We start from the raw sequence: 140,825 nt of genomic DNA on the forward strand, positions 1-140,825 counted from the left end.
TCCTTGGTATCAAGAAGTCTCTCCACAGTACAGGCCTGTTACTTTTGTTATAAATGTTTACTTTTATATCAAAGGTCGACTTTTTAACTTAATCTGTCCGTATAACCAACACCACAACAAGTAGATTTGGTGTCTGTAAATGACAACTGCTGTCTGTGACATCCACAGTCATTGATAGACTCTTGGTGACAGCAACCCAAAGAGCTATCCATTATGAATGAAGCAGCGAGAAAGACCACTGAATTGAGTGAAACTGAAGACGGCCAGGCAGAGTGCCTCACATCATGGCACACTTGACTGAGACCAGAGACAGGATTGCTTTAGTGTCTTACAAAGAACAATGAGCGTCTACACTTTCCCCTTATGTCGTGAATGGAGATGGGGTCAGATGGTACTGGTTCCTGTTGCACTGCTGATGGTGAGGGTTCTCTTTTGACCATTACAGTTGTGTTTTTACAAGAATTGATACCAAAAAGGCTGATCTGGTTTTTCTTTTTTGAGAGAATTTACAGATAAAAAACAGAAGGTAACAGAAATGGGAAGCACAGAGGGTGACCTGCAGCAAATACCAGTAGTGGTATGACCTTTATTTATGTTTGTTTAATGTACAAAAACAATTATACACCCTCGGTAAGACAACAATTACATTTTATTTTGGAATGATTTCCATTTTTGCGATTTGTACCAAATGAAAAACATGCTGATTTTAAATCTGAGTTGATTTATGCTTGTATATTTTTTCATGCCCATGCATGTTTATTTGCTGCTGTATGCATATGTACACTGCAGCAGCCAGTGCATCAGCACATACAGCATCAAGCCACATAATAAATAGCTGCAGTCTGGAGGGGAGACCAAGAAGTGCATTGTTGCTGCTAAATACTTTCACTGACCGTATTATCAGTGTGTGTGCAGGACCCCAGCGGTTCCTGGTTTTCTCCCCTTCAAATGTGATAACCTGTTCCAACCCCCCCTCCCGTGATAACTCTGAGGTCCAAAGGGGTCTGCTAGTACTGCATCCCTGCAAAAGGAGGTGGGGGAGCTGGGCCCACAGGCATCCTGAACACCGTCTTTATGGAGGGGAAACGCAAGCGAACAAACAAAGGGGTCTGCAGCCAGGAAGCCTTAATCACTGCCACTACCATTAGAGTAATGAGGCCTGATGGACGCACAGTCTACTGAGAGACGAGGGAAGGAGGGGGAGCTTTCCTCACAGATGAGAGCTGATAACCCCCCTCTCATTCTTCTACGACTGCCACCGGACTCTCAGGGGCATATTAATGAAACAACAGTGCCCCTCTCTCTTTTTCTTTTCCTTTGGCTTTCAAGTGTTCCTTTTTCTTCTTGAGATTAGCAGTCTATTGTTTGAAGGAGCGCTGTTTTCTTTTAAAGGAGACCCTGGTGGGACATGTAAGTAAAGTGTTTAAGGAAGAAATACACAAGAGACAATGTAGTACTCTAACTTCCAGCAGAAAAACCCCAAGATGATCTTAGCTGATCAAAGATGTTAGTGTGTCTATCAAAGCTGAAGTCGTGGAAAAGGGTAAAAATCATTTTAGATTTAATACAACACCATTAAATAACTGTCAGAATTGCACAGATGTGTAAAATACATTATTGATTTTAACTGTTTAGCTTTAGCATTCATGCCTGAATGTGGTTATATGTGACCATAGTGCTTTGTGAGCTGTGATGTGACCATCACTATCAGGGGATGGTCTGTTGTGTATTCTCCTGTTTATGGATCTCATAGCTCTTTACAACACACTTCAAAAATTGATCACCCCAGAGTCCCATAGAAGTCTCTTGCATGCATCTGTTGAAGCACTCTGGCCGAGCACTCTCTGGAAACATCAAGGACTCGACAAAGCTTTTCATTAAACAATAGAGGAAAAAAGAAGATGAAGATGTCGTAAAAGGCTGCAATTTAATCACTTTTCAGAAGAGTGAATAACTCGCTCGTTTGTGTCACAAAGCAGACTTCACACTAGTAGCTCGTCACAACACCGTTTTCTAACGCTGTGTGCTGCTGGACCTCCTGTCTGCCTGTGTTGGCTAATATTTCCAGCAGGTTTCACTTTTAAAGCTCTCAGGTGGGCCTTTAAACGGTTGCTCAGACGACGGTCAAGCCCACCCCCCCTCATGATTTTCCATCTCTCTCTCTCTCTCTCTCCTCATGTCCACTGTCCTTTTCAATGGCTGATTTATGGCCCACATAAGTGTGCAAGAGACGCTGAGATTTCAGAGGAAGTCATAAATAGAACAAAACCAAGGAAGAGCAGCGGGAAGAGGAAACAGACTGAAGAGGTGACAGGGACACGCAGAGTGAAAGCGAGAGCGTGAGATCGAGGCAGAGGGAACCTTTAACAGATTAGCTCTGTCAGGTTTTACTGTAAAGAAAAGTCTTTCTTTGCTGCTGCTGTATTTACTGTACTGGCTGGCTGTCTAGCTGCGTTTTTCCCCTCTACCTTCCTGTCAGCTGACCTTTGAACTCCTGATGGTGGGTATGCCTCCCTGTGGTTTGTTCTCCTAATTGGAGTCAGGATGCAGATGCTCTGGCAGCTCTAGAGCAGTGCAGTAAATAAACACACCTTCTTTTTGAGATTGAACAACCATGGAAGTCAGTAGTGAAGGTAAAATAAGATTAGAATCTGATGTGTTCTACATTTGCAGAGATTTTTCTTTGAATTTAGTGCGGGTGAACATGATTTTAGTGTATGAATTCTTAAGTTCTTATGATCCCTTATGTTATAAAATACATCATTTCATGGCCAGTACCATAGGAAATATCTTTCAAATCAGGTAGAGCTCCCGTGAGGAACCTTTTTGTCAAGTTTGTTAGCCTCTGTGGACAAAGAAGTGTTTTCTCTTGCTGTGTTAAAAAAGCTCCCTATTTTCTTCAAAATGTCTATTGTTCACTTCCTGTCAATATTTTCCACAGAAAGGGAATTCTGGCATCATTACTACTGAGAAATAATCAATCACAATTCTTTAATTCTGTAAGCATACACCGTCTATTTTAGTCTGTTTTATAACTAGTTAAGTTCTGATAAAACATGGTTTCATGAAGAAACCAGTTCACCTTGGACAAGCCATGACACTGGTAATGGTCCTCTTGTCTTTGGGCTCACACCCCACTGAGACAGTTGGCTCCCTTACACCACATTGAAAAAGGCTTCTCACCATCAGATAACCTCTTTATCATAATGATGGGGAGGCTACTGCTCCTGTGTGTCCAATAAAGCCATAACTAGGCCACCTATCATCTGTCCCACTCAGGCCCTGATCCAGGCTGGCGTTATGTAGAGTAGCTGGCAATCTCACACAGACACTCACAACATCTTTGTATTTGTCCCTGTAAAACAAAAAAAAAGGGGTTTTGTGATTTTTGGATATAATGTAGGTGTTTATGTAAAAGTGTTTATATGTAAACAAAGGCTCTCATGTCCTCTATAAAATCATAATGGGCATCATGTGCAACTTCTTAGAATTCCTTTTATAACTGGTGGAATAAACATGAAATACATTGAGCTTTAAAAAAAACAACAACAACTGCAACATCTGACTAGAAACAGACAAGTTGTAATCTCGTTATCTTAACAAAATACTCACAACTCTTTTTCCGCGAGAGATGGATGGCACGACTCCCCAAATGTTAAACCAAAATAAAGCCCAACCTGCTGACAGACTTCCACCTCCTCCATATTGACAGAAGTGACATTCTGTCACATTATCATAGGAATGACAAAAAAAGATGTATTCTATTGATTTCTATTCAAACTTTAAAAGAAAAATAAGGGCTGTCAGAGGACTACTTTTTTCATAAAGATTAATCACTAAATATCGATAATCGCAATGAATCACATTTTTAAACTCATTTTTGACGTTCAGTTATTTTGCGTTTCAAAACAGGTTTTGGTATGCTTTTATTTAGTATTTTGTGTTCAGCTTAGGGTGACTTCCTGTTTAGAAAGACACCTGCTTTCATTTTGAAATAAATTAAGTCACTTCCGGTAGATCAGGGTTACAACATAAACTTAACCACTGAAAAATGAACTTATTACAGATCGTAAAGTAAATGAAAACAGCTAAAGCGTATGGTAAAAAAGTGAAACGTTTTATGTCATAAGGTGGATATATAACCTTTGACTCGTCAACAAATCTGTCACTCTGGATGTGATTAAAGAAATACAGACTTTAATATCTGCCCTTCATCGCATCCTGTGAATGCTTAGAGCCCTTAAATAAATGTCAAATAAACACATCACAAATATGGTTTCGGTGAAGTTAGCTCTTATCATGCTGATTTATTTTCAAATGTTCATTTTTTGGGGGAACTTTAGTTTTTCATTAGTTATTTGATGCTAGCTAGAGCTTATGAAACATCATGGTTGTCCTGCAGTATTCTCTTCCAGATTAGCAGAGTAGAGGAGAAAGGGTGAGAGGGAAAGTAATGAAGACTCTGACATGAGAATCATTGAACTATCCGTAACTTTGAGTGTTAGCTTCATACCTACACAATAATCTATTCTGCTGTGGACTTCAGCAACCTGAGGGATCCTTGCCATGTTATTGGTTAGTCCAATGTGTGCTTCGGTTTGCTGAAAAGGTTCGATTGGAATTCTGTTTCTCCACCAGCCAGATTATGTTTGAGTTAAATATGACAGCGCCTGTCACATGGGTACTTTAGTGTCAGGAGAGGGAGATGCATTGTCCGTATTTATATACATTTAATAATTCAAACTGAGGCAGAGAAATGTACCAACACCTGTCCTCTGAATGTTGACACAACTTCACAGATTGAAACTGAAACTGTATTCTACACGAGAGAAACTGCTCTTCCTTTTCTTTGCTTCTTTTACAACTGAACCAACTGTAACTTGGTCCAAACTGGTACAGAGTTTTCTTCTGAAGAAATTCTCATTTAACTTTACCTTCATTTACTTTCATGTGTCATTTATAATTGAGTTTATTAAACAACTTTGTGATTAGTTGGCGTACATATTAAGCATTGTCTGAAAGTATCTTCTGCACTCCAATCAACTGCAATTTGTAATAGGAAATATGAGTTGAAATTATATTGTTTTGTTTTCTGTCGTAAATTAAATACATTTTATGGACAGTACTAAGTAAGTGTTTCTTACAGATTTAAACAAAAGGTTATGTTTTTCATTTTTTTGGTATTTAGGGGCAAGAACAAAATTTGTAACTATGTCTATATTGTTCTGTCAAGTACTTTTTCTTTGTTTCTGTTTTAAAGTTTTGGGTGTGTGTGTGTGTGTGTGTGTGTGTGTGTGTGTGTGTGTGTGTGTGTGTGGGTGTGTGTGTGTGTGGATGGGTGGGTGTGGGTGTTTCTCTTTTTTTTGTGGTGCACAGACGGCCCATACATCACATCCACTTTACAGTGTTTCCCTGTGAGTCATTTGCATGTCATTACAGCTTTGTTTTATAAGTGAGTGGCTATTAAGGAAGCCGCTCCATAAAACGCCTGTTAAAACGGAGGAAGGCGGCAATACGGATCTTAAAAAGCCAAGAGCGTTCTCCACTTTCTCACCTTACATAGTTGATGAAAAGTGTGTGCGAGAGGAAGAGAGAGAGAGAGAGAGCCCAGATGTCTCTCCTTTGGGACTCACACATCTGTCGGGGTTTTTAATGACAGCAAAATTCATTGAATCCCATTTCTCTTTGCCCGGTCCCTCTGTTCTTCCTCTTTTCACACATCTGGACTGTGCTGTGTGAGCCCTGTTGTGGTCTCCATCTGTGAAGGACGACACAACTGTTGGCGGGATCTTAACTAGCTGGGCCTCGGATTGGACAGACATCCAGGGAGTCTGTGCACATAAACTTCTCCTCCCAGCTCATTTAGTGTCAATGTCTACATTAATTTGATTTGTCTAGCCATCCTGAAATAAGTATGACGAAACCTGTTGGGATTGAAACTGTGAAACAGTGAAATCAATTAAAACAACACCTAGCACATCCTGCTTTCTTCATACAAAAATATTACATTTGATTAAATGCCTTTGTTTTAATGAAAAAAATATACTTTCTGCACCCTATGTGTAAAGGTAAAGGTTTTACATTGCAAGTACAGCCCCATCGATAAATCGGTCGTACGATATTAGCGACTTGTGTGAAGTGACTATCGCTATCGGCTAACTTTATCACAGATATGTGCCGATCTTACTAGATTTATACACAAGTCAAATAGCATTTCATTTGAGTATCGTTGAATTACGAAGATCTCTTTCACCAGCAGAGTGTTCTATATTGATTACAATAAAGTATTATTTATTTCCAGAGTGTCAAACGGTAATGCACGTACAAACATGCGCAGTTACTCGAGTTGAGTGTCTTGTCTTGATTATGTATCTCTTCCACCAGTGTTTGATAACTGCTGGATCAACGCAATAAATGTATCTCATCCATCTTTATAGATCCAATGTAGACCTAAGAAAGATACATCGGCCAATTTATCGCTATCAGAGATTTTCTCTCCCTAATATCGGTGTCGGCCACAAAAATCCCATATTGGTCGGGCCCTAATTACAAGTTAGTATTTACTCATACAATCACTTATGATGCTGTTTAAGGATTATCAGTCGAATGTAGAAAATAAATGATTAATAAAATCAAGCCAAGCACATTTAGTCCACACATCTTTGAAACCCTGTTCTTAATGAAACACCACTGACTGGAGTGTGAGCCCTGACTCCCATTAAGGAGGTTGTTTGGGTGGTTCGGGGTGTAGTAGGCAAACCTCAGCTAAGGATTTGAAGCATGTGGCTCACATCTGGTTCTGCTCACCGTGTCAGGGAGGGCGCCTTCGTGACAGCCTGGCACGTGGCAACAAAGTCAAACTTTCGCACACAATATGTCCCAGTAACTCACTCGTGAAAGAAATGTTAGTGTTGCAAGCAATCTCGACAAGCTCAGTATTGTTTTGAGAACAGACGGAGGAGGAGAGGTTGTGCAAAGTTTGACGACTTTTGGCAAGAGAAGGAGAACTTTGTGCTGCCAGTACAGAGATATGAGGTGCCATATTTGATATCAGTGACAGTTTCTATTTACTTCAAACCTCCACCCAGCACAGTTATTAAAATAGTGTGACTTCATTCAAAGCCCCACATTTATTTTCAACTTAAAAGAAACTTTGATACAGTGTACCAAAAAGACATTGGGTAACTATAACCAGCTTTATGTACTACTAGTTTCCTGCCACCTAAATCTTTTTTATATTATAAAATACGCACTACTAATGATTTGCACTTTAAGCTCATATCTACATGTCAATACATCAGGTACCTGGGTGTAAATTGGGGTTTCTTGGATGATACTAAGTGCTGTTTTTGCCTAGACCAGTAGACCTTATTCCTATTTAGTATAAGAGCTGTGGTCAGAACAACTGGTTCTCATTTGTAGCACAATGACTGGTTTCTCGCCAAGGTTGTTTTTGTGTTATTACATTTATTTCTACCATTACTAACGTATTTCCAAAAGGTTTTTCCCTCCTCAATACCTCTCCTTCCTCGTTTATGTGTAAAATCTTGTGTTTTACGTCTGTCCTCTGATATTTGCTTCATACTACTCATGTGTCTTGACTCTGTCCTTTCATGACTGTTCTTCACCAGCACTTTCTCTTTCTCCTTCCTCTCCTTCTAACTCGTCTGTCCTTCTCTTGGTCCACTCTCTGCGAACACTGTTTCTCACAGCTATTTCTCTTCCTCCCCCTCTGCCCCACTCGCTCTCATGGACATGACAGTGCGGGGGGATAAGGGAAGAGTAATTATGGTTCAGTGAGGCTGCCAGGTGTGATAAATGACTAATAAGGGGAGAGGAGCCCTGGGTCCTCTAAGGAGGACTATTACAGTCTTATCAGCACAGGGCTGCAGCTCACAGCCTGGCCTGGGACAGAGGCCCTTGTAGCTGTGCTCGCTCCTCTCCTAACCCCTTCACCTCAGTCATCCTCTTCAGCCAGCATCAGGCCAGCCCACCCCAGAGACAAGCTCCCGCTTTAAAACCTTCTCTGCTGGGTCTGAAAGTGCACATTCAGTCCTTGTTAAATTTCCATTCCCTCTACATTCAAGCACTACAAAATTAAAAATAAGAGGATGCAATCCATTTAGTGTTTATGCTGTTTCTATGAAGCGTGACAATACAGTGAGACACTGACGAGGTCAACAAGAAAGTCCTAGGTTATATCGCCAGAGGTGAATATATGGAAGGTACTTATTTCTAATTAGCATACAGAATGTGTTACTTTATGTCTGTGAGAGTGTAGGCCACAGACTGTACCTTTGATAAATAGAGATCAGCCTCTGTCACATGACTACCTCCAACGAAGCATTGCTAATGTTTTTATTGGCCTTTCAAAAGCTTTGTTTCCTTGCAAAATATATGAAGTGTAAGGTAAAGCATGAGCGGATGTTACTTTTAGTAGCAGTTTTTTTCCACCTGGTGGTTATCATACATCTCTTACAATCACTGCATGAAGCAGCACTCATTTGGTAGTAAATGATGTTTATATTTGAGCTGAGAGCTTTGTTATTTCTCATAGCTCTTTAAGGAGATTCACAGGAGTGTGTTGAACACCAATTTAGTAAACATTACATTAAACTGATGCTTAGGAAAATGTCCTCACAAACAGTCTATTCATACAGTAAAAGCCTCACACTTGGCAAAATTGCATAAGCTGATACATTTAAATCAAATTGCTATGCGTGCCAGCCAAATTGTTATCTCATCTTATGCTAAATAGCAGGAAAATCATTTTGATACGACTGTGTGTTCAAGTTCCCATGCAAACTGTTCATGAAGGGACCCCTGCGCAGGGCACACAATGTGTACATTCTTATGCAGCTGAATGATATCACGTCTGGTTTAAATTGCCTTGCAGCCAGTTGTATCTGATGGACATGGGGCTCTCTTTATGCATTAGGACAGAAATATGGTGTCAAAACATGATAAGAGCTCACTAGAAGAAAAAGAAAAACTTGAATGGGATGAACTCTGCTGTATGCTCATGTATGTGTCCTCTTGCCAAGGCTTGCAATAGAGAATTGTTTAGTCTAGACTCTATGTGCATTCACCAACTGTTAACGTCTGGGTATAATTTAATGGGAGAATTCCCTCTGCCATTAGCCAAGATATTCATTCAAAAGCCTCAATATGATGTACTGGTCATGTTAAAGCCTTCTTTTGTTCACTTTTTTCCATTTTGTTTAAAACATACAAAAAGTTGTAAAACTGGAGTAAATTAAAATGTGAAGTCTGTTTTGGGTACAGAGACAAATGTTGCAAATGGTTCCGAACATTCATTGATGTCCCTTACGCTAATGCTGGACTGTGTTGAGCTGGCTAGAAGAGTAGCCCAGACATCCTTTCATTTACCCCATCTTTCAGCTCCTGGGAGATTCCAGGAGGGGCTTAAATAATCCTCTTCTTTGCTTGGTGTCCTTGAGTTGACTCCCACTGTGATGTTCCAAGAAAACCTCCTCAGGAAGCTATGTTGAAGTCATCTTGATATGCGTTCTCTTTGAGTTAAGGAGCAGTATTTGACCCATTGTCCTTTTGAGTTATTCCAATCGGTCTTGAGTAAGAGCAAACCAAAATGTTGGAAAGCCTTTTGCACTTTTGTTAACATTTATTTAAAAAGCTATTCTGAAAAAAAAAAAAAAAAAAAGATAACAGGCCTTTGCACGGTCCTGCAATGACTTGAATTGATTGGAGACCAGACCTAAATTAGCTGTTGCTGTTAGAACATTAAACGAAGGAGCTGACAGGATGACATTTCCTGGTAATTGTATAATTAAATGGGGCTATAAAATTAATAGATATATAATCATTTTATAAATACATTAAGTTTTACAAAGTATTTTTAGAAGCTTCACCCAACCATGGCTTGAAAAGAAGAAGATCCTTCTTGAGGAACTTCAAGCAACCTTTCTGTTAGCAGCTGTTTTCTAAAGCAGCACCATACTCTTTCTGTTAACCCCCTCCCTGGAAAAAAAATACATGTAGATTAGAAGTGTTGTCTCACTGGTCTTCCTCCAAATTGTCCCCCATGCCACTGAGATGCATAAACAGTATACCTTGAAAGAAATAGAGCCTGACCGACATGGGATACCGATATCCATATTAAGAAGAAAAAAATCTGATACCGATAAATCAACCGATATCTTTCTTTGATCTATGTTAGATCTTTAGAGATAGATATAGATATTCGGCTATATGTAAAAGGTGTACAGTACAAGGTAGACAATATGGTCACTTAACTGGAAAGTAGCTGCGCATGTACATGCATCACCACTTGACACTCAACATACACTTGAGTAATAATGCTGTAATCCGTATAGCACACTGATGGTGACAGCCAGAAAGAGAACTGCTAGTGTGATACAATGATACTCAAATGAAACACTATTTGGCCGGTGAATAAATCTAGTAATATCGCCGTTTATCTGTGATAAAATTAGCCGTTACCATAGTCACTTAAAACGCTACTATTGGCCGATATTATCTGCTGGCCGATTAATCGGTCGGGCTCTATAAAGAAGATCCGAACAGTTTTGGAAAAATAAACGAGAACCAAGGGGTTGAGTACTTACTTTTTGGTTAAGTTTCAAACATTTACCAAAACAAAGAGAAAGTAGAAAATCAGTGTAAACAGCACATAAACGCCCATGGGAAGGGAATAACAAGCAAGACAAGAGAAAATGATAATTCTTTGCATTCAGCCTCGACTATTTCCCTAGTTTTAGGTGCCACAAAGTGTCAGTACCTCCTCCTTTAAACAGTTTGGAGAGCATAAAGTTGTTCATATCGTCCTCCCTGAACTGATGTTTTCAGAAGGATGGAACGACAAATGAGTTAAACATGCATCCGATCCTTTAACCCCCCGTCTAAAACTCACGGCTAATTCATAGCCCCGTTGATTACCCAGGGGAATTCTTTTATCTCCCCCATTTCATTCCTGAAGCGCTCGGCAGACATTTTAATGGCTGCACTTTCATCGTCTGTCAGATATTTAAATGGAGAAGTGCGTGTGTGTGGTGTGGAGTGAGGCGGTGTGGGGGCCTTCTCCGATTCTGCATGTCAATCTTTAATGCCTAGAGATATGGACGAGCTCTGACCTCTCACTCTGTCATTCTGCTTCTCCCTTGCATAAATTGACCTCCTGATAATCATTTCCTGCTCCTATCTACTGTAACGAGTGTTCCAGAGTACTTGGCAGTCACATGACCCGAAGAGTGCCATTAGGGTTGAGAGATTGACCCCTCTGCAATGGCTAGGCCATAGAGCCCCCTTCTGACATATGGACCACAGTAAGACTGTTATGGCAAGTGCATTTCATTCGGCCTGTTATGACCATGAACATCACAGAACGAAATGTAATAGAAGGGAGTCCCATTGGTATAATGGCAATGCAAGAGCGAGTCATTGCCATTCCCTCTATCTGTTGGTAGTTAAAGGAATGTGTGGCTAAAGAGCCATACTGAAAGAGAAGGGTTAGTGTGTGGTTTGACAACTGTCATGTTCTTGGACAGATTTGTGGACATGTTCATATCTTGAATATTCCTTGTAAACATATTTTTTTTTGTGTATTTTGGCCTGAGGGCAACATGGCAAAAGAAGCAGTTGAGAAATTGTCTCTTAAATGATTTTGCCTGGGAGCGCTTCTGCTTCCCTGCTTTAGCACCAGTCTAATGAGGATCTACTTACACAGCCATGTGCATATGGCTACAATCCTGCTCTATAGCAGTGCCTGTTTACAGATGACCAGACACTTCATGATCCCTTCATTTAACCAGATTTGTCACCTGATGTAAGAAGGTGACACGTCTTTTAGTCTATATATCACTGCCATTTAAAAGCAGACATTTGTACTCTCTCTGATTGCCACGAAGGAAGAATAGAACCAATCCCTGACCCTCTGGATCCCTCCACTTCTCTAAATATATACACCCAATTAGCTCCGGATGCAAATTCTGCTTAATTAGTTTACTTAATCCTTTCAAGACTAATGGCCACACTCCGGATGTCCTCAAATGAACATTTAATCCTTTTGTGGGCACCTCTAATCTTTTCATATTAAAAGCTAAATAGCCAAATGTGAGTATCGATCTAATTACACTCGGATTGCTCTGGAGAGCAATGAAAATTAAATGTGCTGCACATGTAGCACACGGCCTGTGTAGATATGTTAGGTTGTCAGGATATAGAGTACTGAGCCATGCCCTGTGATTGTTTTTTAATTATCATTAGTTACCCTTTCTTTGTTAGTTAAACAATCCATTGTAGTATAAATAGTCATAGAAAAGCATTATTACCACGTACTTCTTTAATTTCACATTGTTTTACCTTTAACCTACAGAACAGGTTTGTACTATCATGTACTATGATGGTAAGCCATTTGTAGGAGAGGGTATATCAGGTCATATTATGCTCCTTGTGGCATTTAATCTTAAGGATACTTAATTCTGCCTCGCTGATTTACTTTGCAACGTGCAATCTGGTATCACCACATAACACCAAATAAATTCTGATTACATTTTTTTGCTCCCAGATATTGCCCAAAAATCTAAACGCGCCCCAACACCAAGATTAATTTACTGTTCATGGAGTTTCTAAAGTCCTATTTGCGTTTAGTGTCATTGGAAAATGCTTCAAAATATATATTTTTCAAGTTTGTTCGTATACAGCTCTGCAAACATGGATAAAAATGTTGAAGGACATTATATACATTGGGGATTTAGTTCCTCTAAAACATTTGGTGCATCTCTAAAGGACACATATTTGGTGCCCTTGGTAGTAGGAGGTGCACTGAAATGGAAATGTCATTTGTTTTGTTTATTTTGTAAGGAAATGTTGTTTTATGCTTATGCAGGTGAATCATTTTTAGACAAATAAGTACCCCAACGCGGCCGGCTCACAGGAATACCACAGCTGTGGTGTTGAAAAATAGAGAGTTGATATAATCGCTGAGTTAGAATAATGCGTATAGGCAAACAACTGTGTTTGTTCTGAGTAAAAGGGCCAAGGACATCTAAAGATCAAATTAATCTTAACAGTTAAAAATATGCTTCTGTAGTTCAGTTTCAGATGATATTGTATTTCTGTTATGTGATCATGTAATGATTAGTCTCAGCCATGATTACCTCGGGGTGGGGGGGGGACTGTTTGCTACAAAAACGTACATTATTTATATGTGAAGACAGAAACAGACAAGAAAGCTCTCCATAAGGTATAAGCACTCTTAAAAAGAGTGAAGCCTTACTAAAGATTAGAATTTAGTGCAATGAATTCACATCATTCTTTCACCTTAAGTCAGGTACTAAACTGATTCATCACCCTAATGAAAGTAAGAAAAGACATCATCATCAAAAAAGAAAAGTAAAAATTGACTTAAGATTTGTTACAATATTCTCCTAAAAATGTGATTACAACCAATTATTAAAAATGTAATGTGCAGTATATGTGTTAAATAAAAGACAGGTCATTTCTGTCAGCATAGCAGTGGAGTATTTAACGACACAAATGAAAATGTGTCATGTGTCTTTTGTAAAATGTAAAACCTGATTATAATGTGCATGTATTAATGTTTCAAATGTCTCATATGACCAGGGGTTGGTACGGTTTGGTTTGATCAAGTCTGGTTCTGCTTATTGATTCGGGTTCTAATTGATTCGTGATTCAGATTTCAATCATTTTAAATCAGACTCGCTAATATATCGATATCGTATGAAAAAAATAAGCCTACGTTTATTGTTGGCACATTTAGCCTCTCGACAGTTAACTGTCAACTGGGACAGGGATTTTTATTTCCCCTTCATTTATAAAACTAAACACAACTCTTTCTTATAAGGATAGATCATAAAAATGGATAACATAACTAAAGCATATATCAAAAATGAAAATATATTTAAAAAGTAATACATATATTTTTACATGATCTATAAGGTAAGTTATTCTGTCAGATGTTTCTGATTAACTAGGATAATACATGAAAATATCAAACAAGGCTCAGATCTTTGGATATTTCTATGAATAACTAGATATTAATTATGTATTTTGCTTAAAATAAGCTGCTGACTCAGCCGTTCTTAAGGGGTGTAAACACTTCACCACAAATCTTCTCACAGCACGTTCACATTCCTTCACTTTCTCCTCGTTCATTCATCGCTCAGTGAGCTGAGTTTCTGCACTACATGGTCTCTTCATAGGAACTAACTAACTAAAAACATCACTATTAGTATCGGCTAAATTGTTGCTTTACAACTCGTATCATTATCAGCCCTGATTTTCCAAGTTGGTGCATCCCTAGGTCAACCCTATAATCCGAAAAGTGAAACCGAAATTCACGTGCCTCAATGATTCCACTGATTCAGAAATGTAGAATCAGTTCCAGTTTGCAACAGTCCCTTGGTACACAGGTATACAAATGACCCCTTTAAATATTTACATCATGCATTTTAGTTGGGTAGTTGTGCAGCTTAAATACAGGTTGATTTGAAAAATCTGTGTTATCTGTGTTATAACTAGGGATGTAACGATTCACTCAACTCACGATACGATAAGATTCATGATGTGATTCTACAAAACGAGACTGTAGAAAAATTATGAGATGACTGAAAAAGATCCCTTTAATTTTTTCATGAAAACACCAATGCACCTCGTAATCTCTTTGGCTCTTGCACTCATTTGGGCGAGCAGGGCTGCAAACCCCCTTGTTAGTGTGGTTTGGACTCAGCAGCTGCCATGATAACGCCTGCTTGTTACAACCAACCGCCTCTGCTCTTCAACTGCTGACGCTCACGATATTACTGCGATTCATTTTTCAGAGTACCGATGTGAACCATGACACCTTTGAATCGATTTTTAACTGTCTCACGATTAATCTTTACATCCCTAGACATAACACAGCTATGTAATCTCATAATAATATAAATACCTTAACAAAAAGAAAATCAGACCTGTGTCTCGTGACCAAATACAGAACTTGATTAAGTCTGTTTATTGACAACTGGATTGAATAACAGCAGATTTTGATATGTGGGACTTTACAAAAGTAAATTTAAATCTTCAAAAAAAAAACAGTAGAAATGCTTGCAAATTGATTCTTTTGTGATGCGGAGGATATACAGTATAGAATGAAGTCAATGTGTTAAGTCATTCAAAACCTCTGGTATGGTCCTTTAAGAAGGCAAACTGTGGGTAAGTGATGAGGTCTGATGGGAGTTGTGAGAAGTCTGCAGCATTAAACTGTTGATTCCTCCAGTCTGTGAGAGCTCCAGGCCTGTCAGTGTTATCTCCTTCTCCCTGGTGGGAGGAGACATGCTCCTTGGGAAGGGCTATCACCATGGGCTGCTGTGAAATCAGACTCTCCTATCAAAGCCCCTGACCTCACTGTTATATGATAGAATGTGAAAGTTAACCTGGATCAGTGCCTGGGGACAGTGTCTGCCTGGGTCAAGGGAATATGATGTTTCACTGTGTTCTAGGACTTTTCTCTCCCCACACTTTTCGGGCTTGATGTGTGTGTGTGTGTGTGTGTGTGTGTGTCTGGATGAATACACACAGATAAAGTGACAGTTACCAGAGCTAAATCAGCCTTAAAGTTAGATGTCTTAGTTATTGGAAGCCACATGCACTTTTCTGTGCACTGATTTGTTTTTCAAGTCACATGTTTCCAGTGTTGGGCTGAGACAAAGCTACACATAGGAGTGTTTGCTCTTTAACTACATTTCTCAATAGCTTTGTGGTAGTATTTCTGTTTTCTGGATCAAATAGCTTAACTCGTCGCTTAGCTGTTTTTTTGTGCTGGTGTCCACACAGGCTACATTTTTCTGCAACAAAGTCCAACTGCAGCGGAGTGGCAGACTGAAACCAAAATGCTAAGGTTCAGTATGTGATGCTGGTCGATACATAAACATGTATTCGTATAGGACTACCTACTTCCCCATGATCATGACATCACTGTCTAAGCCTTCAGTTCATGTTCATCCCATCCCTGCTGCTGGTAAATGAGCAGATACACAAGCATTAGTTCAGGGACAGACACATGGTTATTCCAGAAAATGCTAACACGACAAAATCCTGTCAAGTTAACCATTGCTATCGGCCCGCAAACACAACGTGTCAACAGCTAACAACTTCTATAATTGAAATGTATCTTGATCTCAATTCTAATTTTAGGACTAGTGGGCTAAAAAAGAAACAACAAAGCATCGACTTTGACATTCAGTAGTTCAATGTTTGAGAAAGCAGCGTTGATGTAGCAAGCTACGTTTGCCTCAAGGAACTCGCCCAACACTGCATCTTAATTACATTACAAGCGTTCTTACTCAACCAATGACCTACATCCTTCAGACAATACTTGAAAGTGAAAAGTTGAGAGAGTGATAGAAACAGAGTAAGAGTATAAACTCCATAACCACTTGTCTTTGTCATTTGTCTTTTTGTTTTCTATGAAAGTAAACATAAATCAAATATGTAGTTGAATCAGTTTCAGAGAAAGTGGAACTTTTTGGGTGGTGAACAAATCCTCTTAAAAGAAGACTGATTCAGTTAGATGTTTTTATATCAGTCTTTGATTGGTGTTTTGTCAACACCTGCTTCTCATGGGTTTCACTTTATGTCAGGCATGAACCAACAATTATTGCAAATCACTAAAGAAAGGAAGTATCTCAGCCAAGTTGCATCCAAAATGCAGAAGAAGAAGGCCAGATTCTCAGGTTAAACTTTACCACAGTACAGCTGTAAGTCTCTGTAAATGTGTGGGAGGACTCGCTGCTTATTATCCACTGGGAGGATCTGTACATGCTCTGTTCTGTAGAAAGGTTAATGAAATTACGCAGGGGGCTGGTACCTCAACTGCAGGTGTGCTCACACACACACACACACACACACACACACACACACACACACACACACACACACACACACACACACACACAGAGGCACACTAAAGAGAGACAGAGGAAACAGGACAAGCTGAGTTCTTTAGTTGCAAATGAACTCCTTAGTCAGTACACTTAGAAAGTCTGCTTATCTAATGATTTATCTTGGCAGCACACTTGCCTAGACTGAGAGTTTTTCATACACAGGACCAGATTTGCTGGACTAGTGTACATGATTGTGATAACCTTGAATATTCTCATAACAGCCCTAAGATAGCGTTTGTCATTTCCTTATGTAATTTTTTGGATAACCTTCAGGCCTTTTCAAGAGCAGCGTGGGCTTCGGTTTGTGTGTATGTGTGACTGTGTGGTGTGTGTTTAACAATTGTGCAACGGTTCACAGTTGATCGGTGATACGTTCGGATCACTCACAATGGTTCACGTCGCTTGTGACCCAGGGATCGATGGAATTTTTTTTTAACATGGTGTAAAATAAATGGACTGCCACTAAATCCCTGTGCAGAGTGTCAGTGAAAAGAAGGCAGAGTTTAAGGTACTTGAGTGTTGGCACCATATATCTGCTGTGCAAATAGGTCGACAATTCAGTCTCTTAAAATGTATTTTTACAAAAGTTTTGTAGATTTCACACGGGAACTGGTCAAGCGCTGATATCTCATTGTGTATGAATACTTTGTTTTTTACTTTTCTCTGTTTCATCTCACCCTGTCTGCCTTTGTAAGCAAGTATCAGCTGATGGCTTCATATAACATCAAGCAGAAATCTCACGTTACAAACTTTAGGTCACTTGTATCATTAGCTATTGGTCCACCTATAACTCTGCAATATGTTGGTAGAATTAGCATTTAAAAGGTCCTCTCCAGTCAACAAAAACTTGCTTTCCACCCAAAAGTACATTTTGTCTGAGGAGTTATTGTCTTTGGAATTTAAAAGTCTCTTCAGTCCAATATATATATATTTTTTTTTAATTGGTCTTAAGGTTGGCAACATTTAGAAAATATTCTATAGTTTTTTTTTTTATAGTTATATTTCTGAAAAAGTCCCTGCTATTATTATACATCACTTTTAAACATGACTTTACACTAACAATAATGTCATGTAAAGCTTCAAACAGGCTTCAGTGTGCCAGCCTGAAGGTCATGCTGCTGTTGATCCTGAAGAAAAGGCCAAATCAGTGTCTGGACATTGTCATCAGTTTATCTTTCTATTATATTGTTTCATTACAGTGTCTGCATTCATCTGTCGAAACACAACACAACAAAATCTACTGTTTTCAGTTTTTTTTTTTTTTTTTTTTATACAAGTGGCTGTAATATGATGCTTTGAGAACTTGACCACTCAGAAATGATACCATGCACCTCTTGACCAGAATAATGTACTCTGAGCAGGTCATTTATTAGCTTTTAAATAAATCCACTCATCTTAATGTTAACCCTCCACCCTATCGTCACAGCTCAGCTTTAGTATTACAAAAAGTTGATGTTTTTTTAATTTCACAACTGCAGGCCATATGTTTGACATTTTCTCAATGTCTCTGTTTGCTACGGCAGGTTAAAGGGCACATAGTGATGACTGTCTGTACCCCAGTGTGCAAGAGAGCGCCAAAGATTAGAAGGTGCCAAATACGAAAATGACAGCAGGACAAAGATATTTAGTTTCACTATCTTCAGCCTGTTCTCTATTCTTAAAGCTGTTTATGACTATGTCTGATCCCAGAGAACAGATGGTGGTCTCCCCTCTGTGATTTTTTTTTTTTTCATATGTATCACCATTCGGTCATGCGTGTTCAAATGTTCATGTGTGTCTGTGTTTAGAAAAGGCTTGTAACAACAACAACAACAACAATGACGACGAGCAACAACTGTAGTTCTTTAACTTTGTTCATAGCATTCTATGGGGTCAAAATTACACTTTTAGGCAGCCACTTTGCAAAGAGCTCTCATGTATTTTTTTTTATAGATCTCATAGTCAATAAGCAGATTAAAAAAACATTTAGATATATAGATTACTTATTTACAATCTTCCAAACAGGTGGAGTGGTTAGGTAACATGCAAGTGAGCTAGTCAACAAAGACATGATTTTGACAGTGTATGATGACAGTCCACAATGAGGGACAGAACCAGTTGTCATGGCATGAACAAAAAAATAGAAAAGATAGGAAATGAGGGTGGTAATAGAGAAACAAATACGATAGAGTTGCATAGAGTTAGAGACAAGGGGGGGCTGGAGGGATACAGGCAGTGTTCTAATGACTTCACACCCCATTAGCCACTTAGTCTGATGCGTCACACCTCATTATGCTGCTGGAGCAGCAGTGCATGAACGCGTGAAACCGTCCACTCAGCCAGACCTGTCCACCCGCTCCAAACGCTCACTCACTTACAGCAATTAGAGTGTGTGTTGGTGTGTTTGTGTTTCTGTGCTGCTCGCTTGCAGGCCTGCATGTGTGTGTAGAGGCGAAATGGAACCGACCTACCTGTTTTTCAAACAAACGGTTCAAATGAATTGTTTTAAGCCTAAATGAAGACCTTCTCAACAGAGATGTAGCGGTTTCCACTATGTGGCATTTAAACACAAGTTCACCATGGCTACCCCACAGTTCAAGCTGGAAATGCTGCAGACAGGCCAGAGCACCACTTTCTTTTGTCCGCCTTCATAAGGGAGGAGGACCGAGTAGCGTGCTCCAGAGGACTCTCCTTAATCACTCTCCCTTTAAACACGCGAGTGCACATGCATACACTCTGACACTACAATAAATATGCATGCACCCACACACACAAAAAACAAGAAGATTGGAGAAAAGAGAGAGGTCTCCCCATGCCATTCCCTGCACGGGCAGCCCCACTTGGCAGAGTGTGAAGTGTTCCTCTCCAGTACAAGGCCTGCTAACTCAAATCCCTGGCCAGCAGCCACGCTCCTCTCCATTACAAACACTGGGCCCATTTATTCCAGTGTCCCCCCCACCCCCACCCCTCTTCAGTCACAGTGCCACCCCTGGGGGAATGCCACATAATGGCTATGAAGCCACTCTAACTGACATCTCTGTGCAGATAATGTTTATTGTTTTGCTCTGCTTGGTTTGTTGATATTCAACAAAAAATGAGACACACACAAGAAAAACCAGCATGGGAGGATAATTGTATCATTGTGCCAAGCTTTGTATAATTCATGGAGCAAAGACAAATATTTCATATTTAATCTGAGTCGTCTCCTGTTTCCAGCCAAGTTCGACTGTGTTAATACCCAGCAGATGAAGGAGCTACTCTATTATGCAATTTGTCCCTGACTAGAACATCAGTATGAGGTTGAACACTATTTTTATCTCTGCCGATGACCTGAAATGATCTAAGCTTTCCTCTTTTCATTGTCCATCCTGGACATTTCTTAACTGTCTTATTGTTTACTTTTTAGATTTGATTCATGTCCCAATTTGATACTCTTTGACCATGGTTTGCAGAATCTCATCAGCTTTTGCTTGCCTCAACCATGCTGGGAACATTTGTCTCTGAAAAGTGATTTTCATTTGTCCTTCAATTCCGGGTTTTGTGTGAGTATTTCCTCCTGCATTCCTTTGTTGTAACTGAGGCTTCAGATTTGAATGGTACGTTATTCAATCAGTCCTGTGACAAAGTGCTCTGAAGAGCATTACAAACTTATCTGCAGGACAACCAATAGGCTCTTCTACACATGATTTGTAAATATCACGATTAAGGCCTTGGCTATTTAAATGATGCAAACACAACACAGAATGCACTCAGTGAAATCTTCATATTAGCTGAGGCTGCACCCCGCCCCACAAGAATTGCATTTTATTCTGAAAAAAACAAAGCTTGCAAACTTCTGTAAATGTGATGATCCTATAGGATTAAAGGTGAGTCCACAGAGAGACTGTTCTCAAAAACAAACAAGAAAAAAAACACCACTCGCGTCTCTATGAATTGTGCTTTACTGTCTGTGATAAATTGAATCTTCCCTTGGCTTTGAATTTTCACCTTTATAGTCAATAGCACTGTTAACAATCAAAGTGTTGATCATTCCAAAGAGTTTCTGTGTACAAAGCCACAAACAGAACATTAACCAAATAATGTTTTCACGTGATATAAGGGAAGCATAATCTCATTGTTTTTGTCTCATGATCGTTTGTTTTTTTGCTACTAGCTGGGGATCTCCCCTGACCTTCACCAGCGCACCATGAGATAATGTAATCATGGTCAGGGAGTCGCTGCTGTCAAACACGTCTCCTCCCTGTGATGAACGCACGCTGTGTGAGCATGTCAAACATCACACACCTGAACACCTGTCTGTTCCTGTCTCCAACCCATCTCAACCCCGTCTTTGAGGACGAGGGAGGGTAAGGACAAACCGGAGGAGGGGTTGTTCACAAATAAACTGAAAGGCAGTAAATCCACGTGTGTCTTAGAGCTGAAAAGATCTCTGATTAATACACACAATAATTGCATTGTTAATTTGCTGAAATTGAGTTTTAATTAAAGAGTCTATCAGTGTGTGGTGAGATGTCAGATGATTTGTCAGATATCAAACCTCGCTGACTGGCAGCTGTGACAGTCGACACAGCTTGCAGTGTGTTGGCCCCTGCAGTGGCCTGTTACTGGGTCACAGAGGCCTCGCTGTGACGCTGTGCGCTGCAGACAGGGGGTGGCCTTTGGTGTCAGATTCTTCTGTGACCTCCCTCTTGCATTCTCAACCTCTTCATATCTGCCTCCCATCCTCAGGGAACAAACAGGGGAGAGCTCGTATCAGCTGAAGGGAACTGGCATGAAAAACATGTCTCGCATTTCATGCTGGGATAACAGTTTAAAGCAGCTGAATTGATTGCATAGCCCGCACAGGTAGATGCATGTTGTTGTGCGTTTGTGTGAAAGGATAACGGGGTGAATAAGTGGTATCGCGCTCTGTCATCTTCAGAAATCCTTTACACAGACAGGCTGTGACTCCTCGATCTCTGAACTCTACCCTCGCTGCTGGGAGGAACCGGCATCAACAGAAATGTGATGAACATGCCCTTGCCCCGTCCAGATGTACATAGAATAAATATTACACTTTATTTTGAATGCGCGTGGGGGAGGGGTGATAACGTACTACGGTCAAACATTCTCATTATCCCTTTCAGTTCATTATTCCCTCCACTGCCCTCTGCTCCCTCTCTTTCTCCACCTCCTCTCCCCTTCCCTCATTCACTCGTTCTATCTCACACCTCCTCTTCTCTTTTGGACAGAGGTATGGCTGAGATCATAATTATGTTTTGACACATGGTGTTAGCCCCTAGAGCGCTTTGGATTTCTAACTCAAAGTGGGAGTTGTCAGTGCGACAGCCCCTACTGCTCTTAATTGGAGGGGAGGACCAGGAGGCCCGCCCACAGACCAGGGTGGCAGTTTTAATGAGGTTATGTTTGTACAGGAAGTCAGAGTTGTGACAGGAGGAAACTGTCATTGGCCTGTTAAAGAGAGCGGCTGGCATCTCAAAGCCGGCTGTGTTTGTCAGTGAGAGGGGTAAACCTCTCCCCTCCTCTCTCTACAGGTGGAAGAAGGCAATTAAAAAAGAAATAAGTAAGTAAAAAACAGCCAGGCCAGCCACACCAACTTGAGTAAATGGCCAATAAACACCAATCAGAAGAGGAAAAGCTGCTGATAGAATAATAATTGCCAAATTAAATACTTATTAACCCCCTTGGCCTCACTTCAGCAGGACTCAGTAGAAAAGGAGCCATAATTACCCCAACTAAATGGCAATTAACACAAATCAGCAAGAATACGTGTGCTTGTGTCAGTATTATATCTGCACACATATATAACATGATTTATAGATCATTATGTGAATTTCATAATCCGTAGGTATATGCTTGTTGTGTGTTGCAGTTAAGAGACTTTGCGCCCATGTTTTTCAGCCTTTGCTCCATTCGCAGAAAAACATGGGGAGCGAAGGTGTTGAAAGCTAAACTGCAGACTTCTCATGCCAAAACACTGGCCTCAGTGTTCTCCAGGTGCACCCTGTTGTGGAAGGGTGCTGTTGCCAGAGCAATGTGGCTCTTGGTAGACTGCCCTAACAAACAGGCAGTGTGTAACCTTTGATCTGCACCAGCCTCAAAGTGAGAAATCCCCTGAGGTCCCACTTCTGTGAAAAGTCAATTGACAGAATGTATTCCATTCTTTTCTCTAGTTTATGCCCAAAGCCAAAATATTGGCCCAAAGTTTCAGTTCAAACAGACATTTATTTGGAATGGGAGCTCGGTTTATTTTCCTAAGTAGATTTTGAACAGGTTTGAGTTTCACCCATGCTTTTAAGCACACACAAGTTGTGCGCCGGTGTCCAACCAAAATCATCACAGAGATCATAGCCATTTCCTCCCGGCATGTTCCTCCACGGACCTCTGCATGTTTTAGACACACCAGTTTGTTTTGCTGGCGAGATTTATCTTGCCAGCCAAGAATTCTATGGGTCAAGGAGAGGGCTTTTAGCACAAAAAAATGAAAGAAAAGCCAATCCAGGTTTCACACCTTTGGTTCTTTGTGGGGTAAAGTTCAGTTTTTTTAACTATTTTCAGAAAGAGATGATCCATTGTGCTTTCACCATAGCCTTATAATAAAATAATTGTGTTATTATTGGTGGAATATGACGATGTTGATTATGGCATGTTAATTTGTGTAGCACATGTGCACACCCTCACAGGGCTGATTCCAGCTGGCTCAGTTTTGACATATCTCTCAGTCTTTGGTTTGCTTCATCTGGACCTTATATCATGAACTTAATAGACTCTCTTTGTCCACCTTGACAATATGTGGCTTCGCACAATTAGAGAGGACTCCTTCCTGCCATACTGTAGATAAGCATCACCTGCTGGCTGTATAGATTGGAACAGGCCTTTCAAGGTTGTCTGGAGGTCTTTCTGTGTTTAGCGCCGCATTCTCACAAACACCTCAGAGCCGGCCTCTCTGAGGAGGAGATGGAAAGGAGCGTGGGTGCATCTGTCCTGACCTTGTGTGGCAAAGGTCACGAGGAGTGAAAAAAGGATGAAGTAGAGAGCGCGATCCTGAGCAGAAACGGACAAGGTCAATGTGTTTTTTAACAGGCAGGAGGAGGCTGTTTAGTTAGTCTACAAGGATCGCAGCAAATTGGCTTATCTTGAGATATGGACACCAAGGTGAGAGGGGGCAAAGTCCCATTTAAATCCGATCTGAATTTAATGCTATGGTGAACACAAGTCTTTCCCATGTTGTACATCACAGCCTTCTATGGGTGTGTTTCAGATCTGAAAAAAACCCAAGAGAGTAAGGTGCCTTTTTAATAGCTACTCCTTCAGGACGAAGGATTTCAAAGCTCTAACAAGTATATTGAGTGGCTTCTACCCTCAGGCACACAGGATCCAAGGAATACTACTTGGTTTTCGACTGTAACCACCATATTTACATGTTGCCCATTTTCTTCAGACATCCAGCTTAGTATCGGAAGCACAAATGCTGCCACAATGTCTTATTGTTTCAGGTTGCAAGCAAAACAACTTCAGAAAATCTTACAAACCCTTATTGTTTCTCTGCTTTCTGATCAATCAGCAACTGAAAGACAATGAATTATGAATAGTTGGACTGACAACGAGCCATACTTCAAGGATAATTGATTTTTGTTTGCAAATCATTAGCTACCATAAGATAACAGCAAGTATTGGAACAAATCGGCTATTGTCTCATGGGGATGCCTCAGGGAGGGACTTCTACTTTTGGGGGTCTTGAGGTAGCAAGCTACTAACAATTAATGGACTACTGGCCAAGGCTTCCTCTTCCATGGGTTGCTTAGTTTGTATACAGCCCACCTTGCAGCTTGAGAAGCAATATGAGGTCAAAGTTGAGAAACAGCATGAAAGAGCTGACTGTTAACTGCACTCACGTACAGATGTCTGCTCAGAGATATGAATTAAACCTAAATCTACATTCTATCTCTGCCAATGGCTTCAGAGATTGTGTTTCAGCTGATGTGTTCCCCCACTTATGCTCTTCAGACCGTTTTCTTGTATACATCATTATCCATCTAAATTACTTTTGAACGATGTTACTTGAAATACTGACAGAAACCAAAACCCTTCTGATACATAAACCCTGCACATGTAGAGATTCAGCTTTATGCAGAAAAGAGATCAGATATTTGATGTTTATTTTCAACCACTTCAATTCCACTACATTCACTACAATTTCTCACAGATGGGCCATGATAAGTAACCAGAGTTTGTTAGCTTGATGCATACTGGAAAATGCCTTTAACTATCTAACAGAATAAGCATTGTGATAGTCTTAACTTAGGAAACAATCTATTTTACTTCACATACACGATAATCAACCCCATATGCACTTGTACTTGCAGGCCTATGTTCCCAAAACTCTGTGGAGATGAACTTAAAAAAAACCTGCTGACTTATGCTAGTCTGATTTGCTGCTCTGATCCATCTTTAAAAACAGTCAATGCTGAGATCAAGAGACTCTTTCTCTTTATGTCTGCGATCATGGGACATATCCATCTGCTCCTTGGTGTGCAATGCGTTCATGAGCGTATTCTGTAGCGCTTTCGAGAAGTCCCTATCCATTGTATTTAAGAGGAGCAAATGTACATGTTAGACTTAATGAGTCAATGGAGGCCCCTAACATCATCATTCTGGATGTAAAATAAAAAACACTCATGGCAACAGAAAGACAGCAACCATGGCGTCACTTTTCAGACCCTTCAACTTCCTCAGTTGTTGCAATCGTCATTGTTGATCATTTCAACAAACTGAACAAATAGTCTATGCTGGATAAAATGACCAACCCTGCCTTTAATTGTGTGATAGAATTACAATGCATTAGGGAAGGTGTAAATTCATGGCGAGCAGTGAGAACGTTTTTTATGATAACATACGCTGTTTTCTGGCTGTAGCTAATATGTTATCAAATATGAAGTGTTTCCATCCATTTTTATCCCTTCAGGTTCCCTAAATGTTTTACCACTCACAACCTGGAACACAGCAGTAGATGATATAAATGCTTTTGAGCTTCAGCCACACTGAGACATAACAAGAAAATGACACTTGTGTGAATATGGCCAGTTGTTCTGCTGCACGGCCCAATCTGTGAGAAGCAAGAAATGTTATGGTGTGACTTTTGAAGTGGAACTGCAACAGGAGCCAGAGTTTAACATTACTTAAGCTGGGTAGCCTGTGTGTGTGTGTGTGTGTGTGTGTGTGTGTGTGTGTGTGTGTGTGTGTGTGTGTGTGTGTGTGTGTGTGTGTGTGTGTGTGTGTGTGTGTGTGCGTGTGCGTGTGCGTGTGTGTGTGAGTGAATTCCCTGAATTCCCTTCACACCTTTAAGGTATGTAACGCTGCGATGTGATCATGAGTGTAATCTTACCACAACTCAAGCTCACCCTTCTTAGAATCACCTGGAACATCATGTCAGGAGTTTCAGTAGAGAGCACTGTGACCTAACAGAGAAAAGTGGTTATGCTAATGCCTACTTCCTACGTGTGTCGATGATGGAAACGGATGTGCTAGAGAAGTCAACACGCACACCACTACAAGCATGCGATGAGTATTAAGTATTTCAATGTTTCAGACCTGTTCAGAAAGTTATAAAGGCATCAAAATGTCAAGGTTCCTTTTTTAGAGCTAAAGTTGAAATATGGCCACTTCATTAGTCGGCAGGTAAATCTTTCTGTCACGCTGATGTAGAATCATGTTGTACAGTGTAGACTTTGTGAGTCTCTGCAGTGATCACCTCTGGTTAAACCGAGAATCCGTAATGCTCAAAGGTCCACTTAGCCGGGCTTCTCTAACATTAATAATGCAGAACATTTTCCTAATGAAGGAACATATTTTTTCTTTTCCATTTTTCTTCCAACATGTTGGATAACTGTGTTAATCAAGGCTTTACTTTCAGATTTCCTCTCTAATGGCATATCCAGTGGAAGGAAAAGGTCACGGTGGTAATAGACTGATGTGAAGTCCTCAGGGAGATCTCTCTCTCTCTCTCTCTCTCTCTCCCTCTCTCTCTCTCTCTCTCTCTCTCAACCCCCCTCTCTCTCGCTCTCTCTCTCTACCCCTCTCTCTACCCTTCGCTCTCCCTCCTCTCGGCCCAAGACAGACCGTCTCACTCTCAGACATCCTCATCTGCCTCCCTCTGCGTTCAGCCCTGCTCGCAAGGATTTCAATCACAGGGCCAAATGAAATTATTAAGAGGTGTTAAACTTATTAATCATTAAATTAGCTAAATGATCCTCCGAGTTCAGCCGAGATGAATGACGTGTCATTCTCTAATGCAATTTGCTTCTCCGACAGGTGAAGGTCAGTAGAGGGCCCACAGCGTGGACGTTGATGGTTCTTTTTCTTTTTTTTTTTAGTCTCATTTCATGTCTTTCCTGTTTCATATCCCTTCTGAAGCCTGCTCTGAGATCCAGAGGAAGACCAGACACAGTATGCTTTAAAAAAATACATAATAATACATTATGATCATTTATTAATTTAACCTTTATTTTATCTCAATAAATCATTCAAGGCATGTCCTCATTTTTAATGTCATGAAAAAACTACACTCAAGAAAAACAAATACACATATAAAACAGGAATAAAGAGATGAAACTGTTGGAATAAAAAGTAAACAAGCAGATGAAAGCAGAACAAAGTGAAAACAGTTGCATTCATGATCAGAGTAGTTTGTATCATGCTTAAGTTTTTATTCTGGGTTTAAATACATGTATGTGCTTCACCGACACTAAGGAAATGTGAATGCTGGATTTAAACCATAATTTACTCACTTTGACAAATCACATCTTCACTTATTAAATAACAAGTGATATGACGATGACGTATTTTGCCTTAGCGTTGTATTACTTTCCTCTAAATATGTGGCCAAGAACAAAACACACTAACGTAGAAAATAAAAAGCGTGTCATATTTGACCTTTCGGTTTGCTTATCTTGATTTGATCTTGATTTGATATGTGGGAAAATAGGTGAACATATGTGAAACACACCTCCCACTTAACACCTATGTTCTAGGTGTGAATTATGTAGTAACATTCTTTTGGTATTCTATATGTATCCCGTGAGAACTGTAATAAAAAGTTCTAAGTTCATGCCTCAATCACCTTTCAGGAAACGAAAGTGTCGAAGCTGTGTGTGTGCACGTGTGTATGCACAAAAACTGAAAGGTTAACACTCAGCTGTCACTGTCTGTCATCATGTCATGCATTGTTTTTAACTCTTAGTGTGATAACATTTATTAGATTCATTTGATACCCTGCACACTGATATTATATGTTTCATGTTAAACTTTGGTGTAACATAGAGCAGAGAACTAGGGCTGGGAATCTTTGAGTGTCTCATGATTCAATTCGGTTTTGATTTTGATCCTTGGGGTCACGATCTGATTGAGAATCTATTTTTGATTTTAAATGATTCTCAATTCATGATTCAAAGTCTATTTTTGAATAAGTGAAAATACTGATATTCCTCCTGCTACATTTAGCATTCTAGACTAGACTAGAAAAGCGCTTTATAAGTTCAAGTCCATTTACCATTCTACTGAGTTAAAGAGCTAGCCTTAGCACTTAGCAGGGAGTGAATGATTAGCCCAAATAAATTCGATTTTTGGAAGAATCTATTTAAAATCTCAAAAGACAAGAATCTGGACTTTTACATAAATCGACCCCCGCCCCCACACAAACCTCTACAGAGAACCATTCAAAACTAGTATTAAGTAGTAGTAAGTATTTTACGTTATCTAAGAAAAAAAGTGCTCCCCTTTCATTAAATTATTTGGCTGCTATTATGTTTTGGTATTTCATCAATTTAAATGTGTGTAATATCCTGCCTCAGAGGTGTTGGCTGAAACATCACCTTTCCAGTCTTACCAGAAGGCAATCTGATCCAGAAATTAGCAAACAAAAAAAAAGAAGGTAATGTTGACAAACGTGACTTTTTTTTTTTCATTTCCAGGACAAGTACACTGCATTGTGGGAAAAGGATCAGAGAGACAGGGTGCAATTTCTGAACTGTTGTGAAAGGCAGATCAAAGGTAGGCCTCCTCTATGGATTAGGTCAATTCTTCATTCAACTCCACGACTGCTGCAAGTTTTGTGGCAGCTCAGGAAACCGTTAGGCGTGGGAAGCCGGTAGTATCCTGCGTGAAAGAAACAATAAGCAACAAACAAAACTGAGATCCAGGGCTGACTCAAGACTGAGGTGTAATGGTGGTCGCCTCAGGTGCACAGATGGGGAGGGTGCTGCCTTTAACCCTGAATGTTTTGAATGTCACCCTTAAATGATGTTAAATATCAGCTTACTGTCAGATTGTCAACATCCCTGCTCTCTGCTCTGCTCCCATTCACCGCTCCCTCTCTCTCGGTTGCTCAACCACTCTCTCACCAAGCTCCACCCGACCCTGATAAACAGCAGGTGAGATGACGGAGCATCAGGTACAGGAGGAACTCTATCCATAAAAGTGACGGGCAGAAGTGAGCCTCTGTTTAATGATATGATGTACATTTCTCTTCGCCCTGCTTCGATCGTTGGCTCTCTTCTTTAATACGCGTCTGATCCCACTGCATTCCTGTATTTAATACATATATACAGTAAACACATACAGACATGCAGGCAGGTAGCGTGTGATGGAGAAAAATCACCCACTGGAGCATTGTCACACACTATTTGGTAACATTTATCAACAAATACTAATTTGAATCTGTTAGTGAGGTGACTGGGCTGAGAGAGGCTTAATTAACTTCATTACAAGGTTTAAATATGTCTTGCAGCTGCAGACGGATGTTTTTGGGGAGCTGCAGGGAAAAATGTCTCATAGATAGAAAAGGTTGGCGACCCCTGAGATGAGGTCAGAGCTGTGGATGAGCAAGCCCAGTGGATGGAGGTTTGAGGAGGGACACACAAGGTCAAAGGAACAAAAAAAGGCCTTGTACTAAAAAGAAGAGCTCTTTACAGTTAGGTCCTGGTTTCATTTGCAATTAAACTGTGTCACGGCAAACACAACCCTGGGATTTTGACTTTGTCCAGGGCTTCCAGGCGTCTGCTGCCCGCGACATAATTGTTTGTGGCTGCCAACTAAGGTAAGGGAGACGGACCTTACCTGTTGCAGTCTTCTCTCTGTGCGACGATGCGTCACTCTCTGGACCAGCTCACTCTGCTCGGTTCAAACCAACGCTTTCCTCCGTCGGATGACAGTTCAATATTTAAAACAAAACACGCGACAGTAACTCAAAAGACTTAACTACGAAGAACACGGGAAGGCACATTTGTCCTGCACACCTGCCCGCCTCAGCTAATCAAGACGGTGTCTTCCCAGCCATTGGCTGTTTGCCCAGGCAGGAAGGCCCGCCCCCCTTACTAGCTTGACAGCCATGCCATACAACCTATCAGGGACAGTGTTGCTTTAACAACTGTAACTTGGAGTTGGAGTAGTATAGAGATGTGGTCACACACCAGATAGAATATTTGACGTCCTTGTTTGTGACTATACAGGCCACGCAAATGTTTTTGCTTACCTGCAAATCTCACCATAACCTTCCATACCTCTGTAGAGTTTGCTGTTATAACTGTATGTGGGTGTGTGTTTGTGTGTGACACACACGCCAGTGGTGCAGATTACAGTCCTAAGGGATTTAAATATCATTTTAATTAATCTGCTCACCTGAATTTAATGAGACATGTCCAAGGGGCTGAATGCATGTGTGAATATTGGATGCATGTGTCCATATGAGTGTGAGCTGAAGGTGTGTGTGTGTGCTGCATGTGCATCTATATGTTCAAGTGTGCATGCCTGTGACTAATGAAGTTCATTGCTGGACTTCAAATTACCTCCTTCATTCGGTCTTTTCAAATTTGCATAAATTACCTGTACGACAGCGACAGATGAAAGAGAGATCAATGACGGGGCGACTTTGAGTGTTTACCTTACAGTGAGAGCTCATTCACAAGCCTAAGCGCACCATATTTGTATATCTGTTGAGTCTAGAAATCAACTCTACCTGATAGTAATATGATTATATAATTAGTCTGTGATCAATATGATATTGATTCCAATGCAAACAAGGGGATTAGAGCTCTCTGTGTTCTCTGGACAGTTCAGCAGATCACATGATCTGGACGTGTTCGACAGGCTGACCAGCTGGCCGGTACAACCTTGAGCAAGTTTACATCAATACCTGATTGAACAGAACACAGAGGTTATGGGAAAATATAGAGTTAGAAGTTACCAAAAGGAATCACTTCTAACATCGTATCAATATTCAATTAGAATTCTGAAAATCATTGCCATAACAAGTTAAAGGTGCAAAGTTGCAATGATCAGTTGCTGCCTGTGCACATGCTTTCAAATTACTCAAGTTTTTATGAGCATTTAAAAAAAAACTTTTGTTTTAGGAGCCTCTTAGGCCCTGTGTCCACCTAGCATTTTCCGGGCAGAAAAGCGCTCGTTGTTCACTCAGGAGCGCTTGCAAAAAGCGTTTGTGCGCTGAGAAGAAAAGTGCTGCACGTCCGTCCTGTCTCTATGACAACAGTCTATTCATAACGTCCGCTGTATGTCGCTGGTGGCACTGTTAATTTTTACTGTATGGATCGTTTTTGTATCCCTTTCAGACATGGAGCAAAGAGGATGTGGATACAAGACAGGGTTCCTAGGAAGCTAAACCATGGGGAATATCTTACATTTTGAAAAGAGCGCCAGTGACGTTAACAGCGCCCTTCTGAGTTGAAATATTTTCAACTTGAGCGCACGGAGCAGACGCACAAAAAAGGCAGAGCGCTTGGACAAAAGACGCTGGGCGCTGCGCTTTACTCCAGGCGGCCGACTGCTGCTGCGAACACTCTCTACTCATTAGGTGGACATGGGGCCTTAGGCCGTAAATAGTTTTGGATTTATTATTAAGATATGAAGGAATAAAAAAATGGCACACTTAAAGACTGGTGATTTGTCTTTCTGGTGTGATAACTCAGGAAGCGCAGTTTTTTATGGCTTTTGAACAATGTTTTTGGCCTGGTATATACTGGCTGCAAGGACATTAGATTATAAGATTATTCATTTTATATATATAACGAACATAATTGTCAGACTGCAATTCTTCAACTTATCTTCTTCTTCTTCAACCTGACACTTTAAGAATCCAGTGTTGAATGGTGCTTTTTGTTCAGAAGTACTGTAAGGAAAAGGAAGGTTGTTGATACATTGAACTAGCGGTGATCATTTTAAATAGACATAATGTGACAGGTTTGGGTAATGCTTAATGTATTAAGCATGGAAACAATATTCCCCCAAAATGTTGATAATTTCTAAATCACTGAGACCAAAAAAAGTCAATATTTTCTAATTCCATGATCTTTCTCCTTTTGTTATGTTGTAACTCTTTCAGACACAAAGACGCAATTGAGGACTTCACTTTGGGCCCTTTGAAATTGAAATCATAATTTTTCACAACTTGCTGACCTTAAGAGACTACCAATTAATTGATGAAAAAAAGTTGTGGTGTAAATGTAAATGTATACCTTTATAGATTCTTACACACTGCAACTTTCTACATATCTCTTTATGAATACATGGTGTCGACATCTCTGTCTCATATCCAGGCCTGTGTGCGTTTGTGCGTGTTTGATTGTGATCGCTGTTGGACGGCAGTTGTCAAACAACAAACATGCGAGCACATTGCCAGACATTGCACAATAGGAATCCCCCCCTCCCTCCCTCCTCCTCTCTCTATTACAATTGCCTGTTTCTCTCTGTTGTGCTTTTGTTTTGTCTGGCCTCATTTGTGATGGTATTTATCTCCGTAAAGGATACAAAAACGCTCGCTGTTGTGTGAAAGAAGAGTCATTTACATCATTTACATTAACAAAAACTGTATTTTAGCATTACAATAAGCTCAGACAATAGCATATATCCGCCTCGTTCATTCTGAGCTACAAATGAACAGAGGTACACACGCTCCCATTGTTCTGGATAAAACATGCAGCAGACGTAATCATCTCCCCCCGCACTTGGTGTATTAGATAATGAGAAGATGCTCAATACAATCTACTCTCCATTGGCTAATCCACATTATTCAGTATTGTAAGGATCACAATGATGGTTTATCACTGCTCATTCAGAGCTCAGCAATGATTTAAACATTTGGAATATAGGAACAAACACACAGTCTTAGATCATGACTCCGTTTAAGAGGATACCAGTTCTGCTTAGTGGCAGCTGTGTGTTGCTTGGAGGATGTAGATTTGTCTCAAAGCTCTACAGAAGATACCGACCTTTGGAAAGTCCTGCAAAATACCAAAGATGCCTAATACATGCAGATCTTCTGGTACAACTTTTTTCTTCTCTGATATCAATGCTGATGACTGAATTTGGAAAGCACAAAATTCAGGTGCTGCCTGACTTTGGTTTTAACCCTTTCAAAAACATGAATAAATATTAGAGAGGGAGAGCATTTTTTTTGAATGAAAGTAACAACACAAGTTTTAAGATTAATCAGTCTGGAAGTAAAGATTGGTGGGAAGTGTTGCCAGCAGAACAAACACTTATGTGGTGGTCTGAAGTAGTGCTAAAGCCAAGGGGCATGCTAGTGTAATAGTAAAGTGCAAAGATTTTTTTCAATATGGTGTGCACATACCTTGACGTTGTTCAATGGCTCAGTATTTTCTTAAAATCAGCAAAATAACGTGGAGTAAACGTGCACATCTGCTACAGTGTAGCCTAGCTTCGGTGACCAATTTCTCTTTAGAGGGGCGGAGCTGACCAACATCTCTGGTGGCTAATATACTAACTATTGACAAATACCTCATACAACTCCACTTAAAAAAATACCAAACTAAAAAGAATCATTTTGCAGTAAAAGTTTCACAAAGTGATGTTCTCAGAAAACAGAAACCATCATGAAACTCCAACCAGTAAAAAGCCTGCATTAACCACACACTGTTGTTGTTTTTCTAAGAATTCAATTCTGCTCTTCTTTTCTGCTCTAAAACAGTATTGGTGGCAGCAATAATACATCCATTGTGGTAGTACAGCACAGCTTCCTGTGAAGGGTTCCGTTTTGAAACTAAATCTGGTCAAATATGAAATGGGGTTTAGGGTACAAGTTGTTGTTTCACACCAGTGACAGCATACTTGCCAATAACTGGTTTTTGATTTATCTGTGATATTTATAACACTGGTATCTGCATCAGTACAACTTTACTGATATACAGTCAGCATGTCTTTCCTTCTCCCTGCATCTCCTCCTATCCCATTTGTCAAGCCCAGTGCATTTTGGACTGATGGCTGTTCGTCATGGGCCGGTTTTGCCCAAGATTTCTGCCTCTTAAAAGGACTTCATTTTGCCACTGTAACTTTGCTAAATGTTGCTTCGTGCTCATTATGGATTGACATTGGGTCTTTATAGATAATATAGCAATGAGTAAGGTCTTTAAACTGCTTTTTGTTAAGTGTCTTGAGATCACATTTGTTATGAATTGGGGCTATACAAATGAAGATTGATTGATTGATGTCAGTAAAAAATGACCTAAATTATACACTGAAATACATATAGGTTTACAACATAGAACATGAATGGAGAATTGAACTTAGACATGTTGTGGCTGCAGCAGTTAATGTCCCCATTTCCCCAGGATCTTATAAAGACTGAACATCTTCTGTTCAGCTCATCTGCCCCTCCAGTGTCGGGCACCTGGGGTATTGAATTTCACTGAGAGCCGGGCCCTTAATGAGAAGCAGAACGACACCTTCATGTTATAGCTTATGCCCTACCTCTCTCCAATTCTATGACTTGCTTTAATAAATTACTGTCCAATAAGAACTTTTATGATCTTGGCATATGTTGCCTTTTATAGGTGAAAATAATTGCGTTCCCAGATCACCCTGGCCGTTCTGAACATGAGAATGAGACTAGCGGAGCCTACAAAATGAGATAGTTTCACAGTGTCTGCACAAGTCCTTCTCATTCGGGTGGTTACACCTCCTCCCCCCTCCGCCTTACTCAGTTTCCTGGTATACCTTCACAAGCAACCCCCCTTCTTCCTCCTCTTTGCCACTCTTAACTCCACTCATGCCTAGAGAGGCCTGTGCTTGCATGCCAACAGGCACTCTTAAACCCACAACCCCATCCCCCATTCGACTTCACACGCACACCCCCGTACACACACATACACAGAGTCTTGTTTTTGAGTTCCCAGTGAAGTGTGACAGAAGCCACTTGACAGGTGACACACACACTTGATGTTATCGGGTCAGGGCCAGAGATTCAGCCTCCTGAGTGATGAGAGACTGTCACCCACATTGTTTATCTACGCTACACGAGGGGAGAGAGAGAGGAGAGAGAGACAGAGAAAGAGAGCTTCTTTCTTTCTTTGCCATACATCACTCAAGGGGAGAAGGAGAAAAGAAAAGACGGACCCCTTCTCCCCTCAGACGACAGTGTCAACATGTGGAAACATATCTGGCCACAACCAGTGACTTAAAACAACTTTTTGATGTTGAAGACGGGAAAGATTCTCCTGTTTTACTTGATGATATTGCTCTCTGCTAAAAGAACTCTTGTGTGCTTCAAACAGAAGTGCTCTTCAATCATTTAGAGAAATGTGCTGGTGTCGCCCCACAAATTGATGCGGCTTTGTTATCGGCATTGTCAATTGATTACACCTAGGGCCATAATGAAATAACTAATTGAATGTGTCCTCTTGTAAACAATTTGCTGGAACGTACAGAACACAAACGGCCACGCCGTGCCTCCCTCTGTGAGACTGTGAGCCGCTTTTAATTAATTGAAAACCCGCTCTGATAACCTTCAGACAACTATAGCCTGAGAGTCAGTTTATTGACAAGCCATGGGAATACTCATACTATCACAAGAATCAATATCTGACAGATAATCTTCAGTTATGTTTTTATATTTAAATTTAATAACCAAGGAAAATGTGTCTGTGAAGTGAAACATAACCCAACATCTCAATCTCTCTTGGAACCAGGGCTCCAAGGTCATCGTCTCTTAGGCCGGAATTTCTTTGGGACATAATGAGTAAAAAGACCAAACACTTACATCTCTTTGTAGTAGAGAGCTCTAAACCAGAACAACGAAGGACTCTAAAAGCCCTTTAGAGCTTCATTCAGTCATTCAAATGCTCTTTTTCTCTGTCTTCATTTGTGTTCTCTTTCACATCTGTAACATATCCAGATGTTTTGGACTCAAAGGCACAGTCCAGAAAACGACACCACAACGTTTCTTGTTACAATAATTATTTATTAAATTTAAAATATCTTTAGCACAGGTTAAAAATTAGACACTTCCATCTACCATGAGCGCCTTGGGATTGAACATGGTTCTAACATGGTTGAAAATAAACACTCTTAGAAACCCAAGAAGATTTCTCCCCACTTCCTCCTGTCGCTGTTCTTCATTAAATGTCACAATAGAGTTGTTAGGGCAGAGGCAAATTTGGCATATAGACAATCATCATATTCACTGGACATATAGTATAAGAAAAAACTGACAAGGATTTTCAAAATGCCTTTCCCTTGCAAATCATGATTTGGAGAATTTGGAATGAATCAAATTATCTTCTTTTTTGTACCAGCTGCTTAGGTCGTTTAATGGTTTTGTGTTCATAAATAGGTATGCCATTTCAAAATATCGGCACATTTAAAGCTGGTGATTTGTCATTTGGTGTGATAACTCAAGAGTGGCAGCCCAGTTTCTACTGCTTTTAAGCAATGGTTTTGCCGTGGCATTTTATTGGCTGTGTTAGACACTAAGGATATGCAATTAATTATTGAATGTTTGCAAGTGAGCGTGCATTGAAAATAAGACGAAAAGAAACAAACTACAAAGATTCTGGCCAGACTGCCATTCTTCCCCTCTTCTTCTTCTTCTTCCCAAACCCCACTCTTCCACAAACCAGTGATTCATGGTCCTTTTTTGCCTCAACCCTACCTTATGAAACATAAAAAAGATAACAGGTAACATGAGCAGAGCACTGTAGTAAATGGCAGGCCAATGCATTAGTTATCAGTAAGAAAACATTAACAGCAAAGACATATATTTTCCAATTTTGAAGTCGTTTACAAACCATATCCGTGTTCACAATTTATTACGTTTTTCTATGTTTGAGTTTTCTTTTCTGTCATTACATGCCATATGAGAAGTCTGGATTACAAAAGTACCTGAACAAATTGCTTGTATATTAGCATGCATAGCTGTTTGGTATTTACATCCTATTTACAGTGTTGAGCTAAGAAGAGAGGGATCTACAATAGGTTTTCTTTCATGTGGTTCATTTACATTTCTCAGATGGAGAACAAAAAGCAGCCTCGTACGGAGAGTACACAGGACATGCACAGAAACCAGAATATTTGCTTGACTCAACAAACCGTGTTGTTTTTATTCCCGTACAGTGAAAAAAGGAAGCTCTGAATTCTGTAACAAGCTACATCTCTGACCAGGGCTACTGCATTGCATAACATAGATCTATTTTCTCCCCCATTTTTGTCTGTATCGCGCAGCAGTCTCTGAGCACAGGGGGCTAAGAAAGGTTAATTTACGATGTTAACCGTGCCGTGAAGGGAAAAGCAAATAGGAAAGAGCATGCACAGCACCAGAGAAGGACATTAAGCTGCGGCCACATCTTTCTCTTTCTCCCTCCCTCTATCTGTCCAGTGACAACAGTAGGGCCCCCTGATGTGTACAGAGACACAGAGCTATCACCATCCATCATTGCAGACATACTGAGAGGATCTTTCAGCAGTGATCAGGCTGTAAACAGGCGCACACCATTGACACCTCAGTATTTATTTGTTTATCCTAGTGTTGTTCATAGCCACAGGAAAATGTCCCTATCAATGTAACACATGTGCATGGACATAAAAAAAAGACATGATTGTGGACAGTTCAGTTAATAGGATCAGGGTAGCACAAAGGAAAAGACATCAAATGAAAATTCTGATAACTACAGTATACATGAAAGCTATTGGAAATAATTACTCCACAATGTAACATTGAGTCACATTTCTATGCAAAATGTACTTTTTCGTTTCTTTTGGTGGTGTGAGTTGTTGGATGAAATGAAGCTGGAACATGTTGACCAAGTGATGGATCATATAATTTAGTACCCAATCATTCTTACAATCGATGGATGTTGATTGATTTTCAAGCAAAAATGTGACTTTTGTTTGCTCAGGATTTTTGACATGTAAAGATAAAGTCATGTTTGGTGTTTAGTCCATAAAGGGTCTCGAGGTTTAAACTGTTTGACAAAAGAATCAAATGGAAGACGAGCTCTGGAAAAAAGGAGACTTTTTTAGCAACTTACTGTTATTTTTCTCACTTCAAGATCGATCTATTAGTTATTAAAAAAAACACTATTGTTAGATGAAGTATGTACAAAAATAACCATTACAGCTCTAGGACTAATGGAAGACTTGGATATATATTTAGACTGCAGGCAATATTTGTAATCCAGGGGGCAGTAACCTGCTCATGGGGCGGTGCAGTCATTAAAGATATTGCTCATTTAGTGAGAAGAACATCAGTGCAACACTGTCAGTTCTTGCCCACTACTACAGGTCCTGTGTCCACCTCCTGCTCAATTATACTCAACCTCTAATAAAGGCAATCAGCAGCCCCCTGTCCTCACCGGGGGTCCATAAACACTTGATTTCACAACACTGCCTTTGATAAAGGAGGGAGGTGACTGCAGGAGCATGTTAATGTGCTTTCCCATAAAGCTTATCTCTGACTGGGGTCATGGAGGCCAAGTGGCAGGGGGCTGATCGCCATAGCAATAAGACCCCAGAAGCTGTTACTGCAGCTTACGACCCCTCTGACAATAACAGAGCCAACCAAGGGCTACCTTTGGATAATCAAACCCTAGGTCCAGGCCCATGTGGGAAATAATGTGGACATTTACTGCAGTACAATTGAAATGAGGGGCGAGCGCGAATTAACCTTTGGTAGCAGAGCAGGGGCTCATTGTGATAGGAACCATAAATTTTTAATTGTCCACCAGCAGCAGTATTTTAAACGCATGTAAATACAAAATCATGAGCTGACCCACACCATTGGGACACGGCTACTGTTTGAACAAAGTTGAAACAAAGTCACTTCGCAAGATAAATTCAAAAATGTCCCTTCACAGTTCAAAGGCAGCACATTTTGTGAAACATATTTTTAGGGTAGCCATTGTTTTTCCTGTTTGTACACTGAGCTGCATAATTATGTTTCTTCTGCGTTTGTCAGGTATATGTGATGATACTGTATAATTCCGTGGACCAAAGACGGGAGCTTTGAAGAACACTTTGATAGCATATGGTTATCCCCCCGCTGTGTCACACTCGCTGCTCCGTAGGGGGCCCAGAAGGGACATATGCGTAACTTTCTGGACTCTCCAAACTTTTCACTCCTCGAAAAAACTGAAGGATTACACCCTGTTCACAGCAGGGGGAACAGCATCACAGCAGGGGGAACAGCATGCATCCTAGCATCTCCCCTTGAGCCATCTTTAATCTTTATTCTACATCCTAAAGACAATGTGCCAGCCAAACAAAACCAGGCTGATAAGGCAGAGTAAGGTTATATCAAAACAACTTCCTGTGTACCTGACCCTGAATGAACATTTGCAGGATCACAATCAGCTAAAAAAAAAACAGCCAGTTCTAAGTTTTTCTTATCCATTAGCTTCATCAATTGTGTTTCAAAGCAGGCAAATTGGAATCCAGTTAAGCTGTTTTTCCTGCAGTTAATTTTCTCTCTTCTGGCTCAGGTGCAAGGGACTAAATCAAGCTGTCAGAAAGCAGACTGCACAGCTAAACGGTGCAGGCTGAAATGCCACCTGTCCGCAGCTTCTGGCGATTTATTACTTCACTGTTTATTTATTTCCTTAGTGGCAACTTGGGTATTTGTCCCAACTCCCTACTGCTTATGACAAACTGAGCCTGTGTGTGTTTTGATGCATTCAAATACAACAAGGGTTTTGGCAATTTCCCCACAGATCATTGTTGCTAAAAGCATTTGTTTTCCTCCATTACCTAATCAGAAACTAAAGATTTGGTTTACTGCGTTTATCAATGCTATTACACCGAGGTCGGCCCCAAGCATTTACTTAAATTGAGGCATATTGGTTAATCCGATTCACTCCGACCCCCAAATCTTCTTGGGTGCCCATCTCATCTTAGCGAGGGGCTTGATGGCAAACAGATCTCCAGCTTATGCGCGGGGCAGAATGAGGTGGGAGTAAGGGCTTTAAAGGTCCATTATTCAGCCTTGTCATTAGGTGCGTGACATAAGGAGGTCTGCTCGGTCTTTGCTGCTGTCTTGCTGTTAGAAGCCCTCATCCACTGTATTACTTCCAAATCTATGCTGCCTTTTATGCTACATTTGAACCAAGTTCATTGTAAGCCAAAATACCGAAACAAGCAAAGAATTTTGTGTTCGAGTTATGACGATGTTGATTTTTCAAGAGTCTGGAGTCTGCCTGGGGGTTAGGATCAGAGCGGAGCAGTTGACATGGACTGCCTCACTGTAATCCTTCCACCTTTGACCCTCCTCCCACCACCCCAACCATGTCAGACTGGAGGTCACTGTTAATCATGATACCCCACCAGACACACACAGAGACAGTGTTTATGTCTGAGAGAGAGAGAGAGAGGGGGGGGGGGGAAACATAGATTTGTGTCTGTCGAAGAAGCTGCTGGGATTTCCCACTGTGTATTCCCACTTACATTTTTACTGAACATTATCCTCTGATGTTCTTAAAAAGGAGGCACAGAAACTTTAATACAACTTTGACTTCAAGAAATTATGTTGGTTTTTTTTTGGTTTGGCATGGTGACTGTTTGTAGACCTGTGATACCCATGAGCCTTGAACACTAATGCACGCAAGAGATGCAAATTAGAGGAATTGTAACCTACAAAAAATGATCCATGCTTTTGTAACGGGAGATTTAAAAATGACACCAAAGCTGATGTATTATTCTAAAGTTGATACAAAAACAATAATTGAAGCAGCAGATTGTATTTTTTCTGGAAACGTTTTTGCTCAGTGCTAGGATATGCCTTGCTGAAATGCACTCTGGGAGTTGTAGTTCTTACTTCCACTTTTGATTATAGACTTAGATATGTTACACAGTTGCTAATCTTTTCTACTGATAATTGTGTCATTGCACTTTCCTCTTGGAAAAAAAACAAAAAACTTCCCCTGAAACCGCCTTCCCCTTTGAAAGTTCATTTATTGCTGTTCATTTTAATAGCCAAATATGTCACAGCTTCATTAAACCAGCTTTTTATGGTTATTCTCATTTGCTAAAACCTTTTCACAGACACAAGCCAGTATTATATTTTTAATGCTGGGTTATTTATTCAAGCCCATGAGGTCCAAAGGATCTTGAGTATCACTGTTATCATCACCTTTGTACCTATTGTCTGTCTTAAAGGTTGTTTTTCCTCCCTGGTGTTCTACCTCTGTGTTTACTCTGCTCCCCCCTCCTCCTCCTCCTCCTCCTCCTCCATGTGTATCTGCTCCAATGGTCTACAGACTTACGCAGTATGCACACACACCATAGCCAGCCAGCGATGACACTAATGGAGTGTTTAGCCAGGAGGACACAGACTTATTAACCAGTTGAGAGAATAGGCTAGATGGTAATCAAATAAAGCCGAGATAAGTTAATAAGCTGTATGTGTAATGGAGTGAGCTACACAGGCTTTATCTTGACTGACACCGCTCTTGTTTGCTGCTACTCATTAAGACACAAGAACTGTACTTTCATTGTGTTGAAGTCGAGATCATTTTTTATCTCTGTTTTATTTATCACAATCTTTATCCATATGGTTATTTTGAACTTGACGCTACAATTATGCTTTTCCTTGCTTTGCCCGATCGTGTTTTTGTATCAGACATGTCAGTGGGACAATGTGACTGGGACCCCCTTTACATAATCCAAACACAAGATTGTGGACCTGCTTTATCCTGCTCTCACAATGACCACATAGATGGATGGGACACTTTGCTGAAAGGAGATTAAAATCTATCCAGAAAAAGGAGGACATGGGCAGGGAATGGAGGTGAGAAAGGTATTAGAGTGGAGAAATGGTAAAGAAAAGTAGGGTTGTGTGTGGAGGGTGAATGGAGGGAAGAAGCGGTATAAGAGAAGGAAGGATGATTAAGTGGGGCCCGTACGAGGGAGGAGAAGTAGAGAAAGGCAGTGGACAGGGCCCAATAGGGGGTAAATCTAAATCAGTAGCGCTCTATATCCTTCCTACCCCTGCTCCCCTCCCCCTTCAACATATCCATCATGTTAATATACATACAGCGTGGCCCTCTGGGTAATATATCTTTGACCTGTGATTACGCTAACAGCTTATTGTTTGCACACTGAACAATCCCATTATGTCGACGATCTGTTTACATACAGCCTTGCTGTTTAGATTAGTGTGGTGTGTAGTGTGTGTGTGTGTGTGTGTGAGAGAGAGAGAGAGGGAGAAAGCGAAGTTGCATCTATGTGCACGATCACACGTTCTGTATATGTACATATACATCATTGGATGTTTATGTTCGAGTGCTGACCCCGGTCAGGGTCAATGCCAGATAAAAACGCATATGCCGCCTGACTGTCAGGGCAGAACACCACAGCTCATGCATTCAAAAATACAGAAATACAAATCAACCTGTCACACACTGCCTGCAGTTGTGCAGAACCAGGGCTTTGTTTGATTTCTCGGAAAGTGGAAAGCCTTGAGGCTCAGAGAAGATCAGCACTCGCTCAATGTCTTTATTCCTACTACATGTGACGTCTCGTGTTTGAGTGATATCTTCATCCTTTCCTGCATTTAAAATCTTCTTCAACTAATCACTGCTAAGTCGTAAGTCCTCATTTCAAGTTTGTTTACTTGTTGACTGTAAATATGCTCATGTGGATGCTCAGACCATTTGGGAATTCTATAAATTGGCTACACACAGTGGAGGCATACAACTTAAAAAAAGATTAAGTGCCTGAATTCTGCTCATGTTAAACCTCTCCTGAAAATAAAATGTACCTTGACTAGATTGTTATAATTTGAATTGTTTTAATCACATTTTTCTATTCTTAACATTTTTATTGAAGCTTTGCTCAGAAGAGAAGCTGTAGTGGTCAGGCTGTAAAGAGTAGTGGGGAAAGAAGAGTAAAAAAGTGTTAAGTCAGAAGCTGAATATCTGGCTGCCGAGTGAGGAGCTCATTAACACAGTTGACCTCAGACAGGACGTCAAGTTGTGAAAGCCCAGAGAGCTGCATGACGGTGTAACAGTGTGAGGTCACGAGGTTACTGAACTCCCTAAGCTAGATGCTGCTCAGGAAGAATATTCTACAGGGGAGCAGACCAAGAGAAAACTTGAAAATAGGTGCAGCGCAACCTTCCATTTTTCCATCCAATACAAGTTCCTATTTATTGTTTCTTCTGCGCCTTCCTTCCTTTCTCTGCTCTGCGCTCGGACTTCTCTGGCAGCATGTAGACTCATTGGGATGTGCAAATCCCTTTGACATAGGATGAATAGACAGTTGCTGGCAGAATGCCCCATGCCACTTTGTGTGCTGCCACTTAATTGGAGCGCCCCAGTTTGCCTCCCCCTCCTCTTTTCTGCTACCCACGCTCGCTGTGGCCAGGTTCTGTCTGACATCAAAGACCAGGTTACTGTATGTGCCCCTTCAAATACTTTAAAACCGATCAGGGTGGCTGTTTGGCTGAAGAGGCCTCATCACAACAGGAGTTGTTGCTGTAAAAACTATTTCACCATACTCAAAAGCAAAGTAAGGACATGTCATTCTGACAAAGAGCTTGCGTTGATTGGGAAAGTCTATCCAGCGACTAGCTGCACAGCTTTTTCTATGATTAATGGTCACGTTCCATCTATAAGTCAACATGCAGAGCACAGCATCTGAGACTATAAATAGTGGATATACTGTACATATATACAGCAACATATTCGAGTGGTGCTGTGTATGATTTTTGGATCTGTATGCATGCGCTCATTTCTGTGAGTGTGTTTAAGTCAAAGTGAACTAGCGTTTGGTGAATTTCCCCAATGCCATGTGCTCCAATCAGAAGCAGGAGCACAGAGCTTCATTCTCCTCATGAGGCTCTAGAGACGTGAAGCACAGAAGTGGACTGTGGGGGACAGCAGGGAAGGCGAAGGGTCGCTGATAAGTCATGGTTTTCTTGGTGCACAGCACACGCTGAGAGGTAGAGGGTGCACAGAGGTGGAGATTAGGCGTTAAACAACGTAGCAGTTTCCCTGTTGTCCATGCAAAGGTTTTCTGTCTTGGTTGGATGCTGTCTGTTCATTGGCTTGTCATGTTATCTTTCAGTCCATTTGGTTATCTCCATAGTCCATAGCAGACGGAGGTCAGAGTCCTCATGTCTACATTGCAATCAATGAGGTGTCGTCGGCCCAGGATCAGAGCACCATCTCAAACCATGGAAAGAAAAAAAAAAGTGGCCCACTCATGATGACAGCAGCTTTGCTACTGCAGTTTCAGCCCACTTATTGGGATGGGGAGGGATATTATTGCAACTTGAAAGAGTCTAAAGGACGATTTTAAGAGAAATCTAATGTAAAAAAAAATAAATAATAATATTTATAACACTCATTGCTTGGGTTAGCTTTTCCTCTTCAGTTTGACAGCTATTTCCTGATGGAACTGATCAATGATACCAATGTAATTGCTGACTCTAGATTCTTGAATGGTATTGAAATAATAATATCGATAACTCTTGCCTTTATGCATCTATTTAGATTCACAGAAAAAAAAGTGTCCTGACACCTGGGTACATATTTCTTTAACTATGAGAAAACCAGCTCTTAAAACGTTTTAAAAGGTTGTTTGAAGTATCCACATCTTGAGGTTTTTGATCTACTGGGGAAGTGGTAAATATACACTATAGTCAGTTCCATGCTGTTGTCGTCATTCGTCTCTATTTACATGTACTAATGCGGATATTAAAGAGGAAGACTAGGCTGTTTGGTAACGAGAATAAGAAGAATAGGAAGCACATCTTTTTACAATCCAAAGGGTAGAGAAATGATATTGGAAATGATAATTACATGTTCTCTGAGGAGGTAAGAATAATACTGACTTTATATGGAAAACATTGAACCATGAGTAATCTATGCACAGTCATGAACGTTGATGAAGTAGCTGAGAGCAACTTGTTATGTTTCCTATATAAGGAATACGAATAGGGATTTATTATGATCTATTTACAGAAGCATGCATCACTGATATTCCCACCAAAGAGAAAATAGTCCTTCCAGTGTATTTATCTGGCGTTTCAACCATCTCATGATTAAGAGTCTGTCTCTTTTTTTTTTTCTTCTTTTATGTTTTGTAGAAAAAAGCCGGAGGTAAAATATCAGGGAGGGAACCAGGAGTAGCAAGAGGCTGTCAAGAATTTCACTGTGAGAATTTTTGGTGGGGATTTCAGCGGGTCTCGTCTTTTGTTCTTCAGTGAAGTCATTTTTGAATGTTGTGCTTTGTAGGTGTCTTCGTGCGATTGGTCGGCCGCTCTGATGTCATCGCTGCTCAGTCGTAAGGTTTATCTGTTAAAAGAAGCAGAAAGATGGAGGAAGGAGAAGAAAAGAGAGGAGAAAAAATAGAAGTCATTAGACAGTGAGTCAGGCCAGTATTCTCTCACATACTTTCATGGGTAGTGTCTCCATTCACACACACACACACACACACACACACACACACACACACACACACACACACACACACACACACACATGCGCGTACACACAGTGAGGCATTGAGTGAGGTCCACATTGTGAGCTATAGCTCTGTACACCCGTCCAGTCTTTATGGTGACACAGAGTGAGTCACGGTCACTGTATTTGGGGGTTGGGCACTGCTCTGCTGTCACTGGTGCGAGAGTAAAAACAAAGGCAGAGTGACCACCCTGTGAGTGTACATGGCAAGCCCACTTGGCTCAGATTCAGAGTGACAGTGGCGTCAGCATGGGGGGTGACTCTTTAATCAGCTTCAATTAAGGCCAAAGACAGACAAGCAAATTCAGTGTGGATGAGTGTACTGCACGTCTACTTCTCTTTATTCAATCTCTTCATGTTTTACTCTTCTCGGAATACTTGTTTTTTTGTCTCTTTTTTGTATCTAATGTACACAAAGTTTGTTAGAACCCCACTGCAGCCTAAGTAAGGATGATTCATGTAGCCAGAAGCAGCACTTTGTGGGTGGGCCATTAGACACAGAGATTCTCATGGAATTCAGCTACTGTGTACTGGAGATCCAATTACATGACCCTCCTGTAAAGGTGCCCTGTCTGCACCCATTATAAATCACCATAAACAAAGCAAGTATTGACAATGCATTGCATACAATTAGAGTTCTACTCAAACCTAGTCTAGAAGTGCTGTTGTTTATTTGCACAAGATGTTATAAATCCTACGCCTAACAGAATGCTGGTGTTCCCAAAGACGGATAAACCATGTGCAGCTTTTGTAAAATGTGATGAAAGATACTGTTCAGACTATAAATTTACTATAAAGGAATTCCAAATGTTAATTGGAATCAGGTTATTCATCATCATCATCATCAACCTTTATTTAAGTTCTCGGAGAGATCATTGAGGGTGACCCTCATTTACAATGATGCAGAGAAAACATACATAAATGATAAACAAAAAAATAAAAAAAATAAAAAATAAAGCTACAAATAAAATCAATAAAAGGGCAATAAGAACAATAAAATTTATACACTAAAACAATTTAAAAGCTTGAAATTAGTGATAAGTCAGCAATTAAAATCAAATAAAACAGTTACAGTCAGGTATTGGGCGGTTAAAAATAATATTTCTAAAGTGTCCATAAGGGATAAAAGTGCTCAAATTCAGGTCCTGTTGTATTATTGGTGGTCTCAGCATATAGTACAAATGAGAAGTTAATTTAGCTGTTTGTCTGTGTAGGTTCTCAGTCAATTCAAAGCTTGATTTAAAAGGCAACTGGGCTGGTTTAAGGCCTTAAAGAACTTCAACCAGACCTTCAACCAAGTCCACTTGCCTTTTGGATCAAGCCTTGAATGTAGCTGTTGGTTTCATTATTGAAGTAAATGGCGATTGATTATCTCTGTAAAACCTTTTTTCTAATATATTTAGGGTCTTTATTTTCTGTTTTAAGTGCTTCAATACAGCATGATTTTATAAATACATTTTTAAAGTAGGCTATTTGTTACGGCTTGGCCACATGTGATTGACAAGCTGCTACCATGAATCTGTCAACCATGGTGGATGCAGCAAAACATAACAACAATATTGTCCAATATGGCTCCTTCCAGTTCCAATCAAATCAAGAAGATTACAGCCAAAATGAGAACTCATGCCTTCAAACAGGAGTTTTTTTATGTCAAATTTTCTACTCCGCTTTTTATATACCGTCTATGATCATCACACACAATGATACATGCAGTGGAGTTATTCATGTGACATTGTTTCTGTTTTCTACCACTTAGAGCATAAATCACTGCAAGCTATATGGTCTCAGTTTTGTCCATCGTTTACGCAGCAGCGAGCCATGTTCTATGAGCTAATATCCTCACAACTGAGATCACAGCCATTGCCCGGGGGCGTGCCATATCCACTCTGAGAGAACAGCAACAGTTGAGGCTCCATCCCTTCAAGACTGCATGTGGTCCCAGGGTGTGTGATAACTGAGTATGTGATGGGAATGCAGGGCCATTTGGACCTCCAAAGCCAGGTGTTAGCACTTCAGCTCACTGCTTCATCAATAATTGACAGAGGCAAACCAATCAGAACAATTTGCTCCCCACAGCGAAGTGCTAGAGCAGCCTAACACCGGTGAATCATTAATGAGGCAATTAGCTGAAATGGTTAGACGGTTAGCCCTCCCTGGCAGCGCTCCTGTGACGCTACGCTAAGCGACGAGTCTGCTTATTCAGGAGCAGCCCATGATGGAGTGAAGTACAGGCCAAGGCAGGCTAACAGGGGAGAGACAGAACTGAGCCTCCTTAAGGTTGGAGTGTAACTTGTATCAGTGATGCCAGCTCTCCATCTGTTGACCACCACTCAGAGGGCCAATAATGGGAACAAACCCAATTGGCCATTACCATGGGAGATTGACCTTTATTGGTTGTTGTTACCATTGCACAGACCAACAGAAGCCGTCTCCCGGGTGATTCAAGTGTGGGAGAGCCTTTATGGACATGGATAAAATCGACCCCAGTGACATCACTCAAACATGGAAGGGGGAGAAGCAACAACAACAATAACAGCAAAGATGGAGTTTGCCTTTGAAGAGCAGAGATCCTGGATTGTTGTTTGAGAGGAAAATCAAAGCCCCCGGGGAGCTGCTCACAAAGCCCCATCGATCGACCATATTGGAACCATTTCATAGTTTATCGATGCTCCTCTGCCTGCTCTCTCAGCCCTGGGTCCAGTACAGGCTCAATTAAACCAGCAACCTTGATGTCAGGAACAAGCCATGCAAACTCGACACGCTGCACAGATTATTCCCAAATACACACACAGCCTACCCACTCCTATCTGAAGCTGATAATTTACACACTGTTTACTTTGTTTAGGCCGGATGAGATTAAAATTATATTGTTTACTTCCGCATTTACAGCCTTTCCTTGCAAAAACAGGTTTTGGTTTTTCAGCTTCCCAATCATACTAATGCATTCTCAGTTTCAATATATCTTTGTGATGGAGGCATTTGGAGTGAGAGTGAAAAGAGCAACAGAAAGGGAGGGAGAGAGACTAAAGAGAGGAGGGGGGCTGATGCATACTAAACTCTCGAGGGTCATTGCTGTAGTATTGCCTTATAGCAGGCCAGTCCCTGCAACAACTGTGTGCTGATTCGTTTTTTCTAAACAAGCATGTATTTATGAAATACATTTATTTGACATATTTACTGATTTTTGTTTTGCTTAAATTTGTTATAATTATACTCTGCTAAAATGCTAAATCTCAGACCTTCGTGTCGTGTTTGAAGGGATCACATACTGCTTTTTAGGGTTTTATGGGTTCACTGAGGATCATTTCTTTTAAATGTAAAAGCTGAAGCACCATGTGTGCTGAGCAGAAAACAAATAGAAAAACACTCTCTCTTTATCTATCCACTTTTTGTAGCTTGAAAAAAACAGTGAGCCAGTGTATGATCCTTTGTTAAAAAAAGAAACACCGGTGTCAAATTAGCTTTGATGACTTATTTAAAGGCTAGTGGGAGATAAACGATTTGCGAGAGAGAACAGAAAATAGCTCAAGTGATCTGCTCCATTATTGCCCTCATTTGAACACTCTCGAGCTCGATTTCCTGCAAAGTCTGAAAGATTCCCTCCGGTGTGATGGTAGGTCACGCTTCACAAAGCAATCTGTCCTGGAAATAATTTATTAAGCTGATAGAGGGCAGTTCACAGGAGCTCCAGAACATAGATAATAGTTACATTTAGATGTTTTTCATCCTAAGAAGTCTGTGTCAATTTATATTGTCACATCATATTTTGGTATCAAACGCTCTGAAGATCAATCAGGCCTGCTGGTCTAATAAAGCCTGTGGAAAAGGTCTTCAACCAGATTATGAGATCTGCCAATAATGGTAAAATTTGTAACATTGAATACCACCTGGAAAGTTCAACTCACTGTAAAAAAAAAAAAAAAAAAAGCAACATGAAGTGGACATAAAAGATTGTCTTGCTAATTCTTTGAAAAGAACAGGGAGTAAATGTAATTGATTAGCCGCTGGGTCAACCTGTGTTGCTGTTATTGACACTTGTGCAGATATTGTCGACAGATAGCCTCTGTTTAATGATTGCCATTCACTTTTATGGCCCTCTCAGGATACCATCCTCAATAAATATTTGCAAACAGGAAATTTGCCGCGTGACTTGAGAGAGCTATAACCCTGTCCTCCGATGTGTTTTGAGATTAACATGTAATTAAAATAGTAAATCAATATTTATTAAGCAGTAATATACAACAAATGAGAAACCTAATCAGGTCATATAATGAGTCGCTGCATGGAGGAGGGCCCTTTAAAGAAACATTACATATATGAGCAGATTAGATACCTGCAAAATGGCTTTAATAAAAATCAATCAGGCACTCTGTTAATCACTCTGAATACATAAGAGTGTTCATTACTCGTCCAGAAATGCAGGTAGAGGTGCGCTGGTGGCGAAGTGGTTAGTGCACATGCTCCATGATCAGACGCTGTCGTCATTCAAGCGGGCGGTCCAGGTTTGAATCCGACCTGTGGCTCCTACCCCTACCTCTCTCTCCCTGATTTCCATCTCTCTCCACTGTCCTGTCTCTCTAAAAAAGGCACAAAAAGCTAAAAAAATAAATCTTAATAAAAAGAAAATGCAGGTAAAGACCCCTGAGACCCCTTCCCTTCCCTTTAACACATTTAGCGTTCTAAGACTTTTAAGCTAATAGAAGCTTCAGCTGCAGAGCGAAAAAAAAAAAAAACACCCACACACACACACACACACACACACACACACACACACCTCTGAAATCATCAAAGAGGCCCTGCTGTCCAGACTTTCCACATCCAGTGATGTATGACAAAGAGACGATGTTAAAAGCTTAATGGACCGCTCCTCTTATTGTTTAAAAATTGCTCGACTTATAAATGGCCAACGAAAACATTGCTTGGCCTCAATTATGCATTGAAAATAAAGTTATGAGCTGGTGGCTGAATTATTGATGCTGGCAACGGGAACAAGAGGAATGTTGGCAATGTGTCACTGCTTTTCTGCTGAGGCTTCATCTTGTATTGATAATTTTTCATCTAAAAAGACCACAAAGTCTTGATCTGTGAAAGATGGAAAAACACACCACCAGTATTGGAAATCTAATGCAATATTACCGGAAGAGGAAAACAGATAATAACAATAACACAACGTCGAGTAAAGAAATGGAAAAATAAAAAATAAAAAACAAAGGAGAGAGACTGGGCATCAGTGCTGCTTGTTGTTTAAGCAGCCTCAGAGGTGTTTCATTGATGCCAGTGTTCCTTCAAAACATATCCATATAATGTACATGTTAGTAAAAAATGGGAAACAAGTAAAAAAAAAAAAACACTTTGTCTTGGGACTGTCCCCTGAGGCTGACACACATCCTGAGATGTAAATACTACTGCTTCATCTGCTGATAGTGAGACTCAATCACACACACACACAAAAGACACGTGTACAAGTGCTGACAATTTCTTTGTGTGCAAATGCTTGTTTTTAAATATTAACATTTTATAAAAGCTATGGACCTTTCTAATATCATTCCATAATATGAATGATACTATGCACAGACACAGAGAGAGAAAACAAAGAACATGGTGTTATAAATGAATGTGCACGGACTGGTGTGCTATCAGTTTGTGTTAAGGACATCATAGGGGAGGCAGCGATTACCCAATCAGATCCTGTGTTTATAGACCAAGCCACAATGAGAGCGACACTGCTCAGTGTTTCACAATCTGCAGCCATCTGTGCACACGCAGACAAACACACTGCGGAGTGAACAGCTTCATGCAGTTGTTGCAGAGCTCTTATCCCCCCATCTATGCAAACTGAGCTGCTACTTCATTAGTCTCTACCTTTTCTTTACTTTAGTCTTTCTCTCTTTATTTAGTGCTACAATGCTTTAAAATAAAATACATACTCTAAAGAAAGTCATGCATACATGCACTCTGTAAGACAAAACTTCCCTTTATAATTAGAATGGAGATGAATGTGTTTCTTAAAACACATGATTGATTGAGTTGCATCTAAGAGACATACAATTTAATGTCCTTGCGATTAAGTTCAAGCATCTTTGTTAAATATTGTTTGATTGTAAATCAGTCTGAATCTAGTTTGAGCTTAAAGAAACATGTTTATCTGCGATATGTTTCACTAAAAATGGAGTGAACCGTTTCTTTTAATTACTAATTAATGATTCAAACAAGTTGTTTTAGAAGTTAATATAAATGAATTAAAGAATGATTCTGTTACCCTTCCTTAAAACATTGCATTCCCTAAATAAATGATAATTGCAACGCTCTTTGTTAAAGGGGCAGAGATAGATAAAGCTGGCTATAGATCTCAGCAGCTGACATTTTCATCAGGCGTTAAACAAAAGCTCACTGAATCATCCATCAGTCCTAGAACAGAGAAAGGTTGAGAGAGGTTAGGGTTTCTAAGGTGGGGGAAAAAGAAGTGAAACTGAGGTAAAATACGAGTGTCTGTTATAATTCTCAGGCAGCATTATGACTGGGCTCAACCTGTGGACGAGTTCAGGCCACTCACCATCGAAACATTACCAACATCTCCTCGCATGATTCACAGCTCTCATGGCTACCCCAGAGCTAAAGGGATGAGGGTTTTAGAATTGAACAACCACAGGTTATATCTACACTGCAGCTTTTCCGACCCGCACCTTTCCGGCCTACTCAACTACGTGTTACTCTGCTTGTGCTGCCTGAACAGCCAGCATGTGGACATATTTTTTTTTGCTCTGTGTCAGTTTCATGCTGCCGTGACTCAACTTCTGTCATTCTTCGGCCTTTCATCTCCTTAAACGGCGACTGCTGAGATACTCTTTCTTTTATTTCCGATAAATGACTGATTTTATGATGAACTGGCAGTCAGAGGCCACCGTTAACCTTTCCACACCTCCACAGTGGTGTGTGTATTTTTTTTCACCTCATTCGTGAGGTATGAGACGTGTGTGACCGTACAGAGCCGCCCACTTCTCTTCTCTTTTCCTCCCAGGGTCCCATAATGTTAGCCTGTGGAGGAGATCAATACACATCACACTGCTCAAATAAATACATTTATCACGCCGCTGCAACGCTCTACTACAGCATGTTTCATCTGATAGGGGAAGAGATACTCAGACTCACCCACACAGATAAAGAAGCGACTGGCAAACTCTACTCTTTTTTTCTGTTAAAAAAAAAAAAAAAAAGGTCAGAAAGCAGATGTGTAAGGCAAGAATGAGACTCCTGCTCAAAAAGTCACACTACTTTTGACTCTGTTCTGTGTCTTTCGCAAGCTCTCTGGATTTTTTTTTCCGAATCTCTTCTGAGAGAAAATGTTCCTTCTGTCGTCCCTCTGCTGCGGATAAAGAACAGGCGTTTGAGTAATTATGGTGCATTATCGCCAAGGAACGTTTGATTGCTACATTTTAAGCTGTGTAGTGAGCGGTGACAAACGAACGACCGTTTTAATTCCTGTCAGGAGGAAAAACACATGGCTGGAGCCAATGAAGTCAGCTCTCTCATTCTGCCACTGACTGAGACCATCTGGACCGAATAAAGTTTTTCCCTTTGAATCAACAGCTGTTGAGAATTACACGGGAACGCTCCTTCTCCATATATTGGACTTCCTTTTTTTCATTTTTGCTTCATTTTAGTTTTAAACCGACCATGTTTGTTTTTTATGGTTTGAGTTTAGTGCCAGATTTGATCAGTGTACAAGAACAAACCAAGACGAAGCAAGACGTTCTCGATGCACCTGTTTCCCTTTTGTTTTCGTTTCTCCGTTCATGTCTTTAGCTTTTTTTTTTTTCTTCCTCTCACTCACCCTCTCTGTGGTGGTGATCGAAGGGTTGACCATGTCAGTCAATATGTCAGAGGCTGACAGTTTTACAGCACATGCACTACACTGATGGGTACCATCACTCACAAAGCGATTGCCCCCCCCCCCCCCCCCCCGCACTGAAATCAAAAGATGCATGAGGGAGTGAGAAGGTTGAAGAAACAGAAGGCAGCTAAAATAAAACCAAAAATGTTCTCTTTTTTTAACAGGAACATAGAGGAAGATGGAAAAAAAGCTTTTTCATTCAAGTTTTATCTGAGAAACTGCCTCTTTTTCACAGATTTTCACAGTTTCTCTGAGCTGCAGAGATGGAACTGCTGTGGTTTTCTCTTTCCACTGGCCAGAGATGAACTTGTTCCACTCAGCTGACAGATTCAGTTAACATGTTCACTCATGATCAAATACATAAATACATTTTGTTAACATAAATGTCTTTCTTATGTATGTTTTCTTCAGTGTATCTGTTTAAAAATGGCATTTTGTAACGTCTTGAGTCCCTCTACATACTTAAAGCAAAGATGAACTGAGGGCGTTCATAGCAGTTTTTTTACTTACAGCTTTTGTCTTTATAACTGTTGTAAATGCTAAAAAAATATTTGTGATGGCATTTTTTTTCCCACCTGCTCGCTGACAGCAGTGATGGAAAACATGTAGGAAAAGTTCCTGTCTGTCCTAGACGGCTGGGTCAGGCAGGAAGCCGCAAATATGCATATTTGAGCCTGGAAATGTACTTACATGTCAGCCAATGTGAGGGTTAAAATGGCCTGACAGATTTAGGAAAATGTTTTTTTTTTATAGAATGAAAAATTACACAAAGAGAGAACATATTTTGGCCAAATATGACCACTTGCAAACATATTATATAGCAAAACAGATATGTAATACAGTTCATCCTCTCTTTATGTTGGAGAAAAAGAATTTGAGGTTGATTTTAGCACACGGATGCAGGATAGATTTACTGATCTGCCCATAAGTCTACAAAATAATTCTGGGTAGCTTTGAAATAAGAGAGGGAAAGAAACTAAAGGCAACACACACTTGATCCCTGATGGTTTCATTTAATATGCTTTATGTGGAATAGCTGCTACTTACACACTAAGTTCTGATGCTGTGATCTGCTCTCAACATTAGCCTGACAGTGTTGTAGATTAATTAAAAGAAGCCATGCTATTAATTGAAATGGAGCAGCAGCAGCCGTCTCTGTGCAGACCCAGGGGACGAGAGTCCTAAGCGTTCCCCAGAAATAAAGAGGCAGAAGCTGCCCAGAGGAGAGAGGCAAACGAGCCAATCTGTTTGTCTGTTTACAGGGACCGGCAGCAGAAGCATCCTGCTGCCCCGTGCTGTCATATGGGAGCCAGGCTCCCACAAACACATGCTTAATGACTCGATTTATTCACCCCGTCACTATATCTTCATCTCTGCCTCTCTGTTTTCTCTAATGGTCCTGCCCATATGCACTCCCAGTTCTCTGTGGAAATTTTAAGTTATGGCTTCATGGCTAACAACTTACCTATTTTTTTGTAGTCTGTGCAGGAGTGTGCATGTGGATGGGGACATATAAGACAGGACTGTGGCCTTTGTAACGTGTCCCACTACAAACTTAGGGTCATGAAGGGGTCTGTTGTGTTTTGAGCAACGGTGCAATGCGTGTCAGTGACATCTGGGCCAACAACGGTGGTGCATCGATCAGCCTGTAGCTCTGGAAGGTCTCTCAAAAGCTTTATTCCTAAATCTATTCTGACAGGCGATGACATGATGGAGACGGGGCTGCTGAATTGATCGCGTCCTCTCTCTCCTTTCACTCTCCCACTCCCACTTCCCTTGGCCTCTCTCTTCTCCCTTTGTCCCATCATTCTTTGCCTTCTATCTCTTCTTCCCTCCGCCTCCCGTTTTTTTTCCTCCTTCCCTACTCATCGCCTGGATGTGTCGAGCACAAGATGTCAGATTATTTCCCAGCAGACACTGCGCTGTGACAGAGGACTGGAGCTGTATATCACTGGATGACACTTCCACTGCCTCTCCCCCACCTCCCCAGCTCTCCTCAGACAACATCAAATATCGCCGGGCCTTTTTGATCACTTAAAAGGCTTGTATTAGGAGAGGAGCCGGTGCTTAAACAAAAGCAAACAAAGTGTTTCATCTGTCATGTTTGTCAGTGAGCCATATGTGCAGCATAACACCGTCTCTATCAGAGAGGTGGTAAACCACACGATATCACACAATAAAGGACTTGAGAAACAGCTCAGTTCAGAGCCACTGGGTGTCAGAAGAGACAGAAATGTACAGTTTTAAAATGTATTTTAAGCGTTTTGTTTTTTTCTTTGAAAAATTTAATTATTATTTTTGTTTTTCATCTTAATTATTTCCTTAAGGTTGGGTTTATGGCATATATATAAGTGGTGATTATCATCAAGGCAGACTTCATCATTTAAATGCAGTGAACATAATCAAATAAATCAATCAATCCAGAAGGAAAACAAATGCACACAATACATAAAGAATATTTAGAAAACGTACATCCACAGAAGCGGAAAAAAATATAAAAGACATGGACCTAGAATACTTCCTAGGGGGACACCCCTTGCTCTTAATTGACACTTAATCTACTTTACACACATTTGCTAAATTTAAACCTGATTTTTATTATGCTGAAATATAGAAAATAAAACTGAAAACTGAATCCACTTCATTGAGATTTCTTATGTTCACTAAAGCTGAGCTTTATTCCACACCATGTAATTCTAATTAAAAGCACTGTAGGCTTTGGCACGGGTGGGGTCAGCCCCGTATCCAGACCAACCGATTGGCATATTGTTTCTATGGCACCTGTCCCCCCAGATTAATAACTCCAAGGTCTGCGCTGGCAAAGCATGCATAGATACCAGAAATTACAATACTAATTCAGGACTAGGGATTTATATAGCAGCCTCTCGCAGGATTTATGGCGGGGCAAGCGAGAGAGCAGAAGCAAGAGAGAGAGGAAGAGAGACTAATAATGTAGGAAAAGTGATTAGCTCAATGGGAGAAATTGTGCGTTTGTAGTCCTGCGATTATTATTGTGTTTCTCATCACATAATGAGTTTGAACAATGCAGTTAATGGTATTATTGGCCAGCCACCAGAAACAGGCAGTGTATATAGGCTTGATAGCACTTTTTGGTCAATAAATCACTCCAGTGCACATGGCAATATTTAAATCTATGTTATTAAAAGTGTTGGAACAACACTATCAGATTTATGTTGTGTTATTTTATTATGGATTGATTATCATCATCACAGGCATATCTGATTTGCGTGGAGGCAGCTGGAGCGTGCTCGGTTTAATCCATTTTGATTGCTCTGCAGAGGAATGCCGCTGCTTTGCTTGAATGGACAGCTACTCGCTGTGTTCCTCTGATGATTGCCTTACTGAGAAAATAAAGCAAAGTGTTTTTTTCTTCTTTTTGTTGTTGCTCCATGTGAGTAAGAAGTTGTTTCTACGACAACCTGATCTCAAATTATTGTAAACATCTCTCACTTGCGTCGTCCAAATGAAAAAGAAACACTGAAAATGCATTCTTGAGAGTACAGTGCATCCTTTATTGCCATCTCCCTTTTACCAAACTAAAGGTCATTTATCTTGGTAACACTTGGGACCTAAAGAGAATTAATAATTATTATTAGTTTGCTGAAAGATCATGTATAATTTCTTAAAAATCTCAAACACAGTACCATTCAGCGGATATCGACAGATACAAAAGAGCTGCATAAAGGGCAAGCATTAAAACAGAGAGATAAATAATGTGTTACACTGGAGGAAAACAAAAAAATGGAGGAGTGTGACCGCTATGTATACACTGCTCTCTGTTTGCAAAGTAGCCTGCTGTGAATCTTATTCTAATCACTTTGTTTATAGGACATGTGATGAATGTCTAAATGAAGGCAGTCTAGACAAAAAAGGAAGCGAACAGTCTGAGCACAGAGAAGCGTTCAAGTATGTCCGCTCAGGGATACGGAGGCAGAATTACCGGCTCTCAGAACTGTGACAGCCTTGAAATTACAATTGAGTTTACCTCTTTCCCCGCTTTCACACCTTCCTCCTAACTCCTTCCCTTGTTTCCTCATTCTCTCTTGCTCTCTTTCTCTCACTGACGGCTCAATAACAGGTGCCATGCTAAGAGAGCTGTTACAGCCGTCCCTGAGTGGTTGTGTCAGCAGCAATGTAAGGGTTGAGCCTTCCAACCTGCTCACCATGCAGGAAAAAGGAAAGCGAGGAGGAGGGAAAAAAGCCTCTCCGGTCCCCAAATGATGCCCGCTGGGAGCCATCGTGCGCTAAATTTCACCGGGTGGTTCTCCCCTGTTTTCTGTCTTGTGGCCCCCGGACTCCGATTTACAGACAGAGCCATATTGGGCCTTTCTGCATGGTGGGGCCTGAGCAGCTGTGTTCAGCAGAAAAAAATGACAACAACAAAATAAAGAAATAAATAAACAAATCAAGAAACACATAAGAAAAGCTTTTCTCCCTGCAAATGCACGAATAAGGACTTTTTGTGTTCCATCTGCAGAAAATGAACCGTGTAGTCGGACCTTGATTGCAGTTTGGCCTGACTATTCAAAAAAAAGCCCTAACTGTTGTGGAAAATCTACTAAATCCTTTCATCTGCATCAAAACAAAATCATAAAGTTACTGTGTGCCTTTTTTTTTTAACTTTAAGAGCCAATTTTCTGCATGCAACTCCACTTCTTCTAATCCGGCCTGCCTTTAACACAAACAAGACGATGTGTCGTCATGATTGCTCATCTTTAACTCGTCTTCAAGCACACTCCTCGACGTTTGAGAGGTTCTTGGCAAAATCTATGCAAATGAAGCTGCTTTGAGAAAAGACACATCACTGTGCGTGAAAGCCTGAAGCGGGCAATAATCACCGACGGATTGTGTGCAAACAAGAGAAGCTAAGCACCTCAAACCTCTGCAAGCGACAGAAACAGCGCACACACAGAAACACACCACGGGATGAAAGAGATAAGTCAAACATGTAGGTGATTGCTCAATATCTGTTATTTTTGCTGATGAGCAACAAAGCATGGTTCAACATTGTGTTACCTTTAAAACTTTTTGATGCACTTAATTGTGAAGAAGTGCACGTCATTGTAGGGATGACATGCCCGAGTCAAAAGAACAAAAAGCAAAGTCAAACGAGCGAGATCAGGCTTTTGATTTTACCCGTCACAAACATGCAGTAAACGGACTCTGCATCTCAGCATATTTCATAACCCTTTCCCCTCCCTGTGTTACGAAGGGAAGAGGGGTGGAGATATGTTAGCATATAGGTAAGCTAAATTTAGCTTCCATACCATCATGGGGCGTTTCATTTTACGCACACGAAAAAAAATGATAAATTTCAAAGGTGACCTGATGGGTTTCATTACAGCTGATTGATCGGCTTTATGTGAGGGTGTCACAAAATGGACAGGGGAGACATAGAACACCTTCAGGATCCTACATGGGACATAAAGGCCATCCAACCTCGGCACCTATACACAGGAAGCAGAGGATCTATACTGTTTATCTGACGGACATGTCTGGGTTTCAAATTGATCAGAAACATTTTATACCTTCAGAAGTCCCTTAAAAAAAAATCTGTTTTGCAAACAGCAGTTTGAAATAAAGAAAAGGTAAATTTACCTTTAATATTGAAACAATTTAAATCAAGTAGAAAAACTACAATAACCAGACGAAGCCCGATCACAGCCTTTGAGGGATTCATGTGAATAAAGGACAAAAACATGAAACATATTAAAAGCCACAGCTGCTGATATGATTTGACTTCCTGCAATCATTTCTAACTTCAAAAACAGACAGCTCATCTTATTGTATAATAATTTACCATTAGAAAATGAATATTTCCAAATGTAGTACACAGTTTGTTAAAAAGGGACATTCACTTGTCATAAAGCTATTCAAACTTTAACCTCAGAAAACATCATTCTCATGTGACATCCTTCTTTAACTTAGTAGGTGAGTTATTTGAGGTTTTTCTAGCTTCAGTGGAATAAGAAATCCTCGGAGGAAAACATTAAACAGTATGTAGTCATGACGCTGGAAGTTCCTGAGCAGTTATTTTTATGGATGTCTCTGCATTCCTTGCGAGTGTTTGTGAACAAAGCAGGCATCTGTGACTGCCTCCTACGAACAAGTAAATAACCCCCGCAATTCATCATAAGAACAAGAAGGAAATGTCAAGGGCACAGGAGTCCCTTTTTTTGTTGAGGTCACACACAAAACATAAACATCAACACATATGCAAACACACACACACACACACACACACACACACACACACATTTCCATGCTGCATTGTGACCACAGTGCGCTATATAGAAGTTGAGGCATTGACAAATCACTGAGACCTGAAAGTGGGGCCGAGGTGGGACTAATTGAAATGAACTTTAGAAAAGGGGGGACACCTAATTAAACATGAACTTTCTATCCTGTGTTTGTGTTGACATCATGGGGCCTAAATTTAAGCTCATCTTTGTTAGGCCCGAAACCTGGCTATGCAGGAAAAAAGAACACTGCATAAAAACACAGAGAGAAGGAATAAGGTCATCGCTTTCCCTCTGTGGAAACAGATTTTTCCTTGTCTCAAGTCACTGGCGACACTTTTCTGTGTGAGTTTGTGAGGGGCGCATTCATTATCTATAGCTTCTCCTCAGAGAGAGCATTCACATATGGTGTCTTGGTGTTTTTGTGTTTATCCGTGCCGGCTATCATGAGCTGTGTGCTTATTGGCATACATACAGCCTGAGCTTTTGCACCTGCGTACACATACGCGGGTGTGTGCATGCATGCGTCTGTTTGTTGCCGTTTATTGCCTGTTCTATTTTCTGATTTACTTAATCGGGGACGCAGCCCAGTGCAGGAGCCGTGAAGTTTCCCAGTAACAGGCTAATTCCTCAGTGGCTGTTTAGAGTGTCTCCAGCAGTGCTAAGTGTTCTCCTCTCTGTGCCTGATCAGAAAACAGGACCACTTTAGTCAGTTTGTTTAAGGTCCCCCGAGAAGGCTCTCATATCCTCCCTCTGCTCACCCCCTTTCTTTTTTCCCTGCTCTGGATCTCCTGCTCTCTCACACATACACAAAAACAAAATCGCAGCACCACTGTCACACTCCATAAAGACAGAACATGAAGCGATAACTCAACTCCTACTTTATTTCTACATGTCTCCACAATTCTCTAGAAATATCTTTTCACTTTTTTTTTTTGTTTAGTAAATGGTAGTGACAAAGATGAGTCAAAGATTTTCACGTTTTGAGTTCAAGGTATACAACAACTCGAGCTCGGGTTCTTTTGAAGGGAAACATACAGTAAATAAGGAGCTGTGCAGATGGTGCTGCATATATAGAGATGTAATGTGCATTCTAAAAAGCAAATACTTGGCACTAGATATGATGCAAAGCTTTGAGTCACCACTTTTAATAACAATTGGAAGTAAGTACGGTGGTGAACAGACTGCAGCTGAAGATAAATGTTACGATGGCTATTTCAAACAATACTACAAACATAAAACAATGACTGAACCTTTTTTTTTCACTCAGTAAATAATACCCCACAGCTGTTTCTTTTCAGTAAATTATCTTAAAAACAAATGATTTTTCCACTTCTTTGTGTCCTGATTAGAGCCTGATAAACACACAATTCCCTAATACAGATTTGCAGCCGATTGAAAGACACTTTGATTCATATTGTATCCCATTAACATACATAACTGTATATGCATACAGCCTAATAAGCCCCCCTTTGGATTGATGTGGAGGGCTTTATGTTGTATAAACCTGCAGTAGGTGTTGGAGTGTAAATTCTGCCCTCTTTTAGAAGAATTTAGAATGGGGTATATTTGCAAGGGAAATTATTTGCATAAAAAGAATCTATCCCACAACATGGAGACACGATCTGTCTGTTTTCTATGGCCTAGCCTGTTCTGCTATCCTTGTGTAAAGGTGAAGTTTCCTCAGAGGAGCTGACAAGTGTGAAATTACGATAGGAAGTGCTTCATACCCTGCCATTTACCTTCATTCATTACCACGCTGCACACACACACACACACACACACACACACACACACGCACATATACATATATCTACACACTCCCTACAGCCCACATCTGACTGGCTGATATGGCAAGTCATTCCTTTAACCAGGAGTGTAGAAAAACACCACACATATTATGCATGACAGTTGTGCCTTCGGAGATCTCTCAGAAACTTTGCTGGAGTCCTCAAAGGCTTCAGCTTGCCTTTGGAGTTGTATTGAGTGCAGAGGTACAAAGGTATCGGAAAGAAGGCTGGAAGAAGAGATATAGAGCTACATGGATTATAGCTCATCTATACCACTAGTCTCCAGCCTAAGAACAATAGATCCATATGACGTTTAGAGGAGCGCTGGACCACAGAGATTTTCTACCGAGAGGTGAGCGAGGCCACAGGGCATGACATGATCCTCGGAGGAAACGCACTGTGAGCCATTGTCTTTCAAGTCAAATTCAAAATACACAAAATGAGGCACACGAGATCACCTTTAATGAAGCTTTGCTAAAGGGAATACTATCTAAAAAAAGAAAACAAACGGTAAATGAAGTGTAACTTTTGGTGTATTATCTTTCTGCTCTTCAAATAACAAAGTTTTGTCTTGAAATCAGATAACACAATTCTAGTACTCTGTCTCCCCCTCCTCAGTCAGTGTGTGTTGTGTGAAGGTTATCCAGCTGACTGTGTGACCAGAGGAGCCGAGGGAGGCGCTGGGGCCGGTCATAAGTCTTTGTCTTTGAAGACTGCACGCTGTGTCCGTATCGCTGTTGCAGCGTAATTGATACAGGCTCACGCTGTTGAGCTTAACGGAGCCCCATCATGGCCTTACACTCAGATCTCTCACAGCTGTAGGGCTCAGAGCACTGAGCTCTCACAGAATCACACAAGCGTGTGCAGACACATACATACACATCAACACGCATATAACACCCAGCTGGCTTGTGGGGAGATCACAGCTAAAGAGATCCTGAGCGGAGCTGGTTAGACTAACGCTAATGGAGATGAGCTGCCTGGTTAGCTCAATGGAAAAATTGGAGCAGAGTTGATGCTTATTTCATCACAGCAGTGGTCCTTTCCCGAGGGATTTTACAGTCAACTTACACTGATTTTAAATCCTTGTGAACAAGAAAAGAGAAATACAGTGTTGAAATCTGAAGTGAAAGAAAGGCCCATGTGATGTGTGATTTGATTCTAAGTAACGTGCACAAAAGGATACACTTGTAAGGCCACGCTGTGCTCAGTCAATGTTCCTCTACTGACGATGGGCTCTTCTAACTCGCTTCCTCTGTATCGAGTGCATTAAATCATGTCACCAGCCGGTCTGGTGAAATCCAGGCCACACCTGAGCGCGTCTGTCCTGCCCGGCAGCACTGTAGCGTAGTAAAATCCCACTGAGGATCACTGGCGAGCAGGAGGAGGTCCTCTGCTTTTATCCCTACGCCTGACATTCTGTGACATTTAAGAAGTCGTTAAAGGTGTGAGCGTGTGGAGCAGGAGAGCGCGGCTCCTCAGGCGGAGAGAGACCCTCAGCACTGTCACCAAATAAAAGCTTGTTGGATGAACTGATCATGCTGTCAGAAAAATCACAGCATTATATTACTCCCTGCTCGGAAAAATGTATTAACTGTGTTGACGAATCGTGATGGGGGGGGCGTCGTTTGAGCTATAAAGACGCCTGTTGTGGAAGTTCTTTTTTTCTAATTCAGCTCATGGAGGATGCACTGCAATTATCCTATTGAGTGCTGTCCTGGACTGTCCCGCACGTCTTTCACTGTGCTCACTCTTGGCCGTGACACAAACACACGGGGTCCACACAAGATAAGAGTCTCCACTTTTATGAGCCTTTTCCTCTCCAACAACAAACAGCTATAAAAGCGTCGCTAGATCTGGCTCCTGCTGCTGCTGACAGCTAATGTCCTGCTATTTGTCCATCTCTGGCATCCGTCTCCATAAAAGCCCTTGCTGTAAAAAAAAAAAAAAAAAAAAAAAAAAGCTCGCTGACCTACATCGTTAGGGGCCGACCCTGTCTTTACTGCAGTAAATGTTTGTTTAGGGCCAGGCCCCTGTTCTGAAGTAGCGATTAGCCTTTTGGTAGAGAGAGGAGCCCTCAGGTTCAAAGCCCTCCCTCCACTGACGGGCTGTCAGCTCCAATACTAACAGAAAACACAGACGGAGAAATGCAGAGGCAGAGACAGGACAGTGATTACAGAGCCTCCCTCAGCTCTCTGCTCGGGGCTCTGTGCTGCTTCTCTAGAGGAAGAAAAAAAAAAACACACTATCCTCCTCAAGTCAGTGAACTGACAACTGTAGTGCGCTGTAGTGTGGAAGCATCTTACAGAAAAGATAGCTTAGCATGGTTCACCCAGTCAGTACAACAGAACACACACACAGCCTTCTACAGAACTATACTTCTTATGAGAAGTAACCACAAGTTTTTATTTTATCTGCATCCACATTTTTGTCTCCATGTATGATGCAACCCCCCCCCCCCCCCACATTATGAACTACAAAAAAATGAGTACCTTCAAGTGTTGTGGATTTTAAACATTTAAAAAAACGTTTATGTAAAAGTCTAACAAACCCGACCTCCATTTTTACCTGTTCATGAAAAGGCGAACTGCCTTCATGATAAGGGGAATATGTTTAGTGTTCTACAACTTCAGGGAAATGTAAGACAAAAAGGAAGTCATCGTGACAATTTTGTAAGTCGAAGAAATGTTGGAAACTTGACTCCAAATGATTTTAACTTTCATTCTCAGTGTGTGGGCTTAAGAGCTCAAATCTTCCCTCTCCTTTTCAGACATTTACATTTAAATAACTAAGTGTTTGAAAACTTATTTTCTATTATGTTCTTTATTGTTTGTACATATTACCTTTTTATCTGTCTGACTGGTTATATATAAGTTTTATATATATATATATATATATATATAAGTTATTTTCTACATGTTTAAAATAAATACTTCAATTCAATTCAAATTCCCCCAAAATCTTCAGTCTTAAATTCTTTTTAAGCCATTTATTTTTAATTCTTAACCTACACTGCTGGCTGTTACTCCACTATAAAGTGATGTAACATTGCGCTGCTGTTGGGTGTGCTGGAATAAACCACACTCGTCAGAAAAGAAACTGAGTCGAAACTTTTAGATCAGAAGTCATCACAGCACTGCTGCTCTGCCATCAAAGGTGGAGTCTCCTTCGTGTTAAGGGAAATGTACACAATCTTTGCCACCATCTGAACTCCACCCTTCTACTTTTCAGTTTCTTAATGTCACACTGCTCAGTTTGTCGTTCTCATGATACACACTGAGTACATTTTAAGACTTGGAGCTAATTTCCTGTAATTTCAGAAGCTCAGGCTCGTAAATCAGTCATCTCTAAGCCTTCCCTCCTCTACGACCTGTACCTGGGGACCTCACACTCCCTTGCCTGTGCCATGTAAATCTGTCTATGTGCTAAGAGTGAAAGTCAGCCGGGTCACAGTTAGACCTCTGCCCATCAATCTGAGGCGCACGCTCCTCACACAGGGGGGTCCTGACATTCCCACAATACACGCAGAGGTAATGGAGGCCCAAAGCTGCCTGCAGGGACATAAGTCACAGAGAAAAGAGATGGTGACAGAGTGACAAAAGCCTGCTACACTCCAGTGCCTCCACCCTCAGGTACAGGCTCCAGTCCCAAATCCTTTGTGGTAACCGGCTCAGGTCTTTCCTCAGCCACATCCTTCATCAGACAGAGGACGGGGGGGCTTTATGATGGATGTTTAATAGATGATGGCTGGAGGTTTGGGGGTTTAAATAGAGAGCACATCTGTAATATTCTCTGTGGCCTCTCAACTTCTACATTACATTTAAAATGTCTGTGTGACAGCCACAGGCCTACACGCTGTGTGCACGTTCACATCACTCTTACCGGCACTTCCCAACAGACTGTCATGAAGGAATCTTCAGTGCACATGTCCACTTCCTTTACCTATCCCAACTTTGTGTTTTTTTTAGTTTTCTTGTGTCGTAAAAATAGAAGTTGTAATATTAAAGAAACACACATCATCTGATTATTGCTCATAACACACACTGTACTTCACACAGTCCATTTGTTACACTTCATGGGCAACATTTTGCACATTACTGTACAAACCAAAGCACTTTTTATATGCATGTTACATAATATTTTATAAATAAGCCTTTTTTATACATTTATGGTCATTTATATGTTAGTTTCTTAAAAGTAAGAGTACTGCTGTTTACTATGTTTCCTGTACTTGTTTTTGATTTAAATAACTGAGGGTGATTCCTTGTATATGTTGCATGTTATTGTCCAGAACTAACCCAGGTCTCTTCAGGACAACTGCAAATAATTGTTACCAAATGAGCCATACATTGATACGCATGAATTATGCATGAATGAATGAATACAACATTTTTGACAATCATGACAACATTCATTGTGTCAGCATTATATGACGTACATTTTTTCAACTCAGCTAGTCGGGTATCAACATTTTCTTAGACTCTAAATTTGAATGCATATAAAACAATGGAGCAACAACGCGTTCAGCATAGTGACATAACGCGTTGTTCGCTCCAGTGTTTTATATGCATTCAACTTATATGCAGTCAATGGGAACAATCCTGGTGTGTGTTGGATTACTCTGATCTTGAGAGCTGTCTGTTCCTGCTCTAGCTGCACCCCGGATGAGCAGCACGCCTGTGCACAGGGCACCCATCGATCCTCAATTTTCTTAGACTTCTTAGATTCTTCCCATCCTCTCTGCATCACTTGAACGCACCATTATATCACTATAAAATATTATAAGTGGCTGCACACTTCTGTTTACAGTGCAGTAAGAACATGTAGACATCGAGGCAACACCAATGAGCCCTTACTGGCTAGCTGGAAACTGCACACGCTCACATTATGTGTTTAGGCAGGCACCAATGAACCAATACAGTAACGTCTTTTATCATAAATACATCCAGTCACTACAGTAAAGAACATTAAAAAATGGAAAACGGCCATATTGAGAGCTCGCTCAGCTTTAAAGCCACTTTTGATGAATAATTCAAGTAGCTCTTTAAATTATTTACATAAAGGTCAGAGTGTAATGTTATGCAAAAAAAGAGGCTTGCCTGTTAGTGTAGCACTATCTTTAAGTTATGGGGGGAATCTTTCCAACCCTCCTTGATGACATACGCTGTACTACATGCTCTTGCTGTTGTTATAGTATGCTTTTCATTACCGTTAATCTCAGCACCTGGGAATGTAGTCGCAGCGTCTAACGAAGTGAGATACACAATATTCAAGCACATCAATTCTGTTGTTTTCTGGATCGCTCAGTCTGACCCGAACCTGTGCGGGCTAAAGCCAAAACTAAACACACAGACATCTGCTCCCTGTAATCCTCTTACAGGCCCCCCCCCCCCCCCCCCCCCCCACATTCACACACAGACACTCAATGGGGAGTCTGTGGTGTCTATGACATCGTGACATGGCAATTAACTCATGTCCAATGATTATATAAGAGCAGCTTACCCTAGCAAGGGTCAAGGAAGCGACTTAGCATTGAACAGGAGAGGAGAGGTCATGGGACAGTCACACACCGTCTGATCATGAGTGTGTGAGTCTATGTTGTTTAAATACAGAAACGACATATCTAGACACATACAGTGACATAATGTGTTTCATTTCAATCAAATATTTGAACACGTTTCAGAATGACCTTCCTGAAGTCCAGGTGACAAGAGGCATTGTTAGAATACATGTGTGTGAACTTTAAACAACATTTAATCATGCCTACATTGTGATATTCAAACTTAAATAAATGGAAGAATAAATCAAAAAGGGCTTTTGAAATTTGATTATTGCTTTAACAGCATGGCCAACATACTATCTCATGATTTCTATTTGTTCATTAGTCCAGTTTTAAAGTCAGAGAGTCTGTAAACGTGTCTCACAGAATATGAGAAGTTCTCCCAGTTATGAAAAACACTGAAATGATGAGTCTGATTGGTTAGAACTTAGTATTGCCGATGTGCTCTTCAGTAAGGCACCGAACCCCCGACAGCTCCCTGTGTAGCAGCCACACTCCAACATCTGTCCATTAATGCATGTCCAGAGCTCCTGTCTGTGCATGTGTTTAATTCAGGCCTATGTGTGTGAGCAGCGTGTCTCTCAGTAACAGACTGTAAGACACAATTTCCCTTCTGAGTTTAATAATGTAAAATTCAACTAAATTAGAAAAACATTTAAAGTCTATTCATTTCTGAAAATTTGTCATTTTTTATTTTTAAATATGAACATTTGGCAACAAGAGTTGTTTGAAAAATGTACAGGTACTTTTAAGCTTCTTATGGTTGTACGGTTGAACTGATTTTTTTTTTTAGCACTGCTAACTTGTTCATTTTGATTGAAGTTTCTGACTACATAAATTATCTATTTGAGGGATATATTTTCCAAACATGTCAGATGCTCTGTACATTTCCTTTGTTGCTCATTAACTTAATTGCTGAAGGTTTAATAGCCCAGCTTTAATTCTGTGGGTTTGGCATACGATTATTTACCCACAGTGGCCTTTTTCTTTCTATTTCAGAGATTTCACCGATGATAACACTTTGTTATAAAGTGGAGTTTTCAGACTAAAACACTGCAAGTCTATTCAGTAATGCATCTTAATCAATCTTATCTTCAGAGCAAAGGCACAGTTGTTTCCACCGAAGAGAAGACATGAATGAAGTTTTCGAGAAACAGGAAAGCTTGAGTGCAGTCCCTGAGATAACAAAGAGGAAACTGCAGTGTCCCTGCCACAGCACACGACCCTGCTGTCATCACTCAAAGAAACATCATCCAAGTTTGCATCTTGTCCTTTTTAATTTATTACAAATTTCACATGTTAAGCGTGCAAACCTCCAGGGTGCAATTTTAGCTGCGGCAAACTATCAACAAATCTTTGTTTCTCCCCTGGCAGACCGCTTAGTAGAAGCGATAAAAGCTTTTTGAGACAAACAGACTGGAACAATGGTGGAGACTATGCTCTAAACGGCTTCCTGTTGCGCTGCAGCGCAAGATTGAGCACTGCTTCAGAAGAGAAGAGAGAAGTGGAGAGAGAAAAAAAAAGAGGCGTTTCATATAACGGGCACACAGATAGCATAAAGCGAGGGATACACAGTGTATGAAAGTGAGAGAGACACTTAAAACAAACAGTTTATTGACTCTGCCGGCGAGAGCTTGTGTGTGTGAAGTGAGAGCGGTGCAAAGACTCGTGTGTTTACAGAGGTATGCCTTTAGTCTGCTACACAAGAATCTCCCAGTCCTCCCAGTCCTCTCAGCCACTTAGCACCCTGCCCGAGGGAGCTCAAGGGGCTGTTGTTGTTAACGTCTCAGGGGTAAAAATACTAAAGAGCCAGACACTTTGAAAAGAAACAACAGATCTCGCTTAGGTGTGTCAGTATCCACAAATCAAAAAGGACAATACTTATTGTTTTTTGTTCCATGTGTGCAGAATTATTCAACATGTTCATAGAGGTTATAAGATAATATCTCAGATGAAGAAAATGAGGGATTGAATCAGCTGTACTTTTAAAAAAGATTTAAACACTGCTTTGAACACTCCCGTCTTTGATTCTTTTGCGGGCAGGATTTATCTTTTTAAATCCTAAAAGAAACCCAGGATTCACATTTGACTGATGAGATTGAAAACTGAAGATGATGGTATCAATAAACTATAGAGACACAAAGTGCACAGGAAACATACAATAATAACCAACATGATGCATGTTACTTTAACATCACTCAGACTTTGCACTAAAGAGTTGAAAAATGCTGAAGAATTCAAATGTTCTTAAAATGAATAATGAATAATAAACAAACTAAAACGTGTCCTTCACTTGGTTTTACAGCATGAGAGCTTTTGGAACTCTTTATATCGTTTTTATCGAGGTTTCATTTCACCTGACTGGAGAATCCTGATTTTTTTTCTTTTTTTTAACAGTACCTTCACTTAGGGATTCATCTATTTTTTCCCCCTACAATACAAAATTCACTCATTGAAAGTAAGGCATTTTTTATGATAAGGTAATTCAAACATCTTGGTTGAGATTGCCGTTTTTTCATTAAACGCTGACTGAAGAGACCAAATGAAACACGCATCCAAAAATGAATAAAATCAAATAAATGATTCATATACAACACATTCAGTATATTAAGGAGACAAGATTGAGATTGTTCACGTGTAATATAAAGTTTAAGCTCTGACTGCTGTAGATCCATGGCAGCTACACAGTCCCCTAACTAATTATAGACATCAACAGTAAGTGACTGATGGAGGGATATATTCTTACCCCCATCTCTCATCCCAAACTGGCACAGTGTCCCTGTGTGGGCACCCATAGCCTTGAAGCTGAATCCCTGACAGGGCCTCTCCCGGCTTAAATACAGGGTGTTCCTTATTAGCACGATGCCCAAGATAGGAGTGCGAGGGCTGGTTAGGTGAGAACTCCCTCAGGGGAAAGAGGAAGGATAGATGACACTTTGGCATTGACTCAGACCTTTTCAGATTTAGTAGCACTTTGTCACAGTCTTGACTTGCAGACATAAAAATGGAGCTACTGCGAAGGCTCTGCACCACACATCTGTTATGAAAAAAACTCAAGCAAGCGTACACAGGCTGAAAAAAAGACGAAACGAAAAAAATCAATGTTACTTTAATCACATCCAGACCTACAGTATAACTGTAACTCTGGAGCTGTAGTAATGGTAATCAGAAACAGAGCGGTCCCGTCAGGAACCTATCCGCTCGCTGTTTTTCATTAAAATGCTGGCCACTGCTCCTCACATCTCTGTGAGCATGTAAATAGTTAATGGACTGCCCATACGCCCGCCTGGCTACTGTAAGTTTGGGAGGGGGGTGGGGGGATGAGGCTCTTTGAAAGTTTCTCTTTCAGATCAGAAAGAGTGACTTTCCAAATCTTACAATATTCATGATGTGTTTAGGAACTCTATACCCGCTCCTGGCTTTGAAGTTTAAGCGATACCAGATTTCATCCATCTCACAAAAAACCCTCCGGCCCTTTTGACTGGTCAGTAATTGGGCACCAACATAAACACATACACATATTATACTTCACACATTCAAAAGACACTACTGTATTCTCACCGAGTCCCTCTGCAATTTTCCCTGCCTAGCCAGGGTTCCAAATGTCTGGTCAAAGGTTTGCTTAATGTGAACTGCACAGTCACTGATCTGCAGAGATGAAGGGTGTCAGGACGGGGGCGAGTAAAGGAGAGAGGGGTAACTTAAGAGGTCCAGGATACCAGGTAGGAAGTTTGAGTTCTTGCACTGAACACATACAGCGATTTGGCACGTTCAGCAGGACCTCTTTGAAGGAAACTATAAAATATTAAGGGGAAGTGGATACCTCACTAGGCGCAATGCAGACACGAGTCAGGCCACACGTAGGGTCATAAGATAAACCCTTATCTTCTCTCTTTTGCTTTTTATCTCTTCCTCGCTCAACAGCCCTCCTTCTCTCGGTCTCTCACTCAGTCTGTGCAGCAAGAAGAGGTTCATAGAGCTTTAAGCCACACTCACTTCAAACACGTCTGTTGGCGGTCTGTCCCAGGCCAAGGGGAGGGGGGCAAACTTCCTCTACGCCACAACCAGCAGCTCCACCTTTACTTATTTCTCTTAATGTTTTTACTCTGTGTAGCCTGAGGAATTGAGCCTTATTAAAAAGCAATTTCTTACCTTTCTGTGGCAAAAAGCTGTTTCTATTTCCCTACAGTAATGATTTATGTTTAAAGTGGACATATTTTACCCCTTTTCTACCTTTTCAAACAGTCTCATGTGGTCTAAATGAAAAATCTGTGCTGTGCTTTGGACAAAATATAACATGAATCAATCACCAGAGGAGGTTTGTGATCCTGTATATACCAGCTCTCTCAGAACGCTCCGTTTTGGTGTGTGTGTCTCTTTAAATGCAATGAGACCCCCCTGAGTTTTCCCGGTAGACATCACTCCGCTGTAGCGAGAATTAAAATGGCGGACCTGCGCAAAAGTTTTGTTCTAGGCTGAGGGTGGAGATTGGGGGAGCAGAGGGGTTTTTTTTAACCAGAATCCAGCTTGTGACATCACAAACTGAGAACATTTGAAACGGAGCATTTTTCTCTGTGTTGTAAGACTTATGAAGACCACAAACAAAGGACTGGATGGGTTTATTTCACATTTTGTGGGTCAGTAGACACTCAGGTTACCCAAATATATATGTTTAAAAACACTGTGAAAGTGGATTTTCACTATATGATGCATCGTGATATCGAATCAAATCGATGCACAGCTCTACTCAAAATACCACCTTTGTCACTGCATGAAGTGTCTCATAGAGACACACACACAAACCTTCAGCTTCTGCTCGCGACACATGAGTTTGTTAAAGTGTTGGTTTCTATATAAACACAGCTGTTAGAGTTGAGAATCTAAAAGTGTGAAGCTAAAAGTCAACGATGCGTTTCTTTTTAAACCATGCTTGATGTTTTTCCTTACCTTTATCAAGTGTATTTTTTTTAATTTTGCCTAACACCAACTAAACAGACTGTTAGACATTAACCACCAGATAGAAATAAGTAAAACAAATACTTTAGTATGCGTCTGTATGAAAGGCCAAAGGGATGTGATGAGGCATCTGTACTTAAGATGGTGAGATAATGGCGACTGGCGAAACATAGAATAAAAGAGAGGGAGAGAGTCCTACACAAAATACATCCGTTCAGCCCTACAGCTATCTCCATCCATCCATCTCTTCTCCTCCTCCTCCTCTCCGATGCAGGACTGCTCAAAGTTACTGAAACACAGTACGCCAAGCCAGATGGCCGGCCACACGGTCGAAGCATGTACCACTCGGTTTCAACACCCCTCTAACAAACCCTCCTCCCAGCTCCAGATGGCACGCCATGCCTGCTTCTAGTGCCACAGGGGGGACTGCGGCGGTATCCGTGTGACTCACGTCCCTCGGGGTATGGTCCGTGTGCACGTGTGTTTGCGTTTGTGTATGTGAGCGTGGGCGGCTTGTCCCTTACGTGCGCTTGTTTGGTTGTGTGTTTTAGCAATCAAATGCTTGAGTCTCGTGGGCTGCTGATTTCTCCCCTTTGGCCAAATTCTGCTGCTGTGGTTCAATATGGAGCTCCTTTACTAATAATCCTCCCCACTGAGCCTCACTGTTTAAGTATGTACCATCTCAAAGGGGAAAACTTATCCTCACTACTGGAAGAATAACACACACAGAACAGAATAAAAAGAACATCCTCCCTTACTGTAGTTTCTTTCACATACAGCGGGTCTTACAAAGACATATGCTAGGTGGAAACTTTTGCGAATAGTAATTGTGACTTAAAATGTATATTTTATTTGTATTCTTAAAACTGTGAGGTTAAGAGAATGTGCTTGAGGACAAAGTGCAAACTAGGGCCTGACTTATATGGGATTTTTGGGGTCGGTACCAATGTCAATATTAGGAAGAGAAAACATTGGATACTGTAATTTCGGTTTGTCTGAATGCAGTTCCTGCTGTTACCTTTGTGATCTTTTCCTGCTGACTCTACTCTGCAGATGCATCTCTCTTTGCAAACCCAGTCAGTTCCTTCCTTTGTGTTCATGCATTTTCTGTTCTGTTCACTTTGCTGTAGTCGTAAATTCATAATTAATGCTGAATGAATTTCACTTTAATTCTGTTGTAATATACATCAAAATCACTTCTAGTAATGTCCAAGGCAATTTTTCCGACGAGACAATACAGTTAATCGTATCATATCTTATCTTATCTTATTGCTGGTCAAATTCTTGAAGTCAAGCTGCCACACCATTCTTATCAATAGTGAGTGTTTCTGTTTGCGGATATTTGCTTATTAGACAAATATCCGCAAACCATACAATGTTTGTTATAAAGAAGTGTAAGCACTGTTTCTTATAGGGGCATTCTCTTTGACATTTCAGTGGAAAATATGTCCAAAAAATAATTCATTTAAAATGCCAAAAGAATTCAAAGCCAAAGTAAAAAATCTTGAAATTTCACGATTGACTTTCAGCCTCTGTGAAATATCATTTCATAGGGTATAAATGTTCCTGACTGTCACTTGTCAACATGGTGGTAATTTCAGCTCTGTGCAGAAACATGTTTTTAAGAACTTTTTGTAAAGGAAACACACCAAAGGAGCTGCACTGCATTTATTAATTGTTGAGATAACACTGAAGGGTTTTTCTCTGCTGTGTGTGTCCTCCTGCTTTACCCCGCAAATGTCAGGAGGCTCAGAAAAGCGTTGAAAGCAGTCAAAAGGGAAAACCAGAGGTGGCCCTTTGTGTCTGATCTGGGGAATATTTCTACTGATCCCCCCCTTCTAAATTAAAAAGCAGTTATGAATAATCCTCACTGGGGACTCTACTTAAATTAATGCCTCAATTAGATTGGGAACATTAAAGGTAGTAATGATTCCACTCCTCTGTATTGTAATTTAAGGCCTGCTTGCTCTTCGCTGGGAAAGCAGCTCTTTACAGTGAATGTATTAGAGTAGATTAATGAGGGGAGGACGTGGAGGTGACTCACAGGGAGAGCGGGGCCACTCCGCGTCCTCTCTTCTCACACGCCCTTAATGGCGATGAAAATGGAGGTTTATCAATCATGCAGTCGTTGTCAATCAGGACATTCTTCGAGAAGTTGTCTCTTAAATGTAATGTGACATAAATTGCTCCAAAAGCCAAAGAAGAGCGTGTTAGAGGAGACGAATAAAGAATCCTTCATCTCTGCAAGGGCACAACTCAGTTAGGAGCTTCACCTCTCTGCTGCTGTGAGTCCCTCCATGGCTCCACCTGAGCGCTGGGGCGGGGTTGTAACGATCGCTGCGTGTAAGTGATCCATCCCTAATCGATCCAGACTGTCAGCATGGACTAGACATTCACCTCTGCCTGTTATCTCTATCTGTAAGGAAGCCTGCCTCAGTCGGAGCAGTGACCACAGCCTAACCCAGCTGGTCAGCTCCCGTCACAACCCACTACAGCGGAGACGAGTCACGTATGACTGGGATCCCGGTCTAACGTCAGGTTTAACTTTGGTGAAATGAACAGCGGAGGGATGTAGGCTGGCTTATATTGCATTAAAAGGTTAAATCTATGGTGACCTTATTTTTGGTGGAGCAGCGTGATAATTGGAAGTCCTGCACAACATCAGGGATTACTATGTTTATCCTCCCATAATCCCCATAAACATTAAGACACAACGAGCTACATGCTGATTAGCTTCAGGCAGGAGCAATCAATCAGCGAAAGATAAATAGCCCCTTGGCTTTCTATGCACATCAAAGGCAGGTGAACGGCTAATTTTATGTTGTGCAGGACTTGCCATGGCTTTACCAGCTCCACAGGCACCATGGGAAATGCTTGAATACCCCCTCACAGGTTTTCATCTGAAACAGACATACCATCTTCATAATTCAGCATTTTGAGGAATAAATTAGAAGAGTTTTGCAACTTTAAATTTAAGCCGTTTTTTAAAGAAGATAATTCAATAAAACAGTTCTCGTTCTTCGCTTACTGTAAGTCCTTATTGACAATCAAAAGTGTAAACATTTATCGCCCGCCCCAGGCCTGTGGGCACGACAGCTCCTTTGGCACACAGGAGGCCATTTTGCCATGCTGCACATTTGCCTTTTCAGACGGGGAATGGGCAGAACCCCTCAAGCAGAACATATTCAGGGGTGCGTTTTGAGGACTTCATGTTTGCAAATGACTTGCAGGTACACACATAAAACCCCCTACCTGCTCTTGATAAAGAGACTTGTTGAAACCCAGACAAGCGCGGCTGCTCAAGCTCCTCTCCCCAGATGCTGGATGGAGGAGACAGGTTGTGTGTGGAGATGGAGGAAAGCAAGAGGGGAGGGGAGGGGGTGGAGAGGAGGGCAGGCATACGCTGTCTCCTTGTCCGTGCGACGCCATGATAAGGAGACACTAGAGCTTGTTTACATGCAGCAATGGGAAAACAAATTGAAAATTCCTGCCGGGACGCAGATGCATATCAAAACAGGATTATTTTAGAAATAATCGCCCATGCCACAAACTGTCACCAGCTAATCTCCACTTTGTTAGAATTCAAATTACTTTCCCATGTTTACATTGCCATTACTGCAAGGGCAGGGACTGGGGACTCTATGGGGGCCGATTTGCACAAGAGTAGCAATAAAAAAAAAAACAGATAAAATAAACTTTCCATAAATATTCCAGAGCAGAGAGAATACTCAGGTCCTGTTGGCGCAATAGGAATATTGAATAGGAGGGGCTTTTGGAATAATGGATGCTGAAAGGCTTGGCTATAAAGCAGAGGCAGCAGACAGATTTAAATTATGATGGGATGAGATAGACTGGCAAAGAGAAGAACCAATCAGAAGTGGTCAAAAACTGCTGGAAGAGCCTCCGCTGACCTCCACCTGGCCAGGCGGGGATGAGCCAAGCAAATGTGGTCTTGGCGAAGAAGAATAGAAGTGCATTAAGTTTGAACTCTGTCGGAGGCAGAGGCGTCTCTTGTCTCTGGATCAGGTTGCTAGTGTTTATCACTTCTAGCTGTGCTGGCACTGAGGGCAGACACACTATCCCTTATCCAGAGCTGTCAGTCAGGCGGCCGATCCGTCTCTCACATACACAGCAGCCCTGAGCATCAGCCTGCTTCAGCACTGGAGGGAGCCATGGAAAAACACACAGGGCTTATTGCCCCATATCCCACCGATCAATGGGGCTTGTCCTTAAGTGAGAACGGAAGTGCAAACCTGTGCGAAGCAGCTCTCATGTATCAGACACGCTGCCAAGTCATTGGGATGTTAATTCTGTATATGCAGAAAAAAATAAATACACATTTAGCCTTTTCAAACTTAATTAAAGTGGAAAAAGCCTCGCAGGAGTCAAGCTGTGCATGTAAAAGTCATAAATCTGATGTCAGTAGACAAGCTTCTGTGCATGCTGGGAGAAGTTGTCCCTCCTTAAGCAGCATTAAAGATACAGTCAGTCTCGGTCCATCACTAAAACTCTTTCTTTCTCGCGGTCAGAGTCTCCGCACTAGCCTATTTGTTGCTTTGCCATGCTGTCACGGAAGTTGGCCTTATGGTTCCCAGAAGGATAGGGGATGTGTCTTGTGGTGAAAACCACACTGTGTGACAGACACAGAGGAGACATGAGGAAGGCAGTTCTCATCCATGTTCACTGAAGCAGTGGTCGCACCAAAGACTCTTAGCATGCCTTCCCTTTTTGTTTTTTCTCCAAAGATGTTCTTTTTTTCAAACCTCTTGGACGGATTAATGTAAAAATCAGCCATTCAAAATGGAAATAATGCTGGTACAAAAGCTTCCAGTTTACAATGAATAACCAAACACATGTTGTTGGAGTTAACCTCCCCTGTGAAGCATGCAGTTAGAGAGGAAACAGTGTGGTGGTGACTCGAATCCACCGCTCGGCTGTGACTTTGCTCTTATGTTCCCAGCCCTTGCCTGAGGCTGCAAACGGCTTTGCTCACTTAGGGAGAGAGGAGAGGCGGTGGCGCATGGGCTGGGATGGGAGGGGAGAGCAGACAGAGGCAGGTTAGATTGGGTTTGACAGGGTAATGCTTTGAAAAGAGGCCTGTTAGATGATTTATTCTCAAACACCTCCCCATAATGGGCCGGTGCGTGTTTCTATTAAGGCTGATGGAGCTGCTGCTACGCTCACTTCCTTAGACACTCAGTGGTCTGCTGTGCTGTCTGTCCCTTCTTCATGTCTTCAGCCTCTTCATCTTTCTATTTCTCATTTCTCGACTACACTCTCCCTTGTGCACTCCCACAGAGATGCACACATGCAAGTTCTCGCCCCTCCTCCTCCTCCTCTTCTTTACTTTCTTTTACATTACTCACTCTTCAACGATTCCCAGCAGATATTTTGTCAGCAGCAGAACAGACACACAACATCAGAAGTCAGGAGACAGAGCTTTGCTGGAGCTCACGTCGTCTGTCCTCAGACTCAGCGTGAGACTTAGCGCCTACTAGCTGTGTGTGTCTGCTGCTGTAACTAAGCCAAAAAGAGGCCTGTCTTTTTAAATTTTGTACTTGTCGTCTCAGCCTTCAGCTGCTGGGCTGCAGCGCTCCGTGTGGGAGTGTAGCGGTTTAGAGTATACTCTAGAACTGAGGAGGACGGAGGAGACAGTCAAATAGAAAACATCTCTGACAGGGTGAATGAAAGATGATGGTTTAACCGCAGAAAGACTCCAGAAGCAATTCAAAGCTCAAGCTGTTTGTTTAGTTTAAATAGGAAAGGGAATGTAGCACAATGCAAACAAACCCATAATGCACAACATTATTTAGACATCCTGTGAAACAGACATCAAAAGTCTTCTGATGTCACCAGATTTCACCTCTTTGTTTTATTTCTGCTTCAGCCTCCTGCACCAAAAGTATGTACGTGATGGTGTTACAGTAGGTGTGTTCTCACATTTTGTAACCATCTCTCAGGCCATGAGTTCAGAGCATGACTTCCTGTGACTGGTGCGAACCTGGCTGATAGCAGTGGTTTCAGTTAAGTAGGGTCAAAGTTGACATGGGAACATTAGAGCAGCCTGTAAGAGAGCACTGGCACTGGTTGGACAAACCAAACAGGAAGCAGTGTTTCGCTCTGCAAGGCTGACAGAGATATGGGTCTGCAGAGAGCTACGACGGGGTTATGGTAAGATATGGATGCCTGCTCGAAGCCATTGCAGGAAGGAACAGAAATAGATACCATTCTTTCCGTTGTGCTGGGAAGGTGCAGCTCATATCGGACAATCACGTTACCGAGGAAAACAAACACATCTGTAAGACAAGAAATGAAACATTCAAGGGTATACGTTGTACTCTCACAATGCTCCTTTCCATAAAAAGTGGATATGAATACACTTCTGTTAGAGATGATCAGAAGCCACAGGCAATACTGACTGTCTGTCCTAATATGAAAATGTAAGGAACAGACCGAGAAAACCTTTATTCTGGCAATTAAAGGGACAGTTTGGATCATTTGAAGTGGGTTGTATGAGGTACTTCTCAATAGGGAGTGTATTAGCCACCGGAGATACTGATCAGTTCAGCCCATTTATTGAGAAACTGGTCGGACTGTTGACACTGAAGAAAGGCTACACATTGCGTAAATGGGGTCAGTTTTACCACATCATTTAGAGAACTTTCAACGCTTTACTTTTCCGTCAGCAAGGCTTTTTTTTTTTTTAGCAGTACTTCGGGGCACCACATATGTTTAGGTGAGTTTGTGTTTTATTTGTGATAATTTTTCACTGCATTGAATATGTTCTCTGTTTTTTTAAACACACATGTGCGCCCTCTAGTCTTACATACACAATCTTACAAAGGCTGATTGAACCTAACTTCAAGCTTAAAATGAGCGGGACGCTTCAATTCTTTTAAGATACACAAGGCAGGAGCAGTGGTTTGTTCTCTGACCTGCTTGGTTTAAATGTTAAAAAAAAAACAATCAGCCGATGATGTCTAGCCCTCAAATGCTACCTCCTTATAATCTCACAGTGTCAGCATGTGTTTATGTGCCTTACAATACTTCCTCTAAGGTAATTCAATAAACCAGTTACATTTTTAGAGGTGCCAAACAATATTACACTAGATAAAACACCTAACCACAACACACACAACTGTACCTGACAACAAACCAGGCACACCTACATAACTGGATGCATTAGTGTTTTGTCTCTAACAGCAGCAAGCCTGGGTCACTCTGTGCTGTTGCTATAAATCCAGTTAATTCATTGTCAAGACAGTGTGCTGAAAACCCACATTCATTATGTTAGCTCGCTCTGCGGAACATGTCAGCGGGCATTTTAGATCTTGGGAGTCTGTTAGTATTTTCGTTTTGCACACCAGCCACAGTAGCACTCTCTTATTCCGGTGACTTTTCAGGTGGTGAGAAATGATACGCTATCTGTGGCAACAGAAACTGCACTGCCTACCTCTGTCTCCCTTTTCTTCAACCCCCACAGATGTAGGTTTCACTGTGCTGAACAGGTGAACACAAGCGCACAGACACACATACAATTCAGCACTCGCACATACAAGTGAACCTCAGTGTGACCACCTTTACCACAGGTTTTCTTTGGAACCCCCCCCCACTACCCCTGCCCTCATCTCTCCCTCTAGTCTCAGAAGCTGTGAGAAGCAGGTAGAGGGGCTATGTTTTCTCTATTTGAAACACAGAGGGACTCTGAAGCCAACTTGTTGCCGTGCAAATAAAATATTACTTCACTACAAGAGCAGAGGCATAGCTGCTTCCTTTTTTTTTTTCTTCAGCCGTGCTGAGCAGAGAGGGACAGGAGCGTGACAGAGAAGAAAGGTTTGGTTTGGGAAGGTGGCAGAGAAGGAATATAAAGCATGACTCTTGGTTGGCTCACACATTACTTAGACAACCTGAGTGGTCACAACCCCCATAGTGAGTTTCTGAAGGAGGCAGAGAGCGATGATGGTGAAACGACTGATGATTCACACTTTACTGTCAGAGGTTGTAAAGACAGTGCTCGCTCACACGCCTCGAAAAAACAGCGTGCGAGGTATTGACTCATCTTATCCTCCACCATGTTGCTCGGACAGTTGCATTTAGTCATGACAACAGGGCAGCACAGCATTGTTTTTTTTAAATTATTATTTTGCGGCATAATGTCCCGGAGACAAAATGCCTTTTAACACCTGGTCCTCTTGTTTAGTCTTTTATAATCTGCATGTACACTCTGTGACTCCATAGATCTACTGTAAATATAGATGCATGTCTCTGTGCACCTTCCAGTGTGCGTGTGCCGCCTTCCAATCGCAGATGGTGAGGTCTCTGTTCTCCATCAGTGGGATCTCAGTAGAAACAGATGTTCCCATGTGTGTGTTCCCATTGTGTCTAAACCTGTCTGAGCTCCATCGCCGTGTCTGCAGCTCCTCCTCAACCTGGTCCCATTAAAGGAGTTTGGGACAATGAGGATCACTCTGTAAAACACTGTTAAACATCCTGCCAAATGGGCCACTTCCAGTCACAATGAAAGCTTGGAAAACAAGGGCAAACATGGCCATTAAAAAGATACTGGACATGTTAAACAGTCCTCTGCTTAATGGATATTGTTGGTGACAAAGTTTGGACAGTTTACAGTCGCACCAATACATGTTCTGTGTCTTACAAGCATATTACAGCATTCATGTGTTACTTAAATGGAATGGTCCTGACACGTGTCAAATCTAGATTCTAGGTATGACTAATCAAAAATAGAATGGCATGTTTATGTACAAAGCTGGACGTTCTGAAAAATGTGACTTTGGCCTTTCCCTGGCACTGTTTACATTCTCCTGAAGGCCTGATGATGGCCTGTGTCCTGAAGGCCCAGTAGTATCTGTCCAAACACTGATACAGCTCTTCCAGAGCTTCCTCCTTTCGTCCCAAGACCTGGCTGCTAAAACAAACACTGACCCATCCATCCGTCAGCAACATGCCACAGGTATGTGCAAAGCAGGAAATAATCTTTTCTTCTGGTGAAATTTGCACAACATATGCAACTGTGTAATATTCTTGTGTCAAATGTAGTCATCTATGCAACCCTGTGAAGGCACTGCTTTGATTTTGTCTGATAAAAAAGGGACGTTTTGTTTTGTTGTTGAATTTCTGACTATCATCGACTTGCAGCAGTGCTACTGTGAATGGGAAGACACTACTCTGATAACAATGAACTCTGACCAAACAGGCATCCTGCTCCTATCCAGTCATGCTTTTCTAACCCTAACGCATGGATCAGCAGAGATCCTGGAGGCCTGTCTCTTTATGCTCCCCCTGGGCTCATAAAGCTGCCAGACCCCAGGATGTGGGGTCTTCTCACTACACCAACCATGTCACTGCCAGCTCCCTCCATATCAGTAGAGTCTGCTTGTGTCAAGTGAGGAGTGGGATGTTTGATGGTTGTATCTCGCATGCCGCTGGGAGTAAAGATAACAAAAGCAGGTAGTTTCTCATCCCCTCACTTGGCAGCACCCCTCTAAAAAGACATTTACCAATAGTCATTTCTGTGCCAGGGAGGGAGGAAATGAAAGGAAAGGAGGGCGAGAGTAAACAGAATCATAAAAAGTTTTCAAAGTAAGCAGACAAAGAAAGGGTTATGTCTTAAAGTTTCCTATATAAAAGTATTCAGTGCATTTATAATACTTCTATTGGCTCCCATTTCCTAATCTGAAACTTTTTCTTTTTTTGACATTGTCAAGGGGAGGAACTTCTGAGGGAACTATTTTATTTAGGGAGAAGCGTGTTGGGCCATGCAAAGCATGCAAAAGCCCCTCTCAAACTCCTCCTCAGATGAAGTGCTGAATGCTTGAAGGCCACGAGAGTAGAGCCAAGAGCCCAGAACAGACTCCCATGAACCAGGTTATGTTACAGCACAACACAACTGGGGACTGCCTTATACACTTTCATCACACTTACAGACACATGCTGTAATGAATCGCATGCAGGCCTCATGACCGCAAAAACAAATACTAGGGTTTGGTTTTAATGAGTGTACCAGGTTCAGGATTAAGCTGGAATCCTGTTGACTGACCAACTGAGTGGAGGATCATAGTGATAGTGAGCAGAGTTAAGTTGCTCTCTAATTAGCAATCACAAGGACTTGATCTCACACAGGTACACAGGTGTGTGACCTCACTTTATACTAGGTTGTCAGACTTTAAGTTTGAATTTGACTTTTTGTTTTGTGTATAATTTAAAAAAATAATTGGAGCTTTTTAAAAGTACTTCCAGAGTTATTCAGTTGAGTTGGAATTAATTAAAAATGAACACAAAAAGACACTTCTTAATCTTTTATGTGTAGCCCCTCTCATTGTCTAGACAGTTTTCAGACATTCAAAACATTACATTTTCTGATATTGTCACACATGTACCTCGCATAGAGAGAACATCAGTGTTTCTACAATCCAAACACAATAGGAAAACAATACACAGCCAGCAGAGTAGAATACAGCAAAACTCTGCTCAATGTGGACAAAGTCATTGTCCCGCCCACCTGTAGTGAATTTTCCACACTTTTACCTGCAGCATTAATTTATTGGCTTGACCTGACTTTACATGGAAATATTGTCAGGAGACTGTCAGGAAGTCTGAATAAAGTCGAGGTGAACAAATTCAGCGTTTGCTGCAGAGTCAAACGTTGCTATAGACACAGCTCTAACTCTATATTGCAACAGACTATGTGGGTAGCGGAATAAATTAATATTTTTAAATCAATAACGTCATTTCCAAATCAAAGTTGTTTTTTTTCTTCAAATTACTGATTTCCTAAATAAGTGGAATGACACGGTTCTTATAACGGAGGGACCCCTCCCCTGTCGGGCTTCCATTCTGCGATAACAACCCACTCACTATACATTATCCCTTACTCAAACACAAGCAATGCTATAAATTGAACATTTTTTTCTTGTGATTTTAAGCATTAGGTAAGAACTAGATTCATTATATGACACTACTGTTATAAGGATAGCAAACAAAACAGAGGGAAAGACTGCTATTCAGGAAAAGTGTGTATTCTGAGCCTGTGCTTGGCAGCCTGTGTGATCAATATAAATAGCACCAAATGGGCTGTTTTGAAACTGTCGAGAGCTGTAAATGAGCCCCCAAGACAAAACTTGAACATGAAAGAGCACAAACTTGTATGCACAGGTACAGACATGCTGCCAGACATACATCTCCAGCAAGTGCAAATCTCTACAAAAACTACTTAAAACACACGCACACACACACACGCACAAACGCACTCACACACGCACACACACACACGGCTGATAGTGACTGGCTGAGCAAAAAACCTCCTAGCTTCTATGTGTAGAAAAAAGAGAATGTAAACTCAGCTGTAAAAATAGCTTTTCTCAAGCAAATTAAGTTGTTTTTTTTGCCTCCCTAAAAAAATCACTTGGCAGGCACACACCGGATATACATGTACATTTAAAAATGCATGCATGCATACACACACACACCACTGCTTTAAGCTGACCCAAGGCAATACTTCCCCTTCAATAAGGCAAAAACACATCTTTATTGCTTTGTTTGGTGGATGGCATGATTTATGAGAAAAACTTCTGATCAGCAGTATTTCAATTGCTGTATATCAGGGGACAGGGAAATGGGCTGACTGTAGGGGAGAGGAGAAGGAGACAGACGTCCTGTACACGCTGCCCCTTGTGGTCATAAGTAGCAAATTCAATTGTAAAAACTCATTAAAAGTGAGGATATTCTACTATTGTATTGTAATGATTAATTTTATGTTTGCATCATTTATTTTTTTTCCCCTTTTTCCTCTACCTCTCTGTACAAATCCATTCATTTATCCCAGGTAAGTCGAGAGAAGGAGATCCACTGATTATAGAGACTTATTGTATTATAACTCCGCCAAAGATTAAAGGGAGAAACGGGGGTGGAAGGATGAGGGAAGGCTAAAGTGCTGCGCTGGCGTTTTATACACACAAAGACTTTTTAATGCATATGCATCCCCCAATTCTTCATCACAAATGGGTGCACCTTGAGCGAAAAAATATTCAAAGATATCTTTCCAACTAACTTTTGAGGTAAAACAAAAAAAGAAAAAGAAAAAAGCTTGAGTTGGTTTCTGTCTGACAACAGAGGAGCGTGTGCGTTGCCACTGGATGCACTCTTCGCCAAAGTGCTCGCGGTGACGGTCGTCGCTTACCGCAGCCGTGATTCGGTGGATATCACACAGACTGACTAATGAGCATTAGCATTATAGCTAAGAGATGCACAGGTAAAAAAGCACTGAGGAAGGAACCTCCTGAGGATATGTCTAACTTTTTAAATCCCCCTTTTTTCCTCTCCTTTAATTTCCCCCTACGGACCATTAGCCAGTAGACCCCCCCCCCCCCAAACCCAGCTCCCTCCCTACCTCCCCCCTTCTTTCTTTCTTTCAGCAGGGTGCAATTAGCGCTCTCATTGAATATTGAAGGTATGAAGAAGAATGGGGCTTTTTAGCCGTTTCTCTTCCGCTAAGACCATCGCTCGGCTGAGGGATGGCTGAAGGCTCCGACTAAATCAGGATGCCGAGCTACAGCAACGGCACTTAGAGCCAAACAATCACTGATCATTTATTTAGTCTGCCTTATTTATTCATCTCCCTTTGCTGTTGCTCTGAGCTGTGATTATTTCACTTAGGATTATTCTCGTGTGATTCTCCTTGCTTGGAGCAGACAACTGGTTGGAGCTTCGCAAATGAACGAGAATCGTCAAGATTTATTATTTTTTTTTTTTCATTCAGATGATTTTATCAGATCTGATTGTTCTGATAGGAAAAATCCAAAACGTCAATCTGGAGGAATTTTATTGCAATCATAACCTTTTCTTCTCATCTTTTCTTGATTATGATCTTATTTTCTAAAGATTGTTGCTCTTGTGTTGCACAGAGCTTGCAGGAGGGATCATATTGCTGCTTTGTGTGTCATTCAGAATAAAGAGTAAAGCCCTACTGTACACACTTGTGTTGCATGGATGTCAGCCTGAGGGCTGTATGGCACGTTACTGGCAGTGCAGATCAGCCGCTTGATTCTCTCGGCACACCAGTCTGCCAGCATAACACACAAGCATTGTCTGCATGTAAACCCTCCATGCCCTATGGCCACATAATCAGACATGATCCCGATTAACACAAGCCTGCTCCTGCCATCTATAAACATCTACGTTTGCAGACATTCACACGGATAAAAACATTGCACTGAGGTTGCGCACAAACACACGCACGTACGCCAGACATCGATTCTCACAAATTCTAGATTACAACGTCTCACTCTCACAGTCTAATAACCATACCCAGCTCACATTGCACTCTATAAATACATTTACAGTCTTAACAGGCCTCAGTATCAGGTCTGGTATGCTGCTGAACTCCAACACGTGTTGGTTGTGGGGCAGATCTCTGAGGGCAGGGGTGCGGATGAATGAGGTGGGGTGGTGGAGGGAAATCAATCCCTGTTGGATCTGTGTTTGGATTTGACACCATGAACTTTTCAGCTTGTCCTGTGGATTTCTTTAAAAGTTATCTATACTCTGATTTAGATCTCTCTTCATGAACACTGATTTTGATTCTACACTGAAAGCAATAATGGAATTATCTGAAGATATCATTGCCTGTTCATTAATCCAACATTACTTCTCATCTTAAGAAAATAAAGTGATACAAAGGTATGAAGCTCATACTCTGTTATGCAGCAGTACAAGAACACACACACACACACACACACACACCGACACACACACACTGATAAAGGAAGGAAAGTATTGCCGTCATGTGTCTCCCACCACTTCCTTTCATATAGCTGTGCTCTGTGGTGAGAGTCATAATGCATAACATAAATGCACCGCACAGATGCAAATACAGGAATCAAATACACACACACACACACAGTCATTTCCAGGAAGTCACGTCTCAATGCTGTGCAACACTGGCCACAGGCAGCAGCAGCAGACACTTATCACTCTCATTTCTTCAGATTTGATGTGTCTTCTAACAAGAAGAAGCACTCGCTGCAGACCGCTTCATTCAGACCACATTCAAACAACCACTGCAGAAGCAAAGATATACATCCGTGAGGGGAAAAAAGAAATTGAAAGGAGACAGGTTGAAGCCAGAAAAAAAAAAAAAGAGACTGGCTATAGGATAGGGCCAGACCACAGTAGGAGACAGGCTCCAGCCTTCCCTTACAGCTCCATCAATGTTTAATGCAGTGGGGCAGAGAAGGGGCCGGGCCCAGGCTGACACCCTTAAGGAGGAGGTCAGCAATGGAGTCGTCAGGCTGGAGGGAGACCACAGGGAAGTTAGAGGAGTGTGAGAGGAGACAAGGGTCTGTCATACAAGGCGACAAGTGGGAAACAATCCCTCCAGGGGTCACAGAAGAGCAGCCATGTTTTTTTTACGTTTCCATTAAGAGAAATCTGTTTTTCTATTAAACATGTCTGCAACATTTTCACAGCAAATTGAAATACTTTGCATTGAATGTATCTGCAACACATTTTCTGTTCTCCAGTAATGTACTTCTGTTAATAGAATATTGGATACCGGGGAAAAGGAAATGTGGTTGAAGTTATTTGAAGTAGGTTCAGGCATCTCAAACCTCTTAGTTTGAATACCAGGCAACCATAATACATAATAGCGATATATATATTTTCCCCGTCAGTGTAAGCTAACACGAGACGCAGCACTGTCACACAATAGGCCAGTTTACTTTTGGAAGGGAAGGGAGGATGTTCAGGGAGATACGTTCAGTGATGTGCTACAGGGCTCACAAACATTGGTCCTGTTTGTTTTTATCGTTGCAGGACGTCCATTCAATTTGTGACTGAGCAGACATCTACTCTGCGATCAAAGCAGGAAAAGGCGAGTTTTCCACGGGTCCACTCCAGCTCAGTGGGGAACACTTTAGAGTCATCTCCTCTCACAGTATGAAAAGCACACACACACACACACTCACACTCACACAAGGAGCATCCCTGCACACACTTTTAGAGAACAGACACTCGCAAAGCTGTGATTACCTGGACTAGAGGCTATCTGCCCTGTCATTGGGGCCATCAGCTGAAGTAGTGTCGGCGTGTGTTTAGGAGGGGGCGTGGCCACATAACGTTACACGTTACACAGTGACCTTCATCTGCTCTGCCCATGGAGTGGGCTGTGGATGTATGTTTAAACCGATACAGAGGACAGAAGAAGATAACGACTGACATAGCTGCAGGCTTACATGTGTGGATAAGAAGCAAAGAATATCTAGAGAAGCACACGAGTGACGACAGGGTGTCAAGTCATCCGATTAGGCAGCGTGGTCAGTGGAACAACGTGTTAACTGCTTTTCCTACTCCTCTGGGGTCGACTATGGATGCTGTCCTAAAGCTTGTCAGATTTTATTTAGGTGGTGTTGAAGTCAGGTGATGAAGATTGAAGAGCGCAAATTGCCAAATCAGCGGGACGATGGATAAGTCAAACAAACCCCGATCGTTTGATGACATAACCATCATTGTTTATGATCTCTTCCTAAATGCTAAGCTCGTAGTTTTTGTGCCTAAACAGAACTGCTTACTAATGATTATTGCGTGTCCAAACGTCATACAATTATCATTTTGTTATTACTAACTACACTACTTGTGTCACCTATATTTCGCAGATGAAGGCTTTGAGCTTGCTGCTGTATTGGACTGGTCGGGAGTGAGATAGTGGGTCAGATTTCCTATGCGGAGAAATTAACTTAAGATAATGAAATGTTTCTTTGTTTTTAATTATCCCTGCTATAAATTAAAATTATATTTCAAGATTTAGAAAAAGTAATTTGAAGGCATTTCCTTGTCAAACTGGTTGCAACAGCGCGCCCTAAGCGATCTGTCAACACACACACACATCCAGCAATGTACATATTAGCTCAGGCGCGTGTCCTGAAGGGATGTCCAACCTGCGGCATCTGTGGTTGGCAGGCAGGCAGTGAGGGAGGGATGGAGAAAAGGGAAAAGGAGAGGGAACGTGGGAAGAGGGAAGAGGGAGGTAAAGTGCTGACTCTGACACCGTCTCTGTGTGCCGCTAACACAGGAACCAATTAGCTGGGAGCCCGCTTCCGTTGCCTGTGCTGTTATAGGACCTCCTCTCTGAGTCCCCAGGGCCGACTGCAGCTTCAGGGCTGTGGTGGCACATATACTGTATACAGTAGACACGCTATAGGAGAGACACAGATACTGTGCAGACACACTATGGACGGGGAGGTGGTGGGGCCTTCCAGACAGAAAGAGCAGAGCAGACGGATGCAGCAGGTCAAAAAGGTGAAGTGTGGATATGGCACAAAAGAGAAAAGTGTAGTAGTGCTGCACTCTGACTGACCCATGGCACTCTGTCCTTATGTCCTTACATCTAAAAGACACCTTACAACATCACGTACCACACGGTCTGCAGCTCATTTCCTTCCAAATGAAAAACATTTTTCACAATTTCCACGCGCTCAGACAGTCCCTCAAATAAACCACCGCACACATCTCATCGACTCGCACCTCATCTTACATCAGTGTCGAAACAGATGTCAACACACAACATCATGCACACTCACACAGATGTCCCTTTTGATATCACACACATGAGCACCCGTCATTCCTCATTCCTACAAATGTCGAGCCAAAAATGTGCTTACACATACACACACCTTACTAACCTACAGACAGCAGCTCCCCTGTCCTGCACAAAGAGGGCACCGGGTGACGCAGTCTTTTTATGACAATTATTGATCCTCTGGAGCACAGTAAAAACTATCCCCAGACAGACAACAAAAATAACTGTAACCATATAACAGCTTCCTGCCAGGGGAACAGATCCCACAGAGCGGCCACGTGACCGCACTATTCCTGGAGCATACTGTAGACCCCGTGTAGACCCGGGGCACTGACCAGGCACACACTCACAAGCACAGGATGGGGAAAGAGAGGAGAGGAGAAGGTTATAGGAAAGTGTACGTTGAGACTTTGTCAGTTCATTTGGCTGAAAAATGAGCATTTCATGTAGTTCTGCTCACTGAGAGGCTTTCAATTTGATTGTTTTTGAGCAGCTCCTCTACCTCACCATATGGTGCTGCTCACTTTTAATTATGATAATATCCAAGTCTTTGTCTTGCATAGTCCATTTATGTAATAGCATTTTCTCTGTGCAGTACTCATGGCGTTCTCTCACCTTCTCATGCCCACATATATTCTCCAGAAAAGACATAACTTATCATATCCATCCTCTTTGAAAAACGGAATAACTTTGGCATATTACACCGACAAAACACAGAGAGGGAGGGAGCTGAACACAAGCCTTATTTCAAGTGTAAAAATGGGCTATTGTATTCACCACTTTGTGGTTGAATTTGTACCCTAGGAACAATGGACAAGATAAGTCAATATTTCTCCCTCAGAACAATTTGGCTGTCGGCAGGCAGGAATTACTGTTATAAAGCTGTCTTTGATTCTGCCACCCTGCCATTAATAGAGCCGACTAAAACACAGCTCCTGGACGGACTGTGAGTACCTGAGATGAATGAGATGATGACAGAGGTATAGAGAAAGTGGGAGCCCAACAGTGGGATGTTAGACTAAATATACACTAGACTTTGGCAGCAGTTCACAATCGTTTTTCTTATTCCCAGAGCCCTATCTGATGGGCTCAAGTACCTCTTCCACATAGTCCCTCCATAGACTTTGCAGGTGCAGGGCTTTAGTTGTTGAAAAAAGAAAAAGAAATCATAAAATAGATACCACATTTTCATTTTGTGGATCTGAGGCTGCACACAGGAATCCACACAAAACACAGTGATCCTGGTATCGCCAGAGTTACAGCTTGGCATCTCGCACAGGCAGTTTAACCAATCCAATTTAGCGCTCTGATATTGGAAAAGCATGTTACCAGCTGCTAACATGAGACATGAGAATGAAGTTGGAGTTTAGATAGTTGTATACCAACAGGATATTTGTTGCACTTACTGTATGCAGGTTTCTGTTTGCGGAGATTGATACATGGCGTACTTATCTGTTACTTAGCTTTTACTTAGCCAATTCTTTTGTTTTAAGGATTATTTTTTTTGCCTTTATTGGATAGGACAGGTGAAGACACACAGGAAATGTGGCGAAAAGAAGGAGGGATGTTTTGCATCCATTGGAAATGGAATCTAAATAAGTACGCCATTTCTAGACACTTAAATCCAATTTGCTTGCTGCATTGGCAGATATTTTTCCTTATTACAAGCAATCCAGGTCTTATTAGTTTGCTTTTTATATCTTCAAAAAAGCTGTTGATCTGGACTTGTCAGGTGAACTTGGCTTGAAATAAGTATAATGATGTATTTTGCTAGAAATTAGACAAATACAGTGAACTGATGGGTCAGCAAAAAGTGCATGGTTAAAAAGAAGGGTACTTGGGGGGTTGGGGGCACATAATGGGTCTGGATATGATCTGGTCTCAGATACAGAGCAGTTAGTGGCTGTCAGACAAACAGCGTTCAGTCTTGTCAAAGTCTAACACTCCACAGTCCACATTATGGTCCTGGCTCCCAGCCAGCCTGGTGACGGAAATCTCTCATCAATGCCATTCCTCATCTGTCCTATAGAGTCCCATTGTCTGCTGAGTTAGGAGCTGTGATCTCAGCTCAGACATGTAGAAATGGTCATGTGACATATAATACAGCCAATAGTACATATTTTCTCTTAATGTTAAATGTATTCTGAAAGATGTCTTTAAAACTATGCAGCCTTACACAGAGTTAGAAATGTGACATAACGGAGCGCTCCCCCCCCCCCCCCCCCCTTAATAACTTATCATCTGCCTGTGTTATCACCTCGTTAGCAGTTTTGGCGGTGCCTCCGTTAAATGAGACATACACTGAGCAGTGTTTTCTGCAGCCCACCCCCCGCCCCTCGAGGGGAGCTTTCAACTGGGGACGGTCTGTTTGATCTCAACACTTGTCTGCTTCATTTCTGTTCTCTTATGTGGTACTCACCAGCCATCACTTTGATTTGTGGTCAGGCTCAAGTCAAGTGCATTAACCACCTAACACACAGATGTGTACATTCAGCTGCACAAACACACTCAGCATCAAAAAAGAAAGGGTCCCGTTGCAAACCTCAGTAGGAGTGAAATGAATGTGCTTGCCAGAAGGGTGTTTGATATCGTTTCAGAAACTGTTTGTTTAGACTGTTCATGTACTACTGGAGAAAATAACTGCATATTGTCTGCACTGCGTTACATATTTCAAAGCCTGATATTTACTTTTTCTGCCGAAGTGACTCATTTGTACAGTAATTGTGTAGTCATTGGGTAGTTGTCTGAAAACAACTGTAAATTGCTCCCTTTTACATGCAGAGGTCCAAACCCATAATTATTTTGAATACAAGAAAAGAACTGTACAAAAAGTGAGTGATCAAACCCTCTTCTAACTACTCTCTAAGAATTAAAAATGAACCACTTTTACCCAGACTGAGCACAGACGCTGCAATTATAATCCAGAAGCATTGATTACAGTAGGAGTTTCACTTTAACAATGCATTAGTGTGTTTATCATGCAATAAAACAACGTTTTCTTTCTAATCCACTTACATTACATCTAAAACATTGGTTCACAAACTGGGGGTGCGCCAAACATATGTGGGGGTTGGGCTTTCTTAGCTCTGAGGCTGACAGAATTCAAGATTTGCACAACTTGGCTAAAATAATGATACGACTTATGGAATAGTTTCATACAATGTCTTTTGGTAAGAACGAGTGTGTGTAGGCCTTTTTTGTTGGGCCTCATCAATGAAAACAATTACAAATGTGCGTTCATTTTTGAAAGCAATGGAAGACTTTTTTATACAGTACTTTCTGACAATGTGTCTGTTCAACAAGCAATGATAAGAGCAAAAGCTCCAGGATTTCCTTTGTGCACTGTATTCACTGGATAATGGCAAAATGAGAGAAGGAAAGAGAAACCCCTCTTTTTTGACTCTCAGGCATATTCATAAGCTTTGAAGTCACACCATATATACACCACATAGTGGCTGTCTTTAACTGGATATCAAGCACTCAAAACTAACTGCTGATGCCTCTTCATGAGCGACAAAAATAACCAAACATTCAGTTTGATTTTGTATTTCTATAAAATCCATTCACAGGACACACATCAAAAGAGTCTTTGTTTACATTTTGCTCTGCAAAGTTTCACAGTGGAGGGTATTTGAAGAGAACTCATCACACACTTGTACAGGGCAGGATTTACAAAGAGATATGTACCTCTTTATTTAGAGTGGATGAATCAAAATGAGAGGTTCTGGTATTGCTTTAAGTAATAAAAGCAGAAACAAAAAAAACAACACCAGTGTAATTCCTTGAACTACAGTGGGCTTGAAATGATTTGAGTGATCCTGAAAGTTAAACTAATTGAAGCTCTCCTGCGATGTTGTCAGCAGTCATTTGACACTAGACTTTTTTTTATAAACAAATAGGAGATATTGTGTTGGAAACCCTCAGTGTCAACAAATGTATATTAAGATTTCTAGCTGAGTACAGTAACACTTCTATTAATGGCTCAGGCTTTGCTGTCTACAAAATGACTCTGCTTTTATTTAGGACAGGCATCAAAGCTGTAAAGCTGTCCTTTAATTATTTTTTAAAAAAAAGCTTGTGCACAGCAAAGATGGGAAATACTATAAAATAAATCGATCTTACTTTGTAAGACAGCATGCAAACCTGCTTCACAGCCTGTTTGCATACGAGCATTAATCTGTCTTTCTTTGACAGATGTTGAAGTGCATCTTTATTGTTTTGTGCGTGCAGCCTTTTCGCCTTGTTTTTGATCCGCACACTATTTCAACACTAAAGTCAGAGGGGCCTGTAATTGAGACCGGCCATTTATTTGTCAAAACATGTGGCAACTCCAGGCTGGTAAAAGGGACTGGCCGTTAAAATAGGGATAAAAAAAACCCCCATATATTTCATAAAAGAAGAAAAGAGACATAAAGATTAATTTTAAATAAGTTGAATGCACTTTTTGTTCTGCTGTCCACAGTAACACAGCCAATCTCATCAGACGTGATCAAAAATAAGAAAACAAAGCTTTGAGAAAATGATCCAGACAGTCAGGAAACAGTGAAATAAATGGGATTAGACAGCGAATAACCGTGGCACATTACAAAGAGGGTCAGTGAAATTGAAAACACACTTTGCCTGCTCTGAATCCTATTCCTGTACGCTAGTCCTGTGCATCTACATGTGAAATAGATTCTTATGCCATCCAGAGTCCTTCACGCTGCTTGGTAGCGACATCTCTAAATATAAGGAAGGTAAGTATGCATGTAGATTAGGTCGAGTAGGGGAGACGTGCCCCTAGAAGGAGTTGGCCCTGTTTTAGTGGAGAAAAGTATATTTTCTGTGGAGCAGGAGAAACACTGCAGGGTAAGCTTTTTGTGCAACGTGTGCAATAAGAGTATTAATTTCTGGAGGTGTCTCCTTTAGATGGGGTTTGTTATGAAAGACTGGGAGGCAAGAAGAGGAGATGGGAGGTTTAGGGGATGCTGGGGGCTTCTAGTAGCAGGTTATCTGTTTAAATAAAGCCCTGCAAAGCTGTGTGATCGGGGAGCAAAAACACACATGCATAAAAAAGCTCTGCGTGCAGACGCTATCATATGTGCTTGAAAAGCAACACATTTTAGAAGTTTTCTGCAAGCGGTCACACACAAGCAACCACAAACACTATAACTGTTTTTTTTTCCCCATATGCATAATGACTTATTGTTTTAACTCTTTAGAGATGAGGGGTTCTGTTCAAAACATGTTCATTAAAGTTTAACAAAAGGAAAGTAGGCAGTTTCTCTGAGAGCAGACATGCACTGCAGTGGGGAGGACCAGATTTGTTTTTGTGGTTTTGCTTCTGGATTTTTTAGTTCTTTAACTCAGCTAAATTAAGACAATAACTACAACTTTACCCGCACATATGAAACACAGCCGTAAAAAGAGAAAATGCACATTTTATAGGCCACAAAGAACGAAAATTTAGGGCTTTTGCTGCTTGTTTGATTTCTGTGTGTGTGTGTGTGTGTGTTTGTGTGTGTGTGTGTGCGTGTGCGTGTGTGTGTGTGTGCGAGTGAGTGTGTGTGTGTGTGACAGAGGCAATGAAATAAGTGTGTTCGCCTGTGCTTGCCTATTATCCTCTCACTTATCTTTATGTCTGCAAGAAACCAAGCAAGAGCAACAACGAGAGATAACAAGAGAGAACGAGCGGAAGACTTACTGACAGACACACGGCGAATGAGTGTGAAAGTACTGTCGATAAAAAAAAAGTGCAGATTTCAGATATAGCCGTTAGCAGTTCAGCCATGATGGTGGCTGAACACAGCTGTCAGACCCAGATGGTGAGGTGCTAATAACATTCAGAGTTTTGCAGCGCACCGTTTATTTTCTAATAATAAAACTGTTAGCGCTTGCTAATAGCATAGCCGCTGCCTGCCAAGCACACGTTCCGGCTGACACTCACACCACTCTGCTGCCATTTATGTGCCGTATACTGCCGAGCCCAATGGGTCTATAGAAGGCCCTAACACATCTGACAGACAGACAGAGACTTATACACACACACACACACACTGTCCAGCAAGCTGTTGTGAGCTCCCAAGCAGAACAAAATGACCTGAGGTAATGAACACATAGATGTGTTACAACCATGAATATGTAAATATACATGCAGAGGTGAATATAAACACATACACACACACACACACACACTAATTCACACACACTCATACTAACACATGTGACAAAACATGCCTTGTAGAAAGGGATGCGTCGATTTGATTTTCATACCTGTGTCTAACATTAACCTGCATTATAAAGACTTACTATCACTTTGTTCATGTTTCAAATATAAATGGAAAGTGTTTTACTACTTTAAAAATGACGCGTGATACTTCACTCAATTCAAGTAGAAGCAAATCTCTACTACAGATGTCAACGCAGTCGCCAAATCTAACTCTGTATGTTTCCTACATGAGAGATACTGTTTTAAAAACATGCCGGTGTGTTTCAGTTTAGCCATCAACTCAAGTAAGTCAAATAAAGGACCGGAAAGTAAATTCATAATCAAACCTTTAACATATTCAGGATATCTTTACATATATATATAATGTATGTGAAAGGATGGAATGAATAGAGTGACAGTGTTTATTTTCATGAAATTCATGAATGAGTTGTCTGGACAGTAGTTCTGGGCAGATCAGCCAGACTCCGCTGGGTCGAAAAAAACAAAAGGTGCTATTCTTTGAAAGTGCTGACTCATCACAGTGTGTCCTACAATAGAGAGCTACTGTGGCGTGACACAGTATGTCACTGACCCTTAAAGACTGCTGTTTCCTTTTATAGACTTTCCCATTTTAGGTGAGATCATTGGGGCGCACCCACACCTAATTCAACAGAGTTTTACCCGCCAATTTTTCTTTTTTTTCACACCAATTTAACACTCCCGGTTAAAAATATGTTTCAATAGCTGCAAGTGTAGGGAGAGAGAGAAGAGGTCTGCATCCAAAGTCAAACCTGCGGCTTATTAATGGACAGTGAATCTTTAAATTTTGGCTCCTGTGACATCACTTTTTTCTCTCTCCTTTATATTTGAGCAGTATATACAGTATATGTGTGTGTGTGTGTGTGTGTGAGTGTGTGAGTGTGTGAGTGTGCCTGTGTGTAAAAGAACATAAACAGCCACGTTTGTCAGTATCATACAAGGTTGTTTCACCTCGCAACTTATTTATTCAATATTTCACCAGGAGCCAATTTCCTGTAAAGTGTCATTACAGTGTTTCTGCACACACGCGTGCCTCCAAAGTGCCACAATTAATTGGACTTCATTTCCGGGAGATAATTTCCGACTGTTAGGCAGGCTGTAAAAGCACATCACCATGCACATAATTACATAGGAAGGCAGGAGCAGCCTGCAGAATTTATCTTCCACCCCAAATATGAGTCGCTGGTGAGCGCTGGAGCCTTTGAAGAGGCGTGTGTGTGTGTGTGTGTGTGTGTGTGTGTGTGTGTGTGTGTGTGTGTGTGTGTGTGTGTGTGTGTGTGTGTGTGTGTGTGTGTGTGTGTGTGTGTGTGTGTGTGTGTGTGTGTGTGTGTGTGTGTGTGTGTGTGTGTGTGTGTGTGTGTGTGTGTGTGTGTGTGTGTGTGTGCGTGTGTGTGTGTGCGTGTGTGTGTTTTAACAGTCTCTAAATGAGCATGCACCGTCACATCACTGACACGCAGCTTCATTTAGTGTGTAAACTCACTGAGTCAGGGCTTCCATATCTCAAAATGTTAAGCTTGTGTGTGAATGAAAAAGATGTGTAATTTAGTAACATAACCCTGATTGGCAAATAAAATGAAATGAATCACACAATGATATAAAAGCAATAAACTAGAATAGCAAACAATCTACATGAATTAACTCTAAATGAACCCGCTGTACTGTGCCAGGTCTCCAGCTGTCTCATGTAGCTGAAAGTAGAAACCTGTCTTGGCTAATTGAGCTCCCCTCTGCCACAGTTATCATTTTGCTTATTATGCAGGGATACAGTATGTGACGCAGAAAAGCAGACTGACTCTCTTAGCAGTAGTTGGCTCAGAAGTGAAATCACCCTTTGCACTGCATGCTTTGAAATGCTCAATACTAAAAAGACAACATGTGGAGGACAGGGGGGCTGCCAAGTGACGCAGCAGGGGTCTTTTGCTAAAGGTCTTTCCAGTCAGAGTCTGTGGAAACCTGGAAGAGAACCGAGAGATGAGAGAAGGAGTGTTGACTTAAAAAAGGGAATTAAATGATTCGTGGAAGTCTATGAGGTGGATGAAGCGCCGGTAGGTTGTTAACATGGAAAAAAATCTGCTCTATCTGTGTGTGTGTGCTTTCATGTCTGAGTGTGTGTGTGGGACAGAAGGTTCCGGGGCTGCTGTGTGCAGTACCGGCTGGCAGGGTGGCTGTCAGAATGGCCCTGTTTCCTGTGTCAGCTCTAAAATAGGTCCAAACACAGCAGAGATGCACGACACACTCTGGCTATTTACAGCACTCACACAGTGTGTGTGCAGGATGCTGCCAAGAGTATGGAAGCAGACGCTTTCTGCGTTCTACTGTATCTACGCTCAGACTGAAAAGAAAAGATGTATTTGCTTTTAAAAATATGCAACATGGCAGCCAGAGAACTACATTAGTCTTAAAATGTAAGACAATGATAGTTCATATGCTTTGGCGCAATGTTAACAGATCACATAGACAACCTGTGTGTGTGTGTGTGTGTGTGTGTGTGTGTGTGTGTGTGTGTGTGTGTGTGTGTGTGTGTGTGTGTGTGTGTGTGTGTGTGTGAGTCAGTGTGTGCATGCCCTTGACCCCTCCATATGTAGTTGTTGGGAGGGTATTGTGTACGGTAAGGGCGCTGCGCCCTGCTTATGTCACTGCACCCACCTCCTGTTCCCTGAAACGTCGCCCTCTGGGTGTCCGTGATTACAAGCAAACCTCCTAAATGACGCAGACGGGCTGCCACCTCACCTCGCTCTGGGCATGCTCAGTAAAGCATTCAACAGCACATAAAGGTGTTCAACAAATTAAAAAAAAGGAGTCTACTAAAACACAGTACAAATGATTTAATAAATCAGTGATCTTTAAGTGACAACTACATCTTTTTATTTTACACATCTTACTCCAAATTTCATCAATCGTAAGCCCGCCAGTCTTTGGAAGCTCTACTTCATAATTGACTTATTTTCATCTTTTTTGTTTCTTATCATTCTTTCATCTTATTTACAAAGAAAGACATGCTGATGAATGCAGTTTGAAGCTCTGTGTGAAAAACAGTAGCCAACCACGACCATATTCTGTGAAACCCGCCTACCTGATCCAGTGTGTCATTAGCCAGTACACACACACACCACCCATAACTGACCACGTTCTGCCACAATAGTTGATGTAAAGCAGCAGGAAGTCTGTAGTCACTTGTCACCTCACACCAACTACCAAGAACAGTGTTAACACTTTGACCTAAACAAGTCCACTACTTGTTACTTGAGGAACTGAGCGAGAATCTCGAGTGAGATCCTTGAATCTCAAGAGGATACTCAGTTTATCTGCCTCTTTTAAACCATTGTTCTAATGTTGGAAACGTTAGTCGCTGGCTCCCCAAAGAGAGACACCCATTTAAAGATTAACTGCAGCCTACTGTAGGTTGTGAGGACACAATTTTGTTTTGCAAAATTCTGCTGCTCTTTCCACACAATGCACCCACGGCATGATCGACTCCATTCACATCAAAGTAACCCTCAGCTAACCTGTTAGAAGTGCTTTTGTTATTGCATGCATGCCCACTCCTTTAGTTTTTTTTTTCATCTTCTGCTATTTTTAGTTAGCAACTTGTCACACCATAAAGATAGATAACAATAGTTTCGATCCTTGTTTAGTCTTGCATTGTTACTCGCCCACACTTTCTCTCTTTGTGCACGCTTTATCCTTCTCCGTCATATTCTACAAGTGTTTTTTTAATAAAAAATTCCATGGCTGGTTTCAATTCGGAAACCAGACACTTACCGATTATTTATCCGTAGAGGTGAGAAATGGCGACGCACATGATTTTTGAGCCATGGTACACGGTTAAATCTGCACGAACACAGCAAGGCACTTATTTTGCACAGATTCCCAGAAAAAAAATTGCTAACAAACACATGAGAAACAGGACTAGCTCCCAGTTCATGTGCAGCATTACAGCAATTTCACACTCTTGGGAAAGTCTGTCGGCCATCCCCGTGTGTGCATTTAATGTGTATTTGTGTAAATGCATGCATCTTTAAGAGTGTGTTCAAAAGGCAAGAGTCAGTATTGGAAGGATCAGAGCGGGACAGGAAGCAGCTATCAGTGTACAGTGTGTCGGTTTTCAGTCATGAGGGCCTCTCATACAGTCCGTCTGAGGACGAGGAGGAGGAGGAGGAGGAGGAGGAAGCTTATCAGGAAACTGATAAGATGGCTCAGGCCTTTCTCAAATTATACAGAAATTATTTTAATTGCTACTGAGAGCGAGAGAGCTTTGAATTTTATCTGCCTGCTTCTCTGTGCCGGCATCAATTTCTTTTGTCTCTCAACATCCCGCCCCTTCCCCTTCTTCTCCTGACTCACTTCACCTCCCTGTCTGCTAAGTTTTCCCCTAAATATATTTTTATACACAGAAACTGTCAGCCTCAATCTGGGGCTGCTGGTAAAGGAGGGAGTGCTTTTTCTCTGCCTGCTGTTCTCTCTGTGTGTGTGTGTGTGTGTGTGTGTGTGTGTGTGTGTGTGTGTGTGTGTGTGTGTGTGTGTGTGTGTGTGTGTGGGGTGTGTTCTCGAAGCGTGTTAATACACAGAGGTCACAGGGTCAGTGTTTAACACCCAGGCACTGTATGACCAAGCTTTGAACCAGAAAACTGAACCAAGAAATCTGGCCTTAGCTGATTCGTATGTGTATATGTGTGTATGTGTGTGTGTGTGTGTGTTAGTGTGCATGTGTGTCTCTTGTGCACTTGTGTGCTCCCTGAACTAGAGAGCTGGGGTCAGATGCCTCCAGTGTTGGGCTTAAAGCTGCTTTGAATGGGCCAGGCTTTGCTCATCTTCTGTCTAATCTTCCTGCTCTGGTGAGTGTAGGGAGGAGGAGGAGGAAAAAAAAAAAATCCATAGTCTTTTCATCCTCCTGTGACCACTGTGCCTGTGAGACAGCAGCCGTGGGAATGGAGATGGATCCAGGCAGCCCTGCCTCTGACCTCCCTCTACTTCAACACAAGGGTGGAGATAAACAGGGCCACAAGGATCGCTAACATCTTTCTTTCTCAGGGACACACAGGAGCTCACACACACACACACACACACACACGCGCGCACACACACACGGCGACATATCCACAGACATCTCATTAAAGCAATAGTAGGTGAATGTTGCAACACTAGTGTGCTACTGGGAGAGAGGTCTATTAGGGATACTATCAAGAGATGGAGGAAGGAAATGAGAGTCAGTGTAACGGTCCTGTGTGTATATTCTGGTATGGTGTATGTGTTTGATGTATGTCTCTTTTTTGACCATCCTGGGAACCAACCAAGGAGACAGTTTTAATACTTATTGGCTTCTTTGTTGTTATAATGGTGCGACTCAAGAGGACAGATAAAAATACCTTCTAGGGCTGGTAATAATGCCATATCCTTTGAGGATATTGATAAGGGGAGGGGGGGGGGGCTAATACATTATACTCATGAAGTACATCCAGGAGTATATTGCCACTTCCTCTTACTGGTTACTTACTGTACTGGTTTAAATAATTGTTTCTATATAATTGTAAGATGAAGATGCCACCGCAGGCCTTCTCGGTTAACAAAGGAGTGTAACAGAGGAGGAGAAACAGATTTTAAATGTGAAACTGATCGAGGTCTTGAAAATGTGACCTGCAGTGAGCACATCTTTACGGCCACTCCTTAAACTGGCAGCATGATCAAGATATAAACCCTATCAGATATTGTTGTTGATTAATATAGGAAAAAAAACATGATCACGTTTGTTGTATATATCACCAAGCCTTTAATCTAAATTAGATCTCTGTTAAATTGTGATGTGTTGTTTGTGGTCTTTTGCGATCTTCTGATCGTGTCCACAAGTGAGAAAGACAACCCAAACATGCAGCCTGACAGAGAGCATTCATCCCAAATTACTCTTCCCTCCTCTCGGCTTCCTGGGGATTTTGGAGTGATACTCGCCTCCTGCTCCCTCGCTCCCTCAGCTGTCACAACCCGTCACCACAACTATTCCACTTCAGCCGCAGGGACGGTGGGGAGAGCTTTGTCCCTCTCCATCACCCTCCTTCCACAGCCCTCACACTAATGGTGGCTGTGGCATACTTGGTTGTATATTGAGAATGCGTTTACTTGTAACCTCTTTTTTTTTTTCCCGCCTCCTCCATGACCTATTTGGTTTAAGGACACAGCAAGAGGCTAATGGTTTTAGTTTTTGCTCACAAAAGTCTCAAACTGCAGTCTGTCAAGTTGGACAGTAAACACACATTGCCATTTCTTTGGTTAAGGCTAGTGTCAATAGAGATGAGTCTTATTATGGTCTGTCAGGGGTCATAATTGTAATCCAAGCAGACAGAAGTTTATACTGAGAGAAGTGCGCCATAGTATTCTCTTTCTGTTTGTGTCTATTTTTTTTTTTTTGTATCTATATGCAGCCACTTCCGATAATGTCATCCTACACTGCTCTCCGCTCCTCGCAACCAGAGACTATCAGCTGTGAACTCATCGCTCTCCTTTAATGGCCAGGTCGCAGAGAGGGAAGACAAATCTAACAGGGTTGAAAGGCAGCGATGGTTTCTGAGAACGCGTGTGCCAGTAGAGAGAAAAGACAGTTTCCTTAGTTCTGAGAAAGAGGGAGCAAACCAGAACTCTTCATTTCTGTTTTTGTCTCCACCACAACATTCTTTCCCAGGGGTCACACACACCCTCCCTCACCAACAGAGAAGACTACAGCGAGGTGACCAACTGAGTTCACAGCTTGGTCTGGCCTGGCGTGCCTGTGTCGGAGAGTTCCCTCACGACACATGACCATTAACTGCCTCTTCAGTACATGCAGAAGTGTGCTGCTCCTCAGCCAAAGCCCCTCCCGCCTCCCATCAGGTCTCTGAGGCCATGTACTCTCAGAGGGTGACACTATACCCAAAGTCTGTAATTATAAAACACAGAGAGCATTCCTTTAGCCTGGTTAGCCAGAACTATGAGAGAGAGGGACAAATATCTACTGCCCCACCCCCTCCCGCTCCCTCTGTTCCTCCTCCTTTAACGCACCCCCACCCCAATAATTTAACAGTAAGAGCAACTCAGCCTTGTAAACACAATAGTTATGTCTGCGCTCACAGAGCCATGAAGCAGACATACAGGCTCCACTACCCCTGCAGCTACCACTAACACAGGCTCTCCTCTCCTCTCCCCTCCTCTCCTCTCCTCTCCTCTCCCCTCCTCTCCTCTCCTCTCCTCCTCTCCCCTCCTCTCCTCTCCTCCCCTCTCATCCCCTCTCCTCTCCTCTCCTCTCCTCTCCTCCCCTCTCCTCTCCTCTCCTCTCCTCTTCTCTCCTCTCCCCTCCTCTCCTCTCCCCTCCCCTCCTCTCCTCTCCTCCCCTCTCCTCTCCTCTCCTCTCCTCTTCTCTCCTCTCCCCTCCCCTCCTCTCCTCTCCTCTACTCGTCATAAGTTAGCCTTCAGTGTGTTTTATACATTTTTAGATTAAATGAGGATTGACAGAAACTCAATGGGATATTTACAGCTGTGTACATTTTGGATCAGTGTTGCTTTTAATTTGTCTTTGTAACAGGACACACAATGTCTTTGACAAGGTCTTGAAGTATTGAAGGGGTGTAAAAAAAACTATAAAACAGAAACTTTGTATTTATCCTAATTTTATCTCAAAACATTCTCTAACCGTGTAAATTCTGTGGTTTCAGCAGATGCTCTTTCTGCCAAATGTATAGGACTCTTGGCAGAATTAATAATTGAGACTGCAATAAACTATACTGCAGGATGTAAACTGGACTTAAAAACAATGTCGCACTCCACCTATAGGTCTGTCACACTTCTTTCTTATCTCACTCTTTCTGACTTTGAAGATCCACATAAATGTACACTAAAATGTCAAAGGGCATCAAAGTGAAGTTCTCTTATATTCACATACATGATAAGTGGCATATTACATTTTGTATAATTGCTGATTCACAGAAAGTTAATGGATGTTAACTGAGACAAGGGAAACAAACTTGGGACATGCATGTTCATGTATCTCAAATGTGTATTAATAGGATACTGCCAGCAAAAAAAAAAAAAAAGATAGAATCATATTGTCTCAGAGGCTATTTGTGTTTGATGTTAACGGGCACAAGCACAATACATTAAGCCTGGAATGTAAGTAATGTGCACTTAGACATGGAGCCTGAGCCGCACTGTGCGGACAGCAGCGTTTAATGTGCAGCAATAACTCTGTGCTGCTGCTGCTTCTCATCGCTTCTCTTTCACCTTGCGTCGTCTCTATCTCTCCGCCTGTTGTCACTTTCTGTATTCATTTCTTAAATGGTGCACGAGTGTGAAAGATGAAAGATGAGAGAGGACACTGCAGGTCTCTTCAGAGCTATTTACTTTGTGCCGCTCTGTCTCCCCCTGGTCCTGTTTGTCTGAGGAAGCAAGATACTTTGAAATACTCTAGAAACATTTGATATGAAGCAGCCATACTGGACCTCTTTTATTGCTGGCTTTTTCAACAAAAAAATATGCTGTGATTCAAGAGGCGAGTTGAACTCTATCAGTATAAATGCAGGCCGGGCCTCCACAGAGGACCCGCTATCGTGTGTGAATGACTGTGAGAGCCGCTGTATGGCAGGATGAAGTGTGTTCATTTCCTTATTTATTGACTCACTTGCTTTTCTCTGAGTGTTTGAAATTAATAACAGCCAGCAGAAATCAGACAGAGGGATGAAAATCAGCACTTTCCCTGCAGTGAAGCCATTCATCAAGCTAACGAGGAGGAGAATAGGAAGGGAGGAAAAGGAGGAGGAGGGGAAGGGGGGAAAAGTGACGTTTGGAGAGGAGGCAGGGTGCGGGAGGGAAGCAGGTGCAGCGTGATGCAGAAGGGGGGAGGGATGGAGTGTAGGGGAAAGTGACGTTGGGAACAGAGGCGAGGGGAAGGAAGCTAAGTTTGTTTAGAAGGATGAGGAGCGGGAGGAGGAGAGTCATTTGGAGGATAGCGGGGCAGACAGAAATGGAGGAGCTGTGTGTCACTCTAAGAAAAGCGCTACACATAGATAGAAAGACAAGTTTGACATTGGTGTATAAATAGAGAGGGAGGAGGAATCACAGACAGTATCATCTGGACTGAATGACTGAGGGACTGACACAGACATTAAAACAGAATAGAAACTAATTATGGCGTCATGTTTATATCCCCTTTTTAGCTTGTGCCTTTGCTAATCGCTAATAAAGAAATCCATGCGGCATTTTCAACAGCTCTGGATACTATGTCAGGCTCCTTTAGACCTCAGCAAATAATATCCAGTCTCAAACAGCTCTTCACAACACTTCTTTTCCCTTTTGGAGATTGATTTAATACACCTGTCTTATTCACCCTTCTCTTAAACATACAGGATGTAGATTCCGCCAGCAGGGGGCTCTCAATCAAAACAATAGCAAAAGATGAAATCGAGGCTGGCGGGGAATCTGCTACCCCCCACCCCCGATAAAAACGAACTCCGAGTTGACCGTAGTCAAGACTTACGGACGAAACCAACCTGAGGGAGAGAATATGTTTGCCGGCGATGTATCCAGTTATAATTTACATGACGTGTTTATCACAGCAGCACATACAGCAACAGTACGGCAGCATTCAGTTGCAGTTTCCGCTTCCTTGTGTAGTGGTCCTTGATCCAGTGTTTTCATGGCAACGATAAACATCGTGCCGTCTTGTCTGCCATGGCGGCCACCATGACAGACACGGGCCGTTACAATTATGAAGTTAAGGCTTTCTCTGGCTTTTGATAACTGTTGGAAATATTTGAGGTAATGTTGCTCAACAAACATGAAATATACAACATAGCTGCAGTCAACTTGTAATTAATTTAGATATTTTAGTAGATTTTTTTTAACATATGACACATTTAACCACTTGTTCTACTTCTTTTGTTCTGATTGCTTGTTCTTGTGGTCAACTTTGTTCTGATACTGTACAGATACCTGTGGTAGAAAAACAGCAGATTTCACTTAAAAAGCAGGATTTATTACATCCTGATATGTTTTTATTGATTATCTTTGTTTTCCTGTAAATGTACATAACATGACATTTCTTTTGGTATTATTCTCATATCCTCAGAAGTGCAGAAGTACAAAACAAATGTAGAAATAGGCTTAACTTCCGATGTCTTTTACAACAGTGAAGTGATGTATCACAGTATTTATTTTTCCACTACTACGACTGCTATGACTACTTCTACTACTATTACTACTAGGCCCTGACTGATATGGGATTTTTGTGATCAATATTGCTACCGATTTTGGGGAGAAAAAATGTCCGATATGGATATATCAGCCAATATCATTCTTCGATCTATCTTAAATTCTTTTGGATAGATATAGATATACACACACACACTTATTGTGTCAATCCCTCAAATGCTGTAATAAGAGATTTATAATGAAGACAAGATTATTTATTTTTTACAGTTTAACGAAAGCCTTTATTGGCCAGAATAACAAGAGTGCAATGAAATAGCAATTTTAACTTAGAAATGAATACAAATAAATGGAAAAAAAAAACAAGTCTGTCTGCATATTAGAGATAAAATTAGCCGATGCTGATGATATGCTAATATCGGCCGATTTTATTGGTGGGCTCTAATTACTTCTACTATGACTTCTATGACAACTGTTACTACTACTGCTAGACGGACATTACATGTGTACCAGACACACAGTAGAAGTTGTCACAGTGGTCTTGCTCTACCCACATCCTGAAGGAATAGCTAGTTAACTATGTTTATAATTGACGCCAAGACAAGCAAGGGTTAGACAACCAACTTTACACAAATGAAGCCGTTACAGAAGTAAACAACAACAAATTAGTGCTTGTGTAGAGTCTGAAGATTGTCAGTTACACTGGATGAAAAATGTCCATGTTAAAAATGATTGCTTACGTAACGTTCCGGCGGTGTTACGGGGGGAAAAAAGCAGTTTTATGTTGAGAGGCAGGCTCTCTCCTGTACACTTTGTGTTGTAGGAGTTGGATCAGTGCTCAGTCCAGTTGTGAGGCAGGTTCAGATATGGGTAGGTAAAAAAACATGGAATCCAAACACCACGACTTGTGATGTCTTGGTCTCGTGCTGCTCCGCCTTCCAGCCTGTCCACAGTCCACCAGAGACCCAACAGTATCTCACACCCAGAGCCCAGAGCAGGGCTGACTAAGCACTTACCGCTGAGCCTCTCTTCTCCGTGCAAGAGAGGAGCGTCATGCTGAGAACTCTGCCACAGGAAAATAATTAGCAAAGTGGAGCTCTGCCCAAACACACTGGGCTAAATCTAGTACTACTTCACAGACAAACGCAGCCATAAATCTTTTCCTCTGTTTATTTGTTTCTTTGCAAGTAAAGAATCACTCTCACAATCAGGAAGGAAAAATCGTAGGTTATTATTTAAGTTTCAGGATTTCAGTTGTAATCTTTTTCAGTCTAATGGAGGGCGAACGTGAGATGAAACCAATGAATGCTGCGACCAACCTCTTTCCAGCCTCAGTCAGTTCAAGCTGACAGACTTGTGCTTGGTGTCAATCTCCCTGTACATGGATATCTGTATTTTTAACTTTAAAGTTAGACCACAGTCTTTGGTCACCCATGCTAAATATAGTCAGCTCCTCCTGAGCAGTCTCCAGTTTCTCACTCCTTTCCGAGAGGCAGGTGGAGCAGAGAGGAGGAGGAGGAGGTGGAGGAGGTGGAGGAGGGGTAACACCCAGTCTTGAATAAATCATCCCCCGACTTTTGACCCATATGAAGCAGGAGGTTGTTTTTGCACTTCTTCTCTCTTTGGCCTCTGCAACCCCCCTCTATCTAATTCATTTTCTCCTCCACATGACAGGTCAATCTGGATCGATTTCATCTGCCCTCGACGACTGAGACCAACATCCTGGCACCCAGAAATAGAGCTCCCTGTGATAGAAGAGCCTCCGACCAACCGTCACTGTTTCGCACGCAGCTCCTAGGAGGGTTGAGTGAGAGAGGATGTGGGAGCAAGACTATTTAGAAGACATTCTCAAGAGGTAATTTACTGCACAGACAAACCAGGCTGATACAAGGAAGCAAAATAAACTTGTGAAGAGACTGATCGTTGTGATGAGTTGTGGTGTGCGGGTGATGCTTTTTCAGCAAGTTTCACCCAAACCATCATGCCATACATTTTGGGTGGCCTTGCCTACCTGTTACAGTGTGCCGATGTGATAACAAACAACATGCAAAAACTCAAACACACACCCACACACACGCGCGCGCCTGCTTCCCCAATCTATATTTAAACTCAGCTCTGTTTCCCACACTTATAGTACGTATACAGACACCTGGTGTTTTATCTTTGTCAGCATATTCTGGGTCCTGCAGCTCCCTGCGAGGCTCTGAACTTCTATGTATCTCTCCATGGCAGACCCCTGAGGTGTGTCTGCTTTCACGACACACACATTCAAATTGCAGGTGAGACACACTTGCATTCTTATACCAACGTTAACCTCTCTTTATCCCCTCGGCAACTTAACTTCTCACAGTGGTGCCTGGGAGAAACAGGTTTTTTTTTTTTTCTTGTGCAGTGGCAGAGTTTAGACCCACAACATAGTTTTGTGGTGGTGTGCAGGCAGTCCTGGCCGGAGTCAGGACACTCTTTCCCCAGGCAAGGACACCGAGACCTGGCTCTCTGTCTCCATCACTCAGCCTGTCCTCCTGGAGCTACGTGGCCAGACTGCTCATTGCCCTCCCCCCCATTCTCATATGCATGGATTTGCATAAAACAAAGACATGGCTCTGCCTAGTTGCAGCCGCTAAGAACAGGATCGACCAGATCAGACCACACCGCGCAGCACACAGCCCCTCTAAGCTGGGCTGGCAGGCTGTCAGAGCCAAACATCAGCATAGCGCAGCGGCACGGCGAGGGGAGCGGAGATTTACGAGACTGACTAAGATAGACACCCTCATGGTTTTCCACTTTCATTCATTTAACATCCGCTCTTGGCATTGTTGATATCCCACACCCCTCAGCGTGGAGCAGAGGGCACCTAATTCACAGTGATGACGTGGGAGGAGAATCGGAGCACTTAAAACACTTCATCTAAAGATGATTTGTCCTTGTCTTCCCTGATGCCTTTTGTCCTGCATCCCCTCCTGAAGTTAAGTGGAGCTGCTGGAGAAAGGCCAGCTACTGATCCCACTCCCCACTTAGACACAATCAAGTAAATAACAGTGGATACAAATACATGGACACACCAACACACCACATACATAAATCATACACACATACACATGCATACAATCAGCGTCACTAGGAGGGAAATCATGATCTCAAGCTGAAGCCTTCTCTCTCCTTTATGTTTCATGATGAAGCATTTTTGGGGGAATCTTCTACGGAACTATTACAGGAATATTATCTGAAGAGCCCATAACTTCTCTGCCTTCTTGACTACATATTTATCCTTTACTCTCAAGGCCTTTTTTTTTTCTTTCCAACAAAAAATCCAAGCATGCCGTTTATGGTTGAATGAGTCGCAGTGATCTGCTGTTCATGCTGGTGATCCAAGACAGGAAATGTGACGTCTATGTTGTGTGAGTGTGTTTCCTTCATGGATTGAAATATGGTTTTAAATGCTCACAGTATTTTGAAAAGTTGAGGAGATGGTGGGAGATTTGACGGTGAGAGATATCGACAGCATAAAGAAGGCGGGTGCTCCTTAGCATATGAATAGGAATTGACAAACTACGGTACATTATGTATCCATTATGGAAGCCGGCAGCAGCAATAAAACTCTCACCGTTATATGTGGTGAATGTATCCACTCTCTATTTAATACCAGAGTCTAATATTAATGAATAATTCATCTGGATTTCATTATATAATTGGAAAATAGAAACAACATAACCAGTAGTCATACTTTAAATTTGAATTATGTTTGACAGCTCTTTCTTATTTATCACTTTATTTACTCATTTTAAATAGTTGAAATTACAGGGGAGAGAAAAGCACAAAAAGAGAGAGAGAGAGAGAGAGAGGGAGAGAGATCAAGCAAGAAGTGTTTTACCTCAGAGAGCCGGGGGCACGGAGGGATGGGGCTGGAAATCACAGATGGAGGAATTTTCTCGACGACCTGAGAGAGCAGATAAGATTGAACAAAACACATAAGAAAAGATAAATGAATATCAATGCAAATACACATGCTGTTTTATTCTCTACCTGCTCTGTTTCTTTTATTGTGTATGTCGCTCTCTAACACCCTGGCACTGACGCACACTCTCTCTCTCACACACACACACACACACACACACACACACACACACACACAATTTTATACATACAGACGGATGAGCACAAACAATCACAAAGAAACAAGGAGATTCATTCCGAGCGAGATTCACTCTCACCTTGTCTGTCTGCTGAAACAGTACATGTATCATAGTAAGCGTTTGATGCGGGAGGGAAATGTAAAAATTTGCATGCAAATAGATTCTCCAGGCAGAAGCCATGCATCAAAACACTGTAACCACAAGAGACAAAACTTAAATATCTAAGCACACGAAGCTCTGTCGCACAGAAAAGGCAAAATAGTTTGATGGTGAGACCATGACTCCTGCTAGTTTGATTAAATTACACAATTAACTGATCTATGAGGAAGAGATGTTATCATGTGGGCTAATAAACAGAAGAGGAATGTAATGTCTGCCTACTTTACACTTTCATAACCCCCCCGTCTGAAAACATACCAATGCAGGTTAAATCAGAGTTCCACACAGTCCTTATTAGCTTAGCGCTTAGCTCCATGACCCCTTTGCACTCTGCCCAAGTTATAAAACCATTAGATTGACAAATAAATGTGAAATGAGTCAGCTCTGAAGAGCACGCAGAACCTTCAGGATGCAGAGATTCCAGCATGGAGACGTTAGAAGCCAGAGCAGAAAATTAATTCATTGAGGTTTGCATGCATTGTAAACTTTTATTAGAGTTGAGATGGCTTGCTTTCACATTTTCAGAACTTTGTTATTCGAGCTGAAAATGAGAACTAATGCTACATCTTTGAAAAAAGCAGAGAAGGTCACATCACTTTAAAAAAAAAAAAAAAAAAGCTCAGGAGACATGTGAATACTTTGCCTCAGAAAAGTTTGTAAATGTCTCAGTTATGTTGTGAGGTGTGATTTATTTCTTCTGTCCTTGTTGTTGTTTTTCTGTTCTCTGTTTTGCAGTGAAGAACCCGGGGAAACATTAGGATGAGAAATACTGTCCAAGAAAATCTAAAGCTTTTAGTTAATGGTTGCTTTTTGAGTAAATTAGTAAATCCTCATTGGAGGTGTTTTTCATGTTCATTGTTTTGCCACAAATTTCTATTTCAGACAAAATCTGTCTGCACAAAAATGTAACTCTGCAAATACAACTTTAAATGCCCCCAAAAAACTATCACTCTGAGAATAGGTGCAGGTTCTTTGTCTTTAGGACTTTAAAAATCTCCACTTTGAAAGATTAGAATCCCTCTTATATTTTGTCTCCTTTTGTGCAGTGGGACTGCTGAGAGATGGCCATGCATTCGTTTAAGTCACGGTCTCTTGGTTTGGGTCCTTTTACAGACATATAAAATTACCCCAGCAAGTCCTGACCACCTCATTACCAACATAACCTGCAGCCAGTCTTTCAAGGACAACTCTCTAATGACACGGCGCGTATCCGCTTAATGTCTATTTGAAGCACGCCGTGACTTTCTGCCACGAAGAGCGAAGGAAATGTATAGAAAGAGCTGCGCGTACTCTGATCAAATAAGCTACTTAATTGATCCCTGATGTCTGTTACATTCTGCAGCGCTGAGTGTTTCTGTACTGAACCTCTCATGCTCACTGAAAAGGGAGAGGAGTTGTGTGTGTGTGTCTGTATCTGCTGTGAATCTGGACAGAGCTGGATGCCACCTGGTTAAGTTGAGACACCTGACAACTGTTTCCTCCCTGCACACACTGTATGTTCTCGATCTGCATCTGTGTTTTCAGCAGCAAAGGCATAAATTACAAAAGCCTTGTGTTTGCCACTTTGAAGGAAATCGTCAAAGCGACTTATTTTAGGACATACATACAGTGAAGATAATTTATAGAATTGATGATTTCAGTTTTTAGAAGATTTGACAATTTTTCAACAACACCAGAGTGTCTGTTTTTCAAATGATTTGCCCCTTCCTACGATAAAAAAAGAACAAATAAATGCAGGAAAGAAAATAATGGATACATGTGCTAAAAGAAGAAGTTACTCCAAACAGGTTCTGAACCTCATTCATTTCTAATATATTTAAATGAGATCAAGTGATTCATTTCTGAGTGGAGGATCAAGCAAGTGTAAATAAACACAGCAGCCCTTTCTTTTAAATCAAACAATGAGAGAGAAAAGCGGAAAAAAAAAATAATTTCTCCAAACTTTTATCCTCCACTGAAGTGCAGACTGAGAATGAAAATGTCATTTCAGTAACCCAGTGTGACTCCGACGATATTTAATAGAGTTGAGCTGAAGTACCACTGGTTGTTTTGTTGTGTCTTTGCAGCCCCCACAATAAAATCCATGACTGACATCAGTGTGAGAGAAGAAATAACTGCACTCTGTGATCATCAGAGTCGTGACCGCACAATGCCCATTATACTTCTGTGATTAGTTAAACCAGTACAGATGCTGCTTTATTTATATCTTCATTGTTTCTCGTCGACTGTGGATTTTCCCTCCTCAGCTACAAGAGAGGAAAAGTATAGAAGACATGAATGTGAACGCTGCTCTGTTAACATGTAATACCTGTCCTGCACACTGCATATAAACACATTTTGTATCCCTACCCCTACTCAACGTGACTACTTTTCTGCCTTAGCAAATAATTAATAGAAATAAATCATATCTAGTGAAAGTTTTCTTTGTGTTAAAGATTTAAGATCCACAGAAACCTTCTGATCAGAACTCTCTGAACAGAAATAAAACACAACAAATGGACACGAGAACAGTGGCAGTGAGCGGACTTGAGTTTACTGTGTAGTGTAGCATGTCGGATGTGCCTGTACTTCTCATTCAGAGGGCTCTGGGCAGAGGAAATGAGCGTACACTCCCCAGGGCACGGATTACTCTAATGACTTTGAGAGCAGCCTTGTGCGCTCTAACTTCTGACCTCTGCTCATCCTTTTCTCCAAAAGATGACAAGACAAACACACACACACATGTATGGACACACAACTACACATTTGTATATGCAAACACACATGTACTCCACACACGCATTAATTAACCTTGCACCCTGGATGCTGTGAGTTAAGAGGTGCATAAACGCACACAAACAGATCCTCTGCAGCTCCTCCTTTGGCTCCATGGAAAGTCTGCAAGAAGTCAGACACCCATCCAGCTCTTATTTTTGGGCCCTATCAAAAGGGGTGCTGGTAACTTGAGTGAACATCGTGCTGCATCTTATGCCGTCAGCCCACATAGCGCCAACGGTCCAACGTTCCTCATGAGTGCATCAGTGGAAAATCGATAGATTAATCACTTACATAACCGTGGCGCACTGGTGCCACGGTTATAACAGGAAGCGTCTTTTGTGAATTAGATCTGTCTTCACACAAATGTCGTTTCGCTTGTAGACTGAAGATATGCGTCTTATAAATGCTTGAACACAAAGAAACACCAGGGACATCATGCTGTGAGCCAGAAAGACAGGGCCATGTGGTGTGTTTTCAATTTAAGTGCTCAGACATTAGAGGTCTAACTGCAACCCAATAAAGGAAAAAAAAGAAAGAAGAAATAAACAACCTTCAGAGTCAAAAAGGCAGCTTTAAACTGAAAATATATTTTGATTTTTTTTGTTTTAACTCGCCACCCTGAACACATCAAAAAAAGCCACCACACAAACTCTCCGCCTTTAGTCAGGGAAAGCCCTGCTCCTAAATACTGAAGAAAAATGTTTCCTCTTTCAAATGGCAAGTGAAACATTTTCCTTCAAAGAGGGTAAAACAAACTATTATCCTTCCTGAAGTGATTCAGTGCATTGTTGTGGTTAATGTGAAATATCAAAATAAAGCAGCACCACTGCTCCGATCAAATTGAGCTAATTAGATAAATTGAGGAAGAAAGAGAGCGGCTTGGCTGTAAATTGCATGGTGTGTGCATGCTAAGACCCAACACTGGCACAGCTGCACGGAGCCGCACTCACGATTTATCATCTCTACATCGCAGGAGCCAGCGGCCCACACCACTATTAATCATCTGCAAAATCATTTAATTCAGCCCGAGCCCGACTATTGTCTCAGTCTCTCCCCTCACTCTGGGCAAATCAGCCACCACAGCAGCACGAGCACCTTGGAGGAATTCACACAGAACAGACTGGGATACAAGTGTTGGGTTAAAGCTGGCTTTTTTTTCCTCTTTGTGTTTTTTTTTCCTTGAACAAGCTGTGTAGCACATCATCCCTGACATATGCTGCAGAATACAGCTTTTTTTTTTTTAAATTTGAAATGTTGAAGTGCATTAGTAGAGAAAACAGTTGATCACTTTTGTATTCTGTTAAAACTCAGACAGAGTGGCTAGTTTTTGTGAAAGGTGCACTTTGTGTACATCCTCTGCTCATAGCTGCAGGAAAGCTGACAGGTCCAGACTGAAGCTGTCCTCAGAACCGTCTTTAAGTATACTTTGGCACATTGCTCTTCCTGTTTCAACAAAGAAATTGTTCTGGAACAGTGAAACAAGATGCACACAATCCTTTTCTTGTCCTGAAGCGGAAAAAAAACCCTTTTGTTTCAGACAAGTGGCCTTTTCAGTTCGAGCACCAGTGCAAAAGTAATGTAGAGAGCGGGCAAAATGAGATGTCTAAACACCAACTGTATAACGCAAGATTTGGAACAGCAGCACTGAGCGGTTTCTGCCCACCGCAGTGGCTGACTTACATTGGCACCTTCTCCGGTGCCCACTCACATGCCTGACATGACTGTGCCCTCACTGCACCTCCTCTCTGAGGGCACGATCGCTCCAGACTCATCATGCAGGCACACTGACAAACAGGATAACGCAGGGTGAGAGGGGGGGAATCAAAACGGTGACAGGCTAACGACAGAGAGCTCAAAGTGTTTGAAAAACACGGATGAAAACAGCACATACAGATCAGGAAACGAGCAATGTGACAAAAAAAGGGCAAACAGAAAGCACAAATGGGAAACATGCAGAGCCAGAGACATTTAAAGAGAGGAGGAACACACACTCACACTTTTACATTCACACCTATTATGTCAAGACAAGACATGCATGTACACACAGGTACTGATGAGAACACACACACACACACACACACACACACACACTTTTCAAAGGTCACGTTTCACAATAAGATGAACACTGTAATCATATAAATCATGTCTGACTCCCACGAGGATGTAATTAATGGTCAGACAATGTTCAATAGAATACACATACTACCACATATCACACAACACAAAAAGATGTGTTTGTAGATCATTTTGAATGGAAATGGAGAGTGGAGATATTCATACTGAAATTATAACCATTAACATTTTAGTTTAGATCTAAGTTTCTGAGTGTAATTTTGTGTGCAGGACTTTTCAGTCACCTTTTTTTTATGACAAATATATGTAGGCTAGATCATGAATCAAACAATAGCGTGTGAAAACAAAAGTGCATTCAAATGTAGGCCACTGCGTGTCCAAATCATAGTTTGTGGTTTCATCTACTTATCTGTAACGCCTGACCTGCATATCTCTCATCTTTTAAGCATGCAGCACTGAAGCATTCGATCGGAAAAAGTGTCGAAAACCTGAATTCATACTCGTGTGTTTTTTTCTCTCCACCGTTTCTTTTTAAGTGTGTAAATAGGTTGTCGTGGAAAAGAGCTGTTTCTGCTGCGTTCAGGGTGGCGCGTTATTAATTTAGGTGTTGGTGAAAATCACATTCATAAGAACGACAGCAGCAAATATAAGCAGTGTTACCATGTGGGCAGTAGAGTAAGCATGTTCAGGTTCTGGTTTCACTTTGTTTCAAACACAAGAATAAAACAAAACAAAAACAAAAACTTTTAGGACACGTCAAAAGAAAAGTGAGAAACGTATTGTAGACTTTTACATACATTTATTGCATATCATTGAATTGTATGAAATGAAAAAAACGAGCACATATGAACATCACATATGGTTAGTGAATGAAATAGTTTTGCACAGCAAAATATATATATTTAATATACTATATATAAGAAGTAAGATTATTTAACATATTCTCACGATTTATTGGCGAATGAAACTCCCTCATTTTGTACAGGCAGGGTGTCAATCCCTGACGATCTAACAATGTCCAGACATTATTGATTATAATATTTGTTATTGCTTCGCAAATATTGAGTTCGTTTAAGACAAAACAACAGTCTCTCCTGAACTGATAATAAAGTATCAAAATGTACGAATAGCTCGAAACTTCTTTACATTGAACTTTTCCTTAACTCCCACATGAAGACATGGCGATGTGGTTTTAGTGCATCTCAGTCCAGAAGACGTCAGCTCGTTGAGGACACACATTTCCAAAAGCATGCCAATTTAACATCGACTTCGGCTGAGGGATAATTTAGACCAACGATTTTTCTTTTTCAAATATAAATCCAAAGAAGCTGTCACACTTCTGTTTGAAGCACATGCTGCAAAAGCGCGGTTTATGCACTGCACAATACTGCTCTTTGTGTAAACTGGAGCCGAGCCAATTTCTCTAGAAAAAAAAAAAAAACACCTAATGCAGCAATGTGATTAATAATTATCCTATTGATCTATATGCTCCAACCTGTGGCACGTTATCTTTTACAACTTCGATTATTACACTTAAATTACGCTTTAAAAATGGCTTTGCAATGCAGAGTGTCATATCTTTAAATAACAGTAAAAGGCTTTAAGCAACATTTTAACTTCCATGTAAGGTATTTCTTATTTCCTCAGTTTTTTTTTCTCCCTCCGCCGATCCACTTCCAGCAGGAATGCATTGCGCATTCACTGCAGCCTAAAGACAGCCGATGGTGGTGCACTTCAACACAGCTGAAATGCACTTGTATAGACTAGAAAGTGGGGGGGTGGGGGGTGGGAAGTCCTGTCACTTTTTTGTTGCTGTCCCAAAAAAGTGAGGAGGCCATAAATGAAGTATGAATGCCATGCTGGAGTCCCGACAGAAAAAAAGAACATCTTCAAGCACAAAAAGGAAGAAAAAAAAAGAAACCATACATGTCCAGCATGCAGGTACAGTTCAATAACACATCTCTGTAAAAAAACAATGAATATTTTGTGACGAATAAAGTCTTTTCGTTGCTCAACACAATAACAAGCAAACGCATGAGATGAGGTGGCGTCAAACGGCAGGCTCGCAGTCCTCCAAGTTTGGCAGACAAAAAAAGGGCAAAGTAATAAAAAAAAGACCAAAAACATATTGTCGATGGATGCAGGATTGACAGGAATCTGTACACTGAATTCAAAATAAAGGATGAAAAAGGCCAAGTTGATGAACTTTATACTCTGTGCGTGCATGCACACTCATACTGCGGCATAAAGTTGGATCAACTTAAAAAAAAAAAAAGAAAAAAGAAAATCACATTTTACTCAAACACTGCAAGTCTAGTAAACGATGAAAATGTCGACAAACAGGCTAAGCAAAATAAACTGTGTAAAATTGCAAAAAGTTGCTGAAAGTTTCTTTTTTCTGAATATGCATCTCCAAAATAAAAAAAAAACACGGACGACAGCCCTCAAAATCTAAAAAACAGCCGCAGACACGAGTAAACTCTTGTTTGAAAAAAATGTATAAAATGAAAAAAAAGAGTTGAAACTTTAGTTCTTGGTCTAGGCATTTCAGCCAAATTATATTAAAAAAAAGTTTGATAATGAAACTTTTTTTAAGCTGGGATGAGAAACTCATCTGATAATCTTTTTTTTTTTCGCGTTAATGTCGAGACTCACATGAAAAACTCCGGGGATGAAGGGTTGTTGTCGCTGCTGGATCCATTTTCTCTGAAGCCGTTGCTGATGAGCTTCTCATACTTTTCTTTGTACGCGTCCCTCTCCCGGACCAGCCTGGAGATCTCCTGCTTTAGGTGGTCGACCTGCTGAATGAGTTGCGTCTTCTCCCCCTCCAGGACGTGCCGCTGCTGGACCCGCTTGTACCGGCAGGACTGCGCGTAGCCTCTGTTCTTTAGGGTCCTCCTCTTCTGTTTCAACCGGATCACTTCTTCCTTGCTGACCCCCCGTAGCTGTCGGTTGAGCTCCCGCACTGACATGGAGACCAGCTGATCGTCCGAAAACCGGTCATCCAGGCGCAGGTGTGGGTGAATTGTCCCCGAGGTGCCGTTGGACTGGATCCCCTGCGCCTGGTGGTGACTGCCGTTGTGGTGGTGATGGTGGTGGTGGTGGTGTTGCGCTCCGTTCTGAGCGGCTGCCGCAGCGATGACTGCCGACACCACCGCTGCGGCGGACCCCATCTCTTCCCCGGCCATGGTGCCTCCTGCTCCGGCTGCCCCAGCAAACTGCTGGCCCCTGGCATAGCCATCGAAGGACTGGAGCTGGTGACTGCTGTTGATCAGCGCCTCGACTGCGTCTTCGGGGCTGAAGCCCAGCGCCTCTGGATTCAACTGCTGTTGGTAACCGGACATCCAGTAGAAATCCTCTATGTGTGTCTTTTGCTCGCTCCCCGAGCCCGGACTGGGAGCCGAGAAGCTTGGGGAAGGGGGCACCGAGCTGCACGGCGTGCTCATCGGGGTGGAAGACAAGGATCCCCCGGCGATAAGGCGACTGCACTGGCTGATGTTGCGATCGGGCTCCACCGGCTCCTTTTTCACTTCAAACTTCATCAGATCGAAGTCATTAACATATTCCATGGCCAGGGGACTGGTGGGCAGGTCGGAGTTGCTCATTGCCAGCTCTGATGCCATCCTCTTGCTGCTGACAGTCCTCCAAGCGGGGTGAAGCGCAGCTGTCAAACTGGGTTGGTTGTGAAGAACGTGAGCCAGTTTGATTTTTGAGCGTTTTGTCTTGAAAACTGAAAAATGAGCTTTTCAGCGTCCTTCTTTGCAGGCGTGTGAGAGGAGTTTTTCTTTGCAGAGTCTATTGCACAGACACAGCAGTGCCGCGCGCACGAGTAGCGGAGTCCTTTTTCAGCATGTGAATTCGGCGGTTTTGGATTTCAAACATTTAACACTTTACGGTTTTCCTCATGAATGCATTGCGCAGGCGGAGAGGGAGAGAGCAGCCGAAAGTAAAGGGAGTGAATGCAGCCTCGCACGTTAGAAGCCGCTGACTGGTGGGGCGATTTTTTAGAGGGATCACACAGCAGATGAGTTTAAGAGCATTGTAGCCGCCCTGACGTCAGGCTGCAAATGCGAAATTGACTCGGACGAGGAGCCAATAGGGTCGCACACTCCGAGAGCTAATTAACATATTAGAAGCCCACAGAAACAAAACTTTTCGCAACTGTCAAAGGCCATCAGCTGACTGTCAGCTGGGGCACCGATCCTTAACTCTTTGGCTGTTCCGATTGTAACTTTAATCTCTGTTTATTCAAAGAGCAACAGTTTATACCGCTTTATTTCATTTAATTTGATTTGAGAATTAGGAAAAGCCTGCGAGCTGCAAATTCACTTAAACGGGAGCTTTTGTCAAAAGAACATAGGAAATAGATAGATAGATAGGTAGGTGGATGATAGATATATACATATATAGGTTATATATATATATATATATATATATATATATATATATATAGATAGATAGACTTATTTTCCTTTTTTCCTTTTTTTCCTACACCCAACTCAGACTATCATACCGGCTCCTGTTTTAAAGAATAGCAAATATGAAGTATTTGCGTATTTAAGATAGGCTACTTCTCTTTTTTCATTTTTATTATTTTTGCAGTTTTTGACACAGCATATTAAAAGTTGTTGTCCCTCTAACTTACGACAGTGACAGATAGGCTTATATCTATTGTTTTAAATATTAAAACAACTTTTAAATACAAGTGCCACGAATTGTCAATGATGAGTGGTGAGTTCAAGGTCCGCTGACAAAAAGTGTAAGGTAGATTGAGGAGGTTTTGTCATGTGTCCGCGCACCATTATAAAACTCAACACTGCCACCTTTTGGACATGACGGTGCATGGGATTCCCTCTTTCAATCACTGTAATCCACACACATGTCAAACACAGGGAAAAAAGCTGTTATTAACACAAAACTAAAGAGTTAATTTCATTTTCTTTCATCAACAAGAAATATATTCTTGTAGTCACCAATGTGAAATGAGTTATGTAAGACAGTCAAACCTGTGTGGAGGAAGTTGTGTCAGTGGAAGTGAATGCCAGTGAACCTGGTGTTCTATCCAAACTGATATTGTATCCCACAGCCATAAACAGCACTTTATCTTAACACCAGCCCCGGCATTGTGGAGGAGTCATATAAACCGCTCTCGAACATTGCACTTTATCCCAGTTCAGAGGTCTCCTATACTTTTAATTGACTCAGTCACGTCCCAGCTGCTAATATGTGTGTGCTGTGGAGCTGCGGAGACACAATAAGCCGTTTGAACCAAACACTGTGAATAATATGCAATCTGTAAAGAAATATATATATGTTTTATCTGGAGCATACACGTCCACATGTTGCTCTTCAGTTTCATTTCACACATTTACAGAAAAGACAGCTGAGTTCAAGCTGTCACATTCAGCAGCTTGTGAAAGTAACGTTTGAAGAATGTCCTGATATAGAAACATCCAAATTATTCAGCTAGATTTTAATGCTTTCACACAAATTGTAAGTAGGCTAAGTTGACTTTATTTCTTACATCCCATTTGAGTTGCCTACATTTATGGCTGAATTCAATTAACTGATGGCACTCTGCAGTTTGCTCATTCAATAATCATTTGAACAGTTTGAGAAAAGAGTGATGTAAGCTCGACCAAGGCCGGTCAGTGTGTTGATTTAGTTTGTGGCCTCTTCTGACATGCTGCTGACAAATAACCATTTCTTTCCTGTGACAAAAGCCTATAATCATAGTCTGCCTCTCTCTCTCTCTCTCTCTCTCTCTCTCCCTCTCTCTCTCTCTCTCTCTCTCTCTCTCTCTCTCTCTCTCTCTCTCTCTCTCTCTCTCTCTCTCTCTCTCTCCAAATGTATGACCTCATTGGTGTGACGTGTGTAATTTTAGATTCTGGGGTGCACACTATTTAATGACAGGCCAAATCAGTCACATCTCTGCTGCCAGAAGCTGTGGAAGATGATCCTGCCAATCAGGAAGAGATATTCTCATAACCATACTAAGCTATGGTTGTCCTGAGCTGCAGCTTTGGTAATTTCTTTAAGTTTTTTCTTATTCAACTGTAGTGGAAACACTGGATAAAATGTCAGAGAAAGTGCATGAATGTTGTATAAGTATCCTAATAAACATATTTTTATGAATTTTCTTGTAGAAGACAGCGGGCAGAATGTCAACGAGTGGCTCAAAACTCTAAACCTACAGTATGTAACATTTCAAGCTACCTTTAAAAAAAAGGTTAAATGAATGCATCTGCATGTTCAAGTTAATACAGTACTGTGTGTTTGGCTCCAACAGAAGTCAAATAGGACCCTATTGTTTCTATTTCCATTCTGTTCCCCTGTCATCTGTTTGGGCTTACCTGTTCATGGGCAGGCACAGCAGTGGCAGCGTTCCCCGAGGTACGGCCACAGCAGAGCGAGACTAATACACAAACGAAAGGAGAGCTCATTAGTCATGACAGAAGAAAGTGGCGGACCTAATTTAGCTGCTTTTGTGCCTTTGAAGTTATTGATGATGCAGAGCGGAGAGATATCTACAATGTGTGGAGAGGATCTGAGAAGAGGATGTGTAAAAGCAGAAAGAAGAGTCTCTTGTAAAGAAGTGGAAAAGAAATGCAATGTAACAATCAGGCACATTCCCCATTTCCACACCTTTTTTAGTCAAATGTAAAATTGGAGCATTTTTGAATCCACAGCAGCTCATTGAAAACAGACGAGTGTGGTTGTATGAGCACTGCAGCTAAAAGCAAAAATCCCTTTATTTATTCTGATCAGGTCGCAAAGTTCAGAATAACGAAGTCAGCAGTAACGCAGGCTTTTTACAACGTGATACATGTAGATTCTCAATGTTTTAAAAGTCTCTGTGTGAAGCATGAGACTGACTGAAGACAAACTATTATTCAGTGAGTATCTCTGCAAATCCAAAAGCTTATAAAAAGCTTGCTAAAATATTCATATTATAATATTACAATTTCATTATAACACAACATTTATTCAGAAAATGCTTTTTGCATAACTCAAAGACATTTTACAGAGTTACATTCATACCAAAGAAATTGAAGGAAACGTAAACATTACAAGAAAAAAAAGAAAAGAAAGATGAATAAAAGTAAGTCTGAAAAGATGTGTTCTGATCAGGGAGTGTGTCATATTTTTATTATGAATATTAGAGTATTTCATTAATATTATTCTTGGAATGACTTGTTATTCAACTTTTTTTGAAGTAGGCCATTGACCTCTTTGTGAGTGTATTAAAAGATGATGAAGATCACAAAGTGCATTTCTTTGTGAATCATGAAGCTTTGATAGGACAAGAAAATGTATTGTATTATATGGCATATAGTCCCTGACTTAAGCCTCTTCTGTCACCAGCCTGTCATCAGTTTAATCACCTTAAAGTAAGTAAAGTAAGTTATGTAAAAGCTCCAGAGTTCCCCTTTAGTTACCCCAAACATTGCTTCTGGCTTCTGATAAGAACATGAGGGATCAGAGCTGTCCCACTGTGAAACTGGAAGGTGTTTGAAGCCTCTCTTAAACCCATATTATAAAGCACAAGACAGACAGTAGTCAACTAGATGAACAACATATTAGAAATCACCACGATGTATGTGCATGGTTTTGTGTTATGATTGTAGTCTAAGTGGTTTGGTTAAGCTGACGTGTTTTACAAACAAGGATGAGAAAAGAAAGCAGGACATCTCACTGCATGAGTCAGAAATGCCTCCGTCTGTCCGGGTTACATGTTGTTTTCCAGCTCCTAAGACAGAGTCTGCAGCCATATTCACAATTACACTGATGTAACAGGTTAGGGTCAGCTGCATGGGGGTTTAGAGGACCTTACAACACTGTTTGTTTTTAAGTCTGTTGTAATTTCCTACGATTTTAACAGACAAAGCATCAAGTTTTAAAAAGACCTGCTAAAGTTTAAAAATCCACTTTGTTAACCAGACCCGAAACTAACACAGGAGGAACTCAGGATTTCAACTCTTCCACGTCAACTTACCCGTGTAATCACTGTTTGTCTGCAGTGACGCACAAGTTTTGTCTTTAAAGTTCTCAGTGATATGGAAGAAATCAGTCAATAGCTGGGGACAATCTTCAAAGAAACAACTTTGACATGTAAACAAATGCAATCCTTTAACCCGGCCTCAGCAATACCGTGATGAGTGTCATTTAGATCAGAGTATTGATGGTGATATCAGTCAGCAGTGGTCTCATTCTGGTGAGCGATAGAAGCCACTGAGTGGAGAGAGCAGAGGTCAGTGAGTTGTTCACTGTATATCTGTTACACACACACACACAGAGTCTGTGTGTGTGTGTGTGTGTGTGTGTGTGGTGTGTGTGTGTAGTGGTGGTCGGGGTTGTTCAGCTGCAGACAGGGCTCGATAAGACCATCTAATCAGCCTCTTTACATTCCAACACTTCTGTTACGTGCGCCATGGCTGTGCCTTTTACTGTTCCCATGTCTCCAGCTCTGAATACCTCAAAGCTGATAGCACCTGTAAACAACACAGGTAAAAGGAAAGTCACATGGCTTTTGTTATGACAACAGTTTATTTGAATGTATTTTTGAACTTTGAAATGAAGAAGACAAAAACAGTACCCGTGTTTTACATCGCTACAAACGTGACGAGGTGGTATTGCTGCGGGGCGATGCAATTTCATCAACAGTTCAGTGAGAACAGCAAAGCTGGAATATCAATTTTCACTCCACCAACAGAATGTGGGCACAGCCATGTCATAATTACCTTAATCCATTAGTCAGAAGCAGGGCGAGGCTGAGAAGGGTGCGACAGAGGACAGAGCAGACAAAACAAGGTCAGGAAGAGAGCAGATCTGTTGTCTGAGGTGGGTTTTGGGTGGCCTCTCTGACACTGGGAGAAAGTATTTGTTAGCTTCCAGCTATAGAAGCCTCTGTATGACTGGAGATCTCCATGTGTGACCCCGAGCTGGTATCATTTCTGTGGCTTGATCGCGACAGACACAGCAGAGAAGGCAGTGAATGTGTTACAGTGCTGTGAACGGCTCAAACTCACATGACCACGGGGTGACACAGAGTTTGATATTTATTCCACTTCCTCTTCTAGCTGTATATTTGTCAAGCTAACTAACACGGGTGCTAATTAAGACTGCGAGGCCCGTAAATGTCGGCTACTTTGTTCACCACATGTGAAGTAATCGAAGACGACAGGTCAATATTGCACAAGAGTTGGCAGAGTGGCTTGCATATTAGCCATAATTACATTCACATGAGCATAATGTATTGGTTTACTGTCATGTGTAAGGTTAATGTGTAGAGCCATTTAATGGTGTATTAACTGTTGGGTGGCTTCTCGGGGTTATCTCCTTTGGATGTGTGTGTGTGTGTGTGTGTGTGTGTGTGTGTGTGTGTGTTTGTGTGTGTGTGTTGTGCTTGATTGCTTTTGTTGTTACACAACTTTAAAAAAAAAAAGGAAAATAAAAAAATACACTTTTTTTAGAAGAATTCAAAACTTCAAAGTATGTCAGAAACATAACTATAAAGCTAGTCAATCTGTGAATTAGTTGATGCCACCTCTTTTAAATAGGATTGAATCAGGACAATAGGAAGTGCAGAGACATATGCAGGGGTTGTGGACTCCTACACCAGTCATTGGCAAGGGTCCAGCCACCACCCCTCGTTGCTCCTGCCCTTGAGCTATAGTCTCAATCTGACACTAACAGTAAACTGTAATTTTCTAAATGACAGAGAGTTAACGAGGTAATTACAGCAGAAATACAATAGAAATATTGGAGAACAAAACTTTGAGCCTCCTGATGTGAAATTATTTGTAAAACGGTTTGCTCTCTCAAATGTTAAGCAGATGAAAATCTGTGGGAAAAGAAAAACAATGTATTTGTGCATGGATATATGGGGCAGCATTTGAGGTGCACAGCTTTCCTAAAATTAAGTTGAGTCCCACAAAGGCAAAACATGAAGATCGAGGAACCCCTCTAACTTTGTGAGTCCCACTTTGGTTGTTGTTGTGTAGTTTATAGATATTACACCATGTGTGGTGTTTTGTGAGTCCTCGCCTGTTTGCTGAACATAATGAGATAATCTTTCTATTGTGTTCAACACAGTCTTTGTCAAATATGCCAATACAGGCCATTGACTTGAGTGAAGATCCACAGGCTGCCTGCCAAAACCACAGATTGATAAAAGCCACTTCTCAAATCGTTACAAATCACAGCCTCTCAAGGGGGCACCTTGTTCTACATTTACATACAAAGTTAATAAAAAAACATTTTTTAAAAATGTATTTCAAGTAAAAAAATGACTTACACAAAACTACCAAACACTGATGCATTCATCTCAAATCACAGTACATATAATCCCTGCACTAACAAGTAAACAGAACAGAAATTAAGCAGACACAATGACACACAAATACTCCCAAATGCCTGCATGGTTACACAAAATGCACATAGGGGGACACACATGCGCATGCTCCCAGCCTAATGAGAGAATTTCTGACCTTTCTTCATGTACCCCTGGAGAATATTGATGAATCCCCTTTTAAAAATAACTCTCGCCTTGTAGGGTCATTAAATGATTTACAGTTATTTCACCAACACATAATTATTACATTTATTATGTTGGACTGTACGGGGTAGGGCCATTGTGGTAGGAGTTGGACCTCTTAACGCGCAATGGAGGCCATTAAAAGTTTATTTTACGCAAGTACCCTTTACTTATGTTCCACTCAGAAGTTAACATCACAAGAAAAGGAGTTTACAGCTTTTTATAGCGCTGCATTAACCACTATGAAACTAAACCTGTAGCATTTATGGTGCATTGTCTGATTAGTGAAAGAAAACCCATTAGAGGAACCGAATAGAACACAGAGTTATAGTGTGGGATCTGGCTAATTATGTTTAACGTTCCCGTAAAATCCTGCAAATTTAAAACTCTGCTCCTGAATTTCAGCCATTTCTAATTGTGAGATTTGCTTTGACATTTAAGTCTTTTACTATCATACAATCTAAACCTTTATGAGGAAAACCTTTGTCACAATGAAACGTGAGTGGATGAATTTTATCCCCTCTCAGATCACTCCTATTACCCATGTCAAATCAGACATGAATCTAACACAGTGAGCTAAGTACTCACAGGTAATGTCACGTTTGGTCTCATGGCAAAACGACTAATCCCCGCATTCAAATTGCAAGGTCACGGAATGATCTTACTGCGAGCCGTCTCTGACCTGCAAATGTGCATCACTTGCTTCACAGTGCTACCACTACCATTACAGATAGGATTAAGGCCTTTGTGTCTTTGAGTCCTGCAGTCTATATCTGATCTTAATAATGATATCTTCTCAATTGTTCCACTGCTGGGCTGGTTAAAATGTCATCCAACTGTGATTGTGAGCGCCGCCCTTCAAACACCCCCAGTGGGTGAGGCGCTTAATGTTCATTTGAGCTCTGCGTTGAGCGACCGGCATTAAAGACCTGACTGAAGCTCAAATGAAGATGATTTAAATGAACTCATTTGAGCAACATTTAATTACCATTGGAGCGTAATTGAATGTTTCTCTGAAGTGCTGAGTGACTCCTAATGAAATGAGAGAGGGGAGATACTGACGAGGCTGAGCACAGACGCTGATAGTCTGAGCTATTTCTCAGCCTAGAAGACAGATAAAGAGATCAGAGAGGGATCGACCAGGAAGATAAATCCATCCCATCCTACGCATGCCACAACACAGTTTATTCTTTCACTAATCTTCATAGTTGATTTAACATATTTGAGAGAGTCACCCCAAGTTTTGATGGTGAGTATTACTAATACAGTTTGAAGTTGAAGCCTTTGGATACCCAAATCCACCATAGCCATCGTGCTAATAATGTAGGGTCTTATGTAGAGCCCTATATATTAGCCGATATTAGCATATCCAGTGACTATCGGTATCGGTTAATTTTATCACAGATATGCACCGATATTTCTAGATCAAAAAGCATTTCATTTGTATCATTTATTACACTAGCAGTTTCTCTTTCTGGTGCCCTAGAGCCGAGTGTGCTATATGGATTACAACAAGCATTATCACCCTCCAGCGTGTGGAGTGGTACATGCGCAGTTACTTTCCAGTTGAGTGACCATAATGTTTTCATTATACTGTACATCTTTTCCACAAGTGTTTAATAACTGCATTTGAGGGATCAACGCAATAAATGTGTATATCTAGATCTTTCTCTAAAGATTGAACATGGATCCAAGAAAAATATCGACCATTTTTTTTTTTGTCTCCCTAATATCAATATCTGTATCGGCCCCTACCCTTGATCAGGTCAACCATCCCAGGATAACAAAACACTTGTCACTAACAATTCTCAATACATGAACTGTTAAAGTGAGTCATATTAGATGGCGGGGCTTCTGCTACTTACTATTCTTCTGAATACAGTTAAAGGCCTCATTACACTGATTGTCACGTACACTGTGTTCCAAGTCAAGCATATCCCAAATGGCCTGAACAGCAGAACAGTTTCTAAAAATAAAGGCTTCATTCAGTGTAATACAGATATAAGTGTAGAGATAGATAAGTGAGGTGGAGGCCCATAAAATAGAGGAATAGGTGAGTAAGGGGTGAGACAATATTTACAGGGCAGGTGTGCTGCTTGGCCAGTAAAAGCTCCTTCCTCTGGACAAGTTTTTAGACTGTGGCTACTATTGGCCCTGACATTGCAGCCTGCATATTTTCAAGGCCCATTGGAAATTCCCAAATCACAACATCCTCACACCTGCACCATCCATTACAGGGAATCTCACTCACCTCCTTGCTCTCTAAGTATGTACGTGTGCATGACAGGAAGAGCAAGACAGCGAGTGCCTCCACATGTGTATGCAAGTAAATATGTGTCAGTCTTTACGAGTGGGCAGAGGGAGCAGCTGCTCTCCCCGTGGTCCTTTTAGTGCTGGGAAGCCCGAAGGCCTCAAGGCAGAAGATGCAAAACAAATCTACCTCTAAACTCCCGCTGGAAGCAAACTGTCAAAACAAAGATGCAGACAGAATATTTTAATAAAAGGTACAAAATAAACCTGGAATGTTCCCAAGTTTGTGTCCCATCTTCTCTCCATATGGAGCTTTTCCAATAGAGGTGAGGTAGTCATCATTTGACGTTGTGCATTTTGTATTTCTAACAAGGCTTCAACATAAAGCAAGCAGAAGCTGGTTGGTGAAATGCTGGTGACGCTATTGTAAGGTTAAATCTAGAGTATACAAGCCGGCGGTCCGTATGGTGAGAGCATTTCCTGACGAACAATGACTCTCAAAGCTTGTCTGACAGAGACAGACACACAGAGAGAGATAGGGGGAGAGAGTGAATGAAAGAGAGATCATCATTGCTCAATGTGTGCACTCACATCTATACCGCTTGGCAACGGACCAGATGAAGTTCCCTCACTTGTTAGCATAACACATGATGATAATTCTGAGTCAACATGATGGTTCGTATATGTTAGATAATCTTGATACCGCTGCATCCCAGAGGCTGTTCCTCCTGAAATACATGAAAATCTGATGAAGACCAAATGGCACATTTTCACATATGTAAACATACTACACTAAGATTGTATGTTTAAACAGATACACTGATGAATTTGTCACAAACCTTTCCAAATTCACAGAGAGAAATGCTGATGCTGTTTTGTGCATTAAAGCATTTAACAGTAAATAGAAGCCATTGTGGTTTTTGTTACATTTATATTTGAATTCTAAGGCTGGGCACACACTGTGTGATTTCAGGTTGTTTCTGACTCGATCTTTGAGATCATGTCTGATTTTGAAGTCGGCCCATATTTCCGCCCGATCACGCACCGTTTGCCGTGCAGTGTACACGGTTACATGAGTGACGATCACGGCATGAGCTGCTGCTTCCGACTAGGCGGATGAATTTCTGGCATGTTTGAAATTCTTGTCGTATGACTGCACACATTCGCACAGTGAGAGAAGAGGCATTAATCTCTCCCCAACTTCAGGGCTTTTTTTTCCTGATTAATTTCCATTTCAGAAAATAACTGAGTAAAACAATTGTAGTTCACTTTATTTATTGTTCCATAGAAAGACCATTATTTTATGTGGTTATGCGGAACAATATACTGCCCTAAGAAGACCTTTGAAAACTGCTTAGTAATGTGTTAACCTAAAACAGAACCTCTATACAGAACTTGTTTTGTTTTGGAATATGATGCCTGGATTGAATATATTCACAGTCTTTGCACTACATTTCATTAAAGAAGATACAAACTATTCACTTGTAAAAAGGAAGGCCATTTTCACTAAAACAACAAGCTGTTTTATTTACCTACTTAAGGGTACAGAAATGTCTAAAGTAGGGGTGTTTAAATATATAACAACAGATTGGTCTTTTGGCATTGATTCATGGTACACTTCCTTACTTCATGAAGCTCTAAGGACCAAAGAGGTGATTTCAGAGTGCCAAAGGGAGTTATGGTTATTTTTGTAACGTGTCTTAGTACTTAGTTTGTAAATATAATGGTAGCCTTCAACACTACAGTAAGTCAATGACCAAATCAAGCACATTTAACCCTGTAGCCAACCTCTGTTTATTGTCCGGAGAGGTTTACATGCAAATAACTTCTTCTTTGTTATTTGTAGTCTTGTTAACAGCTATAAGAAATCTCAGAGGCTGCATCACATGTGGCATGTCTTATGTGACAGTATCAGGTATGGCTTCACCCTACCCACACCCACATAAATAGATGGTTAAACACAAACTAAACAATGCAAATACTGTGAGAATTAGCTTAATTCTCACGAGAGACATCACATGATTGTTGTACATTCAGACCAGTCACACCAGTGACACCAATGGCTCTCTATGCTGGATGTGCTTCCCATGGAGACGCAGTGACTAAATTGACTAATAAAAGCTCATAATCTTAATTGTAGTCCATGACTCCAGAGGTCTGGCGTTGGAGTGAACATAGACAATGACAGCCAGTTTACAGAGCACATCCTCTAACCAGGCTGACATTCCTGACAGCAATTACAGCACCGGGCCCACCAATCCAGACCCAAACACCTACTCTCAACAACAATGAGCATCAGTGTTCGCACATAAGGGCAACCCTCTTTAGATTGTCTTCATTCCTCTGTGCGCCCCCCCCCCCCCTGCTCTTGGGTCAATCTTTTTATTAATCTTAACTCATTCATTAGACAAATTCTCAGTCTTAGCATGTTCTCACATTAATGTAATCATCATGACAACGGATCAGTGTGTTTGCTGTCATGGAAGACTCGATGGTAATTGATGCAAGTTTCAAACTACTTTGTGATTTTAGAGGTTTTCTATGATGATTTGCCCAGAGCAACATCGTGTTTGTTTCATTGTTTTTGTTTGCTTTAGATTTGAAAGTTCAACATAGATACAGTAAGCAGAACAAAGTGCTTGATGTAAACGTGTGTGTGTGTGTGTGTGTGTGTGTGTGTGTGTGTGTGTGTGTGTGTGTGTATGAGGGGTAAAGTCATTTTTACAAAACATATTTGCCAGCTCATATGCTCCTGGACCACATCTAACCCCCCCCCCCCCCCCCCCCCACCACCACCACCACCATTAACAGACATATTCCATCAACTTTCCCAGTTTCTTTAACACACATAAAACCGAATAAAGTCAATGCTGTCTAAATGCTTGTATTTCATCTACACACTCCCATTATTCACACCACGTAATTATGTGTTAATGGCCTGCGCTGCAATTTCGTGTGCAGAATCTGTTTGGTAATTTAGTGTGAGATGAAATATCCCAGATGTGATGGAAATCACATTAGTCCTACTGAAGTCTTTCTTAATGTGTGTATACCCTTGCTGTGAATACAGTGCCTGTTGACCAGATGCAGTTCTGCACTAACTACACTTGGCATAGATCTATTCCAAAAGAATATATATATATAAAGTCCTCAGAATGAAGCAGCAGCTTTAAAACTGAGTTTAGGGTGACAATGTTGAAATAATGAGATTTGTTCACCTTTACAAAGCCATGTCAAACCAATATTGATCAATGAGTAAAATGAATTGGCAAGTGCTCTGCATCAAACAAAGTGAGAAATGCACTAAATCTCATGTATTCCACTCTTCAGATTGAATTTCATCATAAACTGAAGGAAGAAGTCATGTTTGCCACGAGCCTGTTTGCTGGTTTCTGCCTCTCAAACCATCTGCAGCAAAGCGAGCTCACTGCTGGGCCGTGCAGGAACCAAGTCTTGTGCAACGCGCTCTCAAAAGAACATTTGTTCACCATCTGTGGCTGCTGCTCCCACTCCATGCAGAGCTGAAGCAGAGACGCTCACTTTCTTACAATGCAGAATATTGGCTGCTGTTGTTTTAACCTTCCCCCTCCAACAAAACATTTTAAAGATAAAAACTATAAATCAACTCTATCTATGACAATGAAATGGCCAACTTTCCCTGGGATCATGAAAACATAATCGCTGCATAAATTCAACCCCCCTTTTTTATCGCCAAGACCCCTGGCCTGTGGAGTGTGTTTTGATGACAGCTATGTGTTTCCTGTTGCACCCCATTCAGGCTGCAGCTGCCTGTTAAAAGCATTAGTCCATACTGGAAATATCACAAGGGTGCCAGGTAGACCCACATGTCCACACACAACTGGGAGAGAAGCTTCAGCTGCAGAATAAGAAGAGAATAGATGCATTACAGACTTAATTATATCTTTATAAAAGACTTTAAGATGTGCAACTGGGGAACATGTGAATTCTACATGCTTACCTGCTAAAGTTTGTACTAGATGTTGTATTCCAAAGAAATATTTGAAACAGACACATTTTACAACGCAGAAGTAAGGGCACAGTCAAAGGGGGAGAGAAGTTGACATTTTAAACAGTCAGAAGTGCAGGAACTCAGAGAACGTGATTGTGACTCGTATGACGTTGCAGCTACACCAACTCAGAGAGCTAATGCTTTCTCTCTTTCAGCACACTCACACTCAATCTACACTGTGTCATTGTCCAGCGCTGTGGGATCCCTCAGCTTGTTTCTTTCTCTCCACTTTTGTTTTGTTAAGCGGGGGCCAGAGGTTTGGCTTTGTCTATGAAGGAGGAGTTCTAAAAATCTGTTTTAAACTGCCCAGTGACCGCTTTCTGTGCAGCTTTCGAAGGCTTTGCTGAACACAAACAGTTGGCCTGCTGGATCCTGTGCTTTACATGCTCAAAGTTGTAATCCTTAATCTTCAAACGTGTTACATACTGATGGGGGTGATATAATGTGAGATGTGTTTTCTCGTGTGGAATTTTACAAGGGTTTGATTTTTGCATTACAAAATAGACGTCCAATAACAGTCAGGCATGCTGATAAGTGAATTAGCAAAGAAAACAACCAAAGTTCAGACATACTTCAATTTATTGATTCTTTAATAGTGTGAGTTTATTTTGGGAGTACATCTAACACTCGGTTGGTTGAATGTCTGCCCAGCCAACAACAGACCCTTCCCCTCTGTATACATGTTGATATGTTTGAGTTTCCTTGGTTAAAGACATATTTTTTATTCTCATTACCCATAATTCTTCTTCATTACCCAGTCAGCAGATGATGATCTTAAATAGCTAAAACTAAATCCCCCCCCCCCGCGTCAATCAGAATTAGCTAAATGAGGGTTAATGGAATGCTGAAAGGATGCAAATGAGGTCTCATTGTCCCAAAGTCCAAAATCTGTGGCTGATCAGAAAGCATGCCATTTGAAAACCCAGCGTCCATAAACTGCTTTTGAGAAAAAGACACATTCTAAAAGTGTCAACATGGTCCAAAATGGAGTCAAATTGAAGAAGCCCAAACACTAGAAGCAGCATGATGCATCACCGATGTATACAGCTTCAGACAGAAAATAGTTAAAAAAAAAAAAAAAAAAAACTTATCCCTGCCCTTTACTCTCATGACAAATATGAAAATAAGATTATTAAAATAATGATAAAAGACATATAAATACCAAACCAGAAGCTTCTGAGCTGAAAACAAAGCCAATGGTGTTGTCCCAAAAAAAAACTGTAGTTCTTCAATCTGCCACTTGAGGGTCGCCCCAAAGGCAATTCAATCCCTGTTAGGCCTCATACTAAACTGTCCGACTTGAAAGCAGAATTACAACATGGATTCATGTTGGGTCTTTAAATAGTACATTGAAGAGTACGATCGAGACCTGCCCTTTTAGTAAAAATGTCTTGAGGTAACATTTGTCATGAACTGGTGGTATACAAATGATGATTGATTGATTTGGAAATTCACTGAACATATACCTCTCGACTGTGTTCATGGTGTTCATGTCTTTAACATTTCAAGCAAATATTAGACAAAGTGAGGGCTTTTTATCAGACCACACTATTTATCCATACTAGCTTTATTGTATCTTCATTGTAGTGTATGTTTTTATTGTATCTATATTCAAGCTCTTGTTACCAAGTCAGTACTATTTACAGTTCTTCTCTAAATCCTCCAAGATTCAAGATTCAAGATTTTTATTTGTCACATGCTCATACAGATGTGCAGTGAAATGTCAGGACTGTTCCGTCAGGACTGTTCCGCAAGGCCATGCAATAAACACTCAAATTACTAATACATATGGAATCCATATGGAATTGTGAAACATACACGTAGAAAGTACAGTAACTGTTTTTTGCTCAAGGCCAGGGTTACAGTCAAAGAGCAGCAAAGTCTGAAATTTGAACCAGAGGAGCATGTCTACTAAAGGAAACCTGAGCTGGTTTAATGAGAGGTCATGGGTCATTCTGGGTCAAGTACCCTGCCTGGGGACTACATGTTAAACACACTCCCCAGGGGAAAAAGAGGGACAGCACAGTGTCTGACAAGATCAACAACGCTGGCCTAATTAGAACAAACACAGTTGCCGCGGACCGACTGTATCTCTGAGGAACGAAAGGAACAAAAGAGAGTCTCCTCATGCATTGTTATTGTTTTAAAATAAAGTTATTTCCTTGAATTATTCTTTCCTTTCCAGTTAGTGCAGAATCTTCACCACCAACAAGGATTTACCGTCTGGTGTGTAATTTGGAGAGGCTCCTTGAGGAAACAGCCTCCTCAGGGGGAAAGACAATTAGTCCTTCAACAAACAGCACGGATCAGTCGCTTTAATTAAACACCCTCCCCCATCATTGCCTCAGCCCTCTCACTTATAGACCCTCCCCTACCTTTTTTTCTCTACTTTTTTTTCCCTTCTTTCTATGCCAAGGAGGCTAGAATTTAATCCTAGGCCAGATGACACCCTAATAATTTGTTGTATGGCTTGGTGAGCTCCTAACCAGTGGATTAGATGGATATTGGCCAGTGGGGTAGTTTGTGGAGTTAGCGCTAACAGGATTTACCATCTACTGAGTATATCAAAGGTAGAGTCCAGTGCTAAGCACTAAGCACTTCACCAAATTAAAAAGTGACCCACAGGTGGGCTCTCTGCACTGTTTGTGCCGATGGGCCATGACGCTAATTGCTTTCTAACTCTGTTACGAGTGCCATCAAATTACGCTCGTCAATTGGAGTGAAGAGGGGTGTGTAGAAGGTCTGAGAGCTTATCCCGCTGATCACTGCTGTGTGCTTCACTTCTGTCATTATTGCACACTGGGCATTGAGTCAGACAAAGACAAAGTGTAAACTATCTCTCTCTTTCTGGCTCTGGCTCTTTAGATTTCTCTCTTAATTGTGCAATATCCATTTGAAAGACCTTTAATAGTTTGTTTTTTTTCAAGCATTGTCATTATTCTAATGTAGGCCAATGAAGAAGAGCTCAGCTAAGCAATCTTTCAACTTTTTCATTTGTAAAATCAATGCAGGTCATGTTCTATTCTGTGATATTCCAGAAGAACAGAAGGAGGTTAAAGAGGTTAAGCTGCAAACACACAGCGAAGACAAAAAGCCTAGAAAGTAGGTGAAGTACAGTAGCAGAGAAAACAAAACTGAAACACCACAGGAAACTACTCAGCGCATCCTATGTGTGGGAATGTACTGATTGTTTGGTGTGTGTTCGCTGGAGGTAAGTGTGTGTGCAGGTTCTGCACTGTGATGTGGTAAAGCAGTATGAGGAAGGCAGGATGTGATGCATGATCTTTGTATACCTGTGATGTCGGGGAACCCCACCGTCTTCGTTCACCTGTACATTATGTTAAGACTACAATGTTTCCTGTGCTAGTTTCTTTGTAAAACACTTGATCAGTCATTTTCTTTCCTGCTAATGAGCTAGATATTCAAATGTATTGTAGAGACTCCAGGGCTTTTGCTGTGGATGCAAACTCAAAATCAAGAGACTTATTTTTAATTAAACTTCAAGATAAAAAAAAAACAACAACCCTAAATAAGAACATTTTAGTGTTTAGTCGTTTTTCTGACCAATTGTTTAATATTGTGGATCTGATTTGGACCTAATGACTTTCAGAAAGTTTTTTTCCTAGCTCAGTGAAGCCATAACCTCGGTGTAGTGAGTGACATGAGCCGAGTCGACGGATGGGGGTGTGACATCTGTACAGAATGCTTTACTGGCAGTGGAAGGCGTTGCTTTCCTGGAAGAGTAACAAAATAATGGGGAAAGAGAACAAAGGGAGAACTGATTCCTTCAGACAAACCAGGTCAGACAACACACCTGTAGCAGCACGATGAGCGAGCCGAGTGGCATGGTCAGGTTTGTAGTTCCACCTGTATGCCGACCCCCTGTGGGCACAAAGCGACTCCTGCTGCCTTCAGTTAGATACAGAGAGTTAGTACTTCTACAAATACGTATATATATATATATGTATATATATATACATATATATATATATATAAGGGGTATTTGATATGCAGCAGAGTACTATTTAATCAAATCAAGTCCATCATAATGATATTCTCCGATTTGTAAACCAGGGAACTACCCCTCCTCTTAGGTTTCTCAGTTTCACCCAAGTTAGCATTGTGCACAACAGCTGTTTCTATCTGCTACTTTCAAGTGTTGTGATTTTCATTTACTCCACTGCTTCAGGGCAGCGCAGCTCTAGTTTGGCACGCTGCATGTCTGGCATAGTGGATCTTAAACAAACAAAAGACCCCTGTTTTACGCCGTGCAACACATCGTTTCTTTTGAGAAGTAGAAGAGTGAGAGGGGAGGGAGACTCAAACTAACCATTCTGCTGTTACTGCTGTTGTCAAAAGTTTGCTACATAAGTATTGCCTCGAATTTAGTGTTGTAGTGTACTTGAGCAGGTAATAATGAAGGATGTCTTGTGATGACTCAGAATGAGATATTATGGTCTTTAGTGCACTAGTTGCTGAAATGTCCCTCAGGTAGATGCAACGGTGCTGCATGGGCAAAAGTATTCTGCTATAGCAAATGACTGACAGTTACCTTTTCAGATGCTTAAAAGTTCATTTGAAAATAATTTTAAACATCACAGTCACATATCCGAACAGTGAAGGTGTTGTTACCCCCAATTTCCACATATTCCATGTTTTGCTCTGTTAGACAGCGCGCGCCGTCCCCACTGGATCCGTTGCTGGAACGTGAGTGCAGCGGAGTTCAGCCATGGGCAACTGTACACAAAACTACAAGATCACACCAGAATAAAGAGAAATGTGAATACAACATGTTGCTTTGTCTTTCTGAAGTTGCTTTGTTGTTCATTCGGTGCCTGTTTTCTGACGAAATTAGTCTGCGTATTGTGTTTTATTTTTAAAATTGACCAGGCGCTCTGTGCGTTTCCTTGTCTGACTTCCTGTCCGGGTTGTTTCATTCTGTGTAGCTTGAAGCGTGCCTGCAGCGTGCTCCGTCGAAATAGACTTGCAGCGTATTTGAAATGGAGCAATGGGCAGTGGCGCTGCTGGCATGCTCTGGAGACTCTTTGATGGATGTTTAATAGAAAGACAACAGAAGAGAAAATATTTATCTTTTTAATACACATGCAGCTTTTGGACATGCATTGTCCATGCTAGTATTCGACTTGTTTGCTTGTTATAGCATAAGGCGTCATCATCCTATCTTCTTTTTTCTTCACATTCAGAGAAGATTCTAGAGTTCTTCAGTTTGACTTTACTTGAAACTTTGATGAATAAAAGCTTTAGAGATTACACATCAGATCTGATATAGATATGTAACACTTTGTGAAATATGACATAAGCAAGAGAATGGGTTTGTTGGGCTGTTTCTGCACATAAATTATTGTAAAATGTGTATAAGCTGCTTCTACACAGATGTTTCGCAGTCTGCACCTCTACGTGCAGAGGCATGTCCTTGTCTGGGATGGCTGCCAAGACAGGAAGTCTCCCTCTTAACCCTTTGTGTTCTGGAAGGAGAGAGATACAACCAAATACTCTACATTAAGGACGGGTCAGAAGAATGATATTTTCAGTGTGAGTGGCAAGGGTTAATTCTACAGTAACTGTTGAATCCACCGAGATGATGTTTCTTTGCTCTCTGCAGCTGGTGGCAAGATCCTGCGCCCACTCTAATAATAAAAGAGAAGATTAGGGGGTAGTGCATGTAACACAAAAAAATATACAGTATATCTGTTAGTCTTGGGATGTTAGACATCTGTGCAATTTACCAAACGTAGGTGAAATAAAACATGTGTGGAATACAAGAAAACAAGCACTTTGTAGTACAAAATGTTTCACAGACTAACAAACATTCAACATGAAGTGACAGATGTTTGACCACAGTTTTTAGAAGACTATCAAGTAGAACATGACTTTAACATTATCATTGCAATCAAGCAACAAACTGAAATCACATCAAGTGTCTATGTGCACCCATAAATACACTGTCAAAAAACAGTTTGTACCAATATTTCACCAACTGAATTTTGGATCAACTTAGGCATTAAGTGGGCTGCTTTGAGCCAGTTTTTCTGTTTTTTTCCTCAGTACCTATAGGAAGCACAATGAGCAGATGGGGAAAATCCATTAGAAACATGGACACATTTGGATTACCACGTCCTCGTTTACAGGCTGCAGTGGTAGTGATGAACTAATCCCCGGTGGGGATGGCCTAAAACATGACCAGATGTATCACTATTTTGTAGTGGTGAAACAGATCACACTTGATCCGTGATCTGTTTGGTTCACTCCCCATGGTTCGTGCCGCCTGCTGCAGATCAATAGAAAATGTATCAACGACTTGTAAAATAAACGTACTGCCGATTAATCTCCGTGTGGAATCTCTTTGAAAAGAACTGCGTTTTTACATAGTGCATCCGATCCGAAGTCAGACTAGCGTCTTCTCAGCCACTGTTGTTGACAAAACTGCAATCAAGTCCCGCCCCTTCTTGATTTCGATTTGCCGTGACAGAGATGTGAAATTGACGAGCGTGACACTGTTCTAAAAGTTGAACTTCTTCAACCATTCAAAGCGACAAAAAAACAGCTGACACCGAGGTCCGTTTTACCATTTAGCATGGTTAGCACTAAAAAAATTGAACATCATTGGTTTTGTATTGAAACCAGGCAATGCCAGTACAAAAAAACACTGTCAGTGGACACAGTCCCTTAGGGAACAAAACGAGGAGACCTACCCTGGTATTTTATCCCCACTGTAAATCATTTTAGGGCTATGGCTCCTGTTTAACGTAACCATTGTATGTTGTTGTTTTAGTTAACGATATACAAATCTGTATAACCCCCACCACTCAACTCTGATGTTACAGACTACTCTGCAAGTGACTAGTCCGAGACATACAGCTGTCAGGCAATAGTTCTAGTTTTAGAAATGGAAGTATCTGGTGCTAATTGACACTACACAAGTTTAAACAAATAAGTCTCAAATACAAAAACAAATACATCTAAGGCAAATAAAAAAATCAATGCTACACTGCTTTTAATGCAGCTGTAGTTCTTTTGGCAGCTGGACAAGTGATTTCATTTGCACCTCCATAGCAAGAAAAACATGGCCAGGGAAAAGAAAACATTATACAGAGGCCGCGGATGTGAATTGGAAGCAAGACAAGAGAAAGTTTTGATTTACAAGGATATGCATTAAATTTGCAACCAGCCGTGCTACACACCTCCGGGACACATTTTTCTCACACCTACACCTGCTGCCAGGCAGAAAAAGGAAAACAGAAAAAGAGGTTGAACAGATGTATAGCACAGAAAAGGTTATTGTGAAAGGATGTTCGATTTTTTTTACAGTCATTTTGAAAATGAACGACTTGGCAGAAGATGTTTGCCTATTTGAAATCGAGCTCAACATTTTTCTTCTTGCCTTGTAGAGTCCAAAACCTTGAACAGTAACAGTTATAAATACTTCTCTTCCAACCACAAACACTAAAATGACTTATGTACAGTTAGATTCACAATATGAAGATACAGTTGAACAGCCGTGCAGCAACATGCTCTGCCTACCAAGAGAGAAGTGTGTCTAATTGAAGCAGACATGATGTTTGTCCTCACGATCTGGGCCGGGGCCAAATGCTGAGCATCAGGGGGCAGGGCCCCTCCAGGCCATGGAGGCTCTAAGATTACCTCCCTCTGCTAGCTTACATCTTCACTAGCTTGCCCCCCGCCTCCCTTCTTTTCTGTCTCTCTCTCTCTACATGACGCCAATTTGTTGTGGCAGGCGTGCGTCTCAGAGTCCAGATCTTATTACACAAATTTAGGTTTTGCTTGAGGATTTTGGACTCTTTCCAGACCAGATAGAAGAGGCAGTGTGTATCTCTAAGGAGCATGAGGCAGAGAAGACGTGATATGGGCTGTTATGTTTGATGAGATTTAATAGTGTTGCTTTGTGTGGTGTACAAACAGCATAATCTAAACGCTATAATGTTACAAATCACTTACTAAGTGCCATCTGAAGAACATTATTCCAGTGTGTTCCACTCCATGTATCATATAACCCCAAAAAGCTCTGATAATTGTGCACAAAATTACATATACCATTCAAAACATTCAAATTGTCAATTGAAATTAATAGCTATTTATGGTTTTATTCCAGCTGCTGTTCATTTCAGCTCTTTTCAGAACAGTCCCATGCTGCTCCTTTGCCACACAGTCAAACTCATCCAACCAAGACCACTAGAACCAGGATTAGTTTAGAGAATACTCATCCTTTCCTGGATGAAATCCTGCTGCAATCTCTGACACGGGAAGCAGTGGCCATGGGTTTTGTGCTCAAGAGGAAGAGAGGCTTCTGTGGTTTACACAGTGCTGCTTTTATCTCCCCTATTGTTGTTGTTAGGGATTGGAGGCTTGATGAGGGTGAGCTGGGGTTGAAGTGTTGAACAGGGACGTCCGGCAGTGATAACCATCTCTCGGCAGTATATTGAGAGTTTGATTATGGTGTTGAGGTCATTACAGATGAGATAACGTGTCTTTCATGGCCCAGTAGCGCACACATCACTCATGTCAGATACAAAACGTTCTTACACATTTCTAAAGCAATGTGTTTTCTTTGCCGACCAAAATCTCTAAAAAGAATTGATTTTGATGAACCTTCAAAAATATGTTTTCTTTAACTTTAAAGGACACTCATGAAATAAAGTCAACATTTATGAATGCAGGTTATCAAGGTTTCCTTGTTGGACTATCACCACTATGTATTGAAAACCTTTCTATATGCTGTAGTATTTCCCCATGTTGTCATAACAGACAAAGCTAATGAAGATTATCAACTGTTTGTAACTTTCTTTAGGCCTCTCATTTGGACACTGAAGGTATTCCTTTGAGTTTCTTACACACGCCCAAATAGTGTTATATATATGTCATACATATGTAAAAACAAAGCATCTGTTTCTTTGTGATTGAAGAGTATTTCATTAGTTTGGTTAAGATTAGGAGAATAATATGTTATTGATATGCCGTGGGCCGAGGCATTGCCACCAGTGTTTAACCTAAGCAGACTTTCTCAATCCTCCAACTACGCCAATGACAAATGTTCACTGAGTGCTAGGATTGCCATGGAAGAATGTTTGATACATCAAAGTGGAAGTCTATTGCATCCCATGCAGAAGCTAAAAGTTAGCTTGTTCGGCTGTTTGAGATGCTGAGGGCCCATGACAAAGTGTGGGCATTTGAAGTGTTTGGAATGAACTGTCTGTCTGGAACAGCATGGTTTTCAACGCATGGTTTTCAAGCTTTTTTTGAGTGTAGGAGACCTCAAAGTTGTTCTTCCCTCATTTATCTCTTTCTTAGTCCTTATGCCACATTGTCAATAGGAAGTCCAGCAGCTACAAAAGTATCCATTTCTCTCCTACAGAGCTGTGGGCAGCCAGGCTGAGAACAGAGGGCAGAGCGAGCCCTTTAGAAAGTAAACAGACACAGAATTGAAGAAACAAGGAAGCATCTGAAACATGTGGGCATTATGGGAATGTCGGATTGGATGGACAAAGGCTGGCTGTGATGGCTGCAAAGTATGGAATTGTCCTCCCTTATTTGGAAAAGATTACACGATTATGACCCAAGTCATTTTCCCACAGACTTTAGGTAAAGCATTGTGAGCCCATTTCAGTGACAGACCTTTCAATGTAAAGGCTGAGAATGGGAAAACATGGCGATGAACTGGGCGTCCATTGTAAAAGTGTTTGCTGCCTGAATAGCAATAAGTTTGCAGTCATAGAAACACTTTTTCTTTTAA

The 140,825-nt window shown here is 41.3% G+C and overlaps 1 protein-coding gene across 2 annotated transcripts; it reads right to left on the reverse strand.

The window, feature by feature from the left end:
- Positions 1-44,547: 44,547 nt before the first annotated feature.
- mafa (MAF bZIP transcription factor a) lies at positions 44,548-118,317 on the reverse strand. 2 transcript variants are annotated; one of them, XM_061041715.1, is made up of 3 exons: positions 116,895-118,317; positions 108,989-109,054; positions 44,548-45,511 (listed from the first exon to the last, which is right to left on the reverse strand). In XM_061041715.1, exons 1-2 carry the CDS (start codon positions 117,860-117,862, stop codon positions 109,027-109,029), a joined length of 996 nt encoding a protein of 331 aa, XP_060897698.1. In that variant the 5' UTR covers positions 117,863-118,317; the 3' UTR covers positions 44,548-45,511; positions 108,989-109,026. The 2 variants fall into 2 exon arrangements, with proteins under 2 accessions (XP_060897698.1, XP_060897690.1); XM_061041707.1 differs by lacking the exon at positions 44,548-45,511 and adding an exon at positions 106,270-106,911 and having other exon boundaries at positions 116,895-118,316.
- Positions 118,318-140,825: the final 22,508 nt, after the last annotated feature.

The sequence above is a fragment of the Labrus mixtus genome, chromosome 1 (genome assembly GCF_963584025.1).
Source record: "Labrus mixtus chromosome 1, fLabMix1.1, whole genome shotgun sequence".
Classification (NCBI taxonomy): Eukaryota; Metazoa; Chordata; class Actinopteri; order Labriformes; family Labridae; genus Labrus; species Labrus mixtus.

What these genes read in the sequence shown, in the direction of transcription:
- mafa (XM_061041715.1), bottom strand. Translation starts at nt 117,862, where the DNA reads ATGGCATCAGAGCTGGCAATGAGCAACTCCGACCTGCCCACCAGTCCC. An exon ending in TCATCCCCGGAGTTTTTCAT is followed by an intron (nt 109,055 to 116,894) that starts GTGAGTCTCGAC and finishes CTGCTCTCTCAG; the next exon opens with GTCGTCGAGAAAATTCCTCC.